This window comes from Triticum aestivum, chromosome 5A (assembly GCF_018294505.1).
Source record: "Triticum aestivum cultivar Chinese Spring chromosome 5A, IWGSC CS RefSeq v2.1, whole genome shotgun sequence".
Classification (NCBI taxonomy): Eukaryota; Viridiplantae; Streptophyta; class Magnoliopsida; order Poales; family Poaceae; genus Triticum; species Triticum aestivum.
In genome coordinates, this window is record NC_057806.1 from 507,570,302 (window position 1) to 507,714,480 (window position 144,179).

Here is a 144,179-nt window from a genome sequence, read left to right on the forward strand (position 1 = left end):
TAGTTCACTAAAAGTGTGCCAAATTTTCGAAAGTTATTTATATATGAGTTCGACATTTCCATTACTCATCATGTTTAAACCTTTTGCAGAAGAGAATATGACAACACAAGTGTTGTCAATAATGGAGAAATATGAGGAACCTAGCTCAAATATAATGAAAGTTGCCAATCTTACTTTCTCAGGCTATGATGGCAAAACCAACAGCACTAACATGATGGGATTGAACTTGAAGGAGGCACTTTCCCAACGCGATAAATGCATGGTAAGAAACCTTGTGCTGAATGGATGCATTAAATTTTTAAATGCAATTTGTATCTTTGACACCTGTCAATGGAGGAGCTAGATGAGATCTTCTGTGATTGTGATTGGATGGCCCCTAGATACACAGTAGTACCTTCACTAGCAGACGGTATGTGTAAATACATTTACTCTTATCTCTTTAATTTTCCAAATGGACAAGCATTGGGTTCATGGACCATATTGCACAAAAATAAAGAATTCCGTACAAATGGGTCTTGTGCCACGTACTTCCTGATTAGCGTTTATTGAATCCAATCCCTATAGTGTCCCCTTAGTATCAAGCATTGAGCTGTTAGCATACATGGTGTACTGTGCTTAGAATGCTTGGGCCAAAGAATTTTCATGTGGTAAGATCTATAAACTACTTTTCTATGCCCTGTTCGGGTGTTAGCTTTATTCAATGTCATGGTTCGATCCATGGTTACCAAAGACATGTGTCGCCCCATTATATGATCTATAAGAGATCACCTCTACTCACTTACTTGCATTCCACTTGTCAAGGATTGAATACATCTCCACCTAGCAATAACCAGGAACTGCTATTTGATTTAGTGCCATCTTCTCTCATTCATAGTTACATATTGTTTTTGAACACTTACTCACTATTCAATCTCCTATCTTTTGAGGAATGCATGTCGGCAAAGTACGTTTCGAATTCCCTGATTTTGAGATGAGCATCCCTGGCAATCCTCGTCCGACCCCACATGATGCGATGTGCTCTACCGCTGGCAACATGATATTGGAGCTTCGCAAGAAGGCGGAGGAAAAAGGACAAAATGATAACTTATGCAAAGTTGCTAGCTGGGAACAAGTAGGCGGTGTGGCCAATATTCGTAAAGAGTGAAATAAAGTGACTTAGCTATTTTATGTTCTGATGTATGAGTGTTATAATTATTTACGTTGCATGAGTTTGTACTATACTGCATTGTGCACGTGTGTGCTAAGCATGTGCTCAAACGAATTATTTTTACCATTACTTTATTGAGTTTTCCTTTTCTTGGGTAACTTGTTTAAACTTGATTTTGGGTGGAATTTCACTTATGTGCATATGCGTGGGTTACATTTTCCCCAAAATTGTAGCACTTTTTGGAAGGTTGCTTATTGTTGCAAATTTAGCAATGGCATTGATGTTTATCTTGATATGTTTTGCGAGTGAGGCATTTTGGAGCTTGAATTTTAAAAATATCAAAGACCATAGATCAAACTTTGAAAAAGTCATAGGTTTTTATACATATGTTCATGTGGATGCATTCCACAAGTGTATAATGTGTCACGATGAAATATGTTAACATGTGAGCTACACAAAAATGAAATTTTTGTGAATTTTTTAATAATTACAAATGCATGTACTGTTCACCATTATCAGAGTTATGAATTCATTTCTTATGTAGTTCACTAAAAGTGTGGCAAATTTTTGAAAGTTATTTTTATATGAGTTCGACATTTCCATTACTCATCATGTTTAAACCTTTTGCAGAAGAGAATATGACAACACAAGTGTTGTCAATAATGGAGAAATATGAGGAACCTAGCTCAAATATAATGAAAGGTGCCAATCTTACTTTCTCAGGCGATGATGGCAAAACCAACAGCACTAACATGATGGGATTGAACTTGAAGGAGGCACTTTCCCAACGCGATAAATGCATGGTAAGAAACCTTGTGCTGAATGGATGCATTAAATTTTTAAATGCAATTTGTATCTTTGACACCTGTCAATGGAGGAGCTAGATGAGATCTTCTGTGATTGTGATTGGATGGCCCCTAGATACACAGTAGTACCTTCAATAGCAGACGGTATGTGTAAATACATTTACTCGTATCTCTTTAATTTTCCAAATGGACAAGCATTGGGTTCATGGACCATATTGCACAAAAATAAAGAATTCCGTACAAATGGGTCTTGTGCCATGTACTTCCTGATTAACGTTTATTGAATCCAATCCCTATAGTGTCCCCTTAGTATCAAGCATTGAGCTGTTAGCATACATGGTGTACTGTGCTTAGAATGCATGGGCCAAAGAATTTTCGAGTGGTAAGATCTATAAACCACTTGTATATGCCCTATTCAGGTGTTAGGTTTATTCAATGTCATCGTTCGATCCATGGTTACCAAAGACATGTGTCGCGCAATTATACGATCTATAAGAGATCACCTCTACTCACTTACTTGCATGCCACTTGTCAAGTATTGAATACATCTCCACCTAGCAATAACCAGGAACTGCTATTTGATTTAGTGCCATCTTCTCTCATTCATAGTTACATATTGTTTTTTAACACTTATTCACTAGTCAATCTCCTATCTTTTGAGGAATGCATGTCGGCAAAGTACGTTTCAAATTCCCTGATTTTGAGATGAGCATCCTTGGCAATCCTCGTCCGAACCCACATGATGCGATGTGCTCTGCCGCTGGCAACATGATATTGGAGCTTCGCAAGAAGGCGGAGTAAAAAGGACAAAATGATAACTTATGCAAAGTTGCTAGCTGGGAACAAGTAGGCGGTGTGGCCAATAATCGTAAAGAGTGAAATAAAGTGACTTAGCTATTTTATGTTCTGATGTATGAGTGTTATAATGATTTACATTGCATGAGTTTGTACTATACTGCATTGTGCACGTGTGTGCTAACCATGTGCTCAAACGAATTATTTTTACCATTACTTTATTGAGTTTTCCTTTTCTTGGGTAACTTGCTCAAACTTGATTTTGGGTGGAATTTCAGTTATGTGCATATGCGTGGGTTACATTTTCCCCAAAATTGTAGCACTTTTTGGAAGGTTGCTTATTATTGCTAATTTAGCAATTGCATTGATGTTTATCTTGATAGGTTTTGCGAGTGAGGCATTTTGGAGCTTGAATTTTAAAAATATCAAAGACCATTGTTCAAATATTGAAAAAATCATAGGTTTTTATACATATGTTCATGTGGATGCATTCCACAAGTGTATAATGTGTCACGATGAAATATGTTCACATGTGAGCTACACAAAAATGAAAATTTTGTGAATTTTTTAATAATTACCAATGCATGTACTGTTCACCATTATCAGAGTTATGAATTTATTTTTATGTAGTTCACTAGAAGTGTGGCAAATTTTCGAAAGTTATTTTTATATGAGTTCGACATTTCCATTACTCATCATGTTTAAACCTTTTGCAGAATAGAATATGACAACACAAGTGTTGTCAATAATGGAGAAATATGAGGAACCTAGCTCAAATATAACGAAAGTTGGCAATCTAACTTTCTCAGGCGATGATGGCAAAACCAAGAGCACTAACATGATGGGATTGAACTTGAAGGAGGTACTTTCCCAATGATGGGATTGAACCTTGTGCTGAACGGATGCATTAAATTTTTAAATGCAATTTGTATCTTTGACGCCTGTCAATGGAGGAGCCAGATGAGATCTTCTGTGATTGTGATTGGATGGCCGCTAGATAGACAGTAGTACCTTCACTAGCAGACGGTATGTGTGAATACATTTCCTCTTATCTCTTTAATTTTCCAAAAGGACAAGCATTGGGTTCATGGACGATATTGCACAAAAATAAAGAATTCCGTACAAATGGGTCTTGTGCCATGTACTTCCTGTTTAGCGTTTATTGAATCCAATCCCTATAGTGTCCCCTTAGTATCAAGCATTGAGCTGTTAGCATACATGGTGTACTATTCTTAGAATGCTTGGGCCAAAGAATTTTCAAGTGGTAAGATCTATAAACCACTTGTCTATGCCCTGTTCAGGTCTTAGGTTTATTCAATGTCACGGTTCGATCCATGGTTACCAAAGACATGTGTCGCGCAATTATATGATCTATAAGAGATCACCTCTACTCACTTAATTTCATTCCACATGTCAAGGATTGAATACATCTCCACCTGGCAATAACCAGGAACTGCTATTTGATTTAGTGCCATCTTCTCTCATTCATAGTTACATATTGTTTTTTGAACACTTATTCACTAGTCAATCTCCTATCTTTTGAGGAATGCATGTCGGTGAAGTACGTTTGGAATTCCCTGATTTTGAGATGAGCATCACTTGCAATCCTCGTCCGACCCCACATGATGTGAGGTGCTCGTCCAATCCTGGAGTGTGGCGACCCGACCCGAATGGATCAAGTCTACTGTGCTCCAGTGTCATCCCTGGATCAGTAATGCTGACACCACACAGTACATCGAAGGATTTATAGCAGAGTGGCAATCACACACTTATTACATCGTTGTCTCAAAGAGAACTTATTACAATAACTATGGCTTAAGGCCATCTAATAATGATAACAACAGAAGACTCAGAAGATAAATGGGTCCATCAGCTCCAACGGCATCACTGAGTATAGAACCATGACATAAAAGCACCTTACTCGTCGTCGGAAAAGTCTGCAACATGAAAGTTGCAGCCCGAAAACGGGTCAGCACATGGAATATGCTGGCAAAGTAACACATAGAGAGTAATGGAATGAAACAGCTATACTACATGCATATATGGCTGGTGGAAAGCTCTATGGTTACAGTTTTGCGTAAAGCCAGTTTTTCCCTACTACAAAGGAATAAATTTATTTAACTATCATGGTGGTTGTTGAACATCGAGAATGGTTGACAGCATTCCGATCCCAATTAAGTGAACAATTAAACCCAACAATATTAATTAGAAGTAACATGATGAGATTCACATGATATTCAAGTACTAGATACTCAAGTTGTCCATAACCGGGGACACGGCTCATCATGATTAGTTTGTACACTCTGCAGAGGTTTGCGCACTTTTCCCCACATGACTCGATCTCCTCCGTTTGTTTTCTCGCACTACATGGTGTTTGAGAAACGGATGACCGAGACATAGTCTTTCAGAAGCGCTAGCACCTTACATGTGGGGTAGATCGTACCACCTACAACCCCTACATCTGCTAGTCCACCCTGTAAGAGTTTGCACAACTTAGTCAACTATGCCAGAGCCCATAGTAGCATGTGGCTGCACACGGAAGTTTCTAGCATGAATTATCTTATGATCCCTTTGAGCCTGGGTGGCGGTCCAAAATAAAACAGGCAAGTCCTGATAGACATCAGGTGCCTCAATCCACCTAGATGTGTGTTTAAGTGGCCACCTTAGATAAACCATTAAAAATTATCAACTCACATCTGTCATGGATATCACTCACCCAATCCACGTCTACTAGCATAGCATGGCATAATAAGCAAACGTAGAAGTAACTCCCAAAGGTTTCATAATAATACAGGTGATAGGTACTAACTCATCTACTTCCCATCCCACAGTTTAATTAGATCCTAATCATGCAATGTGAGAGGATTGATCTAATACAATAAAACATGGGTTGTAGAAAAGGTATGATCAAAGTGTTACTTGCCTTGCTGATGATCCGCGAGACCTAGGGAATCGAAGTAACAAGCGGCGCAATCCGGGTGATCTATCGCAGACAAACAACAAGCACACAATAAGTACTCATCTAATGCACAGGTAAAACTCGAACAAGAGACCGAACCAGAAAGTTCAACTTAAGAACTCCGTTTGCAAAGAAAGAACGAACCGAACAGACGACGGAAAACCAAACGGCGAAAGAAAACAACTCGGTTCTAGCAAGTTGAAACTAGGTCAAATTTTACCGGGGAAAAAACTTGTTTAAGTTGATTAGACGGAACGGCGGTTTCGAAACGAAACTCCAGGCGTTTGAATCACCTGATTCCGATAAACAAGCGAGAAGAAAGACTAGAACGAAGATCGGATCTGAGATCACGATCGCGGAATAAATCCGTCGAAAAGAAAAAGAAGAACGATTAAACGAACGGGCTTCGTTAACCGGGGAATAATTGGTGATCATGTTCGTTGAGACGAACGGTCTGAAAGAAGAACGAAAACCGATCTAGGGTTTTCGGAAAAGAAAACCGAAACAAAGAACGGAAGAAAACCGGAACGGTTAAGAAAAACCGGAACGGTTTAGAAGAAAAACTGAACCGAGGGGAGAAAAAGAGACGCGGCGTGGGACAACCTCGGCGAGGCTCCGGCGAACGGCGGCGACGGTGGCTATAGGGCGGCGGCGGCAGGTGAGGGGCGCGCGGTGCGGCGCGGCTAAGGAGGAGAGGGGCTTGTGATTGATGTAAGGAGAGGGGGGGGGTTTGGGGTGTATTTATATAGGTGGGGGGGATTGCTTGGGGTAGGGGGCAAGCAAAAGAGGGAAAACAAAACAAGGAAAGGGGGGGCTAACCGGCCTAGAGTCCCTCTGGGACTCGGCCTAGAGCCAGGGAGGCGGCGGCCTGGCGCTGCGCCTGGCGCGCGCGCTGGCTGGGGAGGCAGCCGGCTGGCTGGGACTTTGGCCCGGCTGGCCTTGGTCCCTTTTTTTTAACTGGATTTGCGTGCAGAAAAACAAAAGAAAACTAAACTAAATGAACTCCAAAATTACTAAAGTTAATTTTTCCTCGACTCCTAAAATTGAGTCGAACAAAATGAACTTTACTCTGGGCCTAGAATGCAATTTTTGAAAACACGCATTTTTACCTATCCAAATAAAAGCAACGAAACTCCAGCAAAACCAAAATTTGATTTATTCATTAAATCTTCATTTTTCCTAACTTTGGGAAAGTCATATTATTCCCTCTCTCATTTTTTTGATATTGCAAAAATAATTGAAGATGAAATAAATAAATCAAATGATCCTATTTTCAAATTCAAGAAAACTCTCAAATATGAAAATAATGAAATCTCCATCTCTCTCCGAGGGTCCTTGAGTTGCATGAAATTTCTCGGATCGACCAAAATGCAAGAAAAATATGATATGCATGATGATCTAATGTATAACATTCCAAATTGAAAATTTGGGATGTTACAAACCTACACCCCTTAAGATGAATCTCGCCCTCGAGATTCGTGTTGGCTAGAAAATAGGTGAGGGTGGTCCTTGAGCAAATCTTCTTCTCTCTCCTAGGTGGCTTCATCCTCTGAGTGGTGGTTCCACTGAACTTTGCAAAACTTGATAACCTTGCTGCGGGTAACTCTGCTGGCATAATCGCGAATCTTGACTGGCTTCTCCTCATATGTTAAGTCGTCCTTCAACTGAATCGCTTCGAGTGGCACGGTATCTCTTAGCGGTACCTCCGCCATCTCGGCATGACATTTCTTCAGCTGAGAAACATGGAATACATCATGAACTCCTGACAGCTCCTCTAGTAATTCCAACTTATAAGCGACTTCTCCCATACGTTGCAAGATCTTATACGGTCCAACGAAACGCGGTGCTCACTTTCCCTTAACTCCAAAGCGCTTAACTCCTCGAAGTGGGGATACTCGAAGATAAACTCTGTCTCCGGTTTCATAAACTGTCTCCTTGCGTTTTGAATCTGCGTAGCTGTTCTACCTGGACTGGGCTACCTTGAGCCTATCGCGAATCAACTTAACTTTCCGTTCAGACTCCTTAATCAAATCTGGTCCAAAGAATTGACGATCTCCAACTTCGTCCCATGACAACGGTGTCCTGCACCTCCTTCCGTATAAGGCTTCGAAAGGTGCCATCTTCAAACTGGTTTGATAACTATTGTTGTAGGAAAACTCCGCATACGGCAGGTTATCGTCCCAGCTAGATCCATAATCTAGTGCACAAGCTCTCAGCATATCTTCCAAAATTTGATTGACTCTCTCGGTCTGTCCATCTGTCTGCGGATGAAAAGCTGTGCTGAACTCTAGTCTGGTTCCTAAAGTTTCATGCAACTGATTCCAAAACTTTGAGGTAAATTGAGTTCCTCTATCTGATACGATACTCCTCGGAACTCCATGCAAACAAATGATTCTAGTCATGTATATCCTTGCCAACTTAGAACTGGTATAGGTAGTCTTAACTGGAATAAAATGTGCTACCTTTGTCAAACGATCAACTACTACCCATATCGATTCATAGCCTGCTTTCGTCCTGGGTAGTCCTGTGATGAAATCCATGCCTATCTTATCCCACTTCCATTCGGGTATCGGCAATGGTTGTAACAATCCTGCTGGCTTCTGATGTTCTGCCTTTACTCTCTGACATACGTCACAAACTACTACATATGCTGCAATATCCTTCTTCATTCCGGTCCACCAGAATGTTTCCTTCAAATCCAAATACATCTTGGTATTCCCTGGGTGAATCGAATACGGTGAATCATGTGCCTCTTGCAAAATCAACTTCCTGATCTCCGGGTCATTGGGCACATAAACACGGTCTTCAAACCATAAGGTATCATGCTCATCCTCATGAAATCCCTTCACTTTTCCTTCGCTCAATTTCTCTTTTATAGCAGCAATCTCCTTGTCAGATTTCTGAGCTTCTCTGATCTTATCCATCAATGTTGACTGAATCTCCAATGCTGCTAGAATGCCTCTCGAAACTATTTCCAAACATAGCTCATGAAGGTTTTTTGCTAACTCCTTTGGTACTTCTCCCGTCACTAGGGTGTTAACATGGCTCTTACGGCTCAATGCGTCAGCTACCACATTAGCTTTTCCGGGATGGTAATGCAATCTCATGTCATAATCCTTGATGAGCTCCAACCATCTCCTTTGTCTGAGGTTCAACTCCTTCTGCGTGAAAATGTACTTCAAACTCTTGTGATCCGTGTACACCTCACAATGATTTCCAATGAGGAAATGTCTCCACGTTTTCAATGCATGCACTACAGCTGCTAACTCCAAATCATGCGTGGCATAATTCAACTCATGAGGCTTCAGTTGTCGTGAAGCATACGAAACAACTCTCCCTTCCTGCATAAGCACTGCTCCAAGTCCTCGACATGAAGCGTCGCAATACACCTCATAATCCTTGGTCTGATCTGGCAAAATCAATACTGGTGAGGTAACCAAGCGTTTCTTCAACTCCTGGAAACTAGCCTCACACTCCTCAGTCCATTTGAACTTAGTATCCTTCTTCAACAATTCAGTCATAGGCTTTGCAATCTTTGAAAAGTTCTCAATGAACCTCCGGTAGTATCCTGCGAGTCCAAGAGAACTCCGGATCTCTCCAATTGTCGTTGGTGATTCCCATTCGGTTACGGTCTCAACCTTAGTGGAGTCAACTGTTATACCTTCTCCGGATATAACGTGTCCAAGGAATCCAACTTCCTTCAACCAAAACTCACATTTGCTGAATTTGGCATATAACTGATGTTCCCTTAGTTTCTCCAAAACCAAACGCAAATGTTCCTTATGCTCCTCTTCATTCTCTGAATAAACCAGGATGTCATCAATGAACACTACGACGAACTTATCCAAAAACTCCATAAACACTTTGTTCATCAGGTTCGTAAAATAGGCAGGTGCGTTAGTCAATCCAAATGACATAATGGTATACTCATACAGTCCATATCTCGTGGTGAATGTTGTCTTAGGTATGTCCTGCTCCCGAATCTTCAATTGATGGTACCCTGATCGCAAATCGATCTTGGAAAACACTTTAGCTCCTTGCAACCGATCAAACAGATCGTTGATCATTGGCAGTGGGTATTTGTTCTTGATGGTTACTTCATTCAATCCCCGCTAATCTACAACCATCCTTAATGATCCATCCTTCTTTTCCACTAGAAGTACGGGTGATCACCAAGGCGAAGAACTTGGGAGAATGTAACCTTTATCCAATAACTCCTTAATCTGATTCTTAATTTCCACCAAATCCTTTGTTGGCATCCGGTACGGTCGCTTCGATATTGGGCCTGTTCCTGGCAATAACTCAATCAAAAACTCAATGTCTCTATCTGGTGGCATGCCTGGTAATTCCTCAGGAAATACATCAGGAAAATCCTTTACCACTCGTACTTCCTCCTGCACGACTCCTATTAGGCAATTTACTTGTGTCCTTTTTGGCACATGCCGGGATACATACTTGATCCTTCGTCCTTCTGGTGTGGTAAGCAAAATTGACTTACTAGCACACTCAATATTCCCTTCATACTTTGATAACCAATCCATGCCTAATATCACATCCAATCCTTTAGATTCCAATACTATTAGGTCTGAGGGAAAAACATAGTTTCCAATCCTTAATGGTAACCGATCACACCATCGTCTAGCCATAAACTCCGCTCCTGGTGAGCTTACTAACATGGGTGACTGTCGGTGTACTAGAGTAGGGGTACCCTAGTATCCCGAACTCGTGCACGGGCAGTTGCAGCACCCCGCAGCAAGGCTTGCCGGGTGACCGCCAAGACCCTCCGTGGTTCCCTTGAAGACCATTCAAGAACAAAGTACACAAACCAAGGCCCCGGCAAGAGGAGCTTGCCGGGAGGGCCAACCAAGGCCCCGGCAGGAGGAGCCTGCCGGGAAGTCCAACCAAGGCCCCGGCAAGAGGATCTTGCCGGGAAGAGACAAGACCCCGGCAAGAGGAGCTTGCCGGGAAGGCCACTCAAGGCATACCAAGAAAGCTTGCCGCGACGCGCCCTACGTCCCGGCAAGACCCAGCGAGCGACAAGCTTCCGGACGCGACAAGACGACGGCCGCGGCAAGGAGCTTGCCGCGGGAAACCCCCACTTCGTGCCCGCGCTCCAGCACACCTGCTAACGTGTCGCTCTAGGACTCTCCCAAGCACACGTGGCAGGAGGCCGTGGAGCTAGGGGTACGTGGTGGCAAGCGGAGATGAAGAGAAGCCCATCGTGGCAAACGGTGGCGCTCCTAACGGTCACTTTTTGCACTGTTTAGGAGACTCAGACAGGCATTTAATGCCCTTGTCCCCTGTCGTCTGAGTTAGGTAGGGTGCACTATATCCAGAGTAGCGGTAGCTGCACCTACCGCATCCTTTTCCATTTTTACCCTTCTAGTCTACGTTGCCACCTGTGGGTGACCCCTTGAGAGTATAAAAGGAGGCCCAAACGCAACGTAGAAGGGGTTCAGCCGGTTCGGCTCATTCGAAACACCAGAAACACTCCCACGCTCAGTCTGATAGCGTCAATCGCTCCTGAGCAAAGATTCAATACACACAAACAAGCAGTAGTAGGGTTTTACGCATCCATGCGGCCCGAAGCTGGGTAAAACCGCCCGCGTGTACTGCCTCGATCCGCTCTTTGTTCAACCTCCGCCCTCGCCGAACCGAAAGGGGTTCGGTCCGCCGATCCCCATAGGTGTTCGTGGATCAGTTTCCCCGACATCTTTGGTGCGCCAGGTAGGGGGATGCTTCGGCGGCAGCTGTTCCGTCCACGTCAAGGCTCAGCTGTTCTTCATCGTCATGGCTCCTAAGAAGCGGGCGAGCAAAAGAACGGCGCCAGTGCGGCAACAGAAAAGCTAAGTCGTGCGAAACTTTAGATATTTCCTTTCTATATAAAGTTATCCGCCTCGGAGATCTTGTTCTTTGTACGGAAAACCTGTGCTCGGAGGAATCAACTCGTAGCTAGTTGCGCCCTTACTTTGTTTCGAGTCCGCTCAACAACTTAAGTGAGCTGCTAGCGCCCTTACTTTGCTTCGAGTCCGCTCAGCAACTTAAGTGAGCCGCTAGCGCCCTTATTTTGTTTCGAGCCCGCTCAACAACTTAAGTGAGCTGCAACTAGTTGCATCAAGGTTGCTTGTCGGTAGCGACCCCGCCAGCAGGCTGCTGAAGTTCCGCACTCGGCGCTCGCGGCAAGGGTGCCTGCACCGGCAAGTTTCCCTAGAAAGCGTAGGGTGGACGTACAAAGAGAGGTTGAACAGGAAGATAGCATGCACTATTTATTTGAGATTTCTTGGGGCTAGTTGCGCTCCATGTTGCCTCGAGTCCGCTCGGCAACTTGTGCGGTTGCGCTAGAACCAAGAAGGTAAACCTTTCCGGGAGGCGATGTTCCCGAATAGCCGCTAAGGGCCCGGTCCCTCAAGCGCTGCTGGCTGGATCATATGCACCGGAAAGCATTCTAGCAGGCATAGGGAATATGTAGCAGAAGTCAAAATTCGCAAGCGAGTTAAGTGCACTTCAGATGCTAATCACTTGTCATGTTTGAACGCAGTTATGGCCCGGGGGCTGGCAACGCCCTTAGGACCAATCTTTTCGGTGTCAAGAACGACGCAGTTCTTCGCCATAAGCCTTTCCGGCAACGATCTTGCCGGGAGCCGGTGTCAAGAATGACGAAGTTCCTCGCCATAAGACTTTCCGGCAACGATCTTGCCGGGAGCCGGTGTCAAGAACGACGAACTTCTTCGCCATAAGCCTTTCCGGCAACGATCTTGCCGGGAGCCGGTGTCAAGAACGACGAAGTTCTTCGCCATAAGCCTTTCCGGCAACGATCTTGTCGGGAGCCGGTGTCAAGAACGACGAAGTTCTTCGCCATAAGCCTTTCCGGCAATGATCTTGCCAGGAGCCGGTGTCAAGAACGACGACGTTCTTCGCCATAAGCCTTTCCGGCAACGATCTTGCCGGGAGCCGGTGTCAAGAACGATGAAGTTCTTCGGCATAAGCCTTTCCGGCAACGATTGTGCTGGGAGCCGGCGTCAAGAACGACGAAGTTCTTCGCCATAAGCCTTTCCGGCAACGATCTTGCCGGGAGCCGGTGTCAAGAACGACGACGTTCTTCGCCATAAGCCTTCTTGGCAACAAGCATGCCGGAAGCCGGCATCGAGAACGTCAAAGTTCTCTGCCGAAGATAAAAGCCTTCCTGGCAACAAGCTTGCAGGAAGCCGGCATCAAGAATGTCAAAGTTCTCTGCCGAAGATAAAAGCCTTCCTGGCAACAAGCTTGCCGGAAGCCGGCATCGAGAACGTCAAAGTTCTCTGCCAAAGATAAAAGCCTTCCTGGCAACAAGCTTGCCGGAAGCCGGCATCGAGAACGTCAAAGTTCTCTGCCAAAGATAAAAGCCTTCCTGGCAACAAGCTTGCCGGAAGCCGGCATCGAGAACGTCAAAGTTCTCTGCCGAAGATAAAAGCCTTCCTGGCAACAAGCTTGCCGGAAGCCGGCATCGAGAACATCAAAGTTCTCTGCCAAAGATAAAAGCCTTCCTGGCAACAAGCTTGCCGAAAGCCGGCATCGAGAACATCAAAGTTCTCTGCCAAAGATAAAAGCCTTCCTGGCAACAAGCTTGCCGGAAGCCGGCGTCGAGAACGTCAAAGTTCTCTGCCGAAGATAAAAGCCTTCCTGGCAACAAGCTTGCCGGAAGCCGGCATCGAGAACGTCAATGTTCTCTGCTGGAAGATAAAAGCCTTCCCGGCAAGCCAGTATCACTGGGGGCTGCGAGTGCCAAGAATCGTCCACGGCAAACCAGAGTTGCCGGGGGCTGCAATATCAGATAAGTCTTTTATCCCCCATCATGCATCCTCTTATGGACTGGGGAATGCGAAACCACGTTTCTTCCCGAAAACTGCCGTGCTCCCTCAACTCTAGGCCCTGGGGCTCGTTCTCGGGGCCAAGTTTGGTCGTAGTCGCGGCAGCAAAGGGATGAAACGAGGAGACCGCACCCACCTCGTTCCTGCCTCCGTCAAAAGCGTGAGAAAGGTCGAGCGACGTGGGAAGGCGGCAGGGCCTGTTGCCGGGAGATGAAATGTCTGTCCGAGGGATACCAAGGATTTGCTCCTTGGCGTGGGTTCAACTCGCGAGACAAATAACGCGGCAAGCATCCCCTTTTCATTAAAAAAACATCCCACTCAGTTACAGTCCATAAAGGATGAAAAACATGAAAGAGAGGATTACAAGTTTTAGATACAGCTAAGGCCCGAAGGCTTACAAATTAAAAAGATAAGATGCCCGTAATCCCTTTCATGTCCCTCTCCTCGGGAGGCAGGTCAAGGAGGCGAAAAGGGCAAAAGGAGCGCCTAGGCGAGCTACGGGTGCCAGAAGACACCAAGAGAACATCCCGGGGGCCGTCCGAAGGCTGGACGGCGATGGCAGCACTGGAAACGGGGATCGAAGACGGGGCGGCAGGACGTCAGCACGCTGTCGAGGGCACCACGCCCTCGTACTCCGACCTGACGGCCTTGTCGCCAACCCTCTCCCCCTTCCGCAGCATCCCTACGCTAGCCGCCCAAGGAGACGACCCCGGGGAGTTCAAGAAGCCGGCGACGCGGATGATGGGGTCGCCGGTGCCACGCAAAACATCGCCCGACACCTAGTCGGACCCACCACCCTGCCGCCCGCTACCCTCATCGTCGCTGTCGCTCTCCTCCTCGTCACTCTCGCTCGAGGAGGAGTCTTCGCTATCGGAGGAGCTGTCCACGCAGCACTTCGCCCGAGTGCCGAAGCACCCGAAGACCTTGACGGAGAGGAGATCGCCCTCCATCAACTTAAAATGGAGGGCAAACCCCTCCATCAGGCTGTGGATGCGGGCGAACGTCTTCCACCTTCGATCAAGATACATCACATTAGGGGCTGGGAATACAACGCGGACTCGCGTGCCGCTGATCCCACAGCCCCTCATGTGTAGTCTCAGCGTCTCGGGCGGGTCCAACTCCATCGCGCTCGCAAACGGAGCTGGGAGCCGGAGGCGACGACGAGGCGCCCGATGCAGCTTGATGAAGAACTCGCAAGGATCGTCCCTTATATGGACCGCCATGGGGGGAGGAGCCGCCGGCAGAGGCGAAGCTGGCGCGCCGCCCCGCCCGCCTCTTCCCCGAGCGCCTCGACCTCGTCCTTGACCTCGTCCGCGAGCTCGCCCCCTCCCTCTTCCCCTTATGGCTGGCTCTGCCACTACGGGCGCGGAAGAGGGAGAGATGCGCTGTATGGCGGCGACCCTCGCCGCCACCGATGAAGGGCCTGGGTTCCCTTTCTCCATGGCGGATGAGAGAAAGGGGAGCAGAAGCTACAGAAAGGAGGAGATGAGAGAGTGCGGGTTTCTGTGCTCCCCTCCCGCTCTTTATAAAGGAGCGAGGTGGGGGCTCGGCCGCCCCGCTCAGCGAATCAAGGCACGGGAAGAGCAGGTAGTCGGGGCCAACCCGCTGCCTCTGCTCGCGACGGCCCAATTCCCCACTTCCACCGTCCGTGACCCCAAGCGCATGGAGGCCGCGTGGCGGGGATGCAGAACCAAGGCGACAGGTGAGGCGGCCTCGCTCAGCCCCGTGATCGCGGGGAGTGGGCGTCTCGAAAACCGCGCACCGGCCCCGTCCAGTAAATGCACCACGCCCCCACGCCTACCTCCGTTCAGGGAGGAGGGCGTGAATCGTCCTCATCATCGTGGCCTGACGCATGCTCGAGGGGCTTAGCCCCGCGCACGCCGCCTACGTCACCCACGACGTCGCGTTTGACGTGTGCCGTTCTGGGCGTGCGCAGTGGGAGCGGAGAGATATGCGGCGTGACCTAGGCCGCGCGTGCCCGTGCACTGTTTTGGGCCTGGCCCAACAGCGCTCGGCATCGTGTATGGCCCAGGCCCGGGGGCTCCTGTCGGTGTACTAGAGTAGGGGTACCCTAGTATCCCGAACTCGTGCATGGGCAGTTGCAGCACCCCGCAGCAAGGCTTGCCGGGTGACCGCCAAGACCCTCTGTTCTTCCCTTGAAGACCATTCAAGAACAAAGTACACAAACCAAGGCCCCGGCAAGAGGAGCTTGCCGGGAGGGCCAACCAAGGCCCCGGCAGGAGGAGCCTGCCGGGAAGGCCAACCAAGGCCCCGACAAGAGGATCTTGCCGGGAAGAGACAAGACCCCGGCAAGAGGAGCTTGCCAGGAAGGCCACTCAAGGCATACCAAGAAAGCTTGCCGCGACGCGCCCTGCGTCCCGGCAAGACCCGACGAGCGACAAGCTTCCGGACGCGACAAGACGACGGCCGCGGCAAGGAGCTTGCCGCGGGAAACCCCCACTTCGTGCCCGCACTCTAGCACACCTGCTAATGTGTCACTCTAGGACTCTCCCAAGCACACGTGGCAGGAGGCCGTGCAGCTAGGGGTACGTGGTGGCAAGCGGAGATGAAGAGAAGCCCATCGTGGCAAACGGTGGCGCTCCTAACGGTCACCTTTTGCACTGTTTAGGAGACTCAGACAGGCATTTAATGCCCTTGTCCCCTGCCGTCTGAGTTAGGTAGGGTGCACTGTATCCACAGTAGCGGTAGCTGCATCTACCGCATCCTTTTCCATTTTTACCCTTCTAGTCTACGTTGCCACCTGTGGGTGACCCCTTGAGAGTATAAAAGGAGGCCCAAACGCAACGTAGAAGGGGTTTGGCCGGTTCGGCTCATTCGAAACACCAGAAACACTCCCACGCTCAGTCTGATAGCGTCAATCGCTCCTGAGCAAAGATTCAATACACACAAACAAGCAGCAGTAGGGTTTTACGCATCCGTGCGGCCCGAAGCTGGGTAAAACCGCCCGCGTGTACTGCCTCGATCCACTCTTTGTTCAACCTCCGCCCTCGCCGAACCGAAAGGGGTTCGGTCCGCCGATCCCCATAGGTGTTCGTGGATCAGTTTCCCCGACAGTGACCTAAGGGCTTGGGTTGGCAGGTTATATTTATCCACAAATCCCCTTGATATGTATGAATGCGATGCACCAGTGTCAAAAAGAACAAGTGCGGTAAATGACTTATCCAAAAATTTACCGATTACTGCCTCGGGCTGATCTTCAACCTCCTCCACATTAACGTGGTTCACCTGTCCCCTATTGAAAGGGTTCGGCTTTTTCCCAGAGCTTCCATTGCCATTTCCATTCTGGCCTTCAGGACATTCATTGGCATAATGTCTGGTCTTGGAACACTTGAAACAGGTGACTTGACTCAGATCTCTCTTGGTTGGGGTCGATGGGGTGGTCCGGTTCTGGCCGTTGCTTCCTCCATTCCCATTACCATTCTTGTGGCCATTATGGTTGTGCGAACTACCTCCTCCATGGGTATGCTGAAACTAAAATCCCGGTTTAGGGGTAAAACGGGGCTTCAGCTGGGCTCCAGAGTTATACTTCCCCTGTCCATACTTCCTCTTGCGGTTCACAATCTGTTGTTGCTTCCCTTCAATCATGATGGCACGATCTACCAACTCCTGGTAGTTGTTGAAACTTGGTACCATCAATTTCATGCTTAGTTCATCATTCAGTCCTTCCAGAAACTTCTCCTGCTTAGCTGCATTCATAGCAACGTCATCTGGGGCATAACGTGCTAACTTGCTGAAATCGTCAACGTACTGGCCAACTGTCCTTCCTCCTTGGCGTAAGTTGCGAAACTCACGCTTCTTCATGGACATAGCTCCTGCTGAAACATGGGAAATGCGGAAAGCTTGCTGAAACTGATCCCATGTGACAGTGTCAACTGGGTAAGTGGCTGTGAAATTCTCCCACCATGCTGCCGCGGGTCCGTCAAGCTGGTGAGCGGCAAACTTCACTTTCTCACCATCCGTGCATCCTGCAGTGGTCAACTCCCTTCCTATCTTGCAGAGCCAATCATCTGCTACTATTGGCTCGGTGCTACTGGAAAACACCGGCGGATTCAGCCTAAGGAAACGGGCTAAGTGGTCAACAGGTGGTGGTGGTGGTGGGTTGTTGTTGTTGTTCTGCTGGTTCTGGACTAACATCTGCATCAATTGATTCTGTTGCTGGATCAACTGAGTGAGCTCCGGTGGGAATCCATTGTCACGTCTCGGAGGCATCTGAGGGTTTAGAAAAGACAAGAATTAAGAATAGAGTGAGGTCTAAAGAGAAAACACTACCCCAATGCACATGAGCAAATGCACACAAAATCACTTCATTCAATCAAACAAGGGCTTACAAACGGTCTAACTATCGCAAAAGTGCTCGAACTATTGTGTTTACATGGGGGAATACTACTACTATCTGGTGGTCATCTAGAAATTTGAACCGGTGGAAGACTCCATGATATCTGCTCCAGCTTCGTCTTCAAAGTCGGGTTCACTTGGATCCGAATCGGTGTCGTCGATGATGATGTAGTTGTCCGGACATGCGACGTACATGTCTTCCTTCCTGGATGCTAACTTCCCCTAGAGTTCTTCAATCTCCTGCTTAAGATCGCCATTGTGTCTCGCTAGAGCTACGATCTCGTCCATGTAGTCCTTGCGTGTAGACTTTAGTTCTCCTTCTAGCTCGATGATCCTTGCCTTCGCATTCTTCAACTCTATCATATCATTGCACATCTGGTTCTTGTGGTGTCGAATGTGCTGGTTTAACTCCTGGATGAAAAGATGCAATGGATCTATCCTTCTTGGTGCTGACTAACTCCCGTTGTTCGTCTCGGTGTCCGCAAATCTGGTAGATAGTGTCCTTGAGGTCTTCTTGGTAAACTTCTCCAATGCGTCCCATAATGATATGAGCTGCCATGCTCCTTCCCAGACTCCAGGTTGGTGCATTGAAAACACTATCTATGGGCTTCGTGAGTGGCGCGAATGTCCTTCCCGGAACGTGAGCTTGAATCTTCCAGCGCTCCTCTTCAGGCAAAGTGGCGTTGAAGGTTCCCGTGAAGCTTGGTAATCCAATGTTCAGGTACTTGGTGACTTCCTTCATGTGAAATCCAAAAGGTGCGCCTTCATCCAGTTGAGCGTACTAAATCTTCGCGATCGTCATTCTAAAAGAGTAGAAAAGATCAGGAGTTAGAAAATGAGAAGAGAATGGTAATCTATGGCTTTAACTTAGTGGTCATGTCCTACAGTCAGCGTGTGCTCTGATACCATCTCTGTGGCGACCCGACCCGAATGGATCAAGTCTACTGTGCTCCGGTGTCATCCCTGGATCAGTAATGCTGACACCACATAGTACATCGAAGGATTTATAGCAGAGTGGCAATCACACACTTATTACATCGTTGTCTCAAAGAGAATTTATTACAATAACTATGGCTTAAGGCCATATAATAATGATAACAGCGGAAGACTCGGAAGATAAATGGGTCCATCAACTCCAACGGCATCACTGAGTATAGAACCACGACCTAAAAGCACCTTACTCGTCATCTGAAAAGTCTGCAAGATGAAAGTTGCATCCCGAAAACGGGTCAGCACATGGAATATACTGGCAAAGTAACACATAGAGAGTAATGGAATGAAACAGCTATACTACATACATATATGGCTGGTGGAAAGCTCTATGGTTACAGTTTTGCGTAAAGCCAGTTTTTCCCTACTGCAAAGGAATAAAATTATTTAACTATCATGGTGGTTGTTGAACATCGAGAATGGTTGACAGCATTCCGATCCCAATTAAGTGAACAATTAAACCCAACAATATTAATTAGAAGTAACATGATGAGATTCACATGATATTCAAGTACTAGATACTCAAGTTGTCCATAACCGGGGATACGGCTAATCATGATTAGTTTGTACACTCTTCAGAGTTTTGCGCACTTTTCCCCACATGACTCGATCGCCTCCGTTTGTTTTCTTGCACTACATGGTGTTTGAGAAACGGATAACCGATACATAGTCTTTCAGAAGCGCTAGCACCTTACATGTGGGGTAGACCGTACCACCTACAACCCCTACATCTGCTAGTCCACCCCGTAAGAGTTCGCACAACTTAGTCAACTATGCCAGAGCCCATAGTAGCATGTGGCTGCACACGGAAGTTTCTACCATGAATTATCTTATGATCCCTTTGATCCTGGGTGGCGGTACAAAATAAAACAGGCAAGTCCTGATAGACATCAGGTGCCTCAATCCACCCAGATGTGTGTTTAAGTGGCCACCTTAGATAAACCATTAAAAATTATCAACTCACATCTGTCATGGATATCACTCACCCAATCCACGTCTACTAGCATAGCATGGCATAATAAGCAAACGTAGAAGTAACTCCCAAAGGTTTCATAATAATACAGGTGATAGGTACTACCTCATCTACTTCCCATCCCACAGTTTAATTAGATCCTAATCATGCAATGTGAGAGGATTGATCTAATGCAATAAAACATGGGTTGTAGAAAAGGTATGATCAAAGTGTTACTTGCCTTGCTGATGATCCGCGAGACCTAGGGAATCGAAGTAACAAGCGGCGCAATTCGGGTGATCTATCGCAGACAAACAACAAGCACACAATAAGTACTCATCTAATGCACAGGCAAAGAAAGAACGAACCGAACAAACGACGGAAAACCAAACGGCGGAAGAAAACAACTCGGTTCTAGCAAGTTGAAACCAGGTCAAATTTTACCGCGGCAAAAACTTGTTTAAGTTGATTAGACGGAACGGCGGTTTCGAAACGAAACTCCAGGCGCTTGAATCACCTGATTCCGATAATCGAGCGAGAATGTCACGACCGGTTTTCCAATAAAATATTTATTGATAAACCAGTCTTTAGAGTCCAGTATGAGAGAAATCCTTCTCACTGGTAGACAATTTCTTGATACAATAAGCCAGTAGCATAAAATATATTACAGGGTTGAACTGCGGTCGCTCAACCAAATTATTACAAGTACGCCAATAATCATACATAATGGCGGACAGGACACAGTGGTGTGGAGACATACTACTGACTCAAGGATAGGCTGGTGGTGGAAAAACACGGCGGGAAGGGAAATACAAGACTCTAAGAATATCATTTCATCGAACGTCGGGGTGAGGCTCGATAAATTTATTTGGTAGCGGAAGCGGATATAAAAGAGTGGCCAAATCCAGGGTCGCACGAGACTGACTGGGACTCCTCTAAGTGTCGGACTCGCTATCGAACTCTTCATCCATGAGATCGCCTTCGTCAGCATCTGGCCAAATCAACAAGCCAGTGAGTACTTTTGAAAGTACTCGCAAGACAGTTCGGACGTAAGATATAACAAATGCATGCATGGATGCAACATGATTAATTCCTTAATGCACAATAAATAAAATTGTCATAACGGGTAAGTAAAAAGGGAAACGGCGGTAGTCCGCCTGAAATCCCACAGAACATAAATAAAGACCGATTGGGTGTCTGAAGCGACGCCTCGAAAGGTGAACAAATGAAAATAAGGAAATGATGCCACAGTCGGGCATCTTAGCGACACCACATAAAGGGCTTTAAAAGAAATGCCACGGTCGGATGTCTGAGCGACATCGCAGAAAGGGCTTTAAAAGAAATGCCACAGTCGGACGTCTGAGCGACATCGCAGAAAGGGCTTTAAAAGAAATGCCACAGTCGGACGTCTGAGCGACATCACAGAAAGGGCTTTAAAAGAAATGCCACAGTCGGACGTCTGAGCGACATCGCAGAAAGGGCTTTAAAAGAAATGCCACAGTCGGACGTCTGAGCGACATCACAGAAAGGGCTTTAAAAGAAAATACCACAGTCGGACGTCTGAGCGACATCACAGAAAGGGCTTTAAAAGAAAATGCCACAGTCGGACGTCTGAGCGACATCACAGAAAGGGCTTTAAATTCACCAGTAAACAATACTCATAATAAACATTCAATCCATGAGAATAAACGGGTTAGTCCATCCACAGGAATAATCATTCAACCGGACTTAGCATTCATGCGATTCACCGGAGTCTCTGTCACCAAAGCTAACAATTGATTAGGATAAGATGGAACGAAACTTGACATGGAATAGATGATTTGGAGGAATATATGGCTCTGCAGAGTTTGTACAAAATGTTTCCCACAGTCAACGGATTTCCGTAGTCACGAAGGACTAGTTCCGTTTACTGTATTTCGGAAGAAAACACAGCTAACCGGTACACACCCATCCTACCTCTCGATGCTAGGAATCACCCTAGTCATCGTCCAAGAAAAACTTTTGAGACGGGCAGTCACAATCTCGAATAGCATGGGATCAAATTTATATACGCGCGCTCTAAGGGGTGCCCCCCTCTCGGTCCCAACCGGAAACACCCATGCCCCCTGACCGGATGACTGGCTTTAATCCAGGGCCATGGAACCATCATCACGGCCTCTCCTCTTTGGTGTGTACCATGCAAGCGGTTTGCAACTTACTAAACCATATTCCTGGCGGAAAACATGTGGTAGTACAAGGGAGGAGATGATAGGTACTGGACCGATATGGTTTGACACTGAAGTCACATGGTCTGGCGTACGACTGGCATGCTACAACACTGCCACCATACCCATCCTCATGCCAACACATGGCCATTCATATTCACATTCATCCACGTATGGATCATCGAACTCACTCACCTTATTATCACATAAAATAACGTTCATCGGTATGCTCACCAACATGCTATGAAACTAACTAAATGCAAAACATGCCAAGACACTCATCATATCAAAAGTTCAAACATGCTTGCCTGGTTCAGAGTAGTCGGAGCCTAGCTCGGTGAAGTTCGCGGCTCCGTCACCTCCTTCGGTATCTACAGTTTAAAGAAAATATATGCGCTAATGTAAATACCAAGGAGTGCACAGTAGGTGAATCAAATATTTTTCAAATAAATCTGATAAAAAACTAGACAAAATTTTAAAGAGAACGGAAAAAGAATCAACCAAAAATACTTTTCTGATTAAAAGTTATAAGGGTTTTTGTCCAGGGACTTATCTGTAATGAAACAGAAGAATTCCAGGGGCTAGTTTATAAAAACAGAAAACGCTTCGGTAGCGATTACGCCAGCCCGAAGAGAAAACGCATTCTGCCCGAAGGCGCTTCCAGAAAACGATTCGAAGAGGGAGCAGAGAGGCTGACGGTGGGGTCCCACCCGTCAGGTTCAAAAGTTCAAACGGGGCGGCAGAGTTTGCCGGCGCCCGAGAGCCGCGGTGGTCGCCGGCGGCGATCCACGGCGAGGCAGAGAGATCGGAGGGTACCTCCGTGCTCAGGGCACCCTTTCGCGTCAGTTGATGGTGGTGGAGTCGGTCGGCGAGCACCACGTCGATGGCGAGCTTTGCTCCGGCGGACGGCGGCTCGGGTGGTCGAGGGGCTCGTCGGAGAGGGCTGCAAAGGTTAAATTGAAGAGGGGGTTATGCTCCTGGCAGCTAGAGAGGGTAACGACCGGGGTTTGAGCGCCGGAGATGGCCTCACCAGAACGAATCGGGCGGGAGGCCGAGGCGGGGCGAGGCGGCCGGAGCTGGGGGAGGAGACCTCCTCGAGGTCCCCCTAGTGCCCTGGCGGGGTGTTGGTGAGTAGTGGGGGTGCTGCGTGCACGAGAGTGAGCTCGGGACCCCTTTATATAGGCGGTCTGAGGCGGTTGCCGTGAACGAGGATCACCGGGGAGCGATTACGGTGGCGCAGCGCTCGGTCGGGGTGGTTAGGGGGTCGAGCGTCATCACGGAGGTTCAATGGGTCCGTTTTAGTGCTAAACTGGCCGGGGTTTGGGTGTTTGGGTCGAGCTCGACGGAACGGGGTGGCGCGGGCCCGTCGGCGGCAGAGAGCGTGCTCCGTGCGTGCTGCGCCACGGCGACGGTGCCGCATGCGTGCGCTGGCACGGAGAAGGCCACGCGGAGCCACCAGAGGATTTGGGCGGTGCCGAACGGCGTTGCGCCGCCGTTCTCCTCCCTGTCGGCCGTTACAGGGAGCCGGCCGCTGCAAGACACGCCGGCACAGGCGGGCCAGGGCGCCACCGACGCCAGGGTCGCGCCAAGGGCGCGTGTGAAGCTTCGGACAAGCAAGCGAGGCCGCGAGCAACGTGCCAAGTGCACTGTGGCCGCGTGACTGAAACTGACGAACTGAAGATGACACTGAAACTGAATTTCTGAACTTTGAACAGTAACAGTGCCCACAAGGTGTTCGACTGAATGAAATTGGCCTCTGGTGATTTTTCCTTGAGCTGATTTTTGGTGGAGTGGCTACTCATTGCTCAAATAGGCTGCCTGAATTTTGGTGGAATTTTTGGAGGAGTGTAGATATGAATTTCACCAAATTTGGCAAATCTGGTCCAAACTTGCAGAGACTGAATTTTGAAAATTTTGAAAAGAGGAGGAGTGGATCAAGATGGTTCTGGGTTGTGGGTTCAAAGGACAATCCAGGGGAATTGGTTTGAGGTCAAAACTCAAATGAAAAAGGGTACTTGCTTTGAAAATCCCTCAGGCTCCAAATAATTTTCAGAATTGAATTGAGGGGAAAAATAATTAGAATAAAAATCCAAAACCAGTTTGGATTAGTTCGGACAGAGAATTTAGGTTGATCACAAGGGGGAGGGGAGGTTTTGGAGGGGTTTTATCTCATGGGCAAAAAAATATAAAGCCAAGGGTGGCTTCAAAGATAAGAAAATCCCAAATTTTCATAGAGCTTCACTTAAAAATAAAACAAACTAAAACTCCCAAAAAAATCTTTAGAGGGAACTAACATAGAAGAAGTTTGCAAAAGATCAACCACCAAAGTTTGAAAGAAATAAAATCCTGGCCAAGGCAAAAGGAGGTTTTTAAGAGGAAGGTTTTTCTGAAAAAGAAAAATTAAAAAGGTCTCTCCTCAAAACCACAAGGTTTTTGATAAAAACCAAATAAAATTTTTGGAGTGTCACAACACCTACCCCCATAGGAAAAATCTCGTCCCCGAGATTTCAGCTGATCCTTAAATAAGTGTGGATGCTCTGTCCGAAGAAAATCCTCGCTTTCCCAAGTTGCTTCACTGTCGGTGTGATTGCTCCACTGGACTTTGAAAAACTTGATGGTTTTCTGTCGAGTCCTCCTTTCAGACTCCTCTAATATTCTTATGGGACGTTCTCGATACGTGAGGTCTGGCTGTATGTCAATGCTCTCATGAGATACTTGTTTCTCTGGGTTGCTTACGCACTTCCTTAATTGAGAGACGTGGAACACGTCGTGAATGTCGGACAAGTCTTCGGGTAAGTCTAGCTGGTAGGCTACAGTGCCTCTTCGTGCCACTATGCAAAATGGTCCAATGAATCTTGGTGCTAATTTTCCTTTAATCTTAAACCGTTGCAATCCTCTCATCGGGGATACTCTCAAGTATACGAATTCACCGGGTTCGAAGCTGACCCTACGATGTTTCTGATCATAATAACTTTTCTGTCGACTTTGAGCGGTCTTAAGTCGGTCCCTGATTAGCTTGACTTTTTCCTCGGCTTCTCTGAGCATATCTGGTCCGAAGATGCGGCTGTCTCCGGTCTCTGACCAATTTAACGGGGTACGACATCTCCTTCCGTATAGAGCTTCGAAAGGAGCCATTTGCAGGCTGGCCTGGTAACTGTTGTTGTATGCGAACTCGGCATATGGCAGGCTGTCCTCCCAACTGGTTCCATAGGTGAGGACACATGCTTTCAGCATGTCTTCTAAAACCTGGTTTACGCGTTCTGTTTGTCCATCAGTCTGTGGATGGTATGCGGTACTGAAGGCTAGTTGGGTTCCCAGAGCCTGTTGTAATTGCTCCCAAAATCTTGAGACGAACTGAGTGCCTCTGTCGGAAATTATAGTCTTCGGGACACCGTGCAGATAGACTATGCGGGAAAGATAAATCCTGGCAAGCCTCTGAGTGGTGTAGGTTGTCTTCACTGGAATAAAGTGTGCTACTTTGGTCAACCTGTCAGCGATGACCCATATGGCATCATTCCCGTGTCATGATCGAGGTAATCCGACAATAAAATCCATCCCTATTTCATCCCATTTCCACTCAGGTATTTTGTTAGGTTGCAGTAGTCCGGCTGGTCTCTGATGTTCAGCTTTTATGCGTTGACATGAGTCGCAACATGCAATAAAAGCGGCTATGTCCCTCTTCATACCGTGCCACCAAAATCTTTCCTGAATATCCTTATACATTTTGGTTCCTCCAGGGTGGATCGAATATGGAGTGGTGTGTGCTTCAGTTAAAACTTGCTGTTTAAGGTCTTCTATGTTTGGCACGCATAGCCTTTCTCCGTACCATAATATTCCTTCATTGTCTATGACGAATTCCGAGGCCTTGCCCATACTCAACTTCCTTTTAATTCCTTCAATGCTGGGGTGACCGGATTGAGCCTCTTTAATTTTCTCCACAAGGTGTGGTTGTATTTCTAAGTTTGATATGGTGGCTTCTGCTACCATTATCAAGTTGAGCTTGACAAATTCTTGATGGAATTCGGGCCTCAAGCTGTGCAGATAGTTCCCGTCGGAGCTGGGGTTCCGACTCAGGGCATCGGCCACTACGTTTGCTTTCCCTGGATGGTAATGGATACGAACATCGTAATCCTTTACCAATTCTAACCAGCGGCGTTGCCGTAAATTTAGTTCTGGTTGCGTAAAAATGTATTTGAGGCTTTTGTGATCCGTATACATCTCACATCGATTCCCAAGTAGAAAATGCCTCCATTCCTTGAGTGCATGAATAACTGCTGCCATTTCTAAATCATGAGTGGGATAATTTTCCTCGTGTTTGCGAAGTTGCCTTGAAGCGTAGGCGACAACCTTGCCTTCTTGCATCAACACGCATCCGAGGCCCTTTCTAGATGCGTCACAAAATACTTCAAATTTTTTGTGTATATCGGGTACAATTAATACTGGTGCTGTTGTTAATTTCCGCTTTAGCTCTTGGAAACTTTTCTCGCAGGCTTCTGTCCATTCAAACTTCTTATCTTTCTTGACTAACTGTGTCATAGGCTTGGATATGGTGGAAAATCCTTCAATAAATCTACGGTAATATCCTGCCATTCCCAAGAAACTTCGTATGTCTGTTACGCTGGCTGGTGACTTCCAGTCAAGTACGGCCTTGACTTTCTCTGGGTCCACGGCTATACCGTCTTGAGTCAGCACGTGGCCTAGAAAACCTACTTGCCTTAGCCAAAATTCGCACTTGCTGAACTTGGCATACAATTGGTGTTTCCTTAGCCCTCCTAGTACAATCCTGAGATGTTCTGCGTGCTCTTCTGGTGTTTTGGAGTACACCAGAATATCGTCGATGAATACTACGACGAATTTGTCCATAAACTTCATAAATACTTAGTTCATGAGGTGAACAAAATATGCCGGGGCGTTAGTTAATCCAAATGGCATCACTGTGAACTCGTACAGTCCATATCTAGAGGTGAAGGCTGTTTTGGGGATATCTTCCTTTCGTACCTTCAATTGATGGTATCCTGACCTTAAGTCAATTTTTGAGAATACCTTGGCCTGAGCAAGTTGATCAAACAAATCGTTTATCCTTGGCATCGGGTATTTTTTTTTGACTGTGACCATGTTAAGTGCTCGATAGTCGATACACAATCTCAGCGTTCCATCCTTCTTCTTGGCAAATAAAATTGGTGATCCCCAAGGTGAGGAGCTGGCCCGAATGTATCCTTTATCCAGTAATTCCTTTATTTGCTTCTTCAATTCGATCAACTCGGATGGTGCCATTCTGTATGGTTTCTTGTATATGGGGGTGGTTCCTGGTGCTAGCTCAATGCGGAATTCTATTTCTCGATCTGGTGGAATGCCTGGCAGCTCTTCAGGGAATACATCTGGAAATTCACACACTACTGGAACCTTGTTTAGCTCAGAAACGTCCACCTTATTTAATCTCGGTTGTCGGGGTCTTTTTCCTTCCTTGGCTGATACTCTTATTGTCTTCCCTTGGTGGTGTGTGAGAATCACGGTCCTGTTGAAACAGTCGATAAAACCTTTATTGGTGGTTAGCCAATCCATCCCTAGGATGACATCCAGTCCTTTATTTTCCAATACAATAAGATTTGCGTAAAACTCCAATCCTTCAAACTGAATGACCACATTCTGACAGTAATTCTGAGAAACTTGCTGAATCCCGGGGGACTTGATTATTATGGACTTCTCCAAAGGAAGCATCGAAAAATTATTTTGCAAAGCAAAACTTTTCGAGATGAAAGAGTGAGAAGCTCCAGAATCAAACAAAACCATTGCAGGTATTGTGTTGACAGGAAACGTACCGAGTAGGATATCCGGAGCATTTTGTGCCTCCTCTTTGGTTACGTGGTTCAGATGACCCTTCCTGTGGTTATTGTTGGGATTGAAATTGTTTCGTTTGGGCGCTGAATTATTGCCGCCATTGTTCGGCTTTGGGGTTGAGTTCCTTTGCTTGGGGCACTATTTGGCATAATGCCCTTCTTCTCCACAAGCGTAACAAGTAACGCCGGGGTGATAGGTGAATTCCTTGTCCCTTGCATGAAAATTCTTGATTGGGCGTGAGACATTGGATGAGAATTTGGGTGTCCCACCCTTTTTAAAATCTATCTTGCTTCGGTGATTGCGAGTGTGATTAGTCTGGTCCCTTTTTCGCTTGCGGATATCTTCCAGACTGCGTCTCTCATTTTCCAGAGTAATGGCCTTGTCCACCAGCGTTTTAAAATCAGGAAAAGTGTGCACGACCAGTTGGCATTTAAGTGCGGGTGCCAGACCGTCAAGGAATTTTTCCATCTTCTTGATTTCAGTCATACGCTCCTCATTGGCGTAGCGGGATAATAGGGTAAATTGACTGTTGTAATCTGACACTGTCATGTTCCTTTGTTTGAGGTCATCGAATTCTCTCTTCTTGATTTTCATAATGCTCTTAGGAATATGTGCACCACGGAAACCTTCCTTGAAATCATCCCAGGTTATGTCATTTTCGTTGGGATGCATGTGCAGAAAATTCTCCCACCACGATGCGGCTGCTCCTGTGAGATAGTGTGGAGCATATAGTACTTTCTCGAGATCTGAACACTTTGCAATAATTAGTTTCCTCTCCATATCTCGAAGCCAGTCCTCGGCTTCAAGAGGCTTGTCAGTTTGAGAAAATGTTTGAGGACGTGTCTTCTGTAGCTCAGATAACTTGGAATGTTGCTGATACTGTCCATGATGATTCCCCATGTTGATGACTTGGTTCATCATCTCGCGATGTTGTTGGTGACTCTGTTCATAAAGGCGGCACATTTGTGAAAGTGCCGATTCACTGCCTTGTTGGCTTGACTGTCCCTGAGTGAACTCATTGTTCGGTTGAGTATCATGAATTTCCTCTGGTGGAGTTGGCATGGAACGTGTCCAAGGACGAGACATTTTTCACTCTGGGAAAAGATATTTTTTTTTGTAAAACTCTTAAGAAAAGCGGAAAGAGTCGCAAAAATAAAACCATAAATGCATAAAGCTGGCAGATATTATTAAATACCCAAGCTTACTTAAGAAAAAAAACAATTCAACTTGCGCATGGAGAAGGACTGCTCATTACATATCTTACACGCGGGCGGTAATTATACAGTACATCACTCAGGTTATGCGTACATAATCCTGACATGTTATTAAGGCTAGTGCACTTCTCCAGATCCTACATGATGCGCAAACAGGCTACTTCTCACAGCCTATGCACATATCTTAAAAACCGGTACAATACATGGCAGCTGAGCGTACTCAGGCAGAGATGTTGACGACCTCCTTTGCCCTGCCGAGGGCGAGGCGTAGCAAGGTTGGGGACTCGACTTCCTCCTCGCTAATGGGCTCCATACGTGTAGTGTTGCGCAGAGCGGGCGGAGCGGTTGCCAGGGGCGGAGCAACACGTACAGGAGTGGGCGCGAAGGTTGGTGTAATGCGCGCTGGAGTGGGTGCAATGACTTGGTTAAATTCTTCGGTAGAAGGCAGGCGACGAGTAGGCGTAAAAGATGCTGATGACGAGACAAAAGTCAGTGGCGGTGCGATGGGTAGGAGCTCCCTCCTGTTGGCAGCACAGCCGTGGACTGAGTCCATGCGGGTAGCTACGAAGTCGTCCACTAGGTTGTCGAAGGTTGCCTCCAGGGCCCGGAGATACTCAATGAGCATCTCAAAAGCCTCGTCTCGTTCTCCTCTGGGGCAGGAGTATGCGTAGTGACAGGTGTAAGGCACATGGCACGGAAGATAACGGTAACGACGAGCCTTCATCACAGGAAGGACATCCCTGAGACGAGCTATCGCCTCACGGGCTGCCATCTGCATAGCATGCCTCTCCGTAGGCATGGCTCTTCCCACAAACCGGAAGCGGCGTAACTCACCACGCCCTCCCCTGAACTGCACCGCGGCCTGGTGCATGGTGTCACATCCCTGGTACTGTTATGCACTAGGCTAGACCTCATGTGAGCATCATGTTTAAATTCAAATGAAATTTGAATTGGGGAATTTTCAAAGCCTCAGAAACCTTCTAAAAATGATCAACATTAAAATCTTCTCAAAGAAGTCCAAGAAAATGTTCCTCTTAGTCTCTGAAAATATTGCAAAGTGGTAAAACTCAAAACAATATTTTTGGTATCTCAGAGTTAATTATTTTGGGCCTTTGAATTAAATAAATAGCTATTTGCATTGGATATATATTTGATATATAAATAATATATGTCCAATAATTACTGGAGCATTTTATGTGGTTTGGTATAGTTTAACTCTAGCCACATAACTATTTTCGGGATTTTATAAAATGGTTTAGTATTTTACTAAACTAAAACAACACAGAACAAAATAGATAAATAAAAAACAGAAATAGAAAGAGAGAGAAAGACTACCTGGCGCTCACCTGGTAGCCCACCTGGCCCAGCTCCTCCAGCCGGCCCAGCCCACCGCTGCTTCTCCCCCTGTCGTCTTCCTCCCCCTCGCCCCGAAGCTGCTCGGTGGCGCGCGCGGCCACGCGCCCCGGCCACCTCCTCCCTGCCTGGCTGCCTCCTCCTCTCCTGGACGTCTCCCGCAGCTCCACGCCACCCCCTGGAACCCCCTCGCACTCTCTCTCGACCCCTTCCCCCTCCTCTGCTCTCTCTCTCGCGCAGCCTGAGCGGAGCTCATCGCCGCCGCTCGCCGTTGCCGCACCCAGAGCCTCCCCCTCGACCCTCGGCGTGCCCAGTAGCTCGGCTACCTCGCCCTCATCCTCTCCGACGAGTCAAGCGACCTCGGACGCCCTGCATCACCATCATCGAGCCGTCTTCTTCACACACGGCCGCTGGATGCCGCTCGTCGATTCGCCATCTCCGCCACCTCCCCGAGCCCACCGAGCTGCTCGTCGACCTCGCCATGAGCTCCTCTGCCGAACCCCTCTCTCCCCGTGCTCTATTTCCCTTCGTAGCCGCCGTTACCACCGCGGCCGAGAGCTTCTCGCCGCCGGCCATGGCGTGGCCGTGGCCACAGCCACCGCAGCTCGCTCCCGAGCCCACCGTCGTGCTCACTGACACCCCAGGAGGCCGCAGCGCCCTTCCGTTTCCCCTCTTGTGCACCGTAGCGCCGTTCCCGCCAACGCCCGAGGTCCGGCAGCCGCTGAGCTTGACGCCGGTGAGGATTACGGCCGCCCTAGCTTCTCCCGTTTGCCCTGTTAGATGCGCGCGAGCCCGGGCATTCCGTAGATGCCCTCCGCCGGCCATTTGGTCGCCAGAGCAAAAAACCCGAAGGCCTCCGCCGCCTCGGCCTCACCGGCGACTCAACGCCGGCGGGATTGAGTCGTTTGACCAGGGGTTTGACCTCCCTTGGGTCTATGACAGGTGGGCCCCCGCCGTCAGGTGATTAGTTAAGCTAATCACCACCTAATCTAACCCCCTGACACTGACATGTGGGCCCTAGTGCCCTAATCTTTAATTAAACTAAACTAACCCCCCCTGTCTAACCTGTGTCACTGACGTGTGGCCCCCACACGTCAGGTTTGACCCGAGCCAGCCCAGTTGACCCTGCTGATGTCACCGTGACGTGGTGCTGACGCCATAATTCATTTCTGGATTTATATTATTCAGGAAATTCCAGAAAATTGTAAAAACTTCTAAAAATCATAGAAATTCAACCGTAACTCCAAATTAAATAATTTATATATGAAAAATTATCAGAAAAATTCAAGGAATCCATCTGTACCATTTTTATGCATGTTAGAACAACTTATAGCTGCTGTATAGCACAAATCAATTAAATGGCATTTGAATAATCACATATGGAGTTTGAATTTGAATCTTGTATTCAAACCAACTTCATTTAATCTGTTGCTAGTTGCATTAGCTCAAAACACATTCATATTGCCATGTCATAGCATGCATCATTTTGTGCATTGCATTGATTGTGTTCTTCTTTGTTGCCGGTATCTGTTCCCTCCCGGTAGACGATGTTCCGACATTGTGATCATTGACACTGATGAAGACTCAATGTTATCTTCAGAAGTGCCAGGCAAGCAAAACCCCCTTGTTCATTCCGATACAATCCCACTCTCTCGCTCCTGCTCTCTTTTACTGCATTAGGACAACAACGATTCATCTGTTACTTGCTGCGGTAGTTGAACCCCTTTATCCTTTGCATGACCTGTCATTCCACAGTAAATAGATGAAACCCACTAGCATGGGTAGGAGTTGTTTGAGCCCTGTTGTGCCTACTCATTCTTGCTTGTTTGTCATGCCTGCTACTGCTTAGAGTTGAGTCAGGTCTGATTCATCGGGGATGAATCAGAGGCGTGTGAACATGTCCTACTGTGTGTGAGCTAAGTGTGTGAACACGTTTTGGTAAAGGTAGCGGTGAGAGGCCATGTAGGAGTACATGGTGGGTTGTCTCATTGCAGCCGTCCTCAGGAACTGAGTTCTGTGTTTGTGATCCATGATTCAGCTACTACCACGCATTGGGCCCGAAACCAATGGACCCTCTCGGCTTCTTGATCACCCTTGTCCTCTGTCCAGGAGTTGCAAGTAGTTTCTGGTGTTTGTAGTATGCTGGAGGCCGTGGGCAGCGCTGACCGTAGGGGTGGGCTGTGATGCGGTAGGCACGTGGCACGGTGTACCGGGCGCCCGTTTGGCGTCTCGGGAACCCTGTTCACATCGTTTGGGGCTGTGAGCGAAACTCCGGCCGGATCTCCTCATGGATGGAACCCGAATAGGCGATAAACCTGGACTAGAGACTTAGGTGATTAGGTAGGTCGTGGCCTACACCCACGTTGGGCTTCCGCTTGAAGGTTGCCGAGTACATGTCGTGTAAACGACGGTAAGTGGTGAGAGCGTGTATGAAGAAGTACACCCCTGCAGGGTTAATATGATCTATTCGAATAGCCGTGTCCGCGGAAAAGGACTTCTGGGTTGCTTATATCAATTCATAGACAAGTGAAAGTGGATACTTTAAAATACGCAAGATAAGCGTGAGTGCTATGGATGGCGTTCTCGTAGGGAGACGGGAGCGGATCCATAGTGGTGTATTGATATGGTGAATATGTGGACTCGTGTGCGTCACCTCAAATGAGTCGCTTGCAGTCGTAGTTTAGGATAGCCACCGAGTCAAAGCTGGCTTGCTGCAGTTAAACCCCACCACCCCTTTGTTGGTAATGATGCATATGTAGTTAGTTCTGATGTAAGTCTTGCTGGGTACATTTGTACTCACATTTGCCTACTTTATGTTTTTGCAGAGAGACTTCGGTCTCACTAGTAGTTCCGCGTGGACTTCGACGTTTAGCTTGTTACCTCAGCTACGATCTTGTGCCCTCGGCAGGATCTGATAGATAGTCAGGCTTCTCAGCCTTTTCATTTATAGATGTCTGTACTCAGACATGATAGCTTCCGCTTGTGCTTTGACTTGTATGCTCTGAATGTTGGGTCGTGAGACCCCTGTTTGTAATATCTCGCTCCTCGGAGCCTATTGAATAAATACTTGAGTTGTAGAGTCATGTTGTGATGCCATGTTGTGTTTGCACATATCGAGCATATTGTGTGTATGTTATTGAAATGCTTGGTATGTGTGGGATCTGACTATCTAGTTGTTTATCTTTAGTAGCCTCTCTTACCGGGAAATGTCTCCTAGTGTTTCCACCGAGCCATGGTAGCTTGCTACTGCTCCGGAACACTTAGGCTGGCCGGCATGTGTCCTTCTTCGTTCATGTGTCTGTCCCTTCGGGGAAATGTCACGCGATGAATACCGGAGTCCTGTTAGCCCGCTACAGCCCGGTTCACCGGGGTCCTGCTAGCCCAGTGCTACAGCCTGGATTCACTCGCTGATGACCGACACGTTCGATGCTGGGTCATGGATGCCTGTCCCTGTAAGTCTGTGCCACTTTGGGTTTACGACTAGCCATGTCAGCCCGGGCTCCTTATCATATGGATGCTAGCGACACTATCATATACGTGTGCCAAAAGGCGCAAACGGTCACGGGCAAAGGTAAGGCAACACCCGTGGGAATACCGTGCGTGAGGCCACAAAGTGATATGAGGTGTTACATGCTAGATCGATGTGGCATTGAGTCGGGGTCCTGACAGCGTTGGTATCAGAGCTTGACTGCCTGTAGGATTACCAAGCCAAACTGGTCGATGTTGAGTCTAAAAATTCTTTAGTTATATGTAGGGGAATTGATTGTGGGATGGAACGTAAGGCTCTTTTTACTCCTTATACCTCATGGCCTTCTGATCTGAGTCATCATCTTCTCTTCTACGGGGATTAAGAACTAGGCTATCTCTTCTTTCTATTAGGATCACGTGTTACTAATCAGTGGACTTATAAGATTGTTGGATTTAAGTCTCAGTTCAGTTCCTACTACTTCCGTATGTTAATTGTTGATCTCGAAACCTTGATATTGTGCTTATGAGTGGTTATGCCACCATTTTTGTGAATGTCTCAAATCTTTTCTGAGCATTTACAGCCGTTATGATGTCCGAGTCATCCCAGGTTTCTAAGTAGTCTGATGCATTTGCAAATCCTTTCTTCCCGTTTCAATGTTCCCATGGGCCAGATTAACCACACTAATCAGTGAGTTGAGGTACTCCGTTACCTTGACATATATGTTGGAGATATTATTATGACCCTAGGTGTCTTAGGGGATCATCTAGTAATTTAGCCATGATTTGTGTTCCCAGTGTGATGATTCTGGCCATCATTCTCGAAAGCATCCCGTGATGCTACTTAGTAATAGGTATTTTGTTCCTGGGTTCTTGAACCCGAGATTCACTCTACCTACTTCATGTTGATAGTAATTGCTAGTGCCTTTAGGATATTAGTAACCTTTGCGATAGTCCTTGAAGTCCGTGGTATCTTCTTCTTCCAAATACCATGAACTACTTATGGCAGAAGTTCCTCGTTGAACTGAAATATCACAACAGGATTATTCTTGATGAGTTCTCCATTATATATTGTGGCTCTGCCAGTTCTACCTTTCTGCATGGGTTATCCGGAAGAATTATGTTGAACTTGGTTCGACATACTAATCTATGAATCCACAACTCAGAAAGTTATATGTTCCTTTGAGTTGTCCCTCTTTAGTTGTCTTCTGACCCTCGTCTATCAATTGATAGTCAAGAGTATGCGTGCGTTCGTTTATCGATGCCTATTACTCTTGTGGTCCGTCTAGGCATTCTGTCCTGAATGACTTGGAGAAACAAACTCCAGTACCTCATCCATATCTAGGATTGGGTCAAGGTAGTTGTATTCCGCAGATCAAATGCCAATCCAGCTTTTGGTTCTGTTCTACCTTGGAGTATTACCCCCTTTATGTCAGAATTGTCATGAGAACTGCACCAACTCTCATGAATTTTGACGTAGTGATACTTCTCACCATCATTAGTCATTCCTCGGCCCTCGTGTTGATGCAACCGGAATACTGACAAATGAATTGTGATGTGTGAAATCAATACTCCCAGCAACCTTGTTGCTTGGTAGTTAAAGGATAATAATTTCATTCGTAGCATGTTGGTTTTTGAATCATCCTTCTAAGACTGATCGTGCGACCTAGTCCTTATTTCGGTGCACCCTTCGATTGATGAGTTAGGATCTTGTCAAGTCCTCACTCATTTGATCATATCGTCTTGCCCTCAAAAGCGAGATTGTTCTCGAGCTTAGTAACATACCGGTGGTTCGTGATTTTCCGAATATCTTCTCGGAAGTACTACCAGGTTGTTCCCTGACTGTTATGTTGAGCCCGTGATCAAGTTGGTTTCTTGTGAACCACCTTCTCTCCAAGAATCGGTGTTAGATATCCCTGAGCTAGTTGGTTAAGCTAGACAACAACTTGGAGAGTTGGAAGATAAAAGCTTGCCCGACTTAGTTCGTTCCAAAGGGATATTCTTGTGTAGTGTGTGTTGAAGAAAGATGATATCTTCATCGATTTGTTCCTGTGATCAGTTGTTATACCTATTGTCTTATTAATCCTTTGATTTGAGTGTGGGCCATCGTCAAGTCAAATCAGCACCAACGATGCTCGTAATGTTGTCTTACCCGTGGTTTTTCCTCGAGCATACACCGTTATATTCCTGGGTCTGACCAATACTATCACCTTGTTCACATAGTTATGGAATTCCATCTCCACGGGAAGCTGGATGAATTGTTGTTGAGCCCATCGACAACATCCTTGTCCTCTCCATAATTTTGCTGAACATTAAGCTAGTGTTGGAAACTTTTGAAAGCATTTTCTTCATGCTAGCTCATGAAGTACTTGTTTGATGAAAGGAGTGACTTCCTCTTATACACGTGCATTTGGTGAAAGTTGCCGCCGTGAATTTGAGAAAGTTAGTTTTGCTTCCTCTGGAATCATCCCAAATCAGTCATGCACACGTGCAAAGTATTCTGTGGTATGGAGACTTGCAACCTTCATTCCATATGTGTCCCGAGCACACCAAGCCATTGATTGATTTGTTCAAGGAGAAGGAGTTCCTTCATAAGAGCTAATCCGGACTTATGTAAGGACTTCGATACCTCGTTGATGGTTCCCCCTCCTGAACTCGGTAGTGTTTTATTATAAGACTACTTTGTGGTCATGCTTGTCTGGGACAACGTGTTCACATGTTTGTAGCAGAACCAGCTCATGTTTTGGAGCTTACTATCGTAGTTCATCCCCCGAGAATCTCGCAACGTCATCTCGTCGATTTGTGTTGCAAACTTTTGTTTTTCTTCCTAGACTCGATGAGTCTAGAATATCCTGACACCAACCAGATCTGAATCTCCGGCAGACTTGAAGGTTGGAACATTTCCCAAGAACTATAATATTGGCCCCTCGATAACCGGTAAGGTGGATGTCGTGGCCAACACACCCAACCGGAAGACCTATTATTGTAGTATCCTGATTGAAGAAGTTGGCCACCTCCCCATAGGGATTTCGTAGGATTTACTCCCTAGTTGCCCTATGGATTTCTGTGTTCCGAAGTCCGACCTTTTTACCTGATGTTCTAGATATCAAACCATATCTATGAATGGGTTACACTAGCACATCAAGGAGAACATTAGAAGCGGAGTGCTGAATGTCTCTCGGTCGATCATCCAGATTTTATTTCCTTGGCCCCGCCAAGGGTGAAATCTGAGAAGGTGTTATCTTCCTTTGCATCTGCATCGTCCATCGCTATTCATCATGGTAGTATGTTGTGTTGTCAGCACCCTTGACGCGGTTGTTGATAAAACCTTGATGATTGTGGAAATGCTCAAGTTCTTGAGAGCACGCACAAGCGCTAGGTATTATCGCCGGCACTAACCAGGATTGCTCCTAGTCTCTTCGGTTATGCTATAACCACTCCAACAGTGAATTCACTCTTTATTGTTGGGTTCTTCCCCAGTTACTAGAATCATTCCCATCATTTGCATTTTGTTCCCAGTTTGCACCGCCAATGTGCCATTCTACCATGGGTCTCTTCCATTTCCGGTGATAAGCAAATTCATCCATTGCGTTGTCTTCAACAAGGTAATCCACATCATCCAAGTCCGAGTATGCCATTCTACTGACCCCCCTCCAAATGATCGCTTGAGAATTGCCTTAGGCTGGTATAAAGGTTTTCAATGATCTCTGAATCAAAGGTAATTCTTTTTGCCACTTGAGGAAATAATCTACGAATCACCCTCCTCCAGGATGTTTCGTCGTGGTATCATGGCAACTCAACTCCTCGCTACGTGGACAATCGTTTACCACCTTCTTAAGTGTGGAATTGTTGTCCACCTAGTGAACCTTCGTCATCCGTTTCTTTCCACCCCTCTTGATGTGTATCTCGTGTCTCAACCCGAGAGATGGTCCTATGTCTCATTCCGTGAGTTGTTCGATCTTCGAGAAGATCGACCCTTCTAGAGTCTCCTTCTTCCCTCCATGTCATGTTGACAGGATTTCTCAGAGCAAGACTTCGAGACAATAATGGTGATCGAATCAACGTTCCTATGAAGTGCAACCTAGATCGTGAGGACTGTACTAGTTGCGTTCCCCCTTCACCTTACCCTACGCTTGAATCTCGGGACGACATTTTTGTTTAGTGGGGGTGAGTTGTCACATCCCTGGTCCTGTTATGCACTAGGCTAGACCTCATGTGAGCATCATGTTTAAATTCAAATGAAATTTGAATTGGGGAATTTTCAAAGCCTCAGAAACCTTCTAAAAATGATCAACATTAAAATCTTCTCAAAGAAGTCCAAGAAAATGTTCCTCTTAGTCTCTGAAAATATTGCAAAGAGGTAAAACTCAAAACAATATTTTTGGTATCTCAGAGTTAATTATTTTGGGCCTTTGAATTAAATAAATAGCTATTTGCATTGGATATATATTTGATATATAAATAATATATGTCGAATAATTACTGGAACATTTTATGTGGTTTGGTATAGTTTAACTCTAGCCACATAACTATTTTCAGGATTTTATAAAATGGTTTAGTATTTTACTAAACTAAAACAACACAGAACAAAATAGATAAATAAAAAACAGAATAAGAAAGAGAGAGAAAGACTACCTGGCGCTCACCTGGTAGCCCACCTGGCCCAGCTCCTCCAGCCGGCCCAGCCCACCGCCGCTTCTCCCCCTGTCGTCTTCCTCCCCCTCGCCCCGAAGCTGCTCGGTGGCGCGCACGGCCACGCGCCCCGGCCACCTCCTCCCTGCCTGGCTGCCTCCTCCTCTCCTGGACGTCTCCCGCAGCTCCACGCCACCCCCTGGAACCCCCTCGCACTCTCTCTCGACCCCTTCCCCCTCCTCTGCTCTCTCTCTCGCGCAGCCCGAGCGGAGCTCATCGCCGCCGCTCGCCGTTGCCGCACCCAGAGCCTCCCCCTCGACCCTCGGCGTGCCCAGTAGCTCGGCTACCTCGCCCTCATCCTCTCCGACGAGTCAAGCGACCTCGGACGCCCTGCATCACCGTCATCGAGCCGTCTTCTTCACACACAGCCGCCGGATGCCGCTCGTCGATTCGCCGTCTCTGCCACCTCCCCAAGCCCACCGAGCTGCTCGTCAACCTCGCCGTGAGCTCCTCTGCCGAACCCCTCTCTCCCCGTGCTCTATTTCCCTCCGTAGCCGTCGTTACCACCGCGGCCGAGAGCTTCTCGCCGCCGGCCATGGCGTGGCCGTGGCCACAGCCACCGCAGCTCGCTCCCGAGCCCACCGTCGTGCTCACTGACACCCCAGGAGGCCGCAGCGCCCTTCCGTTTCCCCTCTTGTGCACCGTAGCGCCGTTCCCGCCAACGCCCGAGGTCCGGCAGCCGTTGAGCTTGACGCCGGCGAGGATTACGGCCGCCCTAGCTTCTCCCGTTTGCCCTGTTAGATGCGCGCGAGCCCGGGCATTCCGTAGATGCCCTCCGCCGGCCATTTGGTCGCGAGAGCAAGAAACCCGAAGGCCTCCGCCGCCTCGGCCTCGCCGGCGACTCAACACCGGCGGGATTGAGTCATTTGACCAGGGGTTTGACCTCCCCTGGGTCTATGACAGGTGGGCCCCCGCCGTCAGGTGATTAGTTAAGCTAATCACCACCTAATCTAACCCCCTGACACTGACACGTGGGCCCTAGTGCCCTAATCTTTAATTAAACTAAACTAACCCCCCCTGTCTAAGCTGTGTCACTGACGTGTGGCCCCCACATGTCAGGTTTGACCCGAGCCAGCCCAGTTGACCCTGCTGATGTCACCGTGACGTGGTGCTGACGCCATAATTCATTTCTGGATTTATATTATTCAGGAAATTCCAGAAAATTGTAAAAACTTCTAAAAATCATAGAAATTCAACCGTAACTCCAAATTAAATAATTTATATATGAAAAATTATCAGAAAAATTCAAGGAATCCATCTGTACAATTTTTATGCATGTTAGAACAACTTATAGCTGCTGTATAGCACAAATCAATTAAATGGCATTTGAATAATCACATATGGAGTTTGAATTTGAATCTTGTATTCAAACCAACTTCATTTAATCTGTTGCTAGTTGCATTAGCTCAAAACACATTCATATTGCCATGTCATAGCATGCATCATTTTGTGCATTGCATTGATTGTGTTCTTCTTTGTTGCCGGTATCTGTTCCCTCCCGGTAGACGATGTTCCGACGTTGTGATCGTTGACACTGATGAAGACTCAATGTTATCTTCAGAAGTGCCAGGCAAGCAAAACCCCCTTGTTCATTCCGATACAATCCCACTCTCTCGCTCCTGCTCTCTTTTACTGCATTAGGACAACAACGATTCATCTGTTACTTGCTGCGGTAGTTGAACCCCTTTATCCTTTGCATGACCTGTCATTGCCACAGTAAATAGATGAAACCCACTAGCATGGGTAGGAGTTGTTTGAGCCCTGTTGTGCCTACTCATTCTTGCTTGTTTGTCATGCCTGCTACTGCTTAGAGTTGAGTCAGGTCTGATTCATCGGGGATGAATCAGAGGCGTGTGAACATGTCCTACTGTGTGTGAGCTAAGTGTGTGAACACGTTTTGGTAAAGGTAGCGGTGAGAGGCCATGTAGGAGTACATGGTGGGTTGTCTCATTGCAGCCGTCCTCAGGAACTGAGTTCTGTGTTTGTGATCCATGATTCAGCTACTACCACGCATTGGGCCCGAAACCAATGGACCCTCTCGGCTTCTTGATCACCCTTGTCCTCTGTCCAGGAGTTGCAAGTAGTTTCTGGTGTTTGTAGTATGCTGGAGGCCGTGGGCAGCGCTAACCGTAGGGGTGGGCTGTGATGCGGTAGGCACGTGGCACGGTGTACCGGGCGCCCGTTTGGTGTCTCGGGAACCCTGTTCACATCGTTTGGGGCTGTGAGCGAAACTCCGGCCAGATCTCCTCATGGATGGAACCCGAATAGGCGATAAACCTGGACTAGAGACTTAGGTGATTAGGTAGGTCGTGGCCGACACCCACGTTGGGCTTCCGCTTGAAGGTTGCCGAGTACATGTCGTGTAAACGACGGTGAGTGGTGAGAGCGTGTATGAAGAAGTACACCCCTGCAGGGTTAATATGATCTATTCGAATAGCCGTGTCCGCGGAAAAGGACTTCTGGGTTGCTTATATCATTTCATAGACAAGTGAAAGTGGATACTTTAAAATACGCAAGATAAGCGTGAGTGATATGGATGGCGTTCTCGTAGGGAGACGGGAGCGGATCCATAGTGGTGTATTGATATGGTGAATATGTGGACTCGTGTGCGTCACCTCAAAAGAGTCGCTTGCAGTCGTAGTTTAGGATAGCCACTGTCACATCCCTGGTCCTGTTATGCACTAGGCTAGACCTCATGTGAGCATCATGTTTAAATTCAAATGAAATTTGAATTGGGGAATTTTCAAAGCCTCAGAAACCTTCTAAAAATGATCAACATTAAAATCTTCTCAAAGAAGTCCAAGAAAATGTTCCTCTTAGTCTCTGAAAATATTGCAAAGAGGTAAAACTCAAAACAATATTTTTGGTATCTCAGAGTTAATTATTTTGGGCCTTTGAATTAAATAAATAGCTATTTGCATTGGATATATATTTGATATATAAATAATATATGTCCAATAATTACTGGAACATTTTATGTGGTTTGGTATAGTTTAACTCTAGCCACATAACTATTTTCAGGATTTTATAAAATGGTTTAGTATTTTACTAAACTAAAACAACACAGAACAAAATAGATAAATAAAAAAACAGAAATAGAAAGAGAGAGAAAGACTACCTGGCGCTCACCTGGTAGCCCACATGGCCCAGCTCCCCCAACGGCCCAGCCCACCGCCGCCCCCCCTCCCTTGTCGTCTTCCTCCCTGCCAGGAGGACGGACACCGCGACGCCGCCGCGCGCGCCACCTCCACCCTGCTCGGCCACCTCCTGCTTCCTCCTCGACGCCCGGAGACGCCATGCACCTCCCTGCCTCTCTCCCTCACTCTCTCGCGTCCTCATCCTCTCCCCGGAACACTCTCCCCCTCCTCTGTTCTCCTCACCCGAATGGAGCCGCCGCCACCGACGAGAGCCACCGTGGCTACCGGCCACCCCACGGCTCACCGACGCCCCAGGAAGCTCCGCCGGTCCTCCCTCTACCTCCTCAACGAGCCACGAGGCCCCGGACGTGCCGCAACACCGCCCTCGATGTCTTCTTCAACCTCGGGACCGCCGGCCATCTTCGTCAAATTCGTCGGCTCCGGTGCCTCCCCGAGCTCGCCGAGGCCACCGCTGCACCCGCTGTGAGCTCCTGTGCTGTTTCCCCCTCTTCCCTGGCCGTTTTCTTCCTCTAACACCGATGCCGTCGCGGCCGAGAGCTTCTCGCCGCCGGCCATGGCGTGGCCGTGGCCACAGCCACCGCAGCTCGCTCCCGAGCCCACCGTCGTGCTCACTGACACCCCAGGAGGCCGCAGCGCCCTTCCGTTTCCCCTCTTGTGCACCGTAGTGCCGTTCCCGCCAACGCCCGAGGTCCGGCAGCCGCTGAGCTCGACGCCGGCGAGGATTACGGCCGCCCTAGCTTCTCCCGTTTGCCCTGTTAGATGCGCGCGAGCCCGGGCATTCCGTAGATGCCCTCCGCCGGCCATTTGGTCGCCAGAGCAAGAAACCCGAAGGCCTCCGCCGCCTCGGCCTCGCCGGCGACTCAACGCCGGCGGGATTGAGTCGTTTGACCAGGGGTTTGACCTCCCCTGGGTCTATGACAGGTGGGCCCCCGCCGTCAGGTGATTAGTTAAGCTAATCACCACCTAATCTAACCCCCTGACACTGACATGTGGGCCCTAGTGCCCTAATCTTTAATTAAACTAAACTAACCCCCCCTGTCTAACCTGTGTCACTGACGTGTGGCCCCCACACGTTAGGTTTGACCCGAGCCAGCCCAGTTGACCCTGCTGATGTCACCGTGACGTGGTGCTGACGCCATAATTCATTTCTGGATTTATATTATTCAGGAAATTCCAGAAAATTGTAAAAACTTCTAAAAATCATAGAAATTCAACCGTAACTCCAAATTAAATAATTTATATATGAAAAATTATCAGAAAAATTCAAGGAATCCATCTGTACAATTTTCATGCATGTTAGAACAACTTATAGATGTTGTTTAGCACAAATCATATAAAGGGCATTTAAATAATCACATATGGAGTTTGAATTTGAATCTTGTATTCAAACCAACTTCATTTAATCTATTGCTAGTTGCATTAGCTCAAAACACATTCATATTGCCATGCCATGAGCATGCATCATATTGTGCATTGCATTGATTGTATTTCTTCTTTGTTGTCGGTATTTGTCCCCTCTCGATAGACGTGATACCGATGATGTGATCGTTGACACTGATGAAGACCCAATGTTATCTTCAAAAGTGCCAGGCAAGCAAAACCCCCTTGTTCATTCCGATACAATCCCACTCTCTCGCTCCTGCTCTCTTTTACTGCATTAGGACAACAACGATTCATCTGTTACCTGCTGCGGTAGCTGAACCCCTTTATCCTTTGCATGACCTGTCATTGCCACAGTAAATAGATGAAACCCACTAGCATGAGTAGGAGTTGTTTGAGCCCTGTTGTGCCTACTCATTCATGCTTGTTTGTCATGTCTGCTACTGCTTAGAGTCGAGTCAGGTCTGATTCATCCGGGATGAATCAGAGGTGTGTGAACATGTCCTACCGTGTGTGAGCTATGTGTGTGAATAAGATTTGGTAAAGGTAGCGGTGAGAGGCCATGTAGGAGTACATGGTGGGTTGTCTCATTGCAGCCGTCCTCAGGAACTGAGTTCTGTGTTTGTGATCCATGATTCAGCTACTACCACGCATTGGGCCCGAAACCAATGGACCCTCTCAGCTTCTTGATCACCCTTGTCCTCTGTCCAGGAGTTGCAAGTAGTTTCTGGTGTTTGTAGAATGCTGGAGGCCGTGCGCAGCGCTGACCGTAGGGGTGGGCTGTGATGCGGTAGGCATGTGGCCGGGTAAACCGAGCGCCCGTTTGGTGTCACTGAACCCTGTACACATCGTTTGGGGCTGTGAGCGAAACTCCGGCCGGATCTCCTCATGGATGGAACCCGAATAGGCGATAAACCTGGACTAGAGACTCGAGTGTTTAGGTAGGCCGTGGCCGACACCCACATTGGGCTTCCGCTTGAAGGTTGCCGAGTACATGTCGTGTAAACGGCGGTAAGTGGTGAGAAAGTGTGTGAAGAAGTACACCCCTGCAGGGTTAATATGATCTATTCGAATAGCCGTGTCCGCGGAAAAGGACTTCTGGGTTGCTTATATCAGTTCATAGACAAGTGAAAGTGGATACTTTAAAATACGCAAGATAAGCGTGAGTGCTATGGATGGCGTTCTCGTAGGGAGACGGGAGCGGATCCATAGTGGTGTATTGATATGGTGAATATGTGGACTCGTGTGCGCCACCTCAAAAGAGTTGCTTGCAATCATAGTTTAGGTTAGCCACTGAGTCAAAGCTGGCTTGCTGCAGTTAAACCCCACCATCCCCTTTGTTGGTAATGATGCATATGTAGTTAGTTCTGATGTAAGTCTTGCTGGGTACATTTGTACTCACGTTTGCCTATTTTATGTTTTTGCAGAGAGACTTCGGTCTCACTAGTAGTTCCGCGTGGACTTCGACGTTTAGCTTGTTACCTCAGCTACGATCTTGTGCCCTCGGCAGGATCTGATAGATAGTCAGGCTTCTCAGCCTTTTCATTTATAGATGTCTGTACTCAGACATGATAGCTTCCGCTTGTGCTTTGACTTGTATGCTCTGAATGTTGGGTCGTGAGACCCCTGTTTGTAATATCTTGCTCCTCGGAGCCTATTGAATAAATACTTGAGTTGTAGAGTCATGTTGTGATGCCATGTTGTGTTTGCACATATCGAGCATATTGTGTGTATGTTATTGAAATGCTTGGTATGTGTGGGATCTGACTATCTAGTTGTTTATCTTTAGTAGCCTCTCTTACCGGGAAATGTCTCCTAGTGTTTCCACCGAGCCATGGTAGCTTGCTACTGCTCCGGAACACTTAGGCTGGCCGGCATGTGTCCTTCTTCATTCCTGTGTCTGTCCCTTCGGGGAAATGTCACGCGATGAATACCGGAGTCCTGTTAGCCCGCTACAGCCCGGTTCACCGGAGTCCTGCTAGCCCAGTGCTACAGCCTGGATTCACTCCCTGATGACCGACACGTTCGATGCTGGGTCATGGATGCCTGTCCCTGTAAGTCTGTGCCACTTTGGGTTTACGACTAGCCATGTTAGCCCGGGCTCCTTATCATATGGATGCTAGCGACACTATCATATACGTGTGCCAAAAGGCGCAAACGGTCACGGGCAAAGGTAAGGCAACACCCGTGGGAATACCGTGCGTGAGGCCGCAAAGTGATATGAGGTGTTACATGCTAGATCGATGTGGCATTGAGTCGGGGTCCTGACAGCGTTGGTATCAGAGCTTGACTGCCTGTAGGATTACCAAGCCAAACTGGTCGATGTTGAGTCTAGAAATTCTTTAGTTATATGTAGGGGAATTGATTGTGGGATGGAACGTAAGGCTCTTTTTACTCCTTATACATCATGGCCTTCTGATCTGAGTCATCATCTTCTCATCTACGGGGATTAAGAACTAGGCTATCTCTTCTTTCTATTAGGATCACGTGTTACTAATCAGTGGACTTATAAGATTGTTGGATTTAAGTCTTAGTTCAGTTCCTACTATTTCCGTATGTTAATTGTTGATCTCGAAACCTTGATATTGTGCTTCTGAGTGGTTATGCCACCATTTTTGTGAATGTCTCAAATCTTTTCTGAGCATTTACAGCCGTTATGCTGTCCGAGTCATCCCAGGTTTCTAAGTAGTCTGATGCATTTGCAAATCCTTTCTTCCCATTTCAATGTTCCCATGGGCCAGATTAACCACACTAATCGGTGTGTTGAGGTAATTATTGCCTCGACATATATGTTGGAATTATTATTGTGACCCTAAGTGCTTAGGGGATCATCTAGTGGTCTAGCCATGATCTGTGTTCCCAGTGTGATGATTCTGGCCTTTATTATCGGAAGCATCCCGTGATGCTACTTAGTAGTAGGTATTCTATTTCTGGGTTTTGAACCCGAGATTCACTCTACTTACCTCATGCTGATAGTGTTTGCTAGTTCCTTCAGGATATTAGTAACTTTGCGATATTTCCTCGAGGTCCGTGGTATTTCCTTCTTCCAAATACTATGGACCGCTTATGGCAGATGTTTATTGGATCAAAAGATCACAATTAGAGTACTCTTGAGGAGATCTCCATTTATATATCGTGACTCTGCCAGCTCAACCTTTCTGCATGGGTTATCCGGAAGAATTATGTTGAACTTGGTTCGACATACTAATCTATGCATCCACAACTCAGAAAGTTATATGTTCCTTTGAGTTGTCCCTCTTTAGTTGTCTTCTGACCCTCGTCTATCAATTGATAGTCAAGAGTATGCGTGCGTTCGTTTATCGATGCCTATTACTCTTGTGGTCCGTCTAGGCATTCTGTCCTGAATGACTTGGAGAAACAAACTCCAGTACCTCATCCATATCTAGGATTGGGTCAAGGTAGTTGTATTCCGCAGATCAAATGCCAATCCAGCTTTTGGTTCTGTTCTACCTTGGAGTATTACCCCCTTTATGTCAGAATTGTCATGAGAACTGCACCAACTCTCATGAATTTTGACGTAGTGATACTTCTCACCATCATTAGTCATTCCTCGGCCCTCGTGTTGATGCAACCGGAATACCGACAAATGAATTGTGATGTGTGAAATCAATACTCCCAGCAACCTCGTTGCTTGGTAGTTAAAGGATAATAATTTAATTCGTAGCATGTTGGTTTTTGAATCATCCTTCTAAGACTGATCGTGCAACCTAGTCCTTATTTCGGTGCACCCTTCGATTGATGAGTTTGGATCTTGTCAAGTCCTCACTCATTTGATCATATCGTCTTGCCCTCAAAAGCGAGATTGTTCTCGAGCTTAGTAACATACCGGTGGTTCGTGATTTTCCGAATATCTTCTCAGAAGTACTACCAGGTTGTTCCCTGACTGTTATGTTGAGCCCGTGATCAAGTTGGTTTCTTGTGAACCACCTTCTCTCCAAGAATCGGTGTTAGATATCCCTGAGCTAGTTGGTTAAGCTAGACAACAACTTGGAGAGTTGGAAGATAAAATCTTGCCCGACTTAGTTCGTTCCAAAGGGATATTCTTGTGTAGTGTGTGTTGAAGAAAGATGATATCTTCATCGATTGGTTCCTGTGATCAGTTGTTGGACCTATTGTCTTATTAATCCTTTGATTTGAGTGTGGGCCATCGTCAAGTCAAATCAGCACCAACGATGCTCGTAATGTTGTCTTACCCGTGGTTTTTCCTCGAGCATACACCATTATATTCCTGGGTCTGACCAATACTATCACCTTGTTCACATAGTTATGGAATTCCATCTCCACGGGAAGCTGGATGAATTGTTGTGAGCCCATCGACAACATCCTTGTCCTCTCCATAATTTTGCTGAACATTAAGCTAGTGTTGGAAACTTTTGAAAGCATTTTCTTCATGCTAGCTCATGAAGTACTTGTTTGATGAAAGGAGTGACTTCCTCTTATACACGTGCATTTGGTGAAAGTTGCCGCCGTGAATTTGAGAAAGTTAGTTTTGCTTCCTCTGGAATCATCCCAAATCAGTCATGCACACGTGCGAAGTATTCTGTGGTATGGAGACTTGCAACCTTCATTCCATATGTGTCCCGAGCACACCAAGCCACTGATTGATTTGTTCAAGGAGAAGGAGTTCCTTCATAAGAGCTAATCCGGACTTATGTAAGGACTTCGATACCTCGTTGATGGTTCCCCCTCCTGAACTCAGTAGTGTTTTATTATAAGACTACTTTGTGGTCATGCTTGTCTGGGAGAACGTGTTCACATGTTTGTAGCAGAACCAGCTCATGTTTTGGAGCTTACTATCGTAGTTCATCCCCTGAGAATCTCGCAACGTCATCTCGTCGATTTGTGTTGCAAACTTTTGTTTTTCTTCCTAGACTCGATGAGTCTAGAATATCCTGACACCAACCAGATCTGAATCTCCGGCAGACTTGATGGTTGGAACATTTCCCAAGAACTATAATATTGGCCCCTCGATAACCGGTAAGGTGGATGTCGTGGCCAACACACCCAACCGGAAGACCTATTATTGTAGTATCCTGATTGAAGAAGTTGGCCACCTCCCCATAGGGATTTCGTAGGATTTACTCCCTAGTTGCCCTATGGATTTCTGTGTTCCGAAGTCCGACCTTTTTACCTGATGTTCTAGATATCAAACCATATCTATGAATGGGTTACACTAGCACATCAAGGAGAACATTAGAAGCGGAGTGCTAAATGTCTCTCGGTCGATCATCCAGATTTTATTTCCTTGGCCCCGCCAAGGGTGAAATCTGAGAAGGTGTTATCTTCCTTTGCATCTACATCGTCCATCGCTATTCATCATGGTAGTATGTTGTGTTGTCAGCACCCTTGACGCGGTTGTTGATAAAACCTTGATGATTGTGGAAATGCTCAAGTTCTTGAGAGCACGCACAAGCGCTCGGTATTATCGCCGGCACTAACCGGGATTGCTCCTAGTCTCTTCGGTTATGCTATAACCACTCCAACAGTGAATTCACTCTTTATTGTTGGGTTCTTCCCCAGTTACTAGAATCATTCCCATCATTTGCATTTTGTTCCCAGTTTGCACCGCCAATGTGCCATTCTACCATGGGTCTCTTCCATTTCCGGTGATAAGCAAATTCATCCATTGCGTTGTCTTCAACAAGGTAATCCACACCATCCAAGTCCGAGTATGCCATTCTACTGACCCCCCTCCAAACGATCGCCTGAGAATTGCCTTAGGCTGGTATAAAGGTTTTCAATGATCTCTGAATCAAAGGTAATTCTTTTTGCCACTTGAGGAAATAATCTACGAATCACCCTCCTCCAGGATGTTTCGTCGTGGTATCATGGCAACTCAACTCCTCGCTACGTGGACAATCGTTGACCACCTTCTTAAGTGTGGAATTGTTGTCCACCTAGTGAACCTTCATCATCCGTTTCTTTCCACCCCTCTTGATGTGTATCTCGTGTCTCAACCCGAGAGATGGTCCTATGTCACATTCCGTGACTGTTTCGATCTTCGAGAAGATCGACCCTTCTAGAGTCTCCTTCTTCCCTCCATGTCATGTTGACAGGATTTCTCAGAGCAAGACTTCGAGACAATAATGGTGATCGAATCAACGTTCCTATGAAGTGCAACCTGGATCATGAAGACTATACTAGTTGCGTTCCCCCTTCACCTTACCCTATGCTTGAATCTCGGGACGAGATTTTTGTTTAGTGGGGGTGAGTTGTCACATCCCTGGTCCTGTTATGCACTAGGCTAGACCTCATGTGAGCATCATGTTTAAATTCAAATGAAATTTGAATTGGGGAATTTTCAAAGCCTCAGAAACCTTCTAAAAATGATCAACATTAAAATCTTCTCAAAGAAGTCCAAGAAAATGTTCCTCTTAGTCTCTGAAAATATTGCAAAGAGGTAAAACTCAAAACAATATTTTTGGTATCTCAGAGTTAATTATTTTGGGCCTTTGAATTAAATAAATAGCTATTTGCATTGGATATATATTTGATATATAAATAATATATGTCCAATAATTACTGGAACATTTTATGTGGTTTGGTATAGTTTAACTCTAGCCACATAACTATTTTCAGGATTTTATAAAATGGTTTAGTATTTTACTAAACTAAAACAACACAGAACAAAATAGATAAATAAAAAAACAGAAATAGAAAGAGAGAGAAAGACTACCTGGCGCTCACCTGGTAGCCCACCTGGCCCAGCTCCCCCAACGGCCCAGCCCACCGCCGCCCCCCCTCCCCTGTCGTCTTCCTCCCTGCCAGGAGGACGGACACCGCGACGCCGCCGCGCGCGCCACCTCCACCCTGCTCGGCCACCTCCTGCTTCCTCCTCGACGCCCGGAGACGCCACGCACCTCCCTGCCTCTCTCCCTCACTCTCTCGCGTCCTCATCCTCTCCCCGGAACACTCTCCCCCTCCTCTGTTCTCCTCACCCGAATGGAGCCGCCGCCACCGACGAGAGCCACCGTGGCTACCGGCCACCCCACGGCTCACCGACGCCCCAGGAAGCTCCGCCGGTCCTCCCTCTACCTCCTCAACGAGCCACGAGGCCCCGGACGTGCCGCAACACCGCCCTCGATGTCTTCTTCAACCTCGGGACCGCCGGCCATCTTCGTCAAATTCGTCGGCTCCGGTGACTCCCCGAGCTCGCCGAGGCCACTGCTGCACCCGCTGTGAGCTCCTGTGCTGTTTCCCCCTCTTCCCTGGCCGTTTTCTTCCTCTAACACCGATGCCGTCGCGGCCGAGAGCTTCTCGCCGCCGGCCATGGCGTGGCCGTGGCCACAGCCACCGCAGCTCGCTCCCGAGCCCACCGTCGTGCTCACTGACACCCTAGGAGGCCGCAGCGCCCTTCCGTTTCCCCTCTTGTGCACCGCAGCGCCGTTCCCGCCAACGCCCGAGGTCCGGCAGCCGCTGAGCTCGACGCCGGCGAGGATTACGGCCGCCCTAGCTTCTCCCGTATGCCCTGTTAGATGCGCGCGAGCCCGGGCATTCCGTAGATGCCCTCCGCCGGCCATTTGGTCGCCAGAGCAAGAAACCCGAAGGCCTCCGCCGCCTCGGCCTCGCCGGCGACTCAACGCCGGCGGGATTGAGTCGTTTGACCAGGGGTTTGACCTCCCCTGGGTCTATGACAGGTGTGCCCCCGCCGTCAGGTGATTAGTTAAGCTAATCACCACCTAATCTAACCCCTTGACACTGACATGTGGGCCCTAGTGCCCTAATCTTTAATTAAACTAAACTAACCCCCCCTGTCTAACCTGTGTCACTGACGTGTGGCCCCCACACGTCAGGTTTGACCCGAGCCAGCCCAGTTGACCCTGCTGATGTCACCGTGATGTGGTGCTGACGCCATAATTCATTTCTGGATTTATATTATTCAGGAAATTCCAGAAAATTGTAAAAACTTCTAAAAATCATAGAAATTCAACCGCAACTCCAAATTAAATAATTTATATATGAAAAATTATCAGAAAAATTCAAGGAATCCATCTGTACCATTTTCTTGCATGTTAGAACAACTTATAGATGCTGTTTAGCACAAATCATATAAAGGGCATTTAAATAATCACATATGGAGTTTGAATTTGAATCTTGTATTCAAACCAACTTCATTTAATCTATTGCTAGTTGCATTAGATCAAAACACATTCATATTGCCATGCCATGAGCATGCATCATATTGTGGATTGCATTGATTGTATTTCTTCTTTGTTGTCGGTATTTGTCCCCTCTCGATAGACGTGATACCGATGATGTGATCGTTGACACTGATGAAGACCCAATGTTATCTTCAGAAGTGCCAGGCAAGCAAAACTCCCTTGTTCATTCCGATACAATCCCACTCTCTCGCTCCTGCTCTCTTTTACTGCATTAGGACAACAACGATTCATCTGTTACCTGCTGCGGTAGCTGAACCCCTTTATCCTTTGCATGACCTGTCATTGCCACAGTAAATAGATGAAACCCACTAGCATGAGTAGGAGTTGTTTGAGCCCTGTTGTGCCTACTCATTCATGCTTGTTTGTCATGCCTGCTACTGCTTAGAGTCGAGTCAGGTCTGATTCATGCGGGATGAATCAGAGGTGTGTGAACATGTCCTACTGTGTTTGAGCTAAGTGTGTGAATACGATTTGGTAAAGGTAGCGGTGAGAGGCCATGTAGGAGTACATGGTGGGTTGTCTCATTGCAACCGTCCTCAGGAACTGAGTTCTGTGTTTGTGATCCATGATTCAGCTACTACCACGCATTGGGCCCGAAACCAATGCACCCTCTCGGCTTCTTGATCACCCTTGTCCTCTGTCCAGGAGTTGCAAGTAGTTTCTGGTGTTTGTAGAATGCTAGAGGCCGTGCGCAGCGCTGACCGTAGGGGTGGGCTGTGATGCGGTAGGCACGTGGCCGGGTAAACCGGGCGCCCGTTTGGTGTCACGGAACCCTGTACACATCGTTTGGGGCTGTGAGCGAAACTCCGGCCGGATCTCCTCATGGATGGAACCCGAATAGGCGATAAACCTGGACTAGAGACTCGAGTGTTTAGGTAGGCCGTGGCCGACACCCACGTTGGGCTTCCGCTTGAAGGTTGCCGAGTACATGTCGTGTAAACGGCGGTAAGTGGTGAGAGCGTGTGTGAAGAAGTACACCCCTGCAGGTTTAATATGATCTATTCGAATAGCCGTGTCCGCGGAAAAGGACTTCTGGGTTGCTTATATCAGTTCATAGACAAGTGAAAGTGGATACTTTAAAATACGCAAGATAAGCGTGAGTGCTATGGATGGCGTTCTCGTAGGGAGACGTGAGCGGATCCATAGTGGTGTATTGATATGGTGAATATGTGGACTCGTGTGCGCCACCTCAAAAGAGTTGCTTGCAATCATAGTTTAGGTTAGCCACTGAGTCAAAGCTGGCTTGCTGCAGTTAAACCCCACCATCCCCTTTGTTGGTAATGATGCATATGTAGTTAGTTCTGATGTAAGTCTTGCTGGGTACATTTGTACTCACGTTTGCCTATTTTATGTTTTTGCAGAGAGATTTCGGTCTCACTAGTAGTTCCGCGTGGACTTCGACGTTTAGCTTGTTACCTCAGCTACGATCTTGTGCCCTCGGCAGGATCTGATAGATAGTCAGGCTTCTCAGCCTTTTCATTTATAGATGTCTGTACTCAGACATGATAGCTTCCGCTTGTGCTTTGACTTGTATGCTCTGAATGTTGGGTCGTGAGACCCCTATTTGTAATATCTCGCTCCTCGGAGCCTATTGAATAAATACTTGAGTTGTAGTGTTGTGATGCCATGTTGTGTTTGCACATATCGAGCATATTGTGTGTATGTTATTGAAATGCTTGGTATGTGTGGGATCTGACTATCTAGTTGTTTATCTTTAGTAGCCTCTCTTACCGGGAAATGTCTCCTAATGTTTCCACCGAGCCATGGTAGCTTGCTACTGCTCCGGAACACTTAGGCTGGCCGGCATGTGTCCTTCTTCGTTCATGTGTCTGTCCCTTCGGGGAAATGTCACGCGATGAATACCGGAGTCCTGTTAGCCCGCTACAGCCCGGTTCACCGGAGTCCTGCTAGCCCAGTGCTACAGCCTGGATTCACTCGCTGATGACCGACACGTTCGATGCTGGGTCATGGATGCCTGTCCCTGTAAGTCTGTGCCACTTTGGGTTTACGACTAGCCATGTCAGCCCGGGCTCCTTATCATATGGATGCTAGCGACACTATCATATACGTGTGCCAAGAGGCGCAAACGGTCACGGGAAAAGGTAAGGCAACACCCGTGGGAATACCGTGCGTGAGGCCGCAAAGTGATATGAGGTGTTACATGCTAGATCGATGTGGCATTGAGTCGGGGTCCTGACAGCCACCGAGTCAAAGCTGGCTTGCTGCAGTTAAACCCCACCACGCCTTTGTTGGTAATGATGCATATGTAGTTAGTTCTGATGTAAGTCTTGCTGGGTACATTTGTACTCACGTTTGCCTATTTTATGTTTTTGCAGAGAGACTTCGGTCTCACTAGTAGTTCCACGTGGACTTCGACGTTTAGCTTGTTACCTCAGCTACGATCTTGTGCCCTCGGCAGGATCTGATAGATAGTCAGGCTTCTCAGCCTTTTCATTTATAGATGTCTGTACTCAGACATGATAGCTTCCGCTTGTGCTTTGACTTGTATGCTTTGAATGTTGGGTCGTGAGACCCCTGTTTGTAATATCTCGCTCCTCGGAGCCTATTGAATAAATACTTGAGTTGTAGAGTCATGTTGTGATGCCATGTTGTGTTTGCACATATCGAGCATATTGTGTGTATGTTATTGAAATGCTTGGTATGTGTGGGATCTGACTATCTAGTTGTTTATCTTTAGTAGCCTCTCTTACCGGGAAATGTCTCCTAGTGTTTCCACCGAGCCATGGTAGCTTGCTACTGCTCCGGAACACTTAGGCTGGCCGGCATGTGTCGTTCTTCGTTCCTGTGTCTGTCCCTTCGGGGAAATGTCACGCGATGAATACCGGAGTCCTGTTAGCCCGCTACAGCCCGGTTCACCGGAGTCCTGCTAGCCCAGTGCTACAGCCTGGATTCACTCGCTGATGACCGACACGTCCGATGCTGGGTCATGGATGCCTGTCCCTGTAAGTCTGTGCCACTTTGGGTTTACGACTAGCCATGTCAGCCCGGGCTCCTTATCATATGGATGCTAGCGACACTATCATATACGTGTGCCAAAAGGCGCAAACGGTCACGGGCAAAGGTAAGGCAACACCCGTGGGAATACCGTGCGTGATGCCGCAAAGTGATATGAGGTGTTACATGCTAGATCGATGAGGCATTGAGTCGGGGTCCTGACACATGGTCAGACTGTCGTTGACTCGGTGTTGGTAGAGTGTGAAGACTGGGCGCACGGATGGCCCCATCGCGACCTGAACGATGGAAGAAAGAAGCTTGACGAACCCATCGGGCACGTTGGCGAAGGTCTGAGACTCGCAGCTGATGTCGGCCATCTACAAAAGTAGGCAAAATTCTGCAGGTTCAGATCATAAATTTATGCTGACTGACAGAAAATGACTACAATTGCAAAAGCATAAAATAGCCCTGTCATGCTAATAACTAATTAGCGATCGCACCTAGCGGCTTCCTACAGTCAGCCTGGCTCTGGTACCAAGCTTGTCACGACCGGTTTTCCAATAAAATATTTATTGATAAACCAGTCTTTAGAGTCTAGTATGAGAGAAATCCTTCTCACTGGTAGACAATTTCTTGATACAATAAGCCAGTAGCATAAAATATATTACAGGGTTGAACTGCGGTCGCTCAACCAAATTATTACAAGTACGCCAATAATCATACATAATGGCGGACAGGACATAGTGGTGTGGAGACATACTACTGACTCAAGGATAGGCTGGTGGTGGAAAAACACGGCGGGAAGGGAAATACAAGACTCTAAGAATATCATTTCATCGAACGTCGGGGTGAGGCTCGATAAATTTATTTGGTAGCGGAAGCGGATATAAAACAGTGGCCAAATCCAGGGTCGCACGAGACTGACTGGGACTCCTCTAAGTGTCGGACTCGCTATCGAACTCTTCATCCATGAGATCGCCTTCGTCAGCATCTGGCCAAATCAACAAGCCAGTGAATACTTTTGAAAGTACTCGCAAGACAGTTCGGATGTAAGATATAACAAATGCATGCATGGATGCAACATGATTAATTCCTTAATGCACAATAAATAAAATTGGCATAACGGGTAAGTAAAAAGGGAAACGGCGGTAGTCCGCCTGAAATCCCACAGAACATAAATAAAGACCGATTGGGTGTCTGAAGCGACGCCTCGAAAGGTGAACAAATGAAAATAAGGAAATGATGCCACAGTCGGGCATCTTAGCGACACCACATAAAGGGCTTTAAAAGAAATGCCACGGTCGGATGTCTGAGCGACATCGCAGAAAGGGCTTTAAAAGAAATGCCACAGTCGGACGTCTGAGCGACATCGCAGAAAGGGCTTTAAAAGAAATGCCGCAGTCGGACGTCTGAGCGACATCACAGAAAGGGCTTTAAAAGAAATGCCACAGTCGGACGTCTGAGCGACATCGCAGAAAGGGCTTTCAAAGAAATGCCATAGTCGGACCTCTGAGCGACATCACAGAAAGGGCTTTAAAAGAAAATACCACAGTCGGACGTCTGAGCGACATCACAGAAAGGGCTTTAAAAGAAAATGCCACAGTCGGACGTCTGAGCGACATCACAGAAAGGGCTTTAAATTCACCAGTAAACAATACTCATAATAAACATTCAATCCATGAGAATAAACGGGTTAGTCCATCCATAGGAATAATCATTCAACCGGACTTAGCATTCATGCGATTCACCGGAGTCTCTGTCACCAAAGCTGACAATTGATTAGGATAAGATGGAACGAAACTTGACATGGAATAGATGATTTGGAGGAATATATGGCTCTGCAGAGTTTGTACAAAATCTTTCCCATAGTCAACAGATTTCCATAGTCACGAAGGACTAGTTCCATTTACGGTATTTCGGAAGAAAACACAGCTAACCGGTACACACCCATCCTACCTCTCGATGCTAGGAATCACCCTAGTCATCGTCCAAGAAAAACTTTTGAGACGGGGAGATCACAATCTCGAATAGCATGGGATCAAATTTATATACGCACGCTCTAAGGGGTGCCCCCCTCTCGGTGCTTCCAGAAAACGATTCGAAGAGGGAGCAGAGAGGCTGACGGTGGGGTCCCACCCATCAGGTTCAAAAGTTCAAACGGGGCGGCAGAGTTTGCCGGCGCTCGAGAGCCGCGGTGGTCGCCGGCGGTGATCCACGGCGAGGCAGAGAGATCGGAGGGTACCTCCGTGCTCAGGGCACCCTTCCGCGTCAGTTGATGGTGGTGGAGTCGGTCGGCGAGCACCACGTCGACGACGAGCTTTGCTCCGGCGGACGGCGGCTCGGGTGGTCGAGGGGCTCGTCGGAGAGGCCTGCAAAGGTTAAATTGAAGAGGGGGTTATGCTCCTAGCAGCTAGAGAGGGTAACGACCGGGGTTTGAGCGCCGGAGATGGCCTCACCAGAACGAATCGGGCGGGAGGCCGAGGCGGGGCGAGGCGGCCGGAGCTGGGGGAGGAGACCTCCTCGAGGTCCCCCTAGTGGCCTGGCGGGGTGTTGGTGAGTAGTGGGGGTGCTGCATGCACGAGAGTGAGCTCGGGACCCCTTTATATAGGCGGTCCGAGGCGGTTGCCGTGAACGAGGATCACCGGCGAGCGATTACGGTGGCGCAGTGCTCGGTCGGGGTGGTTAGGGGGTCGAGCGTCATCACGGAGGTTCAATGGGTCCGTTTTAGTGCTAAACTGGCCGGGGTTTGGGTGTTTGGGTCGAGCTCGACGGAACGGGGTGGCGCGGGCCCGTCGGCGGCAGAGAGCGCACTCCGTGCGTGCTGCGCCACGGCGACGGTGCCGCATGCGTGCGCTGGCACGGAGAAGGCCACGCGGAGCCACCAGAGGATTTGGGCGGTGCCGAACAGCGTTGCGCCGCCGTTCTCCTCCCTGTCGGCCGTTACGGGGAGCCGGCCGCCGCAAGACACGCCGGCGCATGCGGGCCAGGGCGCCACCGACGCCAGGGTCGCGCCAAGGGTGCGTGTGAAGCTTCGGACAAGCAAGCGAGGTCGCGAGCAACGTGCCAAGTGCACTGTGGCCGCGTGACTGAAACTGACGAACTGAAGATGACACTGAAACTGAATTTCTGAACTTTGAACAGTAATAGTGCCCACAAGGTGTTCGACCGAATGAAATTGGCCTCTGGTGATTTTTCCTTGAGCTGATTTTTGGTGGAGTGGCTACTCATTGCTCAAATAGGCTGCCTGAATTTTGGTGGAATTTTTGGAGGAGTGTAGATATGAATTTCACCAAATTTGGCAAATCTGGTCCAAACTTGCAGAGACTGAATTTTGAAAATTTTGAAAAGAGGAGGAGTGGATCAAGATGGTTCTGGGTTGTGGGTTCAAAGGACAATCCAGGGGAATTGGTTTGAGGTCAAAACTGAAATGAAAAAGGGTACTTGCTTTGAAAATCCCTCAGGCTCCAAATAATTTTCAGAATTGAATTGAGGGGAAAAATAATTAGAATAAAAATCCAAAACCAGTTTGGATTAGTTGGGACAGAGAATTTAGGTTGATCACAAGGGGGAGGGGAGGTTTTGGAGGGGTTTTATCTCATGGGCAAAAAAATACAAAGCCAAGGGTGGCTTCAAAGATAAGAAAATCCCAAATTTTCATAGAGCTTCACTTAAAAATAAAACAAACTAAAACTCCCAAAAAAAATCTTTAGAGGGAACTAACAGAGAAGAAGTTTGCAAAAGATCAACCACCAAAGTTTGAAAGAAATAAAATCCTGGCCAAGGCAAAAGGAGGTTTTTAAGAGGAAGGTTTTTCTGAAAAAGAAAAATTAAAAAGGTCTCTCCTCAAAACCAAATAAAATTTTTGGAGTGTCACAGAGAAGAAAGACTATAACGAAGATCGGATCTGAGATCACGATCACGGAATAAATCCATCGAAAAGAAAAAGAAGAACGATTAAACGAACGGGCGTCGTTAACCAGGGAATAATCGGTGATCACGTTAAGAAAACCGGAACAGTTTAGAAGAAAAACTAAACCGAGGGGAGAAAAAGAGACGCGGCGCGGGACAACCTCGGCGAGGCTCCGGCGAACGGCGGCGACAACGGCTATAGGGCGGCGGCGGCGGCTATAGGGCGGCGGCGGCGGGTGAGGGGCGCGGCTAAGGAGGAGAGGGGCTTGGGATTGATGTGAGGAGAGGGGGGGTTTGGGGTGTATTTATATAGGTGGGGGGGATTACTTGGGGTAGGGGGCGAGCAAAAGAGGGAAAACAAAACAAGGAAAGGGGGGGCTAACCGGCCTAGAGTCCCTCTGGGACTCGGCCTAGAGCGAGGGAGGCGGCGGCCTGGCGCTGCGCCTGGCGCGCGCTGGCTGGGGAGGCGGCCGGCTGGCTGGGCCTTTGGCCCGGCTGGCCTTGGTCCCTTTTTTTAACTGGATTCACGTGCAGAAAAACAAAAGAAAACTAAACTAAACGAACTCCAAAATTACTAAAGTAAAATTTTCCCCGACTCCTAAAATTGAGTCGAACAAAATGAACTTTACTCCGGGCCTAGAAGACAATTTTTGAAAACGCGCATTTTTCCCTATCCAAATAAAAGCAATGAAACTCTAGGAAAACCAAAAATTGATTTATTCATTAAATCTTCATTTTTCCTAACTTTGGGAAAGTCATATTATTACCTCTCTCATTTTTTTGATATTGGAAAAATAATTGAAGATGAAATAAATAAATCAAATGATCCTCTTTTCAAATTCAAGAAAACTCTCAAATATGAAAATAACGAAATCTCCAACTCTCTCCAAGGGTCCTTGAGTTGCGTGAAATTTCTCGGATCGACCAAAATGCAAGAAAAATATGATATGCATGATGATCTAATGTATAACATTCCAAATTGAAAATTTGGGATGTTACATGGAGCTTCGCAAGAAGGCGGAGGAAAAAGGACAAAATGATAACTGATGCAAAGTTGCTAGCTGGGAACTAGTTGGCGGTGTGGCCAATATTCGTAAAGAGTGAAATAAAGCGACTTTGCGATTTGTTGTTCTGATGTATGAGTGTTATAATGATTTGCATTGTATGAGTTTGTACTGTACTGCGTTGTGCACATGTGTGCTAACCATGTGCTCAAACGAATTATTTTTACCATTACTTTATTGAGTTTTTCTTTTCTTGGGTAACTTGTTCAAACTTGATTTTGGGTGGAATTTCACTTATGTGCATATGAGTGGGTTACATTTTCCCAAAATTGTAGCACTTTTTTGAAGGTTGCTTATTATTGCTAATTTAGCAATTGCATTGCTGTTTATCTTGATAGGTTTTGTGAGTGAGGCATTTTGGAGCTTGAATTTTAAAAATATCAAAGACCATAGTCCAAAGTTTGAAAAAATCGTAGGTTTTTATACATAAGTTCCTGTGGATGCATTCCACAAGTGTATAATGTGTCATGATGAAATATGTTAACATGTGAGCTACACAAAAATGAAAATTTTGTGAATTTTTTAATAATTACAAATGCATGTACTATTCACCATTATCAGAGTTATGGATTTGTTTTTTATGTAGTTCACTAGAAGGGTGGCAAATTTTCGAAAGTTATTTTTATATGAGTTCGACATTTCCATTACTCATCATGTTTAAACCTTTTGCAGAAGAGAAGATGACAACACAAGTGTTGTCAATAATGGAGAAATATGAGGAACCTAGCTCAAATATAATGACAGTTGCCAATCTTACTTTCTCAGGCGATGATGGCAAAACCAAGCGCACTAACATGATGGGATTGAACTTGAAGGATGCACTTTCCCAACGCGATAAACACATGGTAAGAAACCTTGGGCTGAACGGATGCATTAAATTTTTAAATGCAATCTGTATCCTTGACACCTGTCAATGGAGGAGCCAGAAGCATGAACAAAAATAAAGAATTCCGTACAAATGGGTCTTGTGCCATGTACTTCCTGATTAGCGTTGTCGGTGTCAAAACCGGCGGATCTCGGGTAGGGGGTCCCGAACTGTGCGTCTAGGCCGGATGGTAACGGGAGGCAAGGGACACGAAGTTTTACCCAGGTTCAGGCCCTCTCGATGGAGGTAAAACCCTATGTCCTGCTTGATTAATATTGATGATATGGGTAGTACAAGAGTAGATCTACCACGAAATCAGAGAGGCTAAACCCTAGAAGCTAGCCTATGGTATGATTGTTGATGTGTATGTTGTCCTATGGACTAAAATCCTCCAGTTTATATAGATACCAGATAGGGTTAGGGTTACATAGAGTCGGTTACAATGGTAGGAGATCTGCATATTCATATCGCCAAGCTTGCCTTCCACGCCAAGGAAAGTCCCTTCCGGACACGGGATGAAGTCTTCAATCATGTATCTTCATAGTCCAGGAGTCCGGCTGAAGGCATAGTCCGGACATCTGGACACCCCCTAATCCAGGACTCCCTCAAGCGTTTATTGAATCCAATCCCTACAGTGTCCCCTTAGTATCAAGCATTGAGCTGTTAGAATACATGGTGTACTATGCTTAGCATGCTTGGGCCAAAGAATTTCCAAGTGGTAGGATCTATAAACCACTTGTCTATTCCCTGTTCAGGTGTTAGGTTTATTCAATGTCACGGTTCGATCCATGGTTACCAAAGACATGTGTAGCGCCATTATACGATCTATAAGAGATCACCTCTACTCACATAATTGCATTCCACTTGTCAAGGATTGAATACATCTCCACCTAGCAATAACCAGGAACTGCTATTTGATTTAGTGCCATCTTCTTTCATTCATAGTTACATATTTTTTTTGAACACTTATTCACCAGTCAATCTCCTATCTTTTGAGGAATGCATGTTGGCAAAGTTTGTTTGGAATTCCTAGATTATAGGCAAGTCCAAACGAACGCGGAGAGGACGCTTGATATTCACCCTCTTTATAAAGGGGGCAAGGCTTTTATTTTTCCCTCCCTTGCTCAATCGAATCCTTCCCCCACCTCAAGCTCAAACACCCGAAGTTCAGGTAAGGTGCTCCGAACTTCAGTCATGTCCGGATCTAGCCTTCAAGGCCGATGGGTGCCTTCTTCCATCATGGAAGAAGACATCAAAAAGTTGAGGGAGGCCAGATATCTGACCGCCGAGATTTTGCATCGGCTGCCTCCCCGAGGGTAGGCCGTCCCCACCCCCGAACCCAACGAGAATGTCGTGTTCGTCTCCCACTTCCTCCGAGGTCTAGGCCTTGCTCTGGATCCTTTCGTAAGGTGTTTGATGTTTTACTACGGGCTAGACTTTCATAATCTAGCTCCGGACTCCTTTCTTCATATCACGACATTTATTGTCATGTGTGAGGCCTTCCTCCGGGACCCCTCACTTTGGCCTATGGCTCAAGACCTTTGAAGTGAAGCCGAAGATGATTGAGGGGCAACATGCAGCGTGTGGAGGTGCCTCAATACGCAAGATGACGGGAGCTCCGTGGCCCAAAGGTTCCATCCTAGAGGTGTCTGAATTGTGGCAACATGAGTGGTTCTACATCACGGCTCCTAGAAGTACCAAGTGGGCGGCCCCCCTATTTTCCGCTCGGGCCCCTCACCACAGCTGATGTCATGGATCAGCAGAGGTCTGAGCTGGGGGTCAGCCAAGGACGTGCCTATGCTGCAAAGCCGCATTAGAGATCTCTTCAATGGAGATTTCAGTTTGGTTGCGATGATACAAGTTATGTTGGTTCGTCAAGTCCAGCCTTGCAAACGCCGGCCTCTTCTCCTGTGGGAGTTCAATCCCGAGGGACCGCGTGCCATTCAAAATTTCCTCGGCCTGATGCACGAGGAGATGTACAAGTCATTCTTCGGACCTCAGGTGGAGTGTCCGGAAATCACCATGGACATGGGCCTGAGTAGTAACCGCGCCGCCGAACATGTAAGGCATCTTTTGGCCGAACATACTATCTCTCTTTGTTACGAAGTTATTTCTGAAAGTTCGCTTTTTGACCAGGAATGGCTAACAAAGGCGAAGTTGATTCGGTGTTTGTCCCCCCTCCTTGAGGGTTTGGAAAGTCCGGTATTGGAAATGATGCTCCAGACCGCACCTTGCCTGGAGCCCTTGAAGGAAGATACTGTGTAGGATAATGCGGGCGGACGCGGGCCCCCAACTGTAACATCCCAAAATTTTAAATTTTGGAATGTTATAATAAAAAGATAGATTGGGTGGATTGTTTGATTGATTGACTGAAAGTGAGTGAATTTGAAACTTTTGAAAGTTAAATGAGAGGGAATAAAAGGACTTCCCCAAACTTTCATTTTTGCATTTTATGATCTCCATGAATTCAAATTCTTTTCACCACACCCTGGAGAGAAGATGACATGACTTCTTCCATTTATTTAAATGAAAAGGGTGTTTGAAAAATATTTGAATTCCATTGTAACATCCCAAATTTTCAATTTGGAATGTTATACATTAGATCATCATGCATATCTTATTTTCTTGCATTTTGGTCGATCCTAGAAATTTCACGCAACTCAAGGACCTTAGGAGAGAGTTGGAGATTTCGTTATTTTCATATTTGAGAGTTTTCTCGAATTTGAAAAGAGGATTATTTGATTTATTTATTTCATATTCAATTATTTTTCCGATATCAAAATATGAGAGAGGGAATAATATGACTTTCCCAAAATATAGGAAAAATGAAGATTTAATAAATAGATCAAATTTCGTTTTCCGGGGTTTGTTTGTTTTTCTTTCGATAGGGAAAAATGCGCGTTTTCGAGAATTGCATTTTAGGTCCGTAGAAAAGTTCATTTTGTTCGACTCATTTTTAGGAGTCGGGGAAAATTTACTTTAGGGTTTCTGGAGCCCTTTTAGTTTTTCTTTTTCTTGTTTTTCTGCGCACGGAAATAGTTAAAAAAAAATCCGCAGGCCAGCCGGGCCAAAGGCCCAGCCAGCCGCCGCTCCACCCCAGCCGCGCGCAGCGCCAGGCGCCAGGCGCCAGGCCAGCCGCCGCCTCTTCCCTGGCCGAATCCTATTAGGATTCTAGGCTAGCCCCTTTTCCTTGTTTCGTTTTTCTTTTTCCTACTCTATTTCTTGTCCCCTACCCCAAGTAATCTCTCCCCTCTCCTATATAAATACCCCCATAGACCCCCCCTCTCCCTACAGCAAAAAAACCGAAAACCCCTCTCCTCCCCAAGCCGCGCCCCACCCCGCGCCCCTCACCCGCTGTCGCCGCCCCTATATCGCCGCCGCCACCGCCCTAGCACGCCGTCGTCGGCACCGTTCGCCCCGCCTCGCCGGAGGTAGCCCCGCGCCTCTCTTTTTCTTCCGCGCGGTTTGGTTCTTTTAAAAGAAACCGTTCTGGTTTTCTTTTCCGGTTTTTCTCTCTGATTATTCGTTTCGGTTTCTTTTCCGAAACCCTAGATCGGTTTTCCATTTTCTTTTTCGGTTTCTTTTCCGAAAACCCTAGATCGGTTTTCGTTCTTCTTCCGGACCGTTCGTCTCAACGAACATGATCACCGATTATTCCCGGTTAACGATGCCCGTTCGTTTAACCGTTCATCTCTTTCTTTTCTTCGGATTTATTCCGCGATCGCGATCTCAGATCCGATCTTCGCTCTAGTTTTTCTTCTCGCCCGTTTATCGGAATCACGTGATTCAAGCGCCTGGATTTTCGTCTCGAAACCTCCGTTCCGTATAATCAACTTGAACAAGTTTTTGCTATGGTAAAATTTGACCTAGTTTCAACTTGCTAGAACCGAGTGGTTTTCTTCCGCCGTTTGTTTTCCCGTCGTTTGTTCGGTTCGTTCTTTCTTTGCAACCGGAGTTCTTAAGTTGAACTTTCTGGTTCTTCTCTCGTTCGAGTTTTACTTGTGCATTAGATGAGTACTTATTGTGTGGTTACTATTGTTTGCTTACGATAGATTGACCGGAGTGTGACGAGTAGATCTATCAAGAGTTTTAAGTGTGAATCATCTTCATCTACATTGCAGGCAAGTTCACACTCTGATCATACCTTTTCTACAACCCAGTTTTATTGCATTAGATCAATCCTCACACATTGCATGGTTAGGATCTAATTAAATTGTGGGATGGGAAGTAGATGAGGTAGTACCTATCACCTGCAGTATTATGGAACCTTTGGGAGTTACTTCTACATTTGCTTATTATGCCATGCTATGCTAGCAGACGTGGATTGGGTGAGTGATATCCATGACAGATGTGAGTTGATAATTTTTAATGGTTTATCTAAGGTGGCCACTTAAACACACATCTGGGTGGATTGAGGCACCTGATGTCTATCAGGGCTTGCCTGTTTTATTTTGGACCGCCACCCAGGCTCAAAGGGATCATAAGATAATTCATGCTAGTAACTTCCATGTGCAGCCACATGCTACTATGGGCTCTGGCATAGTTGACTAAGTTGTGCGAACTCTTACGGGGTGGACTAGCAGATGTAGGGGTTGTAGGTGGTACGGTCTACCCCACATGTAAGGTGCTAGCACTTCTGAAAGACTATGTCTCGGTCATCCGTTTCTCAAACACTATGTAGTGCGAGAAAACAAACGGAGGCGATCGAGTCATGTGGGGAAAAGTGCGCAAACCTCTGCAGAGTGTACAAACTAATCATGATTAGCCGTGTCCCCGGTTATGGACAACTTGAGTATCTAGTACTTGAATATCATGTGAATCTCATCATGTTACTTATAATTAATGTTGTTGGGTTTTAATTGTTCACTTAATTGGGATTGAGAATGCTGTCAACCATTCTCAATGTTTAACAACCACCATGATAGTAATTAATCTTATTCCTTTGCAGTAGGGAAAAATTGGCTTTACGCAAAAACCTTATAACCATAGAGCTTTTCCACCAGCCAAATATGCATGTAGTGATAGCCATTGTTCTTCATTCTCTATGGTGTGAATTTGCCAGTACATTCAATGTGCTGACCCGTTTCGGGCTGCAACGTCTCATGTTGCAGGTTTCTTACGACGAGTAAGTGATATGTTAGGGTTATGATTCTACACTCAACTTTGCCGTTGGTGTTGATGGAAACCACAACCTTGTTGCTTCCGCTATGTGGATTGAGGTAATAGTATTTACGTTACTTTATACATGTGATTTACCTCTGTTATAAATCCTTCGAGTACTGTGTGTCTGCATACCGATCCAGGGATGACACTTAAGCACAGAGACTTGACCCATTTGGGTCGGGTCGCTACACCAACGCTGCCCATTCTAGCCGAGGGAGCGAGCGTCTCCATGAAGGAAGACGACCAGAAGAGGAAAAGGACTGTGCCCGGGGATTCGAAAGCCGAAGCTTCCAAACGAGAGAAGAAGTCTCCCAGAGAGTGTCCTACCTCGGGGGGCGCCATTGCGTAAGTGACCTGAAATACTTTTAATAGTACAGATATGCAATCTTTTTCTTCTGAGAAAATAACCACCGCATATATTTTTGCAGTTCGGGCCTTAGCCCCTCTCAAATGAGCTCATCTTCGGGGGATCTTCTTCCAGAGATGATGGAGAGCGAAACGCCTCCTCCGGACTCCTCCGCTCCAGAAGCGGGTGACCCTGAAGTGTCGTCGCGGAGGGCCTCTCCGAGTCCGGTTAGGCCAGGAGATAATCCCATTGACCCCCGAAGCTCCCAGTGTCCGGCTCCCGAAGAGATCAGACAAAAGAGTCCGGCACCGTCTGGTGTGTGATCGGATGTTCTGAGGAAGTTGGTGGGGCGAGCGGCCATCTTAGATGAACACCGTGTGGTGATGAATACGGTGATGGAGAGAATATCGTCTGCCAAAAGCGGATTTCATGAAGCTTTTATGAGTCTACTGACAGGCTTTGAGGTACGTAAAAGAATGTATGATAGTCCTGCACATGCTAGGTGTGCCCTGTGTAGATACTAGCCCCTGAGACTCTGGTTGTCGTCGGAAACGACGATGAACAGAGGGTCATATTCCCAGGTAAGAACCATACTGCCTCTATGTGTAGGTGATGGAAGCTCCGGTGGCTAGCCGCACTAGCGAGTTTGCCCATTTAGAACGGTAGTTGGATGCGGCAGACGCCGACATCGGGCTTGTTAACAAAAGGCTTGACGAGGCACAGGGTAAGTGTCATTATCTGGTAAACGCCACATAGGAAGATCAGCATGATGCCAGTATCTTTAATATGTTGTGACTGCAGATGGTGCTGCCACTGTTGAAGCCTTGCGGGCAGAACTTGCCCGAGCCAAGGAACAAGCGAGGTTGGGTAATGCGGCTGCTGTGAAGGCGGCCGAAGAGTTGCAAGCCGAGAAGGCCATGCATGGCGAGACCCGAGACAAGATGGCCAAGATGGCTATAGAATTAAAACCGCCGCCGACCGTTGCCGGGTTCTTGAAAAGGAAAACCAAGCGAAGGCATCAGACCTTGAGAATGCTGCTGCGACGAAAAAGGATCTCCGCTCTGCTATGAGGGCAAAGAAGGAGGAGCTACGGGAAGCCGGGGATATTGTAGATGGGAAATCCTTTATGTTGCGGAGGAAATTCGGAGATCCACGGTATGCCCCTCTGGATCGGCTGTGGAGTTCGGAGGATGTGTATATGGATTTGGCGGCGAGCGCTGCTGATGCGGCCATGTACTTCTAGGGTCATACGGACCATGAATTAGACCAGCTCTTTTGGAGATAATTCCATTCTCCAGAGCATCCACTTTCATTGACTGACCAATTAGCCGAATGGGCCGAACTAAATAGGTTGTCCGGACTCTCCATGAGGTCTGTTGTGGATCAGCTATGGTCAGAAAGGTCAAAACCGAACAGCTATTTCTGCTTGGTGCAGCAGGTCCTTGACGTGGTGCCGCGCATTAATGCGATGAGGAGGTCGGCGTGCATAGAGGGTGCACGGATGGCCTTTGCCCGTGTTAAGGCATATGGGCGGAGATGGATGTTACCAATGTTGCAGCGCGGGATTCGGCTATAGGTCGAAAGGCTGCTGAGCACTACTTTGAAGAAGTTCTTGAGGGTGCCCGTTTGATAGAGACCCAGTGCTCAAAAAATATTGTGTTTGAGTGATATGTAATCTCATTGTAAGCGAAATGCTTTTATAAATTTTTATAAGGCTATTTTTATACTTTTTCCTGAAACTAATATGATGCTTCCTGGGCGGCCGTTTATGTATACATGTGTATAACCTGAAAGATTGCAGTCGTCGGCTTCAACCCCCACGCATATAATGCGGAGGTGCTCACAAAAACACGCGTTCACACTTAACCCAATGTCTTGGCCCTATTAAGTAGGTGATAGCGGAGCGAGCGAGGCAACCGGACTATAATGCTTTAGCACTTTCACTTAGCCATAGGAGTTTGACAATGGGGCTACTATATAGCCCCTGGTGGCTTCGCACTCTCCCGATTCTTGGGTGCGTACATGCCTGGCCGAAAAACGGCCCTTCATTAAGGCGGAGGAATTCTAACATTCCCATAGGTTATCGAGTGGTTGACCAGTCTCACGCTATATCATGACAGTCAGTTTTCGGCTTTCTCTATTGTGGTGCTCGTCTGGATGAACCAGGGCACAATCACAGTAGTTCTCCTGGTGCTACCTTAGCCGGCAAGGCAGAACATAAGGCACCAAAACATAGGAGCCGGGCAAACCCAACATTTGACCAAAGACAATGATTCGGAGCTGATGCATATAGGGCCAAACTCGCGACACCAAACACTCCCTAAGGTATTCGGTCTTTGTGGTATAAACCGGGCCTAAATAGTGGCCTTTGAAAGAAGCCCCTTGTGTCCAGGTACATGCATTGTTCTGTCGTGGCCACATGCAAAGACGTCAGCATCCTTCTCAATGGTGGATATGTATCAACAAGAGACAGTAAAAAAGGTTTACGCAGGGTCTTAATCTAATAAGAATCCTTGGAGCGGGTCCCTGCTGCACGTCTGCGCCTGTGTCTCCGTTGTGCCGTATCCTGGACGGGTGTAGCACGATGATCGTCTGTAAAAGAGAGGAAGTTAAGTGAAAAAGTTGTCGTGCAAAAAGATAGTTTTTAAAGAAACCATGTATATTTCAAGATGATAAGAAATTGCCACTTGTCTGCGCGCATTGAGCCCCTTGTATTGACAAATAGGGGTGTGACCACTTATTCTGTATAAATAGCGGCGCCGGACTTGATTAGTTGTATCTGAGGTCTTGACGACCTATTGGATGCTTTCGCTTGTCCGGGCGCCTTTAGTGTGCGGCTGCCAAGGCAGCCTCACTCTCTTCGGCGCGCAGAGATCACTTGATATTTCCATCCACTATAATGATGCCACGTGGACCAGGCATCTTGAGTGTGAGGCAGGCGTAGTGTGGTATTGCATTAAAGCGAGCGAAAGCTTCGCGTCCGAGCAGTGCTTGATAGCCACTTTAAAATGGAGCGATGTGGAAAGTTAAATGCTCGCGACGGAAGTTATCGGGGGAGCCGAATATAACTTGTAGTAGGATGGAGCCCGTACAACGAGCCCCTGGGCCTGGCGTTACTCCTTTAAAGGTAGTATTGCTATGGCGAATTTGTGTTGGGTCTAACCCCATCCCGCGGATTGTATCCTCATATATTAGGTTTAGGCTACTACCGTCGTCCATCAAGACTCTTGTGAAGTGATATCCGCCAATTACTGGGTCTAATACCAGGGAAGCCCATCCTGCGTGTTGGATACTTGTTGAGTAATCGCGATGGTCGAAAGTGATCGGTTGAGATGACCAGTGGTAGGACTTCGTGGTGACAGGCACTTGGGTATATTTTCCTGGGAGTGCCGCGTTGTTGTTTTCCCTTGATTATGTGTAACACGTTTACTGTTTTGACTTCTGGTGGAGATTTCTTTTGTTCCCCTGTGTCTTGGTTGGGGGGCTCGTTCTCGTCTTCACTTGGTGTATCCTCCCCCTTGTGTACGGCGTTGAGATTGTTGGACTACCTGAAGACCCAACATTCTCTGTGGGTATGATTAAAGGGTTTACCAGGGGTACTATGAATCTGGCATACTTGGTCCAGAATTTTGTTGAGGCTGGACAATTCATACCTGGTGCCTTTAGGGGGCGGCTTTTGACCTGGCCGAGAGCTTTTGAATCCGGCATTTACTGACGTGCCCTTCGTGTTGTCTTCTTTATTCCGACATTTGTTATCGCTGTTGCGCCGTGATTTCCCGTTTCCATCTCTAACTTCAGATGTACTAGGGTCGCTGGTGCTGCATCTGGCTAGCCAGCTGTCCTCACCCGCGCAAAAAGCGGGTCATGAGGTTTGTTAGTGCGGCCATCGTTCTCGGCTTATTTTGGCCGAGGTGTCTGGCAAGACACGGACGCTATGCTTGAAAGCTGCCAAGGCTTCGGTGTCCGTACAGTCGACAATCTGGTTCTTTTTAGTAAGAAACCTGTTCGAAAGCTTTCGGGCTGACTCTCCGGGCTGTTTAGTTATATGACTCAAATCGTCCGCATCCGGAGGTCGGACATAAGTCCCTTGAAAATTTGCCCGAAAGGCATCTTCGAGGTCTTCCCAACTTCCAATGGAGCTTTCGGGCAGGCCTTTGAGCCAGTGACGAGCTGGCCCTTTGAGCTTGAGGGGTAGGTACTTGATGGCATGGAGATCATCTCCTCGAGCCATATGGATATGAAGGATGTAGTCCTCAATCCACACCCCAGGGTCTGTTGTTCCGTCGTATGCCTCTATGTTTACGGGCTTGAATCCCTCTAGAAATTCGTGGTCCAGCACCTCGTCGGTGAAAGATAGGGGGTGTGCGGCACCCCTGTAGCTGGGTGTACTGCGTTGTTCGGATGTTTGTTGTGTTGCATTGTATGCTGGGGTGCGCTTGCGTGGTCCATAGATGGATCACGAATTGTATTGTGAGCGGCATTGTATGCCGATCTGTGTTGGTAGAGGGGTCGTCTATCTAACCAGGTGACTGCTTTGATATTTGGTTGTGGGGGTTCTGAGGCCTCCTCATCGAATTCGGGTAGCAGCTTCCACTTTGGATAGCTCTTGGAGGGGCGAATGTCGCCGTACCTTGCTGCAGTGTTGAGTATTTTACTCCATCTGATTTGGAGTGTGTCTTGCGCGGCTTTGAGCCTTTGCTTCTGATTTTTCAGACTCCTCGCGGTGGCAACAAGCCTTTTACGGGTAGTCTGCTGCTCCGGGTGCCTATCCGGCGTTATGTCGTCCGGACCATTAGCCTTGATAGGATTTGTTTGTTCGGTTTGATTATCTGCTGCGTCTGTATGATCGCTATTTCTGTCGAGGCACGATTTGGGGCGGCGCTTGCGTCGCCGCTTTGACTGCTTTTCGAGGCAACAAGCTTTCGGTGCGTCCTTTCGCTCCTCGACGTCATCTTTTGGTGCGTCTACCATGTCTATTAAATCGTCAATAGTGGCTACAAAGTGGGTGGTGGGTGGGCTTTAAATTTCTTCATCGTCCGAATCCCAACCTTGCTTACCGTAGTCCCGCCAGGGCTCTCCTGATAAAGAGAGAGACTTCAGTGTCTTCAGGATATCACCGAAAGGCGAGTGCTAGAAGATGTCTGTGGCAGTAAACTCCATGATCGGCGCCCAATCGTATTCGATCGGCAGGGGCGTGAAGGGTTCGGAGTCCGGAGAGGAGTCCGGCTCCTTGGAGTCATGAGTATTGCAGAGTACGGGGCTGGTGTTCGGCTCAATCACCATTGAGATCACAGCCCCCGAGGTGGCATCAAACCGCCCATCCTTGATTGGCGCAGTTGGCTCCGAATTAAGGGTCGAAGCTGATGCGGGTGCGGCCTCCAGGGCACTATTCGGCAGCAGAGCTAGATCATGCTCGTCGGGGCAGTGGGGCGCACTTGGCAGTGGCTCGAATCCGTCGAAGATCAAGTCCCAGTGGATGTTAGCCGTGTAGTTTAAACTTCCGAATCTGACCTGACGGCCAGGGGCGTAGCTTTCGATCTGATCCAAACGGCCAAGTGAATAGGCCCGCAGTGCGAAGCCGCCAAAGATGAAGATCTGTCTGGGGAGGAAGGTCTCACCCTGGACTGCATCGCTATTGATGATCGTAGGAGCCATCGAGCATGACGCTGATGACACAGAGGAACTCTCAATGAAAGCACCAATGTTGGTGTCAAAACCGGCGTATCTCGGGTAGGGGGTCTCGAACAGTGCGTCTAGGCCAGATGGTGTAACATCCCAAATTTTCAATTTGGAATGTTATACATGAGATCATCGAAGCATATCATATTTTATTTTGCATTTTGGTTGATCCTAGAAATTCTACGCAACTCAATGACCCACGGAGAGAGTTGGGAATTTCGTTATTTTCATATTTGAGTTTTCTCAAATTTTGAGAATAGGATCATTTGATTTTAATTATTTTATCGTCAATTATTTCTATTACAAAAATATGAGAGAGGGAATAAAATGACTTTCCCAAAATAAAGAAATATTGACGATTTAATAATAAAATCAAATAAGATTTTATTTCGGAGTCTTTCGATGTTTTATTTGAATTTAGGAAAAAAGTGTGTTTTTCAAAATTGCATTTAGGGCCCAAATAAATGTTCACCTTGTGCGGCTTGATTTTAGAAGCCCGTGAAAATTTATTTCGGAATTTTTGGAGTTCGTTTAGTATTTCTTTTTATTTTTCTTCCGAGCGGAATAATTTAAAAAAAACGAACCGACTTAACGGGTCGTGTCCGACCTGGACACCGACCGGGAGGCCTTTATAAGCCGAGGCCCGGCCCCGGGGTGAACCCCCAAGCGCCCTAAGCCGCCGCCGCCCTAAGAAGCCGCCGTCGCCGCAGCCGCCGGATCCTGCCGCCGAGGTTCGTCGCGCCTCGTTTTCTGTGCCGAAAAAAATTCGTCGTTCGTCGCTTTGCTTTTTCTCGGATTAAATCCGCGATTTTTTTGATCGCGATTCCTGATCCGATTTTCGTTTTAGTATAACTTTTCGCTCGTTTATCGGAATCAGGCGATTCAAGCGCCTAGGGATTCGTCTCGAAACCCTCTATCCGTTTAACCAACTTAAACAAGATTTTGATACTATAAAATTTTCCCTAGATCTAGATTACTAGAAAGAAGTTGTTTTCTTTCGCCGTTTGTCTTTCGTTGCTTTGTTCTATTTGATTCTTTTTGCCAACCAGAGTTCTTAAGTTGAACCTTCTGGTTAGATCTCTTATTTGAGTTTTACCTATGCATTAGATGAGTACTTATTGTATGCTGGTTTGTTTGTTTGCGATAGACTACCCGGAGTGCGCCGCTTGTTACTTCGAATCGTTAGGTTTCGCGGATCATCAGCAAGGAAAGTAACACTTTGATCATACATTTTCTACTACCCAGTTTTATTGCATTAGATCAATCCTCACACATTGCATGATTAGGATCTAATTAAATTGTGGGATGGGAAGTAGATGAGGTAGTACCTATTACCTGTTTATTATCAAACCTTTGGGAGTTACTTCTACGTTTGCTTATTATGCAATGCTATGCTAGTAGACGTGGGTTGGGTGAGTGATATCCATGACAGTTGTGAGATTGTTAATTAATGGTTTATCTAAGGTGGCAACTCAAACACACATCTGGGTTGATTGAGGCACCTGGGTATTCCAGGACATGCCTGTTTTATTTTGGACGGCCACTCAGGCTCAAAGGTATCATGAGACTATTGATACTAGAAACTTTCATGTGCAGCCACAAGCTATTATGGGCTCTAGCATAGTTGACTAAGTTGTGTGAACTCTTACAGTGGTAGACTAGAAGATGTAGGGGATGTAGGTGGTACAGTCTACCCGATCGTAAGGTGCTAGCGCTTCTGAAAGACTATGTCTCGGTCATCCGTCTTCTCAAACACCATGTAGTGCAAGAAACCAAATGGAGGCGATCGAGTCTTGTGGGGAAAAGTGCGAAAACCTCTACAGAGTGTAATAAACTAATCATGGTTAGCCGTGTCCCCGGTTATGGACATCTTGAGTATCTAGTACTTGGATTATCATGTGAATCTCAACATGTTACTCTAAAATTAATTTTGTTGGGTTATGCTTAATGATGATGCTTAATTGGGATTGAGAATGTTGTCAACCATTCTCAATGCTTAACAACCACCATGATAGTAATTAAATTTTATTCCTTTGAAGTAGGGAAAAATTGGCTTTACGCAAAACTGTAACTATAGAGCTTTCCACCAGCCAAATATGCATATAGTCTAGCTGTTACATTCCATTACTCTCTATGTGTTACCTTGCCAGCATATTCCATGTGCTGACCCGTTTTCGGGCTGCAACGTTAATGTTGCAGACTTTTTAGACGATGATTAAGGAGTTTTTAGGTCGTGGTTCTATACTCAGTGATGCCGTTGGAGTTGATGGACTCACTTATATTCCAAGCCTTCTGTTGTTATCGTTATTAGATGGCCTTAAGCCATATTTATTGTAATAAGTTCTCTTTTGAGACACTCGATGTAATAAGTGTGTGATTTCTACTCTGCTATAAATCCTCCGAGTACTGTGTGGTGTCAGCATTACTGATCCACGGATGACACCGGAGCATAGAGATCAGAGCGTTTGAGGTCTGGTCGCTACAGAGATGGTATCAGAGCACACGCTGACTGTGAGACACGACCACTAAGTTAGAGACCTAGATCACTATTCACTCTCTTCTCTCCCGACTTCTCATCTTTTCTACTCTTTAGGATGGCGGATGCAAGGAACAAGTTCACAGAACCGGATGAAGATACACCCTTTGGACAACACTTCAAGGAAGTCACTAGATACCTGAACATAGGAGTACCAAGCTTCACAGGAACCTACAATGCCACTTTACCTGAAGAAGAGCGCTGGATGATTCAAGTTCAAGTTCCAGGAAGGACGTTCATGGCAGTCACTGAGCCCATAGAGTTTTCTTTTGATGCACCAACTTGGAGTCTAGGAAAGAGCATGGCAGCTCACATCGCCATGGGACGCATTGAAGAAGTCTACCGCAAGGATCTCAAGGATACTATCTACCAGATTTGTGGGTGCCGAGATGAACACCGGGAGATGATCAGCACCAGGAAGGATACATCAATTGCAGCTTTTATCCAGGAGCTAAACCAGCACATTCGATGACAGGAGAACCAGATGTGCGCTGACATGATAGATCTGAAGAAGGCTAAGACAAGAATCAAGGAATTGGCGGAAGAACTCAAGGATACACGTGAAGATTATGAATAGGAAATTGAAGTATTGGTGGAGAAGAATGACGACCTGATCAAGAAGATTGGAATATTTATGAGAGGCCCTACGCCAGTAGATGAAGACGAAGAACCCCAGGAGATTACCCCGGAAGAGTACATCATCATTGACGGCACCGACTCGGAACCAGATAGTAGCGATGATGACTATGTTGATGAAGCTGGAGCAAATATTATGGAGTCAACGACCGTAAAATATTTCTAGTAGACCACCTCATTAGTAGTAGTAGTCCACCATGTAAATATAGTAGTCCGAGCACTTTTGCGATATATAGTCGATTGTATGCCTTTATTTGATTGATTGAAGTAAATTGTTTGTTTTTGCCTCATGTGCATATGGGTAGTGTTTTCTCTATAGACCCCCTCTATTCATATATCTCATCTTTTCTAAACCCTCAGATGCCTCTAAGACGTGACCCTGGATTTTCCTTTCCACCGGAGCTCACCCAGTTGATCCAGCAGCAGAACACATTGATGCAGTTGCTAGTACAGAATCAGAATCAGGGGAACCACAACAACAACCCACCACCACCACCACCTGTTGACCACTTAGCCCGTTTTCTTAGGCTGAATCCGCCGGTGTTTTCCTGTAGCACCGAGCCGATAGTAGCGGACGATTGGCTCCGCCAGACATCTAGGGAGTTGACCATAGCAGGATGCATAGATGCGGAGAAGGTGAAGTTTGCCGCACATTAGTTAGAAGGACCCGCAGCATCATGGTGGGAGAATTTCACAGCCACCTTCCCAGTAGACACTGTCACATGGGACCAGTTTCAGCAGGCTTTTCATATTGCACATGTTTCAGCAGGAGCTATGTCCATGAAGAAGCGTGAGTTTCGCAACTTGCGCCAAGGAGGAAGGATAGTTGGCCGGTATGTGGAGGAATTTAGTAAGCTAGCATGTTATGCCCCAGATGACGTCGCTACAGATGCAGCTAAGCAGGAGAAATTTCTGGAAGGACTGAATGATGAGCTGAGCATGCAGTTGACGTAGCAACCTTCAACAACTACCAGGAGTTGGTAGATCGTGCTCTTATGATTGAAGGGAAGCAACAGCAGATTGAGAACCGCAAGAGGAAGTATGGACAAGGAAAGTAGAATTCGGGAGCTCAGCAGAAGCCATGTTTTACCCCTAGACCGGGAGGGCATTTTCAGCATACCCATGGAGTAGGTAGCTCGCACAATCACAATGGCACCAAGAATGGTAATGGCAATGGAGGAAGCAATGGCCAGAATCGCACCAACCCCTCAACCCCAGCCAAGAAGGACTTGAGCCAAGTCACTTGCTTTAAGTGTTCGAAGACAGGACATTATGCAAATGAATGTCCTAAATTGCAAAATGGAAATAGCAATGGAAGTTCTGGGAAGAAGCCGAACCCTTTTAACAGGGGACAGGTGAACCACGTTAGCGTGGAGGAGGTTGAAGCTCAGCCCGATGCAGTAATAGGTAATTTTGGTTAAGTCATTTACTACACTCATTCTTTTTGATACTGGTGCATCGCATTCATACATCTCAAGGGGATTTGTGGATAAGTATAACCTACCAACCCAAGCCCTTAGGTCACCCATGTTAGTAACATCGCCCGAAGCAGAGTATGTGGCTAGTCTATGGTGTGGTCGGTTACCATTAAGGATTGGTAACTATGTTTTTCCCCCAGACCTAATAGTATTGGAATGCCAAGGATTGGATGTGATATTAGGCATGGATTGGTTATCAAAGTATGAAGGGAATATTGAATGTTCTAGTAAGTCAATTTTGCTTACCACACCAGAAGGGAGAAGGATCAAGTATGTATCCCGACATGTGCCAAAGAGGACTCAAGTAAATTTCCTAACAGGAGTTGTGCAGGAGGAAGTACCTGTGGTAAGGGATTTCCCTGATGTATTTCCAGAGGAGTTGCCAGGCATGCCACCAGATACAGATATTGAGTTTTTGATTGAGCTATTGCCAGGCACAGGGCCAATATCAAAGAGACCATATAGGATGCCAGCAAAGGATTTGGTGGAAATTAAGAAGCAGATTAAGGAGTTACTGGATAAAGGATATATTCGCCCAAGTTCTTCGCCTTGGGGATCGCCAGTACTTCTAGTGGAGAAGAAGGATGGGTCGTTAAGGATGGTTGTTGATTATCGAGGATTGAATGAAGTAACGATCAAGAACAAGTACCCACTACCTATGATCAACGATCTGTTTGATCGATTGCAAGGAGCTAAGGTATTTTCCAAGATTGATCTGCGATCAGGATACCACCAGTTTAAGATTCGAGAACAGGATATTCTTAAGACAGCTTTTACCACCAGGTATGGGCTGTATGAGTATACCGTTATGTCATTTGGTCTGACTAACGCACCTGCCTATTTTATGAACATGATGAACAAAGTGTTTATGGATTTTTTGGATAAGTTCATCGTAGTGTTCATTGATGATATCCTGGTTTATTCGAAGAATGAAGAGGAGCATAAGGAGCATTTGTGTTTGGTACTTGGAAAGCTCAGAGAACATCAACTATATGCCAAGTTCAGCAAATGTGAGTTTTGGTTGAAGGAAGTAGGATTCCTCGGACATGTTATATCTGGAGAAGGTATAGTAGTAGATCCCGCTAAAGTTGAAACCATGACCAAGTGGGAAGCCCCAACAACAGTTGGAGAGATCCGGAGTTTTCTTGGACTCACGGGATACTACTAGAGATTTATCGAGAATTTCTCAAAGATTGCGAAGCCTATGACTGAGTTGTTGAAGAAGGATACCAAGTTCATATGGACGGAGGAGTGTGAGGCTAGTTTCCAGGAGTTGAAGAAATGTTTGGTTACCTCACCAGTGTTGATTTTGCCAGACCAGACCAAGGATTATGAGGTGTATTGCGACGCTTCACGTCGAGGACTTGGAGAAGTGCTTATGCAGGAAAGGAGAGTTGTTTCATATGCCTCAAGGCAACTGAAACCTCATGAGTTGAATTATGCCACGCATGATTTAGAGTTAGCAACTGTAGTGCATGCATTGAAGACATGGAGACATTTTCTCATTGGAAATCATTGTGAGGTGTACACGGATCATAAGAGTTTGAAGTACATTTTCGCCCAGAAGGAGTTAAATCTCAGACAAAGGAGATGGTTGGAGCTCATCAAGGATTATGATATGAAATTGCATTATCACCCCGGAAAGGCTAATGTAGTAGCAGACGCTTTAAGCCGCAAGAGCCATGTCAATACTTTAATGACAGGAGAAACACCAAGGGAGTTAGCAGAAAATCTTCGTGAACTATGTTTGGAAATAGTTCCGAGAGGCTATGTAGCAACATTAGAGATTCAGTCAACTTTGATGGATAGAATCAGAGAAGCTCAGAAAGATGACAAAGAGATTGCCGCTATAAAGGAGAAACTGAGCAAAGGAAAAGCTAAAGGATTTCGTGAGGATGAGAACGACACCCTATGGTTTGAAGACCGTGTTTACGTGCCCAATGTCCCGGAGATCAGGAAGTTGATACTGCAAGAGGCACACGACTCACCATATTCGATTCACCCAGGAAACACCATGATGTATTTAGATTTGAAGGATATTTTCTGGTGGACCAGAATGAAGAAGGATATTGCGGAGTATGTAGCAGTTTGTGATGTATGTCAGAGAGTAAAGGCAGAGCATCAGAAGCCAGCAGGATTGTTAGAACCATTGCCGATACCCGAATGGAAGTGGGATAAGCTAGGCATGGATTTTATCACGGGATTTCCCAGGACTCGTTCAGGCTATGACTCGATTTGGGTTGTAGTCGATCGATTGACGAAAGTAGCTCATTTCATCCCAGTAAAGACCAATTACACCAGTGCTAAGTTGGCAAGGATATACATGACCAGGATTGTATGTCTGCACGGAGTTCCAAGGAGTATCGTATCAAATAGAGGAACCCAGTTTACCTCAAAGTTCTGGAAGCAGTTGCATGAAACTTTGGGTACCAGGCTAGAATTTAGTATAGCTTTTCTCCACAGACAGATGGACAGACCGAGAGAGTCAATCAGATTTTGGAGGATATGCTGAGAGCTTGTGCACTAGATTATGGATCTAGTTGGGATGATAATTTTCCATATGCAGAGTTCTCTTACAACAACAGTTACCAAACCAGTTTGAAGATGGCCCCTTTCGAAGCTTTGTACGGAAGGAGGTGCAGGACACCGCTGTCATGGGACGAAGTTGGAGACCGCCAGTTGTTTGGACCTGACTTGATTAGAGAGTCTGAACAGAAGGTGAAGTTGATTCGCGATAGGCTCAAGGTAGCCCAGTCCAGACAGAAGAGTTATGCAGATTCTAAATGCAAGGAGACAATTTATGAAGTTGGAGATAGAGCTTATCTTGGAGTATCACCACTTCGGGGAACAAAGTGTTTTGGAGTTAAAGGGAAGTTAGCACCACGATTTGTAGGACCATATCGAGTTTTGGAGCGTATGGGAGAAGTAGCCTACAAGTTGGAATTACCCGAAGGATTGTCAGGAGTTCATGATGTGTTCCACGTCTCTCAGTTGAAGAAGTGTCACGCGGAGATGGCTGACATACCGTTGAGAGACACAGTGCCATTGGAAACAATTCAGTTGGATAACGATTTGACCTACGAGGAGAAACCAGTTAAGATCCTCGAATTTGCCAGCCGAGTTACCCGCAGAAAGGTTATCAAGTTTTGCAAATTTCAGTGGAGCCACCACACGGAGGATGAAGCCACCTGGCAATGAGAGGAAGATTTGCTCAAAGGCCACCCTCACCTATTTTCTAGCCAACCCGAATCTCGAGGGCGAGATTCATCTTAAGGGGGGTGGGTTTGTAACATCCCAAATTTTCAATTTGGAATGTTATACATTAGATCATCAATGCATATCATATTTTATTTTGCATTTTGGTTGATCCTAGAAATTCTACGCAACACAATGACCCATAGAGAGAGTTGGGGATTTCGTTATTTTCATATTTGAGTTTTCTCAAATTTTGAGAATAGGATCATTTGATTTTAATTACTTTATCATCAATTATTCTATTACAAAAATATGAGAGAGGGAATAAAATGACTTTCCCAAAATAAAGAAATATTGAGGATTTAATAATAAAATCAAATAAGATTTCATTTCAGAGTTTTTCGGTGTTTTATTTGAATTTAGGAAAAAAGTGTGTTTTTCAAAATTGCATTTAGGGCCCAAATAAATATTCACCTTGTGCGGCTTGATTTTAGAAGCCCGTGAAAATTTATTTCGAAATTTTTGGAGTCCATTTAGTATTTCTTTTTATTTTTCTTCCGAGCAGAATAATTTAAAAAAAACAAACCGACTTAACGGGCCGTGTCCGACCTGGACACCGACCGGGAGGCCTTTATAAGCAGAGGCCCAGCCCCGGGGGAAACCCTAAAGCGCCCTAAGCCGCCGCCGCCGCCGGATCTCGCCGCCGAGGTTCTATGCGCCTCGTTTTCCATGTCGAAAAAAAAAATTCGTCGTTCGTCGTTTTTCTTTTTCTCGGATTAAATCCGTGATTTTTCTGATCGCGATTCCTGATCCGATTTTCGTTTTAGTATAACTTTTCGCTCGTTTATCGGAATCAGGCGATTCAAGTGCCTAGGGATCCGTCTTGAAACCCTCTATCCGTTTAACCAACTTAAACAAGATTTTGCTACAATAAAATTTGCCCTAGATCCAGATTACTAGAAAGAAGTTGTTTTCTTTCGTCATTTGTCTTTCGTTGCTTCGTTCGATTTGATTCTTTTTGCCAACCAGAGTTCTTAAGTTGAACCTTCTAGTTAGATCTCTTATTTGAGTTTTACCTGTGCATTAGATGAGTACTTATTGTATGCTTGTTTGTTTGTTTGCGATAGAGTAACTGGAGTGCGCCGCTTGTTACTTCGAATCGTTAGGTTTCGCGGATCATCAGCAAGGCAAGTAACACTTTGATCATACCTTTTCTACTACCCAGTTTTATTGCATTAGATCAATCCTCACACATTGCATGATTAGGATCTAATTAAATTGTGGGATGGGAAGTAGATGAGGTAGTACCTATTACCTGTTTATTATCAAACCTTCGGGAGTTACTTCTACGTTTGCTTATTATGCCATGCTATGCTAGTAGACGTGGGTTGGGTGAGTGATATCCATGACAGATGTGAGATTGTTAATTAATGGTTTATCTAAGGTGGCAACTTAAACACACATCTGGGTTAATTGAGGCACCTGGGTATTCCAGGACATGCCTGTTTTCTTTTGGACCGCCACCCAGGCTCAAAGGGATCATGAGACTATTCATACTAGAAACTTCCGTGTGCGGCCACAAGCTATTATGGGCTCTAGCATAGTTGACTAAGTTGTGCGAACTCTTACAGTGGTAGACTAGCAGATGTAGGGGATGTAGGTGGTATGGTCTACCCGATCGTAAGGTGCTAGCGCTTCTGAAAGACTATGTCTTGGTCATCCGTCTTCTCAAACACCATGTAGTGCGAGAAACCAAACAGAGGCGATCGAGTCTTGTGGGGAAAAGTGCGCAAACCTCTACAGAGTGTAATAAACTAATCATGGTTAGCCGTGTCCCCGGTTATGGCCATCTTGAGTATCTAGTACTTGGATTATCATGTGAATCTCAACATGTTACTCTAAAATTAATTTTGTTGGGTTAGGTTTAATGATGATGCTTAATTGGGATTGAGAATGCTGTCAACCATTCTCAATGCTTAAAAACCACCATGATAGTAATTAAATTTTATTCCTTTGAAGTAGGGAAAAATTGGCTTTACGCAAAATTGTAACTATAGAGCTTTCCACCAGCCAAATATGCATATAGTCTAGCTATTACATTCCATTACTCTCTATGTGTTACCTTGCCAGCATATTCCATGTGCTGACCCGTTTTCGGGCTGCAACGTTAATGTTGCAGACTTTTCAGACGATGATTAAGGAGTTTTTAGGTCGTGGTTCTATACTTAGTGATGCTGTTGGAGTTGATGGACTCACTTATCTTCCAAGCCTTCCGCTGTTATCGTTATTAGATGGCCTTAAGCCATATTTATTGTAATAAGTTCTCTTTTGAGACACTCGATGTATTAAGTGTGTGATTTCTACTCTGCTATAAATCCTCCGAGTATTGTGTGGTGTCAGCATTGCTGATCCAGGGATGACACCAGAGCACAGAGATCAGACCGTTTGAGGTCTGGTCGCTACAGATTGTAACAAGAGGCAAGGGACACGAAGTTTTACCCAGGTTCGGGCCCTCTCGATCGAGGTAAAACCCTATGTCCTGCTTGATTAATATTGATGATATGGGTAGTACAAGAGTAGATCTACCACGAGATCGCAAAGGCTAAACCCTAGAAGCTAGCCTATGGTATGATTGTTGATGTGTATGTTGTCCTACGGACTAAAACCCTCTGGTTTATATAGACACCGGATAGGGTTAGGGTTACATAGAGTCGCCAATCTTGCCTTCCACGCCAAGGAAAGTCCCTTTCGGACACGGGACGAAGTCTTCAATCTTGTATCTTCATAGTCCAGGAGTCCGGCTGAAGGCATAGTCCGGCCATCCAGACACCCCCTAATCCAGGACTCCCTCAAGCGTTTATTGAATCCAATCCCTATAGTGTCCCCTTAGTATCAAGCATTGAGCTGTTAGCATACATGGTGTACTATGTTTAGCATGCTTGGGCCAAAGAATTTCCAAGTGGTAAGATCTATAAACCACTTGTGTATGCCCTGTTCAGGTGTTAGGTTTATTCAATGTCACGGTTCGATCCATGGTTACCAAAGACATGTGTAGCGCCATTATACGATCTATAAGAGATCACCTCTACTCACTTAATTGCATTCCACTTGTCAAGGATTGAATACATCTCCACCTAGCAATAACCAGGAACTACTATTTGATTTAGTTCCATCTTCTCTCATTCATAGTTACATATTGTTTTTTGAACACTTATTCACTGGTCAATCTCCTATCTTTTGAGGAATGCATGTCGGCAAAGTATGTTTGGAATTCCCTGATTTTGAGATGAGCATCACTGGCAATCCTCGTCCAACCCCACATGATGTGAGCTGCTCTGCCGCTGCCAACATGATACTGGAGCTTCGCAAGAAGGCGGAGGAAAAAGGACAAAATGATAACTGATGCAAAGTTGCTAGTTGGGAACTAGTAGGCAGTGTGGCCAATATTCGTAAAGAGTGAAATAAAGCGACTTAGCTATTTGTTGTTCTGATGTATGAGTGTTATAATGATTTGCGTTGTATGAGTTTGTACTGTACTGCATTGTGCACGTGTGTGCTAACCATGTTCTCAAACTAATTATTTTTACCATTACTTTATTGAGTTTTCCTTTTCTTGGGCAACTTGTTCAAACTTGATTTTGGGTGAATTTCACTTATGTGCATATGAGTGGGTTACATTTTCCCCAAAATTGTAGCACCTTTTCGAAGGTTGCTTATTATTGCTAATTTAGCAATTGCATTGCTGTTTATCTTGATAGGTTTTGCAAGTGAGGCATTTTGGAGCTTGAATTTTAAATATATCAAAGACCATAGTTCAAAGTTTGAAAAAACCATAGGTTTTTATACATATGTTCATGTGGATGCATTCCACAAGTGTATAATGTGTCACGATGAAATATGTTAACATGTGAGCTACACAAAAATGAAAATTTTATGAATTTTTTAATAATTACAAATGCATGTACTGTTCACCATTATCAGAGTTATGAATTTATTTTTTATGTTGTTCACTAGAAGTGTTGCAAATTATCGAAAGTTATTTTTATATGAGTTCAACATTTCCATTACTCATCATGTTTAAACCTTTTGCAGAAGAGAGGATGACAACACAAGTGTTCTCAATAATGGAGAAATATGAGCAACCTAGCTCAAATATAATGAAAGTTGCCAATCTTACTTTCTCAGGCGATGATGGCAAAACCAAGAGCACTAACATGATGGGATTGAACTTGAAGGAGGCACTTTCCCAACGCAATAAATGCATGGTAAGAAACCTTGTGCTGAACGAATGCATTAAATTTTTAAATGCAATCTGTATCTTTGACACCTGCCAATGGAGGAGCCAAGTGAGATCTTCTGTGATTGTGATTGGATGGCCCCTAGATACACAGTAGTACCTTCACTAGCAGACTGTATGTGTAAATACATTTACTCTTATCTCTTTAATTTTCCAAATGGACAAGCACTGGGTTCATGCACCATATAGCACAAAAATAAAGAATTCCGTACAAATGGGTCTGTGTGCCACGCACTTCCTGATTAGCGTTTATTGAATCCAATCCCTATAGTGTCCCCTTAGTATCAAGCATTGAGCTGTTAGCATACATGGTGTACTGTGCTTAGAATGCTTGGGCCAAAGAATTTTCAAGTGGTAAGATCTATAAACCACTTGCCTATGCCCTGTTCAGGTGTTAGGTTTATTCAATGTCATGGTTCGATCCATGGTTACCAAAGACATGTGTCGCACCATTATACGATCTATAAGAGATCACCTCTACTCACTTAATTGCATTCCACTTGTCAAGGATTGAATACATCTCGACCTAGCAATAACCAGGAACTGCTATTTGATTTAGTGCCATCTTCTCTCATTCATAGTTACATATTGTTTTTTGAACACTTATTCACCAGTCAATCTCCTATCTTTTGAGAATTGCATATAGGCAAAGTACGTTTGGAATTCCCTAATTTTGAGATGAGTATCACTGGCAATCCTCGTCCGACCCCACATGAAGCGAGGTGCTCTGCCGCTGCCAACATGATACTGGAGCTTCGCAAGAAGGCGGAGGATAACGGACAAAATGATAACTGATGAAAAGTTGCTAGCTGGGAACTAGTAGGCGGTGTGGCCACTATTCGTAAAGAGTGAATAAAGCCACTTAGCTATTTGTTGTTCTGATGTATGACTGTATAATGATTTGCGTTGTATGACTTTGTACTGTACTTCATTGTGCACGTGTGTGCTAACCATGTGCTCAAACCAATTATTTTTACCATTACTTTATTGAGTTTTCCTTTTCTTGGGTAACTTGTTCAAACTTGATTTTGGGTGGAAATTCACTTATGTGCATATGAGTGGGTGACATTTTCCCAAAATTGTAGCACTTTTTCGAAGGTTGCTTATTATTGCTAATTTAGCAATTGCATTGCTGTTTATCTTCATAGGTTTTGCGAGTGAGGCATTTTGGAGCTTGAATTTTAAAAATATCAAAAATCATAGTTCAAAATTTGAAAAAATCATATGTTTTTATACATATGTTCATTAGGATGCATTCCACAAGTGTATAATGTGTCATGATGAAATATGTTAACATGTGAGCTACACAGAAATGAAAATTTTGTGATTTCTTTAATAATTACCAATGCATGTACTGTTCACCATTATCAGAGTTATGAATTTATTTTTATGTAGTTCACTAGAAGTGTGGCGAATTTTTGAAAGTTATTTTTATATGAGTTCGACATTTCCATTACTCATCATGTTTAAACCTTTTGTAGAAGAGAAGATGACAACACAAGTGTTATCAATAATGGAGAAATATGAGGAACCTAGCTCAAATATAATGAAAGTTGCCAATCTTACTTTATCAGGCGATGATGGCAATACCAAGAGCACTAACATGATGGGATTGAACTTGAAGGAGGCACTTTCCCAACGCGATAAATGCATGGTAAGAAACCTTGTGCTGAACGGATGCATTAAATTTTTAAATGCAATCTATACCTTTGACAGCTGTCAATAGAGGAGCTAGATGAGATCTTCTGTGATTGTGATTGGATGGCCCCTAGATACACAGTAGTACCTTCACTAGCAGACGGTATGTGTAAATACAATTACTCTTATCTCTTTAATTTTAAAAATGGACAAGCATTGGGTCATGGACCATATAGGCACAATAATAAAGAATTCCATACAAATGGATCTTGTGCCATGTTCTTCCCGATTAGCGTTTATTGAATCCAATACCTATAGTGTCCCCTTAGTCAAGCATTGAACTGTTAGCATACATGGTGTACTATGCTTAGCATGCTCGGACCAAACAATTTTCAAGTGGTAAGATCTATAAACCACTTGTCCATGCCCTATTCAGGTTTTAGGTTTATTCAACGTCACGATTCGATCCATGGTTACCAAAGACATGTGTCGCGCCATTGTATGATCAATAAGAGATCACCTCTACTCACTTCATTGCATTCAACTTGTCAATAATTGAATAATTCTCCACCTAGCAATAACCAGGAACTACTATTTGATATAGTGCCATCTTCTGTCATTCATAGTTACATATTGTTTTTCGAACACTTATTCACCAGTCAATCTCCTATCTCTTGAGGAATGCACGTCGGTGAAGTACGTTTGAAATTCCCCGATTTTGAGATGAGCATCACTCGCAATCCTCGTCCTACCCCACATCATGCGAGGTGCTCTGCCGCTGCCAATATGGTGCTCGAGCTTGGCAAGAAGGCGGAGGAAAAAGGAAAAATGATAACTGAGGCAAAGTTGCTATCTGGGAACTTGTAGGCGCTGGGGCCAACATTCGTAAAGAGTGAAACAAAACGACTTAGCTATTTGTTGTTCTGAGGTATGAATGTTATAGTGATTTGTGTTGTATGAGTTTGTACTGTATTGCATTGTGCACGTGCATGCTAACCATCTGCTCAAACGGATTATTTGTACCATTATTTTGTTGAGTTTTCCATTTTTGGGGAACTTGTTCAAACTTGGTTTTCGGTGGAATTACACTTATGTGCATATGAGTGGGTTACATTTTCCCAAAATTGTATCACTTTTTGGAAGGTTGCTTATTATTGCTAATTTAGCAATTGCATTCCTGTTTATCTTGATATGTTTTGCGAGTGAGGCATTTTTGAGCTTTAATTCTAAAAATATCAAAATCCATAGTTCCCAAAATCATAGGTTTTTATACATATCTGAAGGAAATATGCCCTAGAGGCAATAATAAAGTTATTATTTATTTCCTTATATCAAGATAAATTTTTTATTATTCATGCTAGAATTGTATTAACCGGAAACATAATACATGTGTGAATACATAGACAAACAGAGTGTCACTAGTATGCCTCTACTTGACTAGCTCGTCAATCGAAGATGGTTATGTTTCCTAACCATGAACAAAAGAGTTGTTATTTGATTAACGGGATCACATCATTAGAAGAATGATGTGATTGACATGACCCATTCCATTAGCTTAGCACCCGATCGTTTAGTATGTTGCTATTGCTTTCTTCATGACATATACATGTTCCTATGACTATGAGATTATGCAACTCCCGTTTGCCGGAGGAACACTTTGTGTGCTACCAAATGTCAGAACGTAACTGGGTGACTATAAAGGAGCTCTACATGTGTCTCCAAAGGTAAATGTTGGGTTGGCGTATTTCGAGATTAGGATTTGTCACTCCGATTGTCGGAGAGGTATCTCTGGGCCCTCTTGGTAATGCACATCACATAAGCCTTGCAACCATTGCAACTAATGAGTTAGTTGTGAGATGATGTATTACGGAACGAGTAAAGATACTTGCTGGTAACGAGATTGAACTAGGTATTGAGATACCGACGATCAAATCTCGGGCAAGTAACATACCGATGACAAAGGGAACAACGTATGTTGTTATGCGGTCTGACCGATAAAGATCTTCGTAGAATATGTGGGAGCCAATATGAGCATCCAGGTTCCGCTATTGGTTATTGACTGGAGACGTGTCTCGGTCATGTCTACATTGTTCTCGAACCCGTAGGGTCCGCACGCTTAAGGTTTCGATGACAGTTATATTATAAGTTTATTAGTTTTGATGTACCAAAGGAGTTCGGAGTCCCGGCTGAGATCGGGGACATGACGAGGAGTCTCTAAATGGTCGAGACATAAAAATCGATATATTGGATGACTATATTTGGACATCGGAAAGGTTCCGAGTGATTCGGGTATTTTTTGGAGTACCGGAGAGTTACGGGAATACGTATTGGGCCTTATTGGGCCATACGGGAAAGAAGAAAAAGGGCCTCAAGGGTGGCCGCACCCCTCCCCTTGGTCTGGTCCGAATTGTACTAGGGAAGGGGGGCGCCCCCTTCCTTCCTTCTCCTTTTCCCTTCCTCTTTTCCTATTCCATATGGGAGGTGCAATCCTACTAGGACTAGGGAGTCCTTGTAGGACTCCACACTTGGCGCGCCCCCTCCTAGGGCCGGCCTCCTCCTCCCCTTGATCCTTTATATACGGGGGCAGGGGGCACCCCTAGACACACAAGTTGATCCACGTGATCATATTCTTAGCCGTGTGCGGTGCCCCCTTCCACCATAATCCTCGATAATATTGTAGCGGTGCTTAGGCGAAGCCCTGCGACGGTAGTACATCAAGATCGTCACCACACCGTCGTGCTGACGGAACTCTTCCCCGACACTTTGCTGGATCAGAGTTCGGGGATCGTCATCGAGCTGAACGTGTGCTAGAACTCGGAGGTGTCGTAGTTTCGGTGCTTGATCGGTCGGGCCTTGAAGACGTACGACTACATCAACCGCGTTGTGCTAACGCTTCCGCTGTCGATCTACAAGGGTACGTAGATCACACTCTTCCCTCGTTGCTATGCATCACCATGATCTTGCGTGTGCGTAGGAATTTTTTTTGAAATTACTATGTTCCCCAACAACATCTTCATATGGATGCAATCCACGCGTGTACAATGTTTCACGATGAAATATGTTAACATGTGACCTACACAAAAATGAAAATTTTGTGAATTTTTTAATAATTACCAGTGCATGTGTTGTTCACCATTATCAGAGTTACGAATTTGTTTTTTTGTAGTTCACTAGAAGTGTGGCAAATTTTGGAAAGCTATTTTTATATGAGTTCGACATTTCCATTACTCATCATGTCTAGACCTTTTGCAGAAGAGAAGATGACAACACAAGTGTTGTCAATAATGGAGAAATATGAGGAATCTAGCTCAAATATAATGAAAGTTGCCAATCTTACTTTCTCAGGCGATGATGGCAAAACCAATAGCACTAACATGATGGGATTGAACTTGAAGGAGGCACTTTCCCAACGCAATAAATGCATGGTAAGAAACCTTGTGCTGAACGGATGCATTAAATTTTTAAATGCAATATGTATCTTTGACACCTGTCAATGGAGCAGCAAGATGAGATCATATGTGATTGTGACTGGATGGCCCCTAGGTACACAGTAGTACCTTCACTAGCAGACTGTATGTTTAAATACATTTATCATATCTCTTTAATTCTCCAAATGGACAAGCATTGGGTTCATGGACCATATAGGCACAATAATAAAGAATTCCATACAAATGGGTATTATGCCACATACTTCCTGATTAGCGTTTATTGAATCCAATCCCTATAGTGTTCCCTTAGTATCAAGCATTGAACTGTTAGCATACATGGTGTACTATGCTTATCATGCTTGGGCCAAAGAATTTTCAAGTGGTGAGTTCTATAAAATTCTTGTCTATGCTCTGTTCAGGTGTTAGGTTTATTCAACATCACGGTTCGATCCATGGTTACCAAAGACATGTGTTGCACCATTGTACGATCTATAAGAGATCACCTCTACTCACTTCATTGCATTCCGCTTGTCAAGAATTGAATAGGTCTCCACCTAGCAATCACCAGGAACTGTTGTTTGATTTAGTGCCATCTTCTCTCATTCATAGTTTAAGATTATTTTTTGAACACTGATTCACCAGTTAATCTCCTATCTTTTAAGGAATGCACGTCCGCGAAGTACGTTTTAAATTCCCTGATTACGAGATGAGCATCACTGGCAATCCTCGTCCAACCCCACATGATGCGAGGTGCTCTGCCGCTGCCAATATGATACTGGAGCTTGGCAAGAAGGCGGAGGAAAAAGGACAAAATGATAACGGATGCAAAGTTGCTAGCTGGGAACTAGTAGGCGCTGGGGCCAATATTCTTAAAGAGTGAAATAAAGCCACTTAGCTATTTGTTGTTCTTATGTATGAATGTTATAATGATTTGTGTTGTATGAGTTTGTACCGTAATGCATTGTGCACATGCATGCTAACCATGTGCTCAAACGAATTATTTTTACCATTATTTTATTGATTTTTACATTTTTGGGGAACTTGTTCAAACTTGGTTTTGGGTGGAATTACACTTATGTGCATATGAATGGGTTACATTTTCCCAAAATTGTAGCACTTTTTGGAAGGTTGCTTATTATTGCTAATTTAGCAATTGCATTCCTGTTTATATTGATAGGTTTTGCGAGTGTGGCATTTTGGAGCTTGAATTCTAAAAATATCAAAAACTATAGTTCAAAGTTTGAATAAATCATAGGTTTTTATACAAATGTTCATACGGATGCATACCACAAGTGTATAATGTTTCACGATGAAATATGTTAACATGTGACCTACACAAAAATGAAAATTTTGTGAATTTTCTAATAATTACCAATGCATGTACTGTTCACCATTATCAGAGTTATGGATTTGTTTTTTTGTAGTTTACTAGAAGTGTTGAAAATTTTGGAAAGTTATTTTTATATGAGTTTGACATTTCCATTACTCATCAGGTTTAAACCTTTTGCAAAAGAGAAGGTGACAACACAAGTGTTGTCAATAATGGTGAAATATGAGGAACCTAGCTCAAATATAATGAAAGTTTCCAATCTAACTTTCTCACGTGATGATGGCAAAACCAAGAGCACTAACATGATGGGATTGAACTTGAAGGAGGCACTTTCCAAACATGATAGAAGCATGGTAACAAGCCTTGTGCTGAACGGATGCATTGAATTTTTAGATGCAATCTGTATCTTTGACACCTGTCAATGGAGGAGCTAGATGAGATCTTTTATGATTGTGATTGGATGACCCCTAGATACATAGTAGTGCCTTCACTAGCAGACTGTATGTGTAAATATATTTACTCTTATATCTCTTTAATTTTCCAAATGGACAAGCATTGGGTTCATGGACCATATAGGCACAATAATAAAGAATTTCATACAAATGGGTGTTGTGCCACGTACTTCATGATTAGCGTTTATTGAATCCAATCCCAATTAGTGTTCCCTTAGTATGAAGCATTGAACTGTTAGCATACATGGTGTAATATGCTTAGCATGCTTGGGCCAAAGAATTTTCAAGTGGTAATATCTATAAACTTCTTGTCTATGCCCTGTTCAGGTGTTAGTTTTACTCAACGTCACAGTTCGATCCATGGTTACCAAATACATGTGTTGCGCCATTGTACGATCTATAAGAGATCATATCTACTCACTTCATTGCATTCCACTTGTCAAGAATTGAATAGGTCTCCACCTAGCAATCACTAGGAACTGTTGTTTGATTTAGTGCCATCTTCTCTCATTCATAGTTACAGATTGTTTTTTGAACATTGATTCACTTGTTAATCTCCTATCTTTTGAGGAATGCACGTCTGCGAAGTACATTTTAAATTCCTTGATTTCGAGATGAGCATCACTGGCAATCCTCGTCCGAACCCACATGATGCGATGTGCTCTGCCGCTGCCAATATGATACTGGAACTGATGCAAAGTTGCTAGCTGGGAACTAGTAGGTGTTGGGGCCAATATTCGTAAACAGTGAAATAAAGCCACTTAGCTATTTGTTGTTCTTATGTATGAATGTTATAATGATTTGTGTTGTATGAGTTTGTACTGTATTGCATTAACTTTACCATTATTTTATTAATTTTTCCATTTTTGGGGAACTTGTTCAAACTTGGTTTTGGGTGGAATTACACTTATGTGCATATGAATGGGTTACATTTTCCCAAAATTGTAGCACTTTTTGGAAGGTTGCTTATTATTGCTAATTTAGCAATTGCATTCCTCTTTATCTTGATAGCTTTTGCGAGTGTGGCATTTTGGAGCGTGAATTTTAAAAATATCAAAAACCATAGTTCAAAGTTTGAAAAAATCATAGGTTTTTATACATATGTTCATACGGATGCATACCACAAGTGTTTAATGTTTCACGATGAAATATGTTAACATGTGAGCTACACAAAAATGAAAATTTTGTGAATTTTTTAATAATTACCAATGCATGTACAATTCACCATTATCAGAGTTATGGATTTGTTTTTTTGTAGTTTACTAGAAGTGTGGCAAATTTTGGAAAGTTATTTTTATATGAGTTCGTCATTTCCATTACTCATCATGTTTAAACCTTTTGCAAAAGAGAAGATGACAACACAATTGTTGTCAATAATGGAGAAATATGAGGAACCTAGCTCAAATATAATGAAAGTTTCCAATCTAACTTTCTCACGCGAAGATGGCAAAACCAAGAGCACTAACATGATGGGACTGAACTTGAAGGAGGCACTTTCCCAACATGATAGAAGCATGGTAAGAAACCTTGTGCAGAACGAATGCATTAAATTTTTAAATGTAATATGTATCTTTGACACCTGTCAATGGAGGAGCTAGATGAGATATTTTATGATTGTGATTGGATGACCCCTAGATACACAATAGTGCCTTCACTAGCAGACTGTATGTGTAAATATATTTACTCTTATATCTCTTTAATTTTCCAAATGGACAATGATTGGGTTCATGGACCATATAGGCATAATAATAAATAATTCCATACAAATGGGTCTTGTGCCACGTACTTCATGATTAGCGTTTATTGAATCCAATCCCTATAGTGTTCCCTTAGTATGAAGCGTTGAACTGTTAGCATACATGGTGTACTATGCTTAGCATGCTTGGGCCAAAGAATTTTCAAGTGGTAATATCTATAAACCACTTGTCTATGCCCTGTTCAACTGTTAGGTTTATTCAACATCACGGTTCGATCCATTGTTACCAAAGACATGTGTCGCGCCATTGTACGATCTATAAGAGATCACCTCTACTCAATTCATGGCATCCACTTGTCAAGAATTGAATAGGTCTCCACCTAGCAATCACCAGGAATTGTTGTTTGATTTAGTGCCACCTAGCAATAACCAGGAATTAATCAGGAAGTACGTGGCACAACACCCACATGATGCGAGGTGCTCTGCCGCCGCCAATATGATACTGGAGCTTGGCAATAAGGCGGAGGAAAAAGGACAAAATGATAACTGATGCAAAGCTGCTAGCAGGGAACTAGTAGGTGCCAGGGCCAATATTAGTAAAGAGTGAAATAAAGCCACTTAGCTATTTGTTGTTATGATGAATGAATATTATAATGATTTGTGTTGTATGAATTTGTACTGTATTGCATTGTGCACGTGTGTGCTAACCATCTGCTCAAACAAATTATTTTTACCATTATTTTATTGAGTTTTCGTTTTCCTGGGGAACTTGTTCAAACTTGCTTTTGGGTGGAATTTCACTTATGTGCATATGAGTGGGCTAGATTTTCCAAAAATTGTAGCACTTTTTGGAAGGTCGCTTATTATTGCTAATTTAGCAATTGCATTCCAGTTTATCTTGATAGGTTTTGCGAGTGAGGCATTTTGGAGCTTGAATTTTAAAAGTATCATAAACCATAGTTCAAAGTTTGAAAAAATCATAGGTTTTTATACATATGTTCATATGGATGCATTCCGCAAGTGTATAATGTCTCATGATGAAATATGTTAACATGTGAGCTACACAAAAATGAAAATTTTGTGAATTTTTTAGTAATGACCAATGCATGTAGTGTTCACCACTATCAGAGTTATGAAATTTATTTTCTAGTTCACTAAAAGTGTGTCAATTTTTGGCAAGTTATTTCTATATGAGTTCGACATTTCCATTACTCATCATGTTTAAACCTTTTACAGAAGAGAACATGACAACACAAGTGTTTCAATAATGGAGAAATATGAGGAACCAAGCTCAAATATAATGAAAGTTACCAATCTAACTTTCTCAGGCGATGATGGCAAAAAAAAGAGCACTAACATGATGGGATTGAACTTGAAGGAGGCACTTTCCCAACGCGATAAATACATGGTAAGAAACCTTGCACTGAATGGATGCACTAAATTTTTGAATGCAATGTGTATCTTTGACACCTGTCAATGGAGGAGCCAGATGAGATGTTCTATGATTGTGATTGGATGGCCCCTAGTTACACAGTAGTACCTTCACTAGCAGACAGTATGTGTAAATACATTTACACATATATCTCTCATTTTTCAAATGGACAAGCATTGGGTTCATGGACCATAGAGGCATAATAATAAAGAATTCGAAACAAATGGGTCTTGTCCCATGTACTTCCTAATTAGTGTTTATTTAATCCAAACCTATAGTGTCCCCTTAGTATGAAGCATTGAACTATTAACATACATGGTGTACTATGCTTAGCATGCTTGGGCCAAAGAATTTTCAAGTGCTAAGATCTATAAACCACTTGTCTATGCCCTGTTCGGGTGTTAGGTTTATTCAACGTCACAGTTCGATCCATGGTTACCAAAGACATGTGTCATGACATTGTACGATCTATAAGAGATCACATCTACTCACTTCATTGCATTCCACTTGTCAAGATTTGAATAGGTATCCACCTAGCAATAACCATGAACTGTTGTTTGATTTGGCGCCATCTTCTCTCATTCATGGTTACAGATTGTTTTTCGAACACTTATGCACCAGTCAATCTCCCATCTTTTGAGGAATGCACGTCGACGAAGTATGTTTGAAATTCCGGATTTTGAGGTGAGCATCACTGGCAATCTTCGTTCGACCCCATATGATGCAAGGTGCTCTGTCGCTGCCAATATGATACTGGAGCTTGGCAAGAAGGCGGAGGAAAAATGATGAAACGATGACCGATGCAAAGTTGCTAGCTAGGGACTAGTAGGCGTTGGAGCCAATATTCGAAAAGAGTGAAAGAAAGGAACTTAGATATTTGTTGTTTTGATGTATGAATGTTATAATGATTTGTGTTATATGAGTTTGTGCTGTATTGCATTCTGGACGTGCGTGCAAACCATGTGCTCAAAAGAATTATTTTTAGCATTATTTTATTAAGTTTTCCTTTTTTGGGGGAACTTGTTCAAACCTGCTTTTGGGTGGAATTTCATTTATGTTTATATGAGTGGGTTACATTTTCCCAAAATTGTAGCACTCTTTGGAAGGTTGCTTATTATTGCTAATTTAGCAATTGCATTCCTGTTTATCTTGATAGGTTTTCTGAGTGAGGCATTTTGGAGCTTGAATTTTAATCAAAAACCATAGTTCAAAGTTTGAAAAAATCATAGGTTTTTATACATATGTTCGTTCATATGGATGCATTCCACAAGTGTATAATGTTTCAGGATGAAATATGTTAACATGTGAGTTACACAAAAATGAAAATTTCGTGAATTTTTCGATAATTACTAATGCATATACTGTTCACCATTACCAGAGTTATGAGTTTGTTTTTTTTGTAGTTCAGTAGAAGTGTGGCAAATTTTGGCAAGTGATTTCTATATGAGTTTGACATTACCATTACTCATCACATTTAAAACTTTTGCAGAAGAGAAGATGAAAACACAAGTGTTGTCAATAATGGAGAAATATGAGGAACCTAGCTCAAATATAACGAAAGTTGCCAATCTAACTTTCTCAGGCAGTGATGGAGGCACTTTCCCAGCACGATAAATGCATGGTAAGAAACCTTGTGCTGAATGGATGCATTAAATTTTCAAATGCAATATGTATCTTTGACACCTGTCAATGGAGGAGCCAGATGAGATCTGCTCTGATTGTGATTGGATGGCCCCTATATAGACATTAGTACCTTCACTAGCAGACGGTATGTGTAAATACATTTACTCTTATCTCTTTAATTTTCCAAATTGACAACCATTGGGTTCATGGACCATATAGGCATAATAATAAAGAATTCCATACAAATGGGTCTTATGCCACGTACTTCCTGATTAGCGTTTATTGAATCCAATCCCTATAGTGTCCCCTTAGTATCATGCATTGAATTGTTAGCACACATAGTGTACTATGCTTAGCATGCTTGGGAAAAAGAATTTTCAAGTGGTAAGATCTATAAACCACTTGTCTATGCCCTATTTAGGTGTTAGGTTTATTCAAAGTCACGGTTCGATCCATGGTTACCAAAGACATGTGTCGTGACATTGTACGATCTAAAAGAGATCACCTCTACTCACTTCATTGCATTCCACTTGTCAAGAATTGAATAGGTCTCCACCTGGCAATAACTAGGAACTGCTATTTGATATAGTGCCATCTTCTCTCATTCATAGCTACATATTGTTTTTCGAACACTTATTCACCAGTCAATCTCCTATCTTTTGAGGAATGGACATCGGCGACGTACGTTTGAAATTCCCCGATTTTGAGATGAGCAACACTGCCAATCCTCGTCCGACCCCATATGATGCGAGGTGCTCTACCGCTGCCAATATGATACTGGAGCATGGCAAGAAGGTGGAGGAAAAAGGACAAAATGATGACGGATGCAAAGTTGCTAGCTAGGAACTAGTAGGCGTTGGGGCCAATATTCGTAAAGAGTGAAATAAAGCCACTTAGCTATTTGTTGTTCTGATGTATGAATGTTATAATGATTTGTGTTGTATGAGTTTGTATTGTACTGCATTGTGCACGTGTGTGCTAGCCATGTGCTCAAACGGATTATTTTTACCATTATTTTATTAAGTTTTCCATTTTTGGGGAACTTGTTCAAACTTGGTTTTGGGTGGAATTACACTTATGTGCATATGAGTGGGTTACATTTTCCCAAAATTCTAGCACTTTTTGGAAGGTTGCTTATTATTGCTAATTTAGCAATTGCATTCCTGTTTATCTTGATAGGTTTTGCGAGTGAGGCATTTTGGAGCTTGAATTTTAGAAATATCAAAAACCATAGTTCGAAGTTTGAAAAAATCATAGGTTTTTATACATATCTTCATATGGATGCATTCCGCAAGTGTATAATGTTTCACGATGAAATATGTTAACATGTGAGCTACACAAAAATGAAAATTTTGTGAATTTTTTAATAATTACCAATGCATGTACTGTTCACCATTATCAGAGTTATGATTTTTTTTGTAGTTCACTAGAAGTGTGGCAAATTTTGGAAAGTTATTTTATATGAGTTCGACATTTCCATTACTCATCATGTTTAAACCTTTTGCAGAAGAGAAGATGACAACACAAGTGTTGTCAATAATGGAGAAATATGAGGAACCTAGCTCAAATATAATGAAAGTTGCCAATCTTACTTTCTCAGGCGATGATGGCAAAACCAAGAGCACTAACATGATGGGATTGAACTTGAAGGAGGCACTTTCCCAACGCGATAAATGCATGGTAAGAAACCTTGTGCTGAACGGATGCATTAAATTTTTAAATGCAATATGTATCTTTGACACCTGTCAATGGAGGAGCCAGATGAGATCTTCTGTGATTGTGATTGGATGGCCCCTAGATACACAGTAGTACCTTCACTAGCAGACGGTATGTGTAAATACATTTACTCTTATCTCTTTAAATTTCCAAATGGACAAGCATTGGGTTCATGGACCATATAGGCACAATAATAAAGAATTCCATACAAATGGGTCTTGTGCCACGTACTTCCTGATTAGCGTTTATTGAATCCAATCCCTATAGTGTTCCCTTAGTATCAAGCATTGAACTGTTAGCATACATGGTGTACTATGCTTAGCATGCTTGGGCCAAAGAATTTTCAAGTGGTAAGATCTATAAACCACTTGTATATGCCCTGTTCAGGTGTTAGCTTTAATCAACGTCACGGTTCGATCCATGGTTACCAAAGACATGTTTGCGCCATTGTACGATCTATAAGAGATAACCTCTACTCACTTCATTGCATTCCACTTGTCAAGAATTGAATAGGTCTCCACCTAGCAATCACCAGGAACTGTTGTTTGATTTAGTGCCATCTTCTCTCATTCATAGTTACAGATTGTTTTTCGAACACGGGTTGACTAGTCAATCTCCTATCTTTTCAGGAACGCACATCAGCGAAGTACGTTTGAAATTCCCCGATTTTGAGATGAGCATCACTGGCAATCCTCGTCCGACCCCACATGATGCCAGGTGCTCTAGCACTGCCAATATGATACTAGATCTTGGCAAGAAGGCGGAGGAAATAGGACAAAATGATAACTGATGGAAAGTTGCTAGCTGGGAACTAGTAGGCGCTAGGGCCAATATTCGTAAAGAGTGAAATAAAGCCACTTACCTATTTATTGTTCTATTATATGAATGTTATAATGATTTATGTTGTATGAGTTTGTACTATATTGGATTGTGCATGTACGTGCTAACCCTGTGCTCTAACGAATTATTTTTACCATTATTTTATTGAGTTTTCCCTTTTGTGGAAACTTGTTCAAACTTGCTTTTGGGTGGAATTTCACTTATGTGCATATGAGTGGGTTACATTTTCCCAAAATTCTAGCACTTTTTGGAAGGTTGCTTATTATTGCTAATTTAGCAATTGCATTCCTGTTTATCTTGATAGGTTTTGCGAGTGGGGAATTTTGGAGCTTGAATTTCAAAATCAAAAACCATAGTTCAAAGTTTGAAAAAAATCATAGGTTTTTATACATATGTTCATATGGATGCATTCCACAACTGTATTATGTTTCACGATGAAATATGTTAACATGTGAGCTACACAAAAATGAAAATTTTGTGAATTTTTTAATAATTACCAATGCATGTACTGTTCACCATTATCAGACTTATGATTTTTTTTGTAGTTCACTAGAAGTGTGGCAAATTTTGGAAAGTTATTTTTATATGAGTTCGACATTTCCAATACTCATCATGTTTAAACCTTTTGCAGAAGAGAAGATGACAACACAAGTGTTGTCAATAATGGAGAAATGTGAGGAACCTAGCTCAAATATAATGAAAGTTGCCAATCTTACTTTCTCAGGCGATAATGGCAAAAACATGAGCACTAACATGATGGGATTGAACTTGAAGGAGGCACTTTCCCAACGCGATAAATGCATGGTAAGAAACCTTGTGCTGAACGGATGCATTAAATTTTTAAATGCAATATGTATCTTTGACACCTGTCAATGGAGGAGCCAGATGAGATCTTCTGTGATTGTGATTGGATGGCCCCTAGATACACAGTAGTACCTTCACTAGCACACGGTATGTGTAAATACATTTATCTTAGCTCTTTAAATTTCCAAATGGACAAGAATTGGGTTCCTGGACTATATAGGCCCAATAACCAAGAATTCCATACAAATGGGTCTTGTGCCACATACTTCCTGATTAACATTTACTGAATCCAAACCCTATAGTGTCCCCTTAGTATCATGCATGTAACTATTAGCATACATGATGTACTATGCTTAGCATGCTTCGGCCAAAGAATTTTCAAGTGGTAAGATCTATAAACCACTTGTCTCGGCCATATTCATGTGTTAGGTTTATTCAACGTCACGGTTCGATGCATGGTTACCAAAGACATGTGTCGCGCCATTGTATGATCTATAAGAGATCACCTCTATTCACTTCATTGCATTCCACTTGCCAAGAATTGAATAGGTCTCCACCAAACAATAACCAGGAACCGCTATTTGATTTAGTGCCATCTTCTCTCATTCATAGTTACATATTGTTTTTCGAACACTTATTCACCAGTCAATCTCCTATCTTTTGAGGAATGGACGTCGGCGAAGTACATTTGAAATTCCCCGATTTTGAGATGAGCATCACTGGCAATCCTCGTCCGATCCCACATGATGCGAGGTGCTCTGGCGCTGCCAATATGATACTGGAGCTTGGCAAGAAGGCGGAGGAACAAGCACAAAATGATAACCGATGCAAAGTTGCTAGTTGGAAACTAGTAGGCGCTGGAGCCAATATTCGAAAAGAGTGAAATAAAGGCACTTAGATATTTGTTGTTCTGATGTATTAATGTTATAATGATTTGTGTTATATGAGTTTGTACTATATTGCATTGTGCACGTGTGTGCTAACCATGCGCTCATGGGCAAGATGACTAAGACTCCGTTCTTCGGAACAATGGAGCCATATGGTTGTCGCTTTATTGTATGCAATGCAATTGCGCTGTAATGCTTTACTTTATCACTAAACGGTAGCGATAGTCGTGGAAGCATAAAATTGGCGAGACGACAACGATGCTACGATGGTGATCAAGGTGTCGCGCCGGTGACGATGGTAATCACGACGGTGCTTTGAAGATGCAGATCACAAGCACAAGATGATGATGGCCATATCATATCACTTATATTGATTACATGTGATGTTTATCTTTTATGCATCTTATCTTGCTTTTTTTGACGGTAGCATTTTAAGATGATCTCTCACTAATTATCAAGAAGTGTTCTCCCTGAGTATGCACCGTTGCGAAAGTTCTTCGTGCTGAGACACCACGTGATGATCGATTGTGATAGGCTCTACGTTCAAATACAACGGGTGCAAAACAGTTGCACACGTGGAATACTTAGGTTATACTTGACGAGCCAAGCATATACAGATATGGCCTCGGAACACGGAGACCGAAAGGTCGAGCGTGAATCATATAGCAGATATGATCAACATAGTGATGTTCACCAATGAAACTACTCCATCTCACGTGATGATCGGACATGGTTTAGTTGATTTGGATCACGTGATCACTTAGATGATTAGAGAGATGTCTATCTAAGTGGGAGTTCTTAAGTAATATGATTAATTGAACTTTAATTTATCATGAACTTAGTCCTGGTAGTATTTTGCAAATTATGTTGTAGATCAATAGCTCGTGTTGTTGCTTCCCTATGTTTAATTTTGATATGTTCCTAGAGAAAATTGTGTTCAAAGATGTTAGTAGCAATGATGCGGATTGGATCCGTGATATGAGGTTTATCCTCATTGTTGCAGAGAAGAATTATGTCCTAGATGCACCGCTAGGTGACAGACCTATTGCAGGAGCAGATGCAGACGTTATGAACATTTTGGCTAGCTCAATTTGATGACTACTTGATAGTTTAGTGCAGCATGCTTAACGGCTTAGAATCGGGACTTCAAAGACGTTTTGAACGTCATGGACCATGTAAGATGTTCCAGGAGTTGAAGTTAATATTTCAAGCAAATACCCGAGTTGAGAGATATGAAGTCTCCAACAAGTTCTATGGCTAAAAGATGGAGGAGAATCGCTCAACTAGTGAGCATGTGCTCAGATTGTCTGGGTACTACAATCGATTGAATCAAGTGGGAGTTAATCTTCTAGATAAGATAGTGATTGACAGAATTCTCTAGTCACCATCACCAAGTTAGTAGAACTTCATGACGAACTATAATATGCAAGGGATAACAGAAACGATTCCCAAGCTTTTCATGATGCTGAAATCGATGAAGGTAGAAATCAAGAAAGAGCATCAAGTGTTAATGGTTGACAAGATCACTAGTTTCAAGAAAAGGGCAAAGGAAAAAAGGGGAACTTCAAGAAAAACAGCAAGAAGCCCAAGTCTGGTCCTAAGCCTGAGACTAAGTGCTTCTACTGCAAAGGGACTGGTCACTGGAAGCGGAACTACCCCAAGTGATTGGCGGATAAGAAGGATGGAAAAGTGAACATAAGTATATTTGATATACATGTTATTGATGTGTACTTTACTAGTGTTTATAGCAACCCCTCGGTATTTGATACTAGTTCAGTTGCTAAGATTAGTAACTCGTAATGGGAGTTGCAGAAAGAACAGAGACTAGTTAAGGGTGAAGTGACGATGTGTGTTGGAAGTGGTTCCAAGATTGATATGATCATCATAGCACACTCCCTATACTTTTGGGATTAGTGTTGAACCTAAATAAGTGTTATTTGGTGTTTGCGTTGAGCATGAATATGATTTGATCATGTTTATTGCAATACGGTTATTCATTTAAGTAAGAGAATAAATTGTTGTTCTATTTACATGAATAAAATCTTATATGGTTACACACCCAATGAAAATGGTTCATTGGATCTCGATCGTAGTGATACACATAATCATAATATTGAAACCAAAAGATGCAAAGTTAATAATGATAGTGCAACTTATTTGTGGCACTGCCGTTTAGGTCTTATTGGTGTAAAGCGCATGAAGAAACTCCATGCTGATGGGCTTTTGGAATCACTTGATTATGAATCAGTTGATGCTTGCGAACCATGCCTCATGGGCAAGATGACTGAGACTACGTTCTTCGGAACAATGGAGCGAGCAACAGATTTGTTGGAAATCATACATACTGATGTATGTGGTCTGATGAATATTAAGGCTCGTGACAGGTATCATTATTTTCTGATCTTCACAGATGATTTGAGCAGATATGGGTATATCTACTTGATGAAACATAAGTCCGAAAAGTTCAAAGTATTTCAGAGTGAAGTGGAAAATCATCATGACAAGAAAATAAAGTTTCTACGATCTGATCGCAGAGACGAATATTTGAGTTACGAGTTTGGTCTTCAATTAAAACAATGTGGAATAGTTTCACAAACTCATGCCACCTGGAACACCACAACATAATGGTGTGTACGAACGTCATAACCATACTTTATTGGATATAGTACAATCTATGATGTTTCTTACCGATTTACCAATATTGTTTTGGGATCTTGCATTAGAGATAGCTGCATTCACATTAAAAAGGGGCACCATCTAAGTCCGTTGAGACGACACAATCTGAACTGTGGTTTGGCAAGAAACCAAAGTTGTCGTTTCTTAAAGTTTGGGATTGTGATGCTTATATGAAAAAGTTTCATCCTGATAAGATCAAACCCAAATCAGAGAAATATGTCTTCATAGGATACCCAAAGGAGATTGTTGGGTACACCTTCTATCACAGATCCGAAGGTAAGACATTCGTTGCTAAGAATGGATCCTTTCTAGAGAAGGAGTTTCTCTCGAAAGAAGTGAGTGGGAGGAAAGTAGAACTTGATAAGGTAACTATACCTGCTCCCTTATTGGAAAGTAGTTCATCACAGAAATCTGTTCCTGTGAATACTAGACCGATTAGTGAGGAAGCTAACGATGATGATCATGTAACTTCAGATCAAGTTACTACCGAACATCGTAGGTAAACCAGAGTGAGATCCGCACCAGAGTGGTACGGTAATCCAGTTCTGGAGGTCATGTTACTTGACCATGACGAGCCTACGAATTATGAGGAAGCGATGATGAGCCCAGATTCCGCGAAATGGCTTGAGGCCATGAAATTTGAGATGAGATCCATGTATGAGAACAAAGTATGGACTTTGATTGACTTGCCCAATGATCGGCGAGCCATTGAGATTAAATGGATCTTCAAGAGGAAGACGGACGCTGATAGTAGTGTTACTATCTACGAAGCTAGAATTGTCGCAAAAAGGTTTTCGACATGTTCAAGGTGTTGACTATGATGAGAGTTTCTCACTCGTATCTATGCTTAAGTCTGTCCGAATCATGTTAGCAATTGCCTCATTTTATGAAATCTGGCAAATGGATGTCAAAACTGCATTCCTGAATGGATTTATGGAAGAAGAGTTGTATATGATGCAGCCGGAAGGTTTTGTCGATCCAAAAAGAGCTAACAAAGTGTGCAAGCTCCAGCGATCCATTTATGGACTGGTGCAAGCCTCTCGGAGTTGGAATAAATGCTTTGATAGTATGATCAAAGCATATAGTTTTATACAGACTTGCGGTGAAGCCTGTATTTACAAGAAAGTGAGTGGGAGCACTACAACATTTCTGATAAGTATATGTGAATGACATATTGTTGATCGGAAATAATGTAGAATTATTCTGCAAAGCATAAAGGAGTGTTTTGAAAGAAGTTTTTCAAAGAAAGACCTCCGTGAAGCTACTTACATATTAAGCATCAACATCTATAGAGGTAGATCAAGACGCTTGATAAGTTTTTTCAATGAGTACATACCTTGACAATATTTTAAAGTAGTTCAAAAATGGAACAGTCAAAGAAAGAGTTCTTGGATGTGTTACAAGGTGTGAAATTGAGTAAGACTCAAAGCCCGACCACGGTAGAAGATAGAAAGAGAATGAAAGTCATTCCCTATGACTTAGCCATAGGTTCTATAAAGTATGCCATGTTGTGTACCAGATCTATTGTATACCCTACACTGTGTTAAGCAAGGGAGTATAATAGTGATCTAAGAGTAGATTACTGGACAGCGGTCAAAATTATCCTTAGTGGAATAAGGAAATATTTCTCAATTATGGAGGTGACAAAAGGTTGGTCGTAAAAAGTTACGTCGATGCAAGTTTTGACACAGATCTGGATGACTCTAAGTCTCGATCTAGATACATATTGAAAGTGGGAGCAATTAGCTAGAGTAGCTCCGTGCGGAGCATTGTAGACATAGAATTCGCAAAATACTTACGGATCTGTATGTGACAGACCCGTTGACTAATATTATCTCACAAGCAAAACATGATCACACCTTAGTACTCTTTGGGTGTTAATCACATAAATGATGTGAACTAAATTATTGACTCTAGTAAACCCTTTGGGTATAGGTCACATGACGATGTGAACTATGGGTGTTAATCACATGGTGATGTGAACTATTAGTGTTGAATCACATGGTGATGTGAACTAGATTATTGACTCTAGTGCAAGTGGGAGACTGAAGGAAATATGCCCTAGAGGCAATAATAAAGTTATTATTTATTTCCTTATATCATGATAAATGTTTATCATTCATGCTAGAATTGTATTAACCGGAAACATAATACATGTGTGAATACATAGACAAACAGAGTGTCACTAGTATGCCTCTACTTGACTAGCTCGTTAATCGAACATGGTTATGTTTCCTAATCATGAACAAAAGAGTTGTTATTTGATTAACGGGATCACATCATTAGAAGAATTATGTGATTGACATGACCCATTCCATTAGCTTAGCACCCGATCGTTTAGTATGTTGCTATTGCTTTCTTCATGACTTACACATGTTCCTATGACTATGAGATTATGCAACTCCCGTTTGCCGGAGGAACACTTTGTGTGCTACCAAATGTCACAACGTAACTGGGTGATTATAAAGGAGCTCTACAGGTGTCTCCAAAGGTAAATGTTTGGTTGGCGTATTTCGATATTAGGATTTGTCACTCCGATTATCGGAGAGGTATCTATGGGCCCTCTCGGTAATGCACATCACATAAGCCTTGCAAGCATTGCAACTAATGAGTTAGTTGCGAGATGATGTATTACGGAATAAGTAAAGAGACTTGCCGGTAACGAGATTGAACAAGGTATTGAGATACCGACGATCAAATCTCGGGCAAATAACATAACGATGACAAAGGGAACAACGTATGTTGTTATGCGGTCTGACCGATAAAGATCTTCGTAGAATATGTGGGAGCCAATGAGCATCCAGGTTCCGCTATTGGTTATTGACTGGAGACGTGTCTCGGTCATGTCTACATTGTTCTCGAACCCGTAGGATCCGCACGCTTAAGGTTTCGATGACAGTTATATTATGAGTTTATGAGTTTTGATGTACCGAAGGAGTTCGGAGTCCCGGATGAGATCGGGGACATGACGAGGAGTCTCGAAATGGTCGAGACGTAAAGATCGATATATTGGACGACTATATTTGGACATCGGAAAGATTCCGAGTGATTCGGATATTTTTCGGAGTACCGGAGAGTTACGGGAATACGTATTGGGCCTTATTGGGCCTTATTGGGCCATACGGGAAAGAAGAAAAAGGGCCTCAAGGGTGGCTGCACCCCTCCCCTTGGTCTGGTCCGAATTGGACTAGGGAAGGGGGGCGCCCCCTTCCTTCCTTCTCCTTTTCCCTTCCTCTTTTCCTATTCCATATGGGAGGTGGAATCCTACTAGGACTAGGGAGTCCTAGTAGGACTCCACACTTGGCGCGCCCCCTCCTAGGTCCGGCCTCCTCCTCCCCTTGATCCTTTATATACGGGGGCAGGGGGCACGCCTAGACACACAAGTTGATCCACGTGATCATATTCTTAGCCGTGTGCGGTGCCCCCTTCCACCATAATCCTCGATAATATTCTAGCGGTCCTTAGGAGAAGCCCTGCGACGGTAGTACATCAAGATCATCACCACGCCGTCGTGCTGACGGAACTCTTCCCCGACACTTTGCTGGATCGGAGTCCGGGGATCGTCATCGAGCTGAACGTGTGCAAGAACTCAGAGGTGCCCTAGTTTCGGTGCTTGATCGGTCGGGTCGTGAAGACGTACGACTACATCAACCGCGTTGTGCTAACACTTTCGCTGTCGATCTACAAGGGTACGTAGATCACACTCTTTGCTCATTGCTATGCATCACCATGATCTTGCGTGTGCGTAGGAAATTTTTTGAAATTACTACGTTCCCCAACAATATCTTCATATGGATGCAATCCACGGATGTACAATGTTTCACGATGAAATACGTTAACATGTGACCTACAAAAAAATGAAAATTTTGTGAATTTTTTAATAATTACCAATGCATGTACTGTTCACCATTATCAGAGTTACGAATTTGTTTTTTTGTAGTTCACTAGAAGTGTGGCAAATTTTGGAAAGCTATTTTTATATGAGTTCGACATTTCCATTACTCATCATGTTTAAACCTTTTGCAGAAGAGAAGATGACAACACAAGTGTTGTCAATAATGGAGAAATATGAGGAATCTAGCTCAAATATAATGGAAGTTGCCAATCTTACTTTCTCAGGCGATGATGGCAAAACCAATAGCACTAACATGATGGGATTGAACTTGAAGGAGGCACTTTCCCAACGCAATAAATGCATGGTAAGAAACCTTGTGCTGAACGGATGCATTAAATTTTTAAATGCAATATGTATCTTTGACACCTGTCGATGGAGGAGCAAGATGAGATCTTCTGTGATTGTGACTGGATGGCCCCTAGGTACACAGTAGTACCTTCACTAGCAGACGGTATGAGTAAATACATTTATCGTATCTCTTTAATTCTCCAAATGGACAAGCATTGGGTTCATGGACCATATAGGCACAATAATAAAGAATTCCATACAAATTTCTATTGCGCCACATACTTCCTGATTAGCGTTTATTGAATCCAATCCCTATAGTGTTCCCTTAGTATCAAGCATTGAACTGTTAGCATACATGGTGTACTATGCTTAGCATGCTTGGGCCAAAGAATTTTCAAGTGGTAAGATCTATAAACTTCTTGTCTATGCTCTGTTCAGGTGTTAGGTTTATTCAACGTCACGGTTAGATCCATGGTTACAAAAGACCTGTGTTGCACCATTGTACGATCTATAAGAGATCACCTCTACTCACTTCATTGCATTCCACTTATCAAGAAATGAATAGGTCTCCACCAAGCAATCATCAGGAACTGTTGTTTGATTTAGTGCCATCTTCTCTCATTCATAGTTACAGATTGTTTTTTGAACATTGATTCACCAGTTAATCTCCTATCTTTTAAGGAATGCATGTCTGCGAAGTACGTTTTGAATTCCCTGATTACGAGTTGAGCATCACTGGCAATCCTCGTCCGACCCCACATGATGCGAGGTGCCAATATGATACTAGAGCTTGGCAAGAAGGCGGAGGAAAAAGGACAAAATGATAACGGATGTAAAGTTGCTAGCTGGGAACTAGTAGGCGCTGGGGCCAATTTTTGTAAAGAGTGAAATAAAGACACTTAGCTATTTGTTGTTCTTATGTATGAATGTTATAATGATTTGTGTTGTATGAGTTAGTACCGTAATGCATTGTGCACATGCGTGCTAACCATGTACTCAAACGAATTATTTTTACCATTATTTTATTGATTTTTACATTTTTGGGGAACTTGTTCAAACTTGGTTTTGGGTGGAATTACGCTTGTGTGCATATGAATGGGTTACATTTTCCCAAAATTGTAGCACTTTTTGGAAGGTTGCTTATTATTGCTAATTTAGCAAGTGCATTCCTGTTTATCTTGATAGTTTTTGCGAGTGTGGCATTTTGGAGCGTGAATTTTAAAAATATCAAAAACCATAGTTCAAATTTGAATAAATCATAAGTTTTTATACATATGTTCATATGGATGCATACCACAAGTGTATAATGTTTTACGATGAAATATGTTAACATGTGACCTACACAAAAATGAAAATTTTGTGAATTTTCTAATAATTACCAATGCATGTACTGTTCACCATTATCAGAGTTATGGATTTGTTTTTTTGTAGTTTACTAGAAGTGTTGAAAATTTTGGAAAGTTATTTTTATATGAGTTTGACATTTCCATTACTCATGAGGTTTAAACCTTTTGCAAAAGAGAAGGTGACAACACAAGTGTTGTCAATAATGGTGAAATATGAGGAACCTAGTTCCAATATAATGAAAGTTTCCAATCTAACTTTCTCACGCGATGATGGCAAAACAAAGAGCACTAACATGATGGGATTAAACTTGAAGGAGGCACTTTCCAAACATGATAGAAGCATGGTTAGAAACCTTGTGCTGAACGGATGCATTGAATTTTTAGATGCAATCTATATCTTTGACACCTGTCAATGGAGGAGCTAGATGAGATCTTTTATGATTGTGATTGGATGACCCGTAGATACACAGTAGTGCCTTCACTAGCAGACTGTATGTGTAAATATATTTACTCTTATATCTCTTTAATTTTCTAAATGGACAAGCATTGGGTTCATGGACCATATAGGCACAATAATAAAGAATTTCATACAAATGGGTGTTGTGCCACGTACTTCATGATTAGCGTTTATTGAATCCAATCCCTATAGTTTTCCCTTAGTATGAAGGATTGAACTGTTAGCATACATGGTGTACTATGCTTAGCATGCTTGGGCCAAAGAATTTTCAAGTGGTAATATCTATAAACTTCTTGTCTATGCCCTGTTCAGGTGTTAGTTTTATTCAATGTCATGGTTCGATGCATGGTTACCAGAGACATGTGTTGCGCCATTGTACGATATATAAGAGATCACCTCTACTCACTTCATTGCATTCCACTTGTCAAGAATTGAATAGGTCTCCACCTAGCAATCACCAGGAACTGTTGTTTGATTGAGTGCCATCTTCTCTCATTCATAGTTACAGATTGTTTTTTGAACATTGATTCACCAATTAATCTCCTATCTTTTGAGGAATGCATGTCTGCGAAGTACATTTTAAATTCCTTGATTTCGAGATGAGCAACACTGGCAATCCTCGTCCGAACCCACATGATGCGTTGTGCTCTGCCGCTGCCAATATGATACTTGAGCTTGGCAAGAAGGCGGAGGAAAAAGGACAAAATGATAACTGATGCAAAGTTGCTAGCTGGGATCTAGTAGGCGTTGGGGCCAATATTCGTAAAGAGTGAAATAAAGCCACTTAGCTATTTGTTGTTCTTATGTATGAATGTTATAATGATTTGTGTTGTATGAGTTTTTACTGTATTGCATTGTGCACATGTGTGCTAACCATGTGCCCAAATGAATTAACTTTACCATTATTTTATTAATTTTTCCATTTTTAGGGAACTTGTTCAAACTTGGTTTTGGGTGGAATTACACTTATGTTCAAAAGGGACTATAATTGGCCAAAATTGTGAGTGTTTATGACCGACACTTAAACGCACCCCGGAGTTCGTCAATCGTGGAAATCACTCTGTGACCCCAAAACTAAGTAATACTGCAAGAAATGGGTCAAAGTTGGCCCAAAGTGCGCTTGTTGATGATCGACACGTAAGCGCACCATGGGGTTAAACAACCGTGGAAATCACTTTGGGGCCCCAAAACGGTGAGTAATAGTCCATGAAACGGGCCAGAATCGGCCAAAACTGCGAGTGTTGATGACCGACACGTAAACGGACCTTAGGGTTCAACCACTATGGAATCGCTTCGGGACCCCTAAATGATGAGTAATACTCCACGAATCGCGTCAGAATTGGCCAAAACTGTGAGTGTTGACGACAGAGACGCAAACGCACCCGGGGGATTGGAAATCATGGAAATCGCTCTGGGATGCCAAAATGGTGAGTAATAGTACACAAAACGGACCAGAAATTGGCCAAAATTGTGAGTGTCATTGACCGACACGTAAACGCACCACGGGGTTCGTAAATCATGGAAATCACGCTTGGACCAAAAAACAGAGTAATAGTCCAAGAAACGGGCCAGAATCGGCCAAAACTGCGAGTGTTGATGACCGACACGTAAATGCACCCTGCGGTTCGTTAACCGTGGAAATCACTCCGGGGCCCCAAAACAGTGAGTAATAGTCCATGAAACAGGCCAGAATCAGCCAAAGTTGTGAGTGTTGATGACTAATACGTAAGTGCGCCTTGGGGTTCAACAACTATGGAAATCACTTCAGGCCCAGAAAACGGTGACTAAAAGTCCACAAAACGCGTTAGAATTGGCCAAAACTGTGAGTGTTCATAACCGACACGTAAGCGCACCCGGGGGTTTGCTAATCGTGGAAATCTTTCTGGGTCCCCAAAACAGTGAGTAATAGTCCACGAAACGGGCCAGAATTGGCCAAAACTACTAGTATTGATGACCGACATGTAAACGCACCTCGCGGTTCGTTAATCGTGGAAATCACTTCGGGGCCCCAAAACAGTGAGTGTTGATGACCGACACCTAAACGCAGCTTGGGGTTCAACAACTATGGAAATCGCTTCGGGACCCCTAAATGGTGAGTAATAGCCCACGAATCACGTCAGAATTGGCCAAAACTGTGAGTGTTGACGACGGACACGCAAAAGCATGTTAAGAAACCTTGTGCTGAACGGATGCATTATATTTTTAAATGCAATATGTATCTTTGACACCTGTCAATGGAGGAGCTAGATGAGATCTTTTATGATTGTGATTGGATGACCCCTAGATACACAGTAGTGCTTTCACTAGCAGACTCTAAACCCTAAACCCTAAACCCTAAACCCTATACTCCACCTAGCAATAACCAGGAATTGTTGATTGATTTAGTGCCACCTAGCAATAACCAGGAATTAATCAGGAAGTACGCGGCACAACACCCACATGATGCGAGGTGCTCTGCCACCGCCAATATGATACTGGAGCTTGGCAAGAAGGCGGAGGAAAAAGGACAAAATGATAACTGATGCAAAGTTGCTAGCTGGGAACTAGTAGGGGCCGAGGCCAAAATTCGTAAAGAGTGAAATAAAGCCACTTAGCTATTTGTTGTTATGATGTATGAATATTATAATGATTTGTGTTGTATGTGTTTGTACTGTATTGCATTGTGCACGTGTGTGCTAACCATCTGCTCAAACAAATTATTTTTACCATTATTTTATTGAGTTTTCGTTTTCCTGGGGAACTTGTTCAAACTTGCTTTTGGGTGGAATTTCACTTATGTGCATATGAGTGGGCTAGATTTTCCAAAAATTGTAGCACTTTTTGGAAGGTTGCTTATTATTGCTAATTTAGCAATTGCATTCGTGTTTATCTTGATAGGTTTTGCGAGTGAGGCATTTTGGAGCTTGAATTTTAGAAGTATCATAAACCGTAGTTCAAAGTTTGAAAAAATCATAGGTTTTTATACATATGTTCATATGGATGCATTCCGTAAGTGTATAATGTTTCACGATGAAATATGCTAACATGTGAGCTACACAAAAATGAAAATGTTGTGAATTTTTTAGTAACTACCAATGCATATAGTGTTCACCATTATCAGAGTTATGAAATTTATTTTCTAGTTCACTAGAAGTGTGGCAATTTTTGGCAAGTTATTTCTATATGGGTTCGACATTTCCATTACTCATCATGTTTAAACCTTTTGCAGAAGAGAAGATGACAACACAAGTGTTTCAACAATGGAGAAATCTGAGGAACCAAGCTCAATTATAATGAAAGTTGCCAATCTAACTTTCTCAGGCGATGATGGCAAAAAAAAGCACTAACATGATGGGATTGAACTTGAAGGAGGCACTTTCCCAATGCGATAAATGCATGGTAAGAAACCTTGCGCTGAACGGATGCATTAAATTTTTAAATGCAATCTGTATCTTTGACACCTGTCAATGGAGGAGCCAGATGAGATCTTCTATGATTGTGATTGGATGGCCCCTAGTTACACAGTAGTACCTTCACTAGCAGACGGTATGTGTAAATACATTTACACATATATCTCTCATTTTTCAAATGGACAAGCATTGGGTTCATGGACCATATAGGCATAATAATAAAGAATTCCAAACAAATGGTTCTTGTGCCACGTACTTCCTGATTAGCGTTTATTGAATCCAAACCTGTAGTGTCCGCTTAGTATGAATCATTGAACTATTAGCATACATGGTGTACTATGCTTAGCATGCTTGGGCCAAAGAATCTTCAAGTGGTAAGATCTATAAACCACTTGTCTATGCCCTGTTCAGGTGTTAGGTTTATTCCAAACAAAGACATGTCTCATGACATTGTACGATCTATAAGAGATCACATCTACTCACTTCATTGCATTCCATTTGTCAAGATTTGAATAGGTCTCCACCTAGCAATAACCATGAACTGCTGTTTTATTTGGTGCCATGTTCTCTCATTCATGGTTACAGATTGTTTTTCGAACACTTATGCACCAGTCAATCTCCCATCTTTTGAGGAATGCACGTCGACGAAGTACGTTTGAAATTCCCCGATTTTGATGTGAGCATAACTAGCAATCTTCGTCTGACCCCATATGATGCAAGGTGCTCTGTCGCTGCCAATATGATACTGAAGCTTGGCAAGAATGCGGAGGAAAAAGGACGAAACGATAACCGATGCAAAGTTGCTAGCTAGGGACTAGTAGGCGTTGGAGCCAATATTCGAAAAGAGTGAAAGAAAGGAACTTAGATATTTGTTGTTCTGATGTATGAATGTTATAATGATTTGTGTTATATGAGTTTGTACTGTATTGCATTCTGGATGTGCGTGCAAACCATGTGCTCAAACGAATTATTTTTAGGATTATTTTATTAAGTTTTCCTTTTTGGGGGGAACTTGTTCAAACCTGCTTTTGGGTGGAATTTCATCTATGTGTATATGAGTGGGTTACATTTTCCCAAAATTGTGGCACTCTTTGGAAGGTTTCTTATTATTGCTAATTTAACAATTGCATTCCTATTTATCTTGATAGGTTTTGTGAGTGAGGCATTTTGGAGCTTGAATTTTAATCAAAAACCATAGTTCAAAGTTAGAAAAAATCATAGGTTTTTATACATATGTTCATATGGATACATTCCACAAGTGTATAATGTTTCACGATGAAATATGTTAACATGTGAGTTACACAAAAATGAAAATTTCGTGAATTTTTCAATAATTACTAATGCACGTACTGTTCACCATTACCAGAGTTATGAGTTTTTTTTTTGTAGTTCAGTAGAAGTGTGGCAAATTTTGGAAAGTGATTTCTATATGAGTTTGACATTACCATTACTCATCACGTTTAAAACTTTTGCAGGAGAGAAGATGAAAACACAAGTGTTGTCAATAATGGAGAAATATGAGGAACCTAGCTCAAATATAACAAAAGTTGCCAATCTAACTTTCTCAGGCAGTGATGGCAAAACCAAGAGCACTAACATGATGGGATTGAACTTGAAGGAGGCACTTTCCCAGCACGATAAATGCATGGTAAGAGACCTTGTGCCGAACGGATGCAATCTGTATCTTTGACACCTGTCAATGGAGGAGCTAGATGAGATCTTCTATGATTGTGATTGGATGGACCATAGGTGCACAGTATAGTACCTTCACTAGCAGACAGTATGTGTAAATACATTTACTCTTATCCCTTTAATTTTCCAAATGGACAAGCTTTGGGTTCATGGACCATATAGCCATAATACTAAAGAATTCCATACAAGCGGGTCTTGTGCCATGTACTTCTTGATTAGTGTTTATTGCATCCAATCCCTTTAGTGTCCCATTAGTGTCATGCATTGAACTGTTAGCATACATGGTGTACTATGCTTAGCATGCCTACGCAAAAGAATTTTCAAGTGGTAAAATCTATAAACCACTAGTCTATGCCTTGTTCAGGTGTTAGCTTTATTCAACATCACGGTTCGATCCATGGTTACCAAAGACATGTGTCGTGACATTGTACGATCTATAAGAGATCACCTCTACTCACTTCATTGCATTCCACTTTTTAGGAATTGAATTGGTCTCCACCTAGCAATAGCCAGGAACCGCTATTTGATTTAGTGCCATCTTCTCTTATTCATGGTTACAAATTGTTTTTCGAACACTTGTTCACCAGTCAATCTCCTATCTTTTGTGGAATGCACGTCGGGGAGGTACATTTCAAATTCCCCCATTTTGAGATGAGCATCACTGGCAATCCTCGTCCGACCCTATATGATGCGAGGAGCTCTACCACTGCCAATATGACACTGGAGCATGGCAAGAAGGCGGAGGAAAAAGGACAAAATGATGACGGATGCAAAGTTGCTAGCTAGGAACTAGTAGGCGCTGAAGCCAATATTCGAAAAGAGTGAAATAAAGACACTTAGATATTTGTTGTTCTGATGTATGAATGTTATTATGATTTGTGTTATATGAGTTTGTACTGTATCGCACTGTGCACGTGCGTGCTAACCATGTGCTCAAATGAATTATTTTTACCATTATTTTATTGAGTTTTGCTTTTTTGGGGGAACTTGTTCAAGCTTGAATTTCACTTATGTGCATATGAGTGGGTTACATTTTCCCCAAATTGTAGCACTATTTGGAAGGTTGCTTATTATTGCTCATTTAGCAATTGCATTCCTGTTTATCTTGATAGGTTTTGCGAGTTAGGCATTTTGGAGCTTGAATTTTAAAAATATCAAAAACCATTGTTCAAAGTTTGAAAAAATCATAGGTTATTATACATATCTTCATCTGGATGCATTCCACAAGTGTATAATGTTTCACGATGAAATATGTTAACATGTGAGCTACACAAAAATGAAAAATTTGTCAATTTTTTTAAAATTACCAATACATGTAATGTTCACCATTATCACAGTTATGATTTTTTTCTAGTTCACTAGAAGTCTGACAATTTTTGGCAAGTTATTTCTACATGACTTCAACATTTCCATTAGTCATCATGTTTAAACCTTTTGCATAAGAGAAGATGACAACACAAGTGTTGTCGATAATGGAGAAATATGAGAAACCTAGCTCAAATATAATGAAAGTTTCCAATCTAACTTTCTCAGGCGATGATGGCAAAACCAAGAGCACTAACATGATGGGATTGAACTTGAAGGAGGCACTTTCCCAACACGATAAATGCATGGTAAGAAACCTTGTGCTGAACACATGCATTAAATTTTTAAATGCAATCTGTATCTTTGACACCTATCAATCGAGGAGCCAGATGAGATCTGTTGTGATTGTGATTGGATGGCCCCTAGAAACACATTATTACCTTCACCAGCAGACGGTATGTGTAAATACATTTACTCTTATCTCTTTAATTTTCCAAATTGACAAGCATTGGGTTCATGGACCATATAGGCATAATAATAAAGAATTCCATACAAATGGGTCTTATGCCACGTACTTCCTAATTAGCGTTTATTGAATCCAATCCCTATAGTGTCCCCTTAGTATCATGCATTGAATTGTTAGCACACATAGTGTACTATGCTTAGCATGCTTGGGAAAAATAATTTTCAAGTGGTAAGATCTATAAACCACTTGTCTATGCCCTATTTAGGTGTTAGGTTTATTCAACGTCACGGTTCGATCCATGGTTACCAAAGACATGTGTCGTGACATTGTACGATCTATAAGAGATCACCTCTACTCACTTCATTGCATTCCACTTGTCAAGAATTGAATAGGTCCCCACCTAGCAATAACCAGGAACTGCTATTTGATTTAGTACCATCTTCTCTCATTCATAGCTACATATTGTTTTTTGAACACTTATTCACCAGTCAATCTCCTATCTTTTAAGGATTGGACGTCGGCGACGTACGTTTCAAATTCCCTAATTTTGAGATGAGCAACACCGGCAATCCTCGTCCGACCCCATATGATGCGAGGTTCTCTGCCGCTACCAATATGATACTGGAGCTTGGCAAGAAGGCGGAGGAAAAAGCACAAAATGATAACCGATGCAAAGTTGCTTGCTGGGAACTAGTAGGCGCTGGAGCCAATATTCGAAAAGATTGAAATAAAGGCACTTAGATATTTGTTGTTCTGATGTATTAATGTTATAATGATTTGTGTTATATGAGTTTGTACTATATTGCATTGTGCACGTGCGTGCTAACCATGCGCTCAAACGAATTATTTTTACCATTATTTTATTGAGTTTTTCCTTTTTTGGTGAACTTGTTCAAACTTGCCATTGGGTGGAATTTCACTTATGTGCATATGAGTGGGCTAGATTTTCCCAAAATTGTAGCACTTTTTGGAAGGTTGCTTATTATTGCTAATTTAGGAAGTCCATTCATGTTTTCTTGATATGTTTTGCGAGTGAGGCATTTTTTATCTTTAATTTTTAAAATATCAAAAACCATGGTTCAAAGTTTGAAAAATCATAGGTTTTTATACGTATGTTCATATGGCTGCATTGCAGAAGTTTCTAATGTTTCATGATGTAATATGTTAACATGTGAGCTACACAAAAATGAAAATTTTGTGAATTTTTTAATAATTACCAATGCGTGTACTGTACACAATTATAAGAGTTATGAATTTGTTTTTTCTCTAGTTCACTACAAATGTGGGAAATTTTGGCAGGTTATTTCTATATGAGTTTGTCATTTCCATTACTGATCATGTTTAAACCTTTTGCAGAAGAGAAGATGACAACACAAGTGTTGTCAATAATGGAGAAATATGAGGAACCTAGCTCATATATAATGAAAGTTGCTGAGGGAGTCCTGGGTTAGGGGGTGTTCGGATGGCCGGACTATACCTTCGGCCGGACTCCTGGACTATGACGATACAAGATTGAAGACTTCGTCCCGTGTCCGGAAGGGATTTTCCTTGGCGTGGAAAGCAAGCTTGGCGATACGGATATGTAGATCTCCTACCATTGTAACCGACTCTGTGTAACCCTAGCCCTCTCCGGTGTCTATATAAACCGGAGAGTTTTAGTCTGTAGGACAAACAACAATCATACCATAGGTTAGCTTCTAGGGTTTAGCCTCTCTAATCTCGTGGTAGATCTACTCTTGTACTACCCATATCATCAATGTCAATCAAGCAGGACGTAGGGTTTTACCTCCATCAAGAGGGCCCGAACTTGGGTAAAACATCGTGTCCCCTGCCTCCTGTTACCATCCGACCTAGACGCGCAGTTCGGGACCCCCTACCCGAGATCCGCCGGTTTTGACACCGACATTGGTGCTTTCATTGAGAGTTCCTCTGTGTCATCACTTTTAGGCCCGATGGCTTCTCCAATCATCAACAGCGATGCGATCCAGGGTGAGACTTTTCTGCCTGGACAGATCTTCGTATTCGGCGGCTTTGCACTGCGGGCCAATTCGCTTGGACATCTGGAGCAGATCGAAAGCTAGGCCCCTGGCCATCAGGTCAGATTTGGAAGTTTGAACTACATGACCGACATCCGCGGAGACTCGATCTTCGACGTATTCGATCCACAGCCGAGCGCGCCGCACTGTCACGATGGGCATGATTTAGCTCTGGCGCCGAACAGTGCCCTGGAGGCCGCACCTGTGTCCGCTCCGACCCCTAGCTCGGAGCCGATCACGCCAATCGAGGATAGGTGGTTAGACACCGCCTCGGTGGCTGCAATCTCTACGGCGATCGAGCCGAACACCAGCCCTATTCTCTGCAAAGCCCGTGACACCAAGGAGTCGGACTCCTCTCCAGACTCCGAGTCCTCCGCGCACTGATCGATCGAACTCGATTGGGCGCCGATCATGGAGTGTACCGCCGCGGACTTATTTCAGCACTCGCCCTTCGGCAATATTCTGAATTCACTAAAGTCTCTCTCTTTATCAGGAGAGCCCTGGCCGGACTATGGTCAACAAGGTTGGGATGCGGATGATGAAGAAATTCAAAGCCACCCACCATCCACTTCGTAGCCACGATAATTTAAACGACGTGCTCGACTTCGACTGCGAAGACATTGATGGTATGGACGACGATGTAGGAGATGAACACGAACCAACGCCTATAAGGCACTGGACAGCCACCTCATCTCATGATGTATACATGGTGGACACACCCAAAGGAAGCGACGACGAGGAACACAGGGATGTAACGAGGGATCGTTCACTTGAAAAGCAATCAAAGCAGCGACGTAAGCGCCGCTCCAAGCCCCACCTCGACAGAGACAGCAGTCATACAGACCCAGCCATAGAGCAGGATGAGCCGGCGGACGACGAACATGCCTTCGAGCAAGCGTCCGAATAGGGAAACTTGGATAAACAAACCGAACACCCCGTCCCCGGCGAAAACAACAATCTGGACAACCTTACACCGGATAAACTCATGGAGCAGAAGAACCACCACAAAAGGCTCGTCACCTCTGCGCATAGCCTGAAAAAGCAGAAGCAGAAGCTCAAAACTGTGGAAGATGCACTCACAATCAGATGGAGCAAATTACGCAACACCACAGACAAATATGCCGGCAGTCGCCGCACAAAAAGCTATCCAAAGCGAAAGCTACTGCCTGAATTTGACGAGGAGGCCTTAGAGCCCCCGCAGTCAAAAAATAGGAAAGCCATCCGGTCGGATGGACGACCGCATGGCCAACATAGAGCGGCAAGCGGCGCCACACACAAGCCGGCACACGATCCACCAAAGGATCCGCATCAAAAGACGGCCCAGCCAGATCTATATACGGGCCAAGAAAGCAAGCTCTAGTAAGCAATGCAACACAACAAATATCCGAACATCATGGCTCACCAAAATACAGGGGTGCCGCACACCCCCTATGTTTCACCAATGAGGTGCTGGACCATGAATTTCCAGCGGGATTCAAGCCCGTAAACATAGAGGCGTGTGACGGAACAACAGACCCTGGGGTCTGGATCGAGGATTATATCCTCCACATACACATGGCCAGAGGAGATGACCTCCACGCCATAAAATACTTACCCCTCAAGCTTAAAGGGCCAGCCCGACATTGGCTCAAAAGCCTTCCCGAAAACACCATTGGAAGTTGGGAAGAGCTTGAGGATGCTTTCCGGGAAAATTTTCAAGGGACCTATGTCCGCCCTCCGGATGCAGACGATCTCAGTCACATATGGAGAGTCAGCCCGGAAATTCTGGAACAGATTTCTTACTAAAAAGAATCAGATAGTCGACTGTTCGGACACTGAAGCCCTAGCAGCTTTTAAGCACAACGTTCGAGACGAATGGCTCGCCAGACACCTCGGCCAAGAAAAGCGAAGAACAATGGCCGCATTGACAAGCCTCATGACCCTCGGCCAAGGACAGCTAGTTGGCAAGATGCAGCACCAGCGACCCAAGTACATCCGAAGTTAGGGATGGAAACGGAAAATCCCGACGCAGCAAGGACCAGCGTCGGAATAAGGGAAACAGCCAAAGACCACGGCGGTCAATGCCGGATTCAAAAGCTCGCGGCAGAATCAGAGAAAGCCACCCCTCAAGGATAACAGGGACGAGCTATCCAACTTAAAAAAAATCTTGGACAAGATATGTCAAATACACAGTACTCCTTGGAAGCCTACGAACCATACCCACAGAGATTGTTGGGTTTTCAAGCAAGCCGGCAAGCTCAACGCCGAACACAAGGGGCTCGACACACCAAGTGAGGACGACGACGAACACCACAAGCAGAGCACCGGGAACCCACAAGAAGTCAAAACAGTAAACTTACTTCACGTGATGAACAGAACGGCGCCACAAGAGATACGCGCCATACGGCCTATCCCAAAGGAGTCTAGCCAATGGTTGTTAAAACCAATCACCTTCGACCATCAGGATTACTCTAGAAGCATCCGGAACGCAGGCTGGACTGCCTTGGTTTTAGATCCAATAATCAGCGGACTCCATTTTACAAATGTCCTGATGGACGGCGGCAGTGGTCTAAACCTGTTATACCAGGTCACAATCCGCAACATGGGGATAGACCCAACAAAAATTCGCCATAGCAGAACCTCCTTTCAAGGGGTAACGCCAGGCCCTGATGCCCGTTGCATGGGTTCTCTCCGTCTATAAGTTATGTTTGGCTCCCCCGATAACTTCCGTTGCGAACAGCTAACTTTCCACATCGCCCCATTCTCAAGTAGCTATCAAGTACTGCTGGGACGCGAAGCTTTCGCCCGCTTTAACGCAATACCGCATTATGCATCTCTTACACTTAAGATGCTCGGTCCACGAGGTATCATCTCATTAAAGGGAAAACATTGAGTGTTCCTCCCGCGCGAAAAACAGTGTGGCTGCCTTGATAGCCCCACAATAAAGCGGCTTCACTAGCCAAAGCATCTAAACAGGTCGTGAAGACCACGGACACGGCTAGACGAGTCCGGCATAAACATACAATTGATAAAGGCTTAATAGCTGTATGCCCCTATACTAGGGGCTCCGCGCATATAAAACAAGAGACAATAAAGCTCAATTTTACCCATTTCGATTCATACTTTGTTTATTTAGTATAACTCATGTTTGGCACGATCTTTCTTTAACTAAGTTCCTCTCTTTTACAGATGAACACCGTGCTACGCCCGTCCAGGATACGGCACAACGGAGACACAGGCGTAGACGTGCAGCTGGGACCCGTTCCAAGGATTCTTTTCAGATTAAGACACTGCATAAACCTTTTTACTGTCTCTTGTTGATACACATCTCCTGGTTTCTTGGTATAACCAAGTAGGAGGCTGGCGTTTTGGCATGTGGCCATGTCAGATTTTTGCGCGTACCTGGACACTAGGGGCTTATTACTAAGGGTGTTATCCCGCCCGCCCTCATAAAGACCGAATACCTTAGGGAGTGTTCGGTGTCGCAAGTTTGGCCTTATATGCATCAGCTCTGAATCATGTCTTTGATCAAATGTTGGGTTTTCCCGGCTCCTGTGTTTTGCTGCCTTACGTTCCGCTCTATGGGCTAAGGCGACACCAGGAGAATGACTGCGATTGTGCCCCGGTTCGGCCAGGCGAGCACCTCAGTAGAGAAAGCCGAAAACTTTCTGTCATGATATAGCGTGAGACTGGTCAACCACTCGATGACATACCGGAGTCTTTAGGATTCCTCCGCATTAACGAAGGGCCGTTTCCCGGCCAGGCACATACGTGCCCCGAGTTCGGGAGAGCGCAGGCGCCACCAGGGGCTATATAAGTAGCCTCAATGTCAAACTCCTATGGCTAAGTGAAAGTGATAAAGCATCATAGTCCGATTGCCTAGTTCGCTGCGCTATCACCTCCTTTGTAGGACCAAGACATTGGATCAAGTGTGAAAATGCGCCTTCTGCGAACACCCCCGCATTATGTGCGTGGGGGCTGAAGCCGACGCCTGTCATCTTTCAGATTATATATACATATATGTTAAACGGTCGCACTGGAGGTATCATAATACTTGCAGGCACAAGTATAAAATGCTTCTACAATTTATCAAAATATTATTTTACAATAATACATGCTATTCGAATATAGTATCCTTCAAGCACTACGTCTCTATTAAACGAGCGCCTTGCAAAACTTCCTGAAAATAGCGCTCGGCAGGTACTCGGCTTCCATCCGAGTCTGGGGATGCAACAGTGGTGGCTTCCATTTCGGCCCAGTATGTCTTGACATGGGCAAGAGCTATCCGCGCACCCTCTATGCACGCTGACCTCTTCATCGCATTGATATGCGGCGCCACACCAAGGAACTGCTGCACCAAGTTGAAATAACTTTTTGGCTCTGGTCTCTCTGGCCACAGATGACTCACAACATACTTCATGGCGAGTCCGGACAACCTATTTAGCTCGGCCCATTTGGCCAAATGATCGGCTAATGACAGTGGATGCTCTGGATTGTGGAACTGCGACCAGAAGAGCTTTTCCACTTCGCAATCTTCTTAATCTCAGAAATGCTCGGCCGCATCTGCGGCACTCGCTGCAAAATCCAGATAGGTGTCTGCCGTACTCCACATCTGGTCTAACGGAGCATGTTTAGGATCACAGAACTTCCTTTGCAGCATAAAGGGCTTTCCAGCTGCGATTTCTCCGGCCTGACGCAGCTCCTCCTTCACAGCTCTCATCGCAGAGCGAGCATCCTTGGCATCAGCAACGGCCTTCTTTAGGTCCGTCTGTTCCGCCCGATCTTCTTTTTCAAGAAGCTTGCAACGGTCAGCAACGTTCTTCAGCTTCACAGCCAGCTCTACCATTTCCTTCTTGCTTCGGCAGTGAGCAGCCTGTTCGGCTTTCAGCTCTTCAATTGCCTTTTTGGCAGCCGCATCACTTTTCCTGGCTCGCTCCTTGGCTCGGGCAAGTTCCACCCGAAGATTCTCCATGGCAGCAGCACCATCTGCATCAAGCGCACACATCGTAAGATACTGGCATAAAGCTCCTCTTACCAGGCGCCGCCGAAGGAATTACATACCTTGTGCCTCGTCAAGCCGCTTGTTGACAAGCGCGATGTCGGCATCTGCCACGTCAAGTAGCTGCTTTAGCTCGGCAAATCCATCAGTCCGGCTGGCCACCGGACACTTCGCCACCTACGTATAAAGGTGGCATATTAGACCTGGGATTATGATCCTTTGTGCGCCGTCACTTTTGAAAACACACAGAGTCTCAGGGGCTACTATCTACATAGGGCGCATCTTATTTATGCGCAACTGTCCAAAAAGGGTACATTATTTCGCGTACCTCAAAACCTGTCAGTAAACTCCTGACGACCTCGTGCAATCCGCTCTCCGCGGATGAAATCCTCTCAATCACCGTACCCATCAATGCACGGTGCTCCTCTGAGATAGATGCTCGCCCTAGCAGATCCTTCAGCTCCTTCGACAGCGCACCAGACGGCACCGGACTCGTCCGATGGCCCTTTTCGAAGGCCGGACACAGAGGGCTTTGGGGGTCATATGACTACCTTCCGGCCCCGCCGGATTCGGAGAAACCCTCCGCGACGATACCTCAGGGTCGCCCGCCTCGCAAGGCGGTACGGCAGGGGGAGGCGTTCCGCTCTCCATCATCTCCGGAAGAAGATCCCCGAAGACGAGCTCTGCTGAGAAGGGCTAAGGTCCGAGCTACAAGGTAAATTTTCGATTACTTTTCTCAGATATAAAGCAGGGATTTCTCTCGTTTCTTAAAAAGAGAACTCCTCTCTACTTATGGCTCAGTGGAGGGCTGATCCCCTTGAGGGCATAATTCGGCCGAAGTATCCCCCAGCACAAGACCCTCTGGCGAAGATTTCTTCCCCCGCTTTAAGGACATGGTCTCCGGGTCTTCAGAAGCGGTCCTCTTCTTCCCCTGAGGAGAGGAATTTTCGATTCCTCCCTTCCGGACAACCTCCTTTGAGGAGGCTGTAGCTCCCTTGTCCCCTCCCTCGCTTCCCTTTGAAGGCACAACCTCCAACATCCTGACTAGCACGGGACCCGGCGTGGTCTCGGGGAGGGGGGCCGCACACCTGATGAGCTTTGCTTTTGCTATCCACTCCTGTTTAAAGGACAACTCTTTTAGGGGCAATTTTATGATAAATACACGGATAGTGAGTCCGGGCACAAGGCTACTTACTTGAGTATCCGGACGATTGCAGCTCAGACCTGCGTCCTCCGTAGAATCCGGACACACTACTTGTGGTCCGAAGAACAATTTGTACATCTCCATGGGCGTCATGCCAAGAAAATGTTGGAGAACTCGTGGTCCCTCCGGGTTGAACTCCCACAGGCGGAGGGGGCGACGTTTGCAGGGCAGAACTCGGCGAATTAACATAACCTGCGTCACCATGACCAGTCTGATGTCTCTTTCTAGGAGATCTAGGATGTGGCCCTGCAACAGGGGCACGTCCTTTGTCGGCCCCCAGTCCAGCCCCGTATTGACCCATGACGCCAGTCGTGGCGGGGGACCCGAGCGAAAGGCAGGTGGCGCCACCCACTTAGGGGCCCTGGGAGCGGTAATATAAAACCACTCTCGCTGCCATAAGCTGGACTCCTCTTGAAAAGAGCCCTCGGGCCATGGAGTACCAGCATTCTTGCTTATAAAAGCACCTCCGCACTCTACATGTCGTCCCTCGATCATCTTCGGCTCTATTTTGAAGGTCTTGAGCCATAGCCCAAAGTGAGGAGTGATACGAAGGAAGGCTTCACACACGATGATGAATGAGGAAATATGGAGGATGGACTCCGGGGCTAAGTCGTGAAATTCCAGCCCATAATAATACATGAGCCCCCTCACGAAGGGATCCGTCGGGAAGCCTAGCCCCCGAAGGAAGTGAGACATGAACACCACACTCTCACCGGGCTTGGGAGTGGGAATGACCTGCCCTTGAGCAGGCAGCCTATGCGAGATTTCGCCGGTCAAGAACCTGGCCTCTCTCAACTTCAGCACGTCCTCCTCCGTGACGGAGGAAGGCATCCATCGGCCTCGAAGGTCGGAACCGGACATTGTCGAAGGTCCGAAGCGCCTGAAATCTGGAGCCTTGGGTGTTGGAACTCGAGGCGAAGGGCGAACTCGTTTGAGATTGAAAGAAAGGAGTAAGGCCTTGGTCTCTTTATAAGAGGTTGAATACCAAGGGCCTTCCCCGTGACCGTTTGGGACTCGCCTTTGATCGAGAAAATATACCAACGGGTACGGTTGGGTTACCCACGCCCGTGTTGATGAGAATCCCGGAATAAGGGGACACGATCTCTGCTTTAACAAGACGTGCCAAGGAAACCGCCTCGCTAAACGCGCTAAGGTGGGACAATAAAACGATTCGAATAAAGACTTGGCCGTGGTGTGATGTCACGCTACGGAATACGTCAGCAGATTAGATTTGTGTAAATATTATTCTCTCTATGGCAATATGTGGAAACTTATTTTGCAGAGCCGGACACTACCTTTGTGTTCAAAATCTTCTATGAAGTACTTGGAGGAGGAACCCGCCTTGCAATGCCGAAGACAATCTGCGCGCCGGACTCGTCGTCATTGAAGCCTGGTTCAGGGGCTACTGAGGGAGTCCTGGATTAGGGGGTGTCCGGATGGCCAGACTATACCTTCGGCCGGACTCCTGGACTATGAAGATACAAGATTCAAGCCTTCGTCCCATGTCCGGAAGGGACATTCCTTGGCGTGGAAGGCAAGCTTGGAGATACGGATATGTAGATCTCCTACCATTGTAACCGACTCTGTGTAACCCTAGCCCTCTCCGGTGTCTATATAAATCGGAGAGTTTTAGTCCGTAGGACGAACAACAATCATACCATAGGTTAGCTTCTAGGTTTTAGCCTCTCTGATCTCGTGGTAGATCTACTCTTGTACTACCCATATCATCAATATCAATCAAGCAGGACGTAGGGTTTTACCTCCATCAAGAGGGCCCGAACTTTGGTAAAACATCGTGTCCCCTGCCTCCTGTTACCATCCGACCTAGACGCACAGTTCGGGACCCCCTACCCGAGATCCGCCGGTTTTGACACCGACAGTTGCCAATCTAACTTTCTCAGGCGATGATTGCAAAACCAGGAGCACTAACATGATGGGATTGAACTTGAAGGAGGCACTTTCCGAACGCGATAAAGGCATGGTAAGAAACCTTATGCTGAACGGACGCATTAAATTTTTAAATGCAATATGTATTCTTGAGACGTGGTAATGGAGGAGCCAGAGGAAATCTGTTGTAATTGTGATTGGATGGTCCCTAGATACACAGTAGTACCTTCACTAGCAGAAGGTGTGTGTAAATACATTTACTATTATCTCTTTAATTTTCCAAATGGACAAGAATTGGGTTCATGGACCATATAGGCATAATAATAAAGAATTTCATACAAATGGGTCTTGGGCCACGTATTTCCTGATTAGCATTTATTGAATCCAATCCCTATAGTGTATGTCAGAGTAAATGACCACGTGTAGCGTCATCAGCCCCCCATGGTATTTCAAGACAGCGGGGCTAGCTGCGCTCCTCAGGCATCAAAGAGAAATGACCGCCTTTTTAGGGCCGACTGGTCATAGCGGCCGACTGGTAGAAGGTGGCGGAGCCCAGAAGGCAGCAATGAGGTGGGCCGGCTGCTAGCAGGCGGCCCCTCACTCCCTCGAAGTTGGCACCTCAGTACAATGACGAGATGGGGCGGGGCTACAGTTAAGCCTGCCACCCCCGAATCTAGGGTTGAACGTGGCCACAGTGCAGCGTACCAGGCGGACATCCCTCGCCCGACGCAGCACTGTTGCCACACCGCACGTGACATCATCATGGTAGAGATAGCCATGCTCCCACGACGGGCTATCGGTACGGCTTGCAGGCGGCGGGCCCTACCTATCTGTGATATGCCGGAAGACAACTTGCCCTGACAGGCCGGCACGGGGGAGCTCGAGTGAAAGCACAAGTGCTCCCTAGGTGGTTTTGATAATTGATGACAACATATCTCTTGTTGGACTAACATTTCTATCTAGCATGTTTCAGATAAGTTCAACAATGGAGTGGCATGGACTAAAGGTTGTGGGAACTCCTTCAAGATGCTAAGGACAAAGGATTGGCTAAAGCTTCAAGCTCAAGACTCCTCATTTTACATTTTAGTGATCCAAGATCACATTGAGTCTTTAGGAAAAGCCAATACTATCAAGGAGGGATGAGGTGTTGCTTAATGAGCCTCTTGCTTCATGTGCTTAATGATATGCTCCAAAATCCTCAGCTACTTTCCCACTTCCACATATGACCTAAACCCTAAGCCAAACTCGGTCCTACCGATTCTTCCTATCCGGCGCCACCGAGTTTCACTTGTCATAAGCCACTGCCAAACCCTAATCATTTCGGTCTCACCGATGGGATCTCGGTCTCACCGAGATGGGCTTGCAAAATCTCTGTTACCCATTGCAATATTCTCGGTCCCACCAAGATATGCAATCGGTTCCACCGAGTTTGCTTGGCCAAATCTTAGTTTCACTTATTACCCAAATCGGTCCCACCGAGTTTGAGTAATCGGTCAAACCAAGTTTTGGATTTACCCTAACCCTAGCACATCGGTCCCACCGAGTTATCCAGTCGGTCCCACCGAAATCTCTAACGCTCACTAGGTTTACATTTTCGGTCCGACTGAGTTTATTTATTCGGTCCCACCGAGATTGGAAAACTGTGTAATGGTTGGATTTTGTGTGGAGGCTATATATACCCCTCCACCTCCTCTTCATTCGTGCGAGAGCCAGTAAAGAGAGCCATCAGCACACATACACCATTCCAACTCATATGTTCTGAGAAAGAACCACCTACTCATGTGTTGAGACCAAGATATTCCATTCCTACCATATGAATCTTGATCTCTAGCCTTTCCCAAGTTGCTTTCAACTCAAATCTTCTTTCCACCAAATCCAAATCCTATGAGAGAGAGTTGAGTATTGGGGAGACTATCATTTGAAGCACAAGAGCAAGGAGTTCATTACCTACACACCATTTGTTACTTATTGGAGAGTGGTGTCTCCTAGATTGGCTAGGTGTCACTTGGGAGCCTCCGACAAGATTGTGGAGTTGAACCGAGGAGTTTGTAAGGGCAAGGAGATCGCCTACTTCGTGAAGATCTACCGCTAGTGAGGCAAGTCCTGTGTGGGCGATGGCCATGGTGGGATAGACAAGGTTGCTTCTTCATGGACCCTTTGTGGGTGGTTGCTTCTTCGTGGACCCTTCGTGGGTGGAGCCCTGTGTGGACTCGCGCAACCGTTACCCTTGGGTGGAGCCCTTTGTGGACGCGCGCAACCGTTACCCTTCGTGGGTTGAAGTCTCCATCAACGTGGATGTAGGATAGCACCACCTATCCGAACCACGGGAAAACATCCATGTCTCCAATTGCGTTTGATCTCTCCAAACCCTTCGCTTTACATTCTTGCAAGTTGCATGCTTTACATTCCGCTACTCATATACTCTTAGCATGCTTGCTTGATATGTATTGTGTGTGTTGAAATTGTGCCTAAACTCCACTTAAACCGAAAAAGCTTAAAAAATTGCAACTTGAGCATTATGTGTCTAATCACCCCCCTCTAGACACATCTACTTCTAGATCCTACAAGTGGTATCAGAGCTTTGGTCTCCATTGCCTTGGTTTAATCACCATTGGAGGAAGATGATGTGTCTACACTAGGGAGTCTTAGACATAGAGTGCCTATTCTTGATGGAAAGTATTTCCATGAGTGGAAAAATGAGATGCTTGTAATCTTCAATCAATATCGTTTGAACAAGTATATTGCTAGCCCTTGTGCACCTCATATTGATCCTTTGCATCCTACCCTAGATGAAGATATTGACATGATTCACAATCTTAGAACTATTGAGCTCATCATTAGAGGATTGCCCAAAAATTTGATTGCTAGTTTGCCTACTCACAATTGTGCCTATACCATATGGAAATTTCTTGAGGAACGATTTCCCGATTATTCCTTGAAAACTTTGGATGAAATTCTCCATAAATCTATTGCCTTGAGTAAGATGAACTCTAGTGATCCTAGTTTTGGTAAATATCTTTTTGAACTTGCCAATCTTAAGCATGCTAAAGGAGATGTTGGAATCATTAATGATATCATATTCAAAGCGATAAGAATTCATAAAAGTAACCACTTTGATCATTTATCTAATGAATTACCTTCTCTAGGAAATGATGAGTCACAAGATCATGATGAAAATGAATATTATGATGATGATGATAGTGACTTCGATCTTGATGATGCAATGAGACATTTTGGTCTTATGGCAAATCTTCGGGGATATGAATCAGGAGGAAAGGAATGGGTTCTTGATAGTGGATGCACTGATCATATGACCGGAGATGAAGAGATGTTTCGTGAGCTTGCTGAAAATGACGGCCCTCGAAAATATGTCACCTTTGGTGATAATTCAAAGGGTAAAGTGGTTGGCCTTGGTAAGGTGGCCATCTCACATGATAGTTCCATTCAAAATGTCATGCTTGTTGAATCTCTTGGCTACAACTTACTTTCAGTATCTAGACTTGATGATTTCGGTTTGAATGTCCTATTTACTGAGGTAGATTGCCAAGTATTTCGTCGAGACAATCATAAAATGGTCTTTACGGGTATGCGTAGAGGTGATCTTTACATTGTCGATTTCTCTAAAAAGGCACAACCTAAAACTTGCTTTGTTGCTAAATCCTCAAAAGGTTGGTTGTGGCATAGACGACTAGGTCACGTTGGCATGAGAAACCTTGACAAGCTCATTAAAGGAAATCATATCCTTGGAGTTAACGATGTCATATTTGATAAGGATAGACTTTGCAGTGCTTGTCAAGCAGGTAAACAGGTTGGAGGAAGACATCCCGTGAAGAACATCATGACCACAAGGAGGCCACTCGAGCTACTTCACATGGATCTTTTTGGTCCCAACGCCTACAAGAGTCCCGGTGGAAATTCTTTTGGTCTAGTTATAGTTGATGATTTTTCAAGATTTACGTGGGTGTTCTTTCTTAATGACAAGTCGCAGGTCCAAAAGATCTTCAGAAACTTCGCTAGGAAGCCCCAAAATCAGTTTGATGTGAAGATCAAGAAGGTTCGGAGTGACAACGGAACGGAGTTCAAGAACGCAAATGTGGACACCTTTCTTGACGAAGAAGGGATTTCACACGAGTTCTCGGCTACGTACACACCTCAACAAAATGGAGTTGTTGAGAGGAAGAACCGGACGCTCATCGAAATGGCAAGAACAATGCTTGATGAATACAAGACGCCAAAGCACTTTTGGGCAGAAGCGGTTGAGACAGCTTGTCACGCAACAAATCGCTTATATCTTCACAAGCTACTCGGCAAGACGACATACGAGCTTCTCACAGGTAACAAACCCCAAGTTGGATACTTTCGAGTATTTGGCTCAAAGTGCTACATTCTTGATAAGCATCATCGTTCAAAGTTTGCTCCTAAAACTCATGAAGGTTTTCTACTTGGTTATGGCTCAAACTCTCACACTTACCGTGTCTATAACAATTTCACCCGAAAGGTTGAAGAGACGGTAGATGTGAAGTTTGATGAATCTAATGGCTCGCAAGTAGAGCAATTGCCAACTGATGTAGGAGACAAAGACTCTTCAGAAGCAATTCAAGACTTGTCCATCGGCAAAATTCGTCCAACGGAGGTGAAGGAGAGTACTTCATCCGTCCAAGTGGAAGATTCTACTTCACGACAAGGTGAACCAAGAATCGACACGGAAGCATCAACAAGTGGGACACACCAAGATGAAGAAAACGAGGAAGTACGTCAAGATGAACATCAACAATCTCCTTCTCCACCACGACAAGAGAACGATGACGTCAACAATGAAGAAGGCCAAGAAGAAGAACAAGATGAAGAAGATGTTCAACGAAGACCCAAGCAAAAGCTCTCACGAGTTCGAGTAAGAATTTCCAAAGATCATCCCGTCGAGCAAATCCTCAATGATATACAAACCGGGAGAATCACTCGCTCAAAAACTCGTTTAGCTAACTTTTGTGAAATCTATTCATTCATCTCTAGCATTGAACCAATGAAGGTTGAAGAAGCATTGGAAGATCTGGATTGGACAAATGCTATGCATGAAGAGCTACATAATTTTGAGAGAAACCAAGTTTGGACATTGGTTGAGAAGCCCAACAACAACCACAACATCATTGGTACCAAATGGGTGTTTCGCAACAAGCAAGATGAAGATGGAGAAGTGGTTCGCAACAAGGCATGTCTCGTCGCTCAAGGGTACACACAAGTCTAAGGTATGGACTATGGTGAGACGTATGCTCCCATTGCTAGACTTGAGTCCATTCGCATCTTACTTGCCTATGCTAATCACCATAATATCACCTTGTACCAAATGGACATTAAAAGTGCTTTTCTAAATGGAGAAATAGAGGAGGAAGTTTATGTCAAACAACCTCCCGGCTTTGTCAATCCTAAGAAACCAAATCATGTTTACAAACTTCACAAAGCTCTTTATGGTCTTAAACAAGCTCCTAGAGCATGGTATAAATGCTTGACCAAGTTCCTTACTACAAGTGGTTTTGAAATTCGTAAAATTGATTCTACTCTTTTTACTAAAAGGGTTAATGGAGAACTATTTGTATGCCAAATTTATGTTGATGATATCATATTTGGTTCAACTAACCCTCTCTTTAGTGAAAAGTTTGGAAAGCTAATGTCAGAGAAGTTTGAGATGTCTATGATGAGTGAACTCAAATTCTTTCTCGGGTTGCAAATCAAGCAAACTAAGGAAGGTACATTTGTCTCTCAAACAAAGTACACCAAGGACTTATTCAAGAAGTTCAATATGCAAGAATGCAAAGGTATGTCTACACCCATGCCTACTAGTGGACATAATGATTTGACCAAAGATGGTGAACCTGTTGATCAAAAGGTTTATCGCTCTATGATTGGTTCATTGTTATACCTATGTGCTTCACGTCCCGATATTATGCTAAGTGTGTGCATGTGTGCATGATATCAAGCTGCTCCTAAAGATTGTCATCTTAAGGCTGTGAAAAGGATAGTGAGATATTTAATCCATACACCAAATTTTGGCATTTGGTATCCTAAGAGGTCTTCTTTTGACCTTGTTGGCTATTCTGACTTGGATTATGCCGGAGACAAGGTTGATAGAAAGTCCACTTCGGGTACTTGTCAATTTCTTGGTAGATCTCTTGTGTCTTGGTCTTCCAAGAAACAAAACTCGGTATCCTTATCCACCGCCGAAGCGGAATACATTGCCGCTGGTTCATGTTGCGCTCAATTACTTTGGATGACCCAAACTCTTAAAGATTATGGGATTTATGTGAAACATGTTCCACTGCTTTGTGACAATGAAAGTGCTATCAAAATTGGTCATAATCCTGTACAACATTCTTGAACTGAGCATATTGAAGTTCGTCATCATTTCATTCGAGATCATGTTGCTAAGGGTGACATCAATCTTAAGCATGTTCGCACCGACAAGCAATTAGCGGATATATTTACTAAACCACTTGATGAGAAAGTGTTTTGCAGGTTGAGAGGAGAATTGAACATCATTCATGCTTCGAACTTGGAGTAGAAACTCCATTGGATACATGCAAGACATGAGCTTATGACTAATCCATGATATATCTCTTATGATAACTATCTTATGTCTTGGATATATTTGCACCTTGCATGTTGTCTAACCCATGTAGGTGCTTGGTTGAATCTAATTCCATGAGATTGTGACTCACTCATATCTTGAGCAATCTCTACATCACCAAGACTCTACACAATAGTGGTTGAAGACAAGGAAGCACAAAACCACTCAAACATATCCTTTGACAAATTCTATGTTAAGCTTCATGATTGTCATTTTTGGATACACAAGTTCTCTTCCTTGCAAGAACTAACCCATGTAGGTAGATGAACTCAAACTCCAAGTGGTGCTCCCAACTCTTGATGAGCTACATCAAAGTTCAGCACCCACACAAGTTCAACTACATGAGCAAGAACCACACCACCACCTAAGGTATGTTATTCCATCCTAGAGAAGCTTTACTCCAAGACATGAGTCAAAGCAACTCAACAAGATGTGAATACATCAAGATGCTTAAACGAAAAATGGTAACCCCATTTTGAGCTTAAACGATGAGTATGACCTATGATCAAGTGTTCTCACTTGACTCCTAAGTCAATATACTCTAACATAGGTGACTATGTCACCGCCCAACTCTAGATGAAGTTCTCTTGTGTTCTTTTCTATGTTATTGCATTTGTCCCATGCATGTTTAGTTTCTTTCTCTTTTTCAAAAAAAAACTTCATCTAGATCTTTCAGTTTCTTCTCTTTTCTCTTTGTTTTTGTTCTGCATTTTCTGCATTTAATTCCTTGCAAATCCTTCAGGTAATTCATTGCAAATCTTTGTGAGATCATACATGTCTAGTGAGCTGAGGTGACAAGTGTTTTTCTCTGTGTGAACTCGGTTTTACCGACTTGTAATTTTCGGTCCAACCGAATCTTTTCGGTGCCACCGAAACATACCATGGTGCCACCAACTTCGCAACAGGAAAAACAGTTTGCCACTTGTTCTATATTTCTTCTGATCCAGCTCTACTCAATGAATCTTGTCCTCTACAAGCATCACAGTTTTATCCATTGCTTTGTGCTGAGTCTCAAGGACCAAACCTATACGACGGATTCCAGAAAGCCCTTCTTGGAAATTGATGTCAAAGGGGGAGAGAGAGATCACATCAAAGCTTATCATCAGGGAGAGAGAGATCACATCAAACGCTTATCACCTACAAAGGAGAAAGTACAAAGGGTGAGAGAATACTCAAGGATCCCATATATTAAGGGAGAAAGAAATCTCCAAGGGGGAGAGAATACTCAAGGATCCTAGATGCTTGATGTTCAAGAGGAGAGATGCCACATGTCTTTTTGGGGGAAAGACATGTTCATATGAACTCATTTGAATTAAGTTCTATTCATATCTTTCAGCTCTGATTTTCTGTTTCCTATCTTCTCCCAATATCCCATGTACGATTCAGGGGGAGCAAGACACCTAAGGAAAATAAATCAGTCAAATTCATTGCATATCTTTATTCTTGGGGACATGTTGAATTCAATGTGGTACCTTGTACTCACTCTCCACATGTCATCCCAGTCTTGGTATTCTTGTGGTTTCTTTTGTTTGCTCTGGCTAGTGGACGTACCTGTGTTATCTAACCTTGTTTGTGCAGGTCCATTCCATCCTAAGCCAACTCAAGACCACAAGGTAAGTATATGCATCAAAATCATGAGTATGAGGAGTTCTTGCTTATGTACATACTGTTTGCAAGAAGGACTCATGAGCATGAAGGTATTTTCCTTGATAATCTTTTGCTCTGATGCATATGGCCTAGATACATGTAACACATTGCCTACTCTGTCATGGTTATGCTCTCACATGGCTCTATATTTCATATTTACATGAGTGCATACATGTAGGGGGAGTCTATGCTTGTTACATGTCCTTCCAAAGCTTTACTTGTTGTTCTTTATATCTTTATCTAAAGCTTTGATGTATGTTGCCATCAATTACCAAAAAGGGGGAGATTGAAAGCACAAGTGCTCCCTAGGTGGTTTTGATAATTGATGACAACATATCTCTTGTCGGACTAACATTTCTATCTAGCATGCTTTAGATAAGTTCAACAATGGAGTGGCATGGACTAAAGGTTATTGGAACTCCTTCAAGATGCTAAGGACAAAGGATTGGCTAAAGCTTCAAGCTCAAGACTCCTCATTTTACATTTTAGTGATCCAAGATCACATTGAGTCTTTAGGAAAAGCCAATACTATCAAGGAGGGATGAGGTGTTGCTTAATGAGCCTCTTGCTTCATGTGCTTAATGATATGCTCCAAAATCCTCAGCTACTTTCCCACTTCCACATATGACCTAAACCCTAAGCCAAACTCGGTCCTACCGATTCTTCCTATCCAGCGCCACCGAGTTTCACTTGTCATAAGCCACTGCCAAACCCTAATCATTTCGGTCTCACTGATGGGATCTCGGTCTCACCGAGATGGGCTTGCAAACTCTCTGTTACCCATTGCAATATTCTCGGTCCCACCGAGACATGCAATCGGTTCCACCGAGTTTGCTTGGCCAAATCTCAGTTTCACTTATTACCCAAATCGGTCCCACCGAGTTTGAGTAATCGGTCAAACCGAGTTATGGATTTACCCTAAGCCTAGCACATTGGTCCCACCGAGTTGATCCAGTCGGTCCCACCGAAATCTCTAACGGTCACTAGGTTTACATTTTCGGTCCAACCGAGTTTATTGATTCGGTCCCACCGAGATTGGAAAACTGTGTAACGGTTGGATTTTGTGTGGAGGCTATATATACCCCTCCACCTCCTCTTCATTCGTGCGAGAGCCAGTAAAGAGAGCCATCAGAACGCATACACCATTCCAACTCATATGTTCTGAGAGAGAACCACCTACTCATGTGTTGAGACCAAGATATTCCATTCCTACCATATGAATCTTGATCTCTAGCATTTCCCAAGTTGCTTTCCACTCAAATCTTCTTTCCACCAAATCCAAATCCTATGAGAGAGAGTTGAGTGTTGGGGAGACTATCATTTGAAGCACAAGAGCAAGGAGTTCATTACCTACACACCATTTGTTACTTCTTGGAGAGTGGTGTCTCCTAGATTGGCTAGGTGTCACTTGGGAGCCTCCAACAAGATTGTGGAGTTGAACCAAGGAGTTTGTACGGGCAAGGAGATCGCCTACTTCGTGAAGATCTACCGCTAGTGAGGCAAGTCCTGTGTGGGCGATGGCCATGGTGGGATAGACAAGGTTGCTTCTTCGTGGACCCTTTGTGGGTGGTTGCTTCTTCGTAGACCCTTCATGGGTGGAGCCCTGTGTGGACTCGCGCAACCGTTACCCTTGGGTGGAGCCCTGTGTGGACTCGCGCAACCGTTACCCTTCGTGGGTTGAAGTCTCCATCAACGTGGATGTAGGATAGCACCACCTATCTGAACCACGGGAAAAACATCCGTGTCTCCAATTGCGTTTGATCTCTCCAAACCCTTCCCTTTACATTCTTGCAAGTTGCATGCTTTACATTCCGCTGCTCATATACTCTTAGCATGCTTGCTTGATATGTATTGTGTGTGTTGAAATTGTGCCTAAACTCCACTTAAACCGAAAAAGCTTAAAAAAATTGCAACTTGAGCATTATGTGTCTAATCACCCCCCTCTAGACACATCTACTTCTAGATCCTACACCGAGTCCTAGGAGGCGGTCCTCCCCCTCCCTTTGAGTCTATGCACCATTAACCAGATAAGACGGGGTGTGGCTACAGTGAGCGCCCGCCAGGCGATGGGACTGTAGCCACGCTCCCCGGACAAAGCACGCATCATCAGTGGCACGGCTACAATGCTAAGCAGTCGGCAAGACCCGCGAGCGGCGGGCACGGCCTGTCGGCCAAGTACAAGGCAGCCGGCGGGACCCACTAGGCGGTGGGCCCCAGCAGCCGGCGGAGAAGCCGGCGACCAAAGACACTAAAGGTCGGGTCCCACACCCGCCCAGATTACAATTGTACCCCTGGGGTAGGCCTATATAAGCCCCTGGGGTACCACCCATGCAAAGGGTTCAGAACCTTACTAGATACACACACGCATCTAGGTAGGGGAAGAGAGGCTAGCCTTGCTCATCTTCCTCCTCTAGCCACACAGCTCAAGGAGCAACCTTGTAGATACCTTGTTGAGATAGTGATCATGCAGAGATCCCGCAGAGCAGGACTAGGGGTGTTATCTCCTAGGAGAGCCCCAAACCTGGGTAAGATTCACCGGCTTAGACGTTATCGCTCACTCCCGCCTCTAGATCCCAGCGATGTACTCTTGGCCCTCTCAATGATAAGACACCCCTTGGCATAAGTCGCACCACAACCCTGACATTTGGCGTCCACTGTGGGGCCAGGTGCACCATCGTCCAGAAACACATTCTATATGGGAACCCTTTTCCTTCCCAATGCACACAGCTAGCCTGGCACGTCGAATAGCGTCTGTGTCAACATGCTGCGCGGCACGGAGGCCGCTTGCGCCGCGAGCGCTCTTGCTGACCTTGTCGGTGCGATCCGTCTCTCCGATGAGCCGGCACCTGATGAGCGAGCAGCCCACTCTGAAAGCTGCCTTGTCGACCTCCTTGGCAAGATCGACATCGCCAATGATCGTGCCGTCGACAAAGAGTCTATCGACTCCACCCATCCGATGCTTGTCGACTTCAACGTAGCATCCCCCGATTCCTTCCCAATGTGGTGATCATCGACGACCCACTCCCTCCTGCGATCAGCGACGCCAGCACCATCACCGTCATGGAGGTGCTGGTCATCAGTCACGATGGAGCTTCTGGCGGGGCTGGCCAGGACCCGCTGCAGGCAGAAATGCGGGACCGGTCCGTGCCCATCGCGGCAGACGCTAACGAAGAGACGCTGGAGGCCTGACGTCTCACAGTCGTCGAGAGCGCCAAAAGGTTGGCCGCCATGAGACCCCTCACTGAGGCCTACCGGCATGAGATCGATCGCGATGTATGCGGAATGCCGACTGCTGGCGAGCCCAGTCGGACGAGCACTGTTTGGCAAAGGGGCGCGGTCGTGGCCAGCATGCTGGGGGTTGACCGTCCCACTATTACAAAAAGGCCTACTAGTGGGCACCTATTTTGGCTACTAATGGCGCACTACAGGTGCGCCACTAGCATCACACCAGTAGAATTTTTTACTAGTGGCGCACCGCAGGTGCGCCATTAGTATCTGGTATACTAATGGCGCACCACGCAGTGCGCCATTAGTATATCCCACGGTGCGCCATTAGTATGCCTCCCAGGGGCCATATTTACCCATGTGCTCTGGCTTACTAATGGCGCACTAGTTGATGATGCGCCACTAGTGTGCTTTTTGCAGTGCGCCACTAAAGTGCTGAGTGGTGCGCCACTAGTATGAATATTAGGCATTATTTTTTTTCTTTTCTGATATTTGCACAGGTTACAAAATATATTACTGGACAGAATATAGACAGCACCACACAGCAACAGCAGATTCATCGAATACAATAGAAGATTAGTCTCCGAATACAATTCATCATATTAGTCTCCGAATTCAAAAGACCGAACAAAGATAGAACATTACAAGTCTCGAGACCGCGAGTAGAGAGTTTGTCTTCACATTACAAGTCTCGAGATCATTTAAACTACCATCACATAGAAGAGAGTTGCGGTCATCACGATGAGCATCATCGCGATGAAACTGGTCTTCATCCGGTTCCTCCTTCGCTCCCTCCTCTCTCCCGCTAGATAGCGCGCGTATCTAGATTCCGCCTCCGCCCTAGTGATGTACCCTTTGTAACTGTTACCGCTGAAACGGTGAACCTGTCTCCAACACTCCTCCCAGTCGTCGTAGACTCCAGGAACTTTACCCTTGTACACGACATACGACGGTATCTCTATGCACTAGCCAAACAAAATGTTAGTAGCAATTCACAAACAATACATAAGCAATATATAAGTATGCAACAAAAGGATCAGAAGAGAAAATCAAGACATTAATAGCATGATTCATGGTCCTACTAATAAATAGCATCGATTACATCTAAGTTGAACCATTGTCCAAACCAAAGAGACATACAAGTTCATTAAAGTTTAATTACAACATGAGGTAATCGATATTTCAGAACTACACATAGCATCACTACTTTCGACACAACTTAGGGACCGGAGTGTGGAAGCAGCCGTCGTCTCTCGTGATGGTCATGAAATCGCGGGCGTTATTAGCCTGCATTTGTAGCATTGTGTCTATTTCATCGTTGGACAGTTGATACTTGAGGTAGAACTGCCCCGAGGTACGAAGGACATCTTGATGGATGATTTCCGCAAACTCTGACTGGATGCGAAAGAATTCTTGTCTAACATCCGCGTCCTAGATTTCCGACAAGCTTGCGGCCCAATCTTTGAGATTATTTGGTAGCAGAAGGTGATTATGGTCCCGTACGATCGCCCGCATGTGATGGAGGGCGTAGTAGGCATCCTTCTGACCGCCAGGCGGCTGCTTGACGCAGGGGAACATCGTATTGTGGGCGAACACGAGCTTGTCCTACCTAGGAACTGGCCTAGTGAAGGTGCCTCCAGATCTGGCATAGCCAGGGAGAACATCATCAAGAACTTTCTTGATATTTGTGTAGTCTTTCTTTGACTGGCGGTCCGAGTCGAAATACGTGGCCATGGAATATTTCGGGCTTAAGAGGATGAGTGTGCAATGTGTGTCACTGCACATAACACGGAATGTTAGAAAAAAAGAACAATCGAAATCTAAGAAATCATATGTTACGGGGCGGTGAGGGGATGACTTACTCGAGAAAGTAAGGCACAAGGAAGTTGTCCTTATCTGGGTTTGCCAAAATGATGCCTTCGAGGTATGAACTCGCGACTTGCCGGTCCCCAGCGCCGCCCAAGATCTTGGCATGCATGTAGAAGGGGTCGACTATCATGATGTCCGGGGTCTTGTCTCTAATGATCCGCATCTCCATACTCAGCGAAAATAGCCGAACGAAGGTGTAGTGCAGCGGATGAAGGTTAAACATACCGAACGAAGGGGTCGACTATCAAAATGCAGGACGATCGTACCCCCCATGGCGTTATCCACAAAGCCCTTGCCCTCTGGCACCTTGGCCACGAAAACCGGGTATGCCACATCATTCTCGGAGAGACGCCGCTTCTCCATGGAAAGAACACTATCATGCAGACTCCGCATAGCACCGATTGCAACATTGAGCAGATTAGTCGGTAGCATCGGCCTACCCGCCACATGCACCCTCCTTGAGATATCCTTAGGTGAAGGTGGACCGTCCTGAGCACGGATCGTACTCGGTGCCGGATGGCTCGCACCCTTGTTACTCTTTATTTTCCGTCCCTTCTTCTTCTGCAGTAATGGGATCGAGTTCTGCTCACAGACCACCTTCTTGAGTGTGTTGGGGCTGATAATATTTCGCACCTCGGCTATCTGAGGTTTGGTGAAGGCGGCAGCTGGAGGCGTCTCCTGAGAACTGAACGCCAGACCACGCCTGTTGCAATTGGGTTTCTCCGCGGTACCAACTAGATCGTGGTCGTCTTTTTCAGGGTTGGGTTCTTGAGAAGGAGGCCAGAAGAATTGGTCACCGTACCCATGTTCGGCAAAGTACTTATCGACATTGGTAAATGTACCGTCATCGTTGTCGTCATCGTCCGGATCCTGTGCCATATGCATGTTTGGATCCTATGCCATTGGGTTGTCTGGCATGTCCGGTAGCATTGCGGCGGTCTTGCCATGGCTTGGCGCCGGCACGACTGGAGGTGTTGTTTGTGGGGTGGTGTCCCCCGCCCCCAAACGAATCTGGCTATTCGGCCAAAGAAGGGGCCAGCTTACGTAGGCGCTGAGGGTCATCACATCATCTTCTTCGGCCCCAACGGGTCGAATCGGAGGTAACAACTCGTCGCAGCCTGGCAGCACCCAAACCAGTTCAACCCTATACACGCTGGGTGGCATCGGATTACCATGGAACACGGGGTTGCTCGGTTGAATGATTCTGCCCTTGGCGACATCGATCAACTCGCTGCCCATGAAGTGCAGGAGAGTGCATGGAACATCGACGGCGCCCTGTGAAAACATGTAGGGCGTCAGGGATGCCCAGTCAAAGGAAAGGAGATGAAGTCATCGGCCGAGAGGCTTAGGTACCATGATGGCGTCGAGCTTGACTAATGTCGAGGCACCGCCAACGGTGGGCGTGCAACTGACGGAGGGGCCTCTTTTTGCCGAGGTGCCGGTTGGCGTACACCCGGGTGCATTAAGCTCCAATGCCTGTGCCGGTGTCGGAGACACCAATACCGCCTCTGCCAGAGACACCAATGGCACCACCTGCGCGTTGTGCGAGTTGCTGGACGTGAAGCTGGGAACCGGGGGCGGCCCCTGTTGGCCGCCCGCAATCCATGCCTGCAGCCCCTCAATCAAGGTAGGAACAATGGCGGTGAGCGTCGTTCCCAGTTGTTGTTTCACTTGCTCTTGGACAATTTCTAGAATACGTGCCACTTGTGCCTTGAGTTCTTGAACCTCACGCGACTGGCTTTCCGAGGTGGTCTTTCCCTCCTTTCGCCCACCAGCGTTATAGTATGATGACCATTTTGTGGACAAGCCTTTGCCGGCCACACGACCAGCTAACGATGGCTTACTGAGCTTATCCTTGTTTTTCATTATGTTCAACGCCCTATTTTAGAATGTGAAGCATTTAGAAATTTGGCTTCATTAATTAGAATGCAACCATATGGATCTAATTACGCGGGGGTGTATTCCTTACCAGAACACGCTCAAGCGCCCTAGTCTTCAGATCCGTGGTAACCTCCTTTGTTACCGGGTCCAACTTGTACCGGGCCCTGACATAGTTCCTGGTCTGCTTGTCATGGTATTTCTCGAAGGGGGGCGGTAGGCCTTGCTCGACACGCTCCATGTCCTACTTGTCCCATATAGGCTCTGCTACTCTGTAACCGCCGGGACCGAGTTGGTGGACCCCTAAGTTCAAATCCCACATTTCTTTCCCCCACTGACTTGATTCCACGGTTGCACTGCTCTCGCACTTGATCTTGAACTCCTTGTAGTCATCTACGTTGATCGAAGGATTTTTCACCTTGATGTTCTCATAACTATCACCTTTATTAATCATTCTCTTCATCGCGCTTCTCCAAGTAGATAGGGTCGTGCCCATCCTCATGAGGGCGGCACTGTTCACTTGATTCCCTGAGAGGCGTGTGTTTGCAAAGTCAGCGGGGATCTTGTATCGTTCGTGCAGCTTAGTGAAGAGGAGGCTGCACAAATTCCCTCGGACCTTATGCCCTAGGTTATCGGTGTTGATCGAGACGGTGCTCCGGAGAATGCACCCGAGCTGAACCGAGTACCCCTTGACTAATTCTTTGGGCGCCGTTGGATGCCCGTCGGAGTTCACTTAAGTTAATTCCTCCTTGACGGTGCCGAGCATATTCGGGCGCGGGTCCTTCCGTTGCCTCTTCGGTTGGCTGCCATCTGTGCGTGCACTTCCATCATCAGTCGTGGCATCCTCGACGGCACCATCAGTGGTGTCATCCTCGATGCCACTAGGGGTTGTGTAGTCAGGATCGGTGTCTTCCGCGGCGTCCTCATAGCGGTGAGGTTCTTCCTCCATCTCCTGGGACAGCTCCCAGAATTGCTTGCCCGAACCGCCGGCCTCATCGTTGTGGGTCATGTTTCTCTCTAAATAGGAAAAAAGTTTGGTCAAAAAGTTGGTTATTGTCAAGGAACAAGATCACGGTCTCATCATTTAGGGTTTGTCGACACCGAGGCATCCTAAAAGCTAAGCTTTTATCATTTAGGATTTGTCGATGCCGGGGCACCCTAAAACCCTAAGCTTTCATCATTTAGGTTTTTATTGACACCGAGGTACCCAAAAAGCCAAGGTTTTATAATTTATGGTTTGTCGACACCGAGGCATCCTAAAAGCTAAGCTAGGAAGGAGAATTCTAAGTTGGGCCTAATCACTTTCCTCTATTGCCACCTATGGTTTAATGCAGCAAGAATAAAGGGGTAGTTGATCCTACTTCATTAAGTACTAAGATACCCCGGCCCATGCATTAGTCACAAGTACCCCATATGTCCTATTTTTAGCAAAGTCATGCTAAAATTCAGGGAAAATTTAAGCAGGACCTTTGCTAAAAATAGGACATATGGAGTACCCGGATTTGCCGGAACGGAAGTTAATCGACATTCCAGGAAACTGAAGGGCCTCTTGGGGTACCTGCAAAATCATCATGACACGATGGTCGGAGACAAAACCCAGCAAACTAGCAAAGTTACAAAGTCTTTCTCAATGTGATCACAAGTAATTCAGAGCATCACAAGGCATTAGTAGTTCAATACATGAACAAGTTTTACAAAGCACATCAATATGTACTGTATTTCATTGTGGAGTGATATACAGTATGTTACAGCAAAGAAACAGCTTAATCCATGTCTTAGCTTATCAAGACTCATTACTGGTCAAATACAGAAGAAGGAACAATTTATTTATGACATAGTTACAAATGATGACAGAATAAAGCAACACCCTGCACTAGACTAAACAAACCAACACCAACGAGAAAATACAGCATATAAGCATAAGCACAAGATAGTTAGGTTACTAACAGACTTCCAAACCTAATTTCAAACAAACAAGGCCACATTTTTACTACAAAAATTACCAAAGTTGAATGATTTCTCTATGCTCCCTTAAAATTCCCTACAGATTTTGTATCCATAATACACGACAGTAGCATTTCAATATGCAACAAAAGGGAACCACAATCTGTATATAATAAGGAACAACTGACAAACTAGTCACCAAACCACAAGGCCTATTACAACAACTAGATACTAGAGTAGCACTGTTGATGCACTAAACCTATTCATGTCACAGGTATGGCAACCGTTGGAGAACTGTTTTGTAGAATGAACTTAGAAGACAGACAACCTATGCACAGAACCTGAAAAACTGAATTACTGTAGGATACAAACTGAATTTGGTTCGGTTATTTCAAAGCATTTACAATATGCTAAATGAAACAAAAATCGGGAATACAGTAGGTTAATCAAACAGAAACTCGAATGATTTGGGTTTCCATGTTCCAAAGTTTCTACTATCAGTACCAAACTTCTGAGGTATGGTAATCATGGACAGTAGTACGAAACCCAAAAAAGTTAGCTTCTTCATCTGTACAACTAACGCAAATACCAACTATTTCTATTGAACTTCTTCTACAATATGCATTTACAATATGCTCTACGCGAGGGCCATCCTCTAGGCTCTACGCGAGTGGGTGGCGCACAGCCACGCGAGGGCGGCCGGTGCAGTGAGCACGAGCCCGCGGGGAAGCGGTGGGCGGCACAAACGGCGACTAAACAAGGGGAAAAGCGGGGGAATCGATGGAGACGCTCACCGCGGAGCTGGGGAAGGAGACGGTGAGGCCAATGGTGGTCGGGGCAGCGCGGATAGATGCCGAGAAGCAGTGGTTGGTGATGAGGAAGAAGAGGTCGATGTGCTCGATCCTTGATGACCCGGCTCCAATCCATGGACGTAGGCGATGAAGGTGATGATGGTGTTGCTCCCGGCGTAGCTCCTAGCTGATGCCGGCACGACGACGGAGCACGGGGTGGTCGGTGGCCGCGGTGACGCGCGGCGGCCGTGCTCGGGGAGGATCTGGGTGGCGGTGCAGTGGGTCGGGGCAGCGGCGCAGTGGGTCGGGGTGGCGGCACAGTGGGTCGGGGGAGGGTGCGTGGATCTGGTGAAGGGAGGGAGAGAGGCCAGAGGGAGAGGGGAGCAAGTGGAGTGGGGATTTTAGTGGGGGGAAAGGGTTAGCAATGGCGCACCACCCAGTAATTTTTTTATAGCAATGGCGCACCTCCTGGCGGTGCGCCATTAGTAATATTTTTTTTGGATAGCAATGGCGCTTCCCCTAGAGGTGCTCCATTAGTAATGTTTTTTTTGCATAGCAATGGCGCACCCCCTAGCGGTGCGCCATTAGTAAATTTTTTTAGGATTTTTTGTTGCCTAGCGGACGGCCGACAGCGGCATCTTGAACCCTAGGTCTTGCTAGGGGGGGGGAGGGAGGGGGTGGGTGGTGCGCTCGGTGGTGGTGGAGCGGGGGAGGGTGCAGGGGGTCATCAGCGGCGGTGGAGCAGGGGAGGGTGCGGGGGGTCGTCGGTGGCGGTGGAGCGGGGGAGGGTGCGGGGTGTCATCGGCGGCGGCGGAGTGGGGGAGGGTACGGGGGGTCATTGGCGGCGGTGGAGCGGGGGAGGGTGCGGGGGGTGCTCGGCAGTAAGGAGGATCTGGCGAGGGGGGATAATGATTGAAATGGAGGGGGATTGAGATCGAGTGTCCTCATGAATATTCAATATTTTTTCATATTGAATCTGAAAAAATATCATCAAATTTGAAAAAATATTCATGAATTCAAAAAGTGCCCATGAATTAAATTTAAAAATATTCATGAGTTCAAAAAATATTAACAAATTCAATACTTTTTGTGAATTAGAAATTCAATACCATAATAAACATAAATAAATATTCATGAGGACACTAGAATAGAAGAAATATCATTTCAATATGTCGAAATACAGTCGAGAAATGAAGGCTACAATTTAAATACAATCGATCTTAGCTAGCTATCTATTCACAATCTTCTTGCCCTTATTTTTCGTAAATGGAGTTCTTCT